This window comes from Mobula birostris, chromosome 9 (genome assembly GCF_030028105.1).
Source record: "Mobula birostris isolate sMobBir1 chromosome 9, sMobBir1.hap1, whole genome shotgun sequence".
NCBI lineage: Eukaryota > Metazoa > Chordata > Chondrichthyes > Myliobatiformes > Myliobatidae > Mobula > Mobula birostris.
Genome location: NC_092378.1, coordinates 127,630,148 through 127,774,326, shown reverse-complemented (window position 1 = coordinate 127,774,326; position 144,179 = coordinate 127,630,148). Strand labels below are relative to the sequence as shown.

Below are 144,179 nucleotides of genomic sequence, written 5' to 3'. Positions count from 1 at the left end.
TAAGTCTGCTCAGTACTCCTAGCTCTGATCAGCTTGACCCAGCCTCTGATTGTTGCAGCCTGGTGTTTGGGGGGGGGGGACTGCCCCATTTCCACTGGGAGAAGATACCTGCAGCCTCACAGCGAAAACTATCCCTATCCATCCTACTGTCTCCAAATGCTCTTTCACATGTATGAGATATCCATGGAGGAGCTGAAATGAGATGGAGCCAGTTTGCAATGAGATATGTGTAGAATTTACTCAAGATTATAGACTCATATCAAAATTCCAATAGAGTCAATCCTATCCCATATTATTCTACCCTATCCCATATTATTCCACACCACCAAAATCCACCAGCAGTAAGGAGAATGAATGTATGATATTCTCCAGTGATTCACAAATATTTTCAAGGAGTTTGTAAGCATTTGAGGTTTCGTCTTCTTAAGCCCTTAACTCTGAGTGGAGTCCACAGGATGCCACCATGACAGCGTTTTTCTTTAGCAAGCTTTCTTATTTTTAAGAGCACAGACGGAAGGCGTGCAAGGGAGCCGGCTGGATTCGAGCTTGGGAGCCTTCGCTCCAAAGTCCGGCGCTGATCCCACTACGCCACCAGCTGGCATTTGAGGTTTAGTGCTGCAATTTTTTAGATGGACAGCCCATACATCTACCTGTTCTCCAACAATAATTGCAAACAATAATAATAAACAAAACAATGTAAAAATGATCATGCCATTGTTTCTTTTGTTGTGCACATGGACAAGTTTTGTATAATTTACGTTAATTTAAGTTTATGACAACTTTTGTTTGCCCATATTTTGAATTATATCGGGTTACTGCTGTAAAAAGTTGACGTTCATGGCTCGTGTATGCCAATGACAGCAATAAACTTGAATGAAGCTTGAATGTGAACAGTTGTGGGACACAGCAGGATGAAACTGCTGCTCACTGCCATCAGAGCATCTCAAAGGGACAACAAACTTTATTACAATATGGGCAACAATTCAATAGAAGCAATTAAAAGGCAAAGCCTTACTGCCTTTAAGCAAATTTGCAATTTTTGGGGGGCTCTACATGGAATTTCAATTGCATAAAAAAACACTTTTTCCAGCATGTGCAACTGAAAATTGTCATTTAGAATCATTGGTAATTCACCAAGTCCATTCCTGGTGTTAGTCATCCTGAAATTGCATATTAGGATGACATCTTGTTTGAGATATGACACACTAGGAAATTTAACTACCTTTCCATGGGGTGCTCTTTTTAATAAGATACCATTTTATTGTGCAGTGAAGTCATATTTTAATTGAAGTATTCAGCAATGCAGAGGTCAACCAAACCGCTTTCTATATTAAATCATGGGAAATAATTTCATGAAGATATATAAGTCTTTGCCTTATGGGAAGAATTGGAGACAAAACCAAGAGTTCGAGAAATTCATTACTGGGCTAAAAATGGAGAAGGCAAACCGTGGGCTGAAGAATATAAAGGAGGTGGGAGAGAAGCGAGACAGATCAGGCAAGGGAGAAAACAAGGGAGATGAGGGAAATTGCAACAAGAGACAATATGAAATCAGACATCAGTGAATAAATGTGTTAGCAGGGAAGACTATACTTGAAAGGAGGGTATAGACTATTAACTTTCATCAGCAATAAAATGAGGTATAAGAAAGCTGTTGCTTCTCCTACTAGTGGTTTGACCCATTCTCATGCTCAGCAGCCCATTTCTTCACTAATGGTACCTTTCTGGTATCAGTGTTGAACACAGAAGGACAATAGCAAAGCTTCTGTCTATGCTTAATGCGAGTGAAAATTCCTGGAATCCTCCTGAGTAGGAAACTTGGGGCCACATTGCTAAAGAGAAACAGCTGTTTGTTAACTGTTGGACTGAGATACTAAAGAAGATGCCAACAGTTGCTAAATGCTCCAATCGATTTTTGGGATCATAGTTTGATTTTCAATACACAAACCAATTATAACCAAATAATTTGAGACATATCTGACCCTGACCTGAATGGAAATACTTAGTCCACTACATTTTCCTTGCTAAGCTACGATTTGAACACTGCAAATATAAAACAAATGTGTAGAAAACTGCAATTACAAAGTGAAATTATTAGTGGTTTAGATATTGAAGGGTGTACAGAGAGAGAGTGGAAAGAGAAAGGAAGAAGGGAGGAACATCTTCAAACTGACGTCATGTATGGTAGCTACCAAGAAGGCAATGTTGCTGCATGAGAAGGTTAAATGGTGGGTTTGTCACTGATCTAGTCCAGAATGACATTGACGAAATCAGAAATGCAGAATGGTTACAAGAAGCAGAAGGCATGTTTCAAGATGCAATGACCTGGCAACACTACGCTGTAGGCAACCATGCTCCCATTATTATAACCAGGGACCCATTTGGCCTTGTAGGCCAGCATGAAAGACTAAATGACACCATTTTAAGAAGAATAACATTGCTGGCAGCATCCTTGGCAATATTGGTCATTGGTTAATTATTATCACATGTACCAAGATACAGCGAGGAACTGTGTTTGGCATTTGGCATGTCATCCATACAGATTATTTCACAACATCAGCACGTCAAGGTAGTGCAACAGAAAAGTAATAACTCAATATAGAAATTTAAACGCAAACAACAGGAATTCTGCAGATGCTGGAAATTCAAGCAACACACATCAAAGTTGCTGGTGAACGCAGCAGGCCAGGCAGCATTTGTAGGAAGAGGTGCAGTCGACGTTTCCAGCCGAGACCCTTCGTCAGGACGAACTGAAGGAAGAGTGAGTAAGGGATTTGAAAGTTGGAGGGGGAGGGGGAGATCCAAAATGATAGAGAAGACAGGAGGGGGAGGGATGGAGCCAAGAGCTGGACAGGTGATAGGCAAAAGGAATACGAGAGGATCATGGGACAGGAGGTCCGGGAAGAAAGACAAGGGGGGGGACCCAGAGGATGGGCAAGGGGTATATTCAGAGGGACAGAGGGAGAAAAAGAACGCTCTGTCCTCAGTAAGGGCCTCACCTTTGTCCCCCTTCGCCCACACCTCAGCGAGTTCCGTGTTCGCCACGATGCGGAACTTTTCTTCCGCCGTCTCCGTCTCCGAGCCTACTTCTTCGGCAAGGACTCTTCCACCCCCACCGATGACCCCTTCTCCCGTCTTCAACCCTCCTCTTCTTCATGGACACCCCGCTCTGGTCTTCTGCTTGCTCTGGATCTCTTTATCACTAATTGCCGACGGGACATCAACCGTCTCGACTTCACCGCACCTTGTCCCCATTCCAACCTCACTCTTTCGGAACGCTCTGCTCTCCACTGCCTCCGCACTAATCCTAACCTTATTATTAAACCTGCCGATAAGGGGGGTGCTGTTGTAGTCTGGCGTACTGACCTCTACCTTGCCGAGGCACAGCGACAACTCGCGGATACCTCCTCTTATTTACCCCTCGATCGTGACCCCACTAAGGAGCACCAGACCATTGTCTCCCACACCATCACCGACTTTATCCGCTCAGGGGATCTCCCACCCACTGCTACCAACCTTATAGTTCCCACACCCGCACTTCCCGTTTCTACCTCCTACCCAAGATCCACAAACCTGCCTGTCCTGGCCGACCTATTGTCTCAGCTTGCTCCTGCCCACCGAACTCATTTCTGCATACCTCGACACTGTTTTATCACCCCTTGTTCAATCCCTTCCGACCTATGTTCGTGAGACTTCTCACGCTCTTAAACTTTTCGATGATTTTAAGTTCCCTGGCCCTCACCGCTTTATTTTCACCATGGATGTCCAGTCCTTATATACTTCCATCCCCCATCAGGAAGGTCTCAAAGCTCTACGCTTCTTTTTGGATTCCAGACCTAATCAGTTCCCCTCTACCACCACTCTGCTCCGTCTAGCGGAATTAGTCCTCACTCTTAATAATTTCTCCTTTGGCTCCTCCCACTTCCTCCAAACTAAAGGTGTAGCTATGGGCACCCGTATGGGTCCTAGCTATGCCTGCCTTTTTGTTGGGTTTGTGGAACAATCTATGTTCCGTGCCTATTCTGGTATCTGTCCCCCACTTTTCCTTCGCTACATCGACGACTGCATTGGCGCTGCTTCCTGCACGCATGCAGAACTCGTTGACTTTATTAACTTTGCCTCCAACTTTCACCCTGCCCTCAAATTTACCTGGTCCATTTCTGACACCTCCCTCCCCTTTCTAGATCTTTCTGTCTCTGTCTCTGGAGACAGCTTATCCACTGATGTCTACTATAAGCCTACTGACTCTCACAGCTATCTGGACTATTCCTCTTCTCACCCTGTCTCTTGCAAAAACGCCATCCCCTTCTCGCAATTCCTCCGTCTCCGCCGCATCTGCTCTCAGGATGAGGCTTTTCATTCTAGGACGAGGGAGATGTCTTCATTTTTTAAAGAAAGGGGCTTCCCTTCCTCCACTATCAACTCTGCTCTTAAATGCATCTCCCCCATTTCACGTACATCTGCTCTCACTCCATCCTCCCGCCACCCCACTAGGAATAGGGTTCCCCTGGTCCTCACCTACCACCCCACCAGCCTCCGGGTCCAACATATTATTCTCCGTAACTTCCGCCACCTCCAACGGGATCCCACCACTAAGCACATCTTTCCCTCCCCCCCTCTCTCTGCATTCCGCAGGGATTGCTCCCTACGCAACTCCCTTGTCCATTTGTCCCCCCCATCCCTCCCCACTGATCTCCCTCCTGGCACTTATCCGTGTAAACGGAACAAGTGCTACACATGCCCTTACACTTCCTCCCTTACCACCATTCAGGGCCCCAAACAGTCCTTCCAGGTGAGGCAACACTTCACCTGTGAGTCAACTGGGGTGATATACTGCGTCCGGTGCTCCCGATGTGGCCTTTTATATATTGGCGAGACCCAACGCAGACTGGGAGACCGCTTTGCTGAACATCTACGCTCTGTCCGCCAGAGAAAGCAGGATCTCCCAGTGGCCACACATTTTAATTCCACATCCCATTCCCATTCTGACATGTCCATCCATGGCCTCCTCTACTGTAAAGATGAAGCCACACTCAGGTTGGAGGAACAAATCCTTATATTCCGTCTGGGTAGCCTCCAACCTGATGGCATGAACATCGACTTCTCTAACTTCCGCTAGGCCCCACCTCCCCCTCGTACCCCATCTGTTACTTATTTTTATGCACACATTCTTTCTCTCACTCTCCTTTTTCTCCCTCTGTCCCTCTGAATATACCTCTTGCCCATCCTCTGGGTTCCCCCCCCCCTTGTCTTTCTTCCCGGACCTCCTGTCCCATGATCCTCTCGTATCCCCTTTTGCCAAACACCTGTCCAGCTCTTGGCTCCATCCCTCACCCTCCTGTCTTCTCCTATCATTCTGGATCTCCCCCTCCCCCTCCAACTTTCAAATCCCTTACTCACTCTTCCTTCAGTTAGTCCTGACGAAGGGTCTTGGCCTGAAACATCGACTGTATATCTTCCTAGAGATGCTGCCTGGCCTGCTGCGTTCACCAGCAACTTTGATGTGTGTAACTCAATAAAGACTATAGTGTTAGTTACAGGGGAAGTGCAGTGCAGGCAGAAAGTAAGGTGAAAGGCCATAATGAGGTAGTTTGTTAGGTCAAGAGTCCATCTTATAGTACAATGTTTGTCTTGTGAAACATGCTGTAAGGTTTCACTGCCAATGTAATGGCTTCTCTAATGTTCCACTGTTAAGGTAATGGTTTCTCTATGGCAGCAATGTTTGGGTCATGACTAGAGATAACGGGGTATGTTAGCTAATGAGTGGGATGTTGTTCTTCTTGTGTGTCTGGGAGCTGGGAGTTCGTGGCCTTTTGACGGGGAGAGATGACGAGAGAAGACGCGAATGGAGAGAGTTGGTAGATGGCCGGACAGAGTGGACTTGGATCGAGGGTCTGAAGGTCAGTGACGATCGGAGGAGGTCGATGGTGGACGACTGGCTTATCAGTGAGCTCCAACGTTGCGCATTAGAGTGTTTCATGAGAATGGACCCTTTTTCTTTTTTTGTTTTCTTTACTAACCATATAGTCAAATTAAGAATTATAAAGCTCAATCGTTTAATCGCATATTGTGTATTGTTTTTTATTTCGTGGTACTGATTTGTAACAGGGGACACATCATGCAACATCCACCCAAACGAGATTTCTTAAGTTTGGCCGGGCCAAGGCGGGCTATCATCCCCTAGACTTGCTAGCCGAAGCGAGAGTTACACTTGCAGTGAAGATGATAAACTAAAATACTTTAGCTGGTTGTAATCTCATTGACACTTCCATCTTGGCTTCCAAGTGTCTTAAGTGCGGATAAGCTCGATATAAAATACACGTTCTCTTTTCTTGCTTTGACATGGTTGAATGGGGTCATAAAATGACTACCATAGTAATGGAGCAGGTAACCACTTATCCTAAGGTTGGTACTGGGAATAGAGATATTCTGTAAGGATGCAATTAGGATGTCACCATGGTAGCTAAATCAGCCTCCTTACAGTATATCAATAACAGTGAAGGTTCAAGCTCTCCAGATTAGACTGGAGAAAATTGACATTGTTATCTTTTGTAACTGCAAAACATGCAACTAAGATGGGTGTCCGAAATGTGAGTCTAATTTTGTCTTTTACTTTAAGTGTGGTGCACATGATGGCATGATGATGTATGCTATTTACATGTAGCCTGCAATGCGTTACTTAAGTGAACAAGAATGCTTAATCAAATGATAGAATTACAATATTACTCAAATATTAGATAGCATAAAAGCAAATCCATCAATTTATGTAAGATGCAGATATCAGGCATCACAATATGGCAGGACTGGATGAAGGACAGGTAATGGTGTTTGGACGATTTAAACGCCGGCCCAGATAAACTGGGAAGGCAGGGTGCCGGGACCAGAGGTGAGGGTCAGGCCTATTTCACTCGCTCTCCCGCGATGTTCATTCCTCTCTCCACGGTGCTGAAGCCGTGAGTCTGCTCCTGCTGCTACGTGCTTTGGGCCTGTGAATGCAATGTTGGCATTCATTTCTAGGGGAATAGAGTATAGGAGCAGGGATGTGATGTTGAGGCTCTATAAGGCGCTGGTGAGATCTCACTTGGAGTACAGTGGGCAGTTTTGGTCTCCTTATTTAAGAAAGGATGTGCTGACGTTGGAGAGGGTACAGAGAAGATTCACGAGAATGATTCCGGGAATGAGAGGGTTAACATATGAGGAACGTTTGTCCGCTCTTGGACTGTATTCCTTGGAGCTTAGAAGAATGAGGGGAGACTTCATAGAAACATTTCGAATGTTAAAAGGCATGGACAGAGTGGATGTGGCAAAGTTGTTTCCCATGATGGGGGAGTCTAGTACAAGAGGGCATGACTTCAGGATTGAAGGGCGCCCTTTCAGAACAGAAATGCGAAGAAATTTTTTTAGTCAGAGGGTGGTGAATCTATGGAATTTGTTGCCACGGGCAGCAGTGGAGGCCAAGTCATTGAGCGTATTTAAGGCAGAGATTGATAGGTATCTGAGTAGCCAGGGCATCAAAGGTTATGGTGAGAAGGCGGGGCAGTGGGACTAAATAGGATAAAATGGATCAGCTCATGATAAAATGGCGGAGCAGACTCGATGGGCCGAATGGCCTACATCTGCTCCTTTGTCTTGTGGTCTTATGGTCTTATGTGAGCTTTGTGGTGGATTGCTCTGCTAGTTGATGAACTTTAGACCGAGGCTTTGGGCCTACTCTGGCTGCTCCGGTGATTTGGGTCTACGGATTCAATTTGGTTTGGAATGCTGTTGCTTGCTTCTGCTGTTTGTATGATTTGTGTTTATTTTCTCAGTCGATGTGCATTGGGAGTTGGTATTTCTTTTTTTAATTGGGTTCTTTTGGGGTTCTTGCTTTGTGGCTGCCTGTAAGCAGACAAGTCTCAAGGTTATATAATTTATACATACTTCAATAATAAATATGATTTGAATCTTTAAATCTTTGACTCTTTATATTAATGTTTAAACCTAAGCTTAGGACTGGTCAGAGGCAGGGAGGAGCTGGCTTCCTATTCAGACCTTCGAGATTTTGGTGAAGAAAGGCAAATGTTTGATGGAATGAAACATCCACAAAAAAATGAATTGATCCATGAAAGGATCAAGTGAGAGGTCACCTGACTGTTGTTAGGCTACCTGCTTCCTGTTCCCTGTGGGTCAGAACTTAGCTTGTACTAACAGTGCCAAAATCAGCCTTCCTGGGAGAACTACAATCAGTTTTCTCATGATTGTGAAGTTACAAATCACATGGAAGGTTACCTCATGCTTATATTTTGTTTTAGGGACTCTTCTATGCATTTTTGTGCTTGTTCCCTCAGCAGTCAAATTCTATCAAGTATGATGCTTTAGCTAAAGGATTTGACCCTTACTGAGACCTTGCTACAGAAGGATAGGGGGTGTAATTCCAGTGGATAGGTTTTTTTTTGAAATACTGTATTTCACTCTCCCAATGCCTCTGTGGACAATGGCTGATATCATACCTAGCTCACATCAGCCTCTTGTCACCACTATCCATCCTTCCCCATCATCACCACTAGATTATTTGGTGTGGGAGGGTGTGCTAGTACAGGGAGAGGGTCAGACATATGCTTGTGCTAGAGATTAGCCAAACGTAAGCAAGGGTTTGAGATATTGGCGGCAGATGAGAGGGTGCACTCAGCAGATGGTTAAAAAGAGCCAGAAGACTCAGACTGAAGATTTCCAACTAATACCAGAGCAAGCCACAATCCTCCAGATAAAGCCTGCTTCAGTGTAACTGGCTCATGCTCTCAATGAAGCTCTAATGCACACAAAAATATTCTACAAGTAAGATCAAAATGTGCACTATGTCTCACTCCACATACCCTGGTGTTTCTGCTTATATGCACATCTGCACATGGCAGATTGGATTAGTTATCTGGGTGTGTGCACCATTCACAAAAGGGCCTGGAAGTATTTAGCTATTACAGTTTAGCTTAAGTTCATATAGAACATAGAACAAAAATCGTTGTTCCTTTCTGCGCCTTGTGGCGCATTGGATGGTAACCTTGCCATTTATTCAGCAAATAGAACATACAGTTCAAAGTAAATTTATTATCCAAGTACATATATCTCACCATACACAACCCTGAGATTCACTTTCTTGCAGGCATACTCAATAAATCCTTAACAGAGTCAATGAAAGACCGCACCAACTTGGACATTCAACCAGTATGCAAAAGGCAACAAACTATGCAAATACATAAATAAATAAACAAACAAACAAACAATAAATATCAAGAACATAAGCTAGTGAGTCCATAGGTTGTGGGAACATTTCAATGATGGGGCAGGTGATGTTGAGTGAAGTTATTCCCTTTGGATCAAGAGCTGGGTGTTTGAGCCAGGTATTGGTGAGGGTCCTAAGGTTCCTGTACCTTCTTCCTGATGGCAGCATTCCCGCATCAACGTTTTGGTAGATGTGCTTAATGGGGGGGGGGGGGTGCTTTTTGTAGGATTTTCTGTTCAAGGGGATTGGTGTTTCCATACCAGGCTGTGATGCAGCCAGTCAATATATTCTCCGCTACACATCTATAGAAATTTGCCAAAGTTTTAGAATAGTACAGTGCGGTTATAAGGTCCCTCACTGTTAATATGCATCTATTACAAAATACTTCTGTAAAAGTATTTCCAGCCTGGTTTGTTTAACAGACTAAATGTCTCATTATATTTCAGATTAGAGTTACCTGTCAAAAATGGACAGCATGTTGGAAGAGAAAGATGAAAGGTAACTAAACTCTTGGTGAAGGAGGCAGATTCAAAAATATACTTTATACTTTATTGTCGCCAAACAATTGATACTAGAACGTACAATCATCACAGCGATATTTGATTCTGCGCTTCCCACTCCCTGGATTACAAATATTAAATATTAAAAATAGTAAAAATTAGTAGTAAATATTAAAGATTTAAATTATAAATCATAAATAGAAAATAGAAAAATGGAAAGTAAGGTAGAGTAAAAAACCGAGAGGCAGGTCCGGATATTTGGGGGGTATGGCCCAGATCCGGGTCAGGATCCGTTCGGCAGTCTTACCACAGTTGGAAAGAAGCTGTTCCCAAATCTGGTCGTACGAGTCTTCAAGCTCCTGAGCCTTCTCCCGGAGGGAAGAGGGATGAAAAGTGTGTTGGCTGGGTGGCTCGTGTCCTTAATTATCCTGGCAGCACTGCTCCGACAGCGTGCGGTGTAAAGTGAGTCCAAGGACGGAAGATTGGTTTGTGTGATGTGCTGGGTCGTGTTCACGACCTTCTGCAGCTTCTTTCGGTCTTGGACAGGACAACTTCCATACCAAGTTGTGATGCACCCTAGAAGAATGCTTTTTACGGTGCATCTATAAAAATTAGTGAGGGTTTTAGGGGACAGGCCAAATTTCTTTAGTTTTCACAGGAAGTAAAATATTTATTTAAAGGAAAAGAAGGAAAAATTTAGGGAAGGGTTTCCAGAGCTTTTGACCAATTCACCTAAATGTGAGACTATAAGTGATGTAAATAAGAGATGAACAACATTTTATGTCAAAGGAATATGAGCTGCAGGTCTGAAGGAAGTTAGAGCTGCAAAAAAACCAAAGCCAAGGAGAGACTTGGGGACAAAAGGTAATGTTTACATTGAGGAATGTTTTTAACCATGAGAAAAGTAAGATTATATGGAGGTGAGGCACTAAGCTATCTGCAGCATGCTTAAGGAGCCTAGCTCATCAATTCAAAGAGCTCAGATAAACACAATTTTTTGGCAAGTATAAGACTGCAAGCCAAGAACGATCTTTGGACAATTCCAGCTGTATAGAGTACACTCAAATTCACTAAACTGTTACACCCTGGTGAATAGTAGTCTGCATTATACTGAAGAGTACAGTGTATTATTGGCTGATGTAGAGCATGTCCGATAATGTTATAAAAGTTCAGAGCAGGAGAAAATTATCTTCACAATATTGACAGGTAAGTAATTTGGGAATGCAAGATGCAGAAGTGGCTACTTCTTAGTAAGCTCAGTCTCTGGATGCAAGATTTCATATTATTTTGTGAACACATCTCGATATATAGATTCTGTTGGAATTGTCTGCTTTGTACTGCTTAATTGCTCCAGCTATATTAGCACTTTCTGTTTTTCCACTTATCAGTTCCATTGAATGAAGATTTCCTATTGGAACTGTAGGGCTATAGACACCATCCTGTCAGATTAGTTGACCAACGTCACTTTACTGGAGTATTTTTGCTTTAATGAACTTGTTCCTCCCAAAATGAGTCTCTAAAGGACAAATTTGCAAGTGCAGAAAGGAAGGCAATGTTTTAGAATTTACTGTAATGTGGACTGTGCAGCTCCTCCATCTTCAACAGCTGAATATGCATGCTCCTTCAGTACCAAACTATATTCCTTCAGCAGAATATCATCATGTATTGTCTCTGTCAAGAATGCCTGACCCCAGTTATGTCATAATTACTTTATTCATTGAGATACTGTGAGGAATAGGCCTTTCTAGCCATTCGAGCCACTCCACCCAGCAATCCCTCAATTTACCCCTAGCCTCATCACGGGACAATTTACAATGACCAATTAACCTATCAACTGGTACATCTTTGAACTGTGGGGAAATCAGAGCACCTAGAAGAGAACGTACAAACTCATTACTGATAGGTTTCACTTCCAAATAAATGCAAATCAGCATGCCCATGCTCTCTAGTCAAATCAGCATATTTCCTTCAATGGATTGGCCTAACAGATTTGTAGGATTATGAACCCATATTACATCAATGCCCCAGCATAAGGACATAAACTTAAATACCAAAAAATATACCACTAACTGTACATTTTGTGTTCATGGAAAGAGGACACTGAGGGATGGAGAGAATGGTGGAGCTAGTGACAACTGGGATTTGAGGTGCATTCATTTACATCTACATGGACCAGCACTTCCGCACAATCACATGTTGCCTGTTCACCACTTTTGGCTTTCAAAGGTTGAGTAAACAGAAAGAACATCATTAATCTAAACACTGACATTCAGTCTACAAACATACTGCACCTATAATTCCTTAGAGCAATTTCAGATCTTGGAAATGTGAGGACTGTTGACTCAAAGAATTGAAACATAGCAGAAGAAAATCTGTTTTTTAATTATTTTATGTTAATTAATATAGAGGTTTACTTGTTAGCCACATGGCTATAGAAGCCTTTTAAACAACACACCGCATCTCAATTACTGTAAAACATCTACAAATCACAATGTTCAGTAGCCATATAAACTACAAGTATGGAGTTATACAAAAATGTCATGTCATAGAAAATAAATTAAAAATAACACTATAACAATATTCCCACAAACTGTTTGGTTTTCAATTGTCACAGTTTTTATAACACTGTTTGGCAGCTATTTAACTGTACTTGAAGAGTCTTGGGACCTTCAGCAGCTGGACTTGGGCAGATGACTTAGGATCAGAAGCTTTAGCAACAAAATAGTAATAAGTGCAGCCGAAAGGGGTTGCTGCTGTGGGATGGGTGGGAGGGTGATTCTCCTTTCGCTTGTATTTGGATGGACAACAGAAGTAGATTTTGAACTGTAACAGATGACCATGGCCAGACATACCTCAAAGTACATAGATGCTACCTATAATGGAACAAAAAATTCAGCCCAAAAAAACCTGAATTTATTTCACTACTATGTTCTTTTAACAGTTATGCAATTGTATATTAAGTCAACTGAAAGAATGCCCTGGTCATTTTGTCCTGCACTTAATAAATTTAAAAAAATTTTTTTTAGCTTGAATATTTTTGCTATAATAAAATTTACTTGCATTCTGGAAATATTATTGCCTTTCAAAATTATTAGAACTGCATGTTGGTTAATGGGTGTTTCAGTTAGTCTACCCAGAAGATTTCTAAATGAATAGTCATGACTTTTATAGAAAACAACCCTTGTGTATGAATCCTTCATTTAAAAAGTACAGTGTAATAATGAGCAACATTATAGCTTTTCACTTTTCCTAAAGAATGAAATGATTCAAAACTGCCAAGAATTTATATATAGTCTACTTTTCAAATGAATGCTGTCAATATAATCTCAAAAAATTATATAATACGTTGATGATTGTCTACAACCTGTTGTAAATATAATTAATGACTCTTAGTGCTTTTTTCATTCTGTTTGTTTATGCTTACCATTGTTTTGTAAAACACTGAAAATTAAAGTCTTTTTTAAATCAATGGTACATAATTCTCCAACGGAATAGTGAATCAAACTAGAATTTTCTTTTGGAACAGATTAAGATTGTTCTATTGGGCAGATAGACAGCTTGTCAATATCTGGCAGCCATCACCAATAAAATTTCTTGCCAGATTTTTACTTAGAACCCAAGGGTAATATCCATACGGCCTCCCTTTCCATTAAAATACTTTACCTAGTGTTTGAATGGTAAGTGAAAATGTTATGTTTGTTTGTTGTACTAAAGTTAAGTTTCAATATCAGTACATGGAAATAGGACAGCGTTGCCATTACAGAGACCTGGTTTCTTGAGGAACAGGAATGGTGCTCAATGCTCTAGGGGTTTGTTGTTTTAGACATGATAGAGAGGGGGTAAAAAAAAGTGCGGCGTTGCACTACTGATAAGGAAGTGGTACTTAGAGAAAACATACCCTAGGGCCCATCCACAGAGACAATTTGTGTGGCGCTCCAAAATTTTTAAAAAGGTGCAATTACTCTGATGGGATTATATGGCAATATAGATAGAAGAACAGATATGTAGACAGATTATGGAAAGCTGCAGGAACAACAGGGTTATTAAAGAAGGGGACTTTAACTACCATAGTATTGTTTGGAACTTTTTAAAGACAAAAGGCTTAGATGGGATGGGATCTCTGCAATGTACCTGAGGGACGTTCTTGAAACAGTATGCAGAGAGTCCAACTAGAGGAAAAAATCATACTGGATCTAGTTTTGGGAAATGAGCCAGGCCAGTTGATTGACCTGATAGTGGATGAACATTTTGCAATAGTGACCACAACTCATTTTGTTTTGGGCAGCCCAATAGTGTAGTGGTTAACACAACGCTTTACAGTACAAGCGACCCGGGTTCAATTCCTGCCGCTGTCTGTAAGAAATTTGTATGTTCTCCTCGTGACTTCGTGAGTTTCCCCTGGGTGCTCCAGTTTCCTCCCACAGGCCAAAGGTATACTGGTAGGTTAATTGCTCATTATAAATTGTCCTGTGATTAGGCTAGGATTAAATTGGGGGATTGCTGGCTTGAAGGGCTGGTAAGGCCGATTCTGCACTGTATCTCAATAAATAAATTTAAAAAAAAGATAGCTATGAGTAAGGATAAAATCAGATCTTTCAGCAATGTATTAAATTGGGGAGGTAAATTACAACAGGAATAAGACAAGAGCTAATGACCATTGACCGGGAATCCACACCTGACATGTGGGAATTGTTTAAAGATCGGCTGAATGTTCTGGTAAGGATGAAGGACCAGGATGGTAAGTGAATCTTGAATGACCCAGAAGGTCGTAAATTTAGTTGGCAATAATGCGTAAAGCTTAGAATGCTAAAATCAGACGGACCCTTGTGGAGTACAAAGATGGCAAGAAAGAGCTCAAGTAGGCACTTAGGAATGTCAAAAAGAGCCATGAAATATCCTTGGCAAGCAGGATAAAGGAGAATCCCAAAGCATTTTATACTTAAATTAAGCAAAAAGGATAACTAAGGAGAGGATAGATTTACTCCAGGATAAGGGAGGAATTTGTGTCTAGGTCAATGCAAGTGGCTGGTTTGTTGGGATTTAATTACCATGTGAAAATGAATGCATGTATATTTGAGCTGTTTTGATTCAATTTTAATCAAATACATATTTTAGTGGGTTTGTAGCTAAATGACCTAACATAAGATAATGACAATTATCTAACTAATACATACGTGTAAACCAAATTTTACTTACTATTCAAAAATCAAATAGAGTTATTCTAAGAATATTGATGTTTGGTGTTTAGCCATATACAATTTACTCTATTTCATAAGAAAAGTATTACAATATATTGAAGCCTGAAAATAAGTCAAAAAACAGACGATAGACCAAGCTGTTTTGCTACATGGAGCAGACAGTAATGATGTTATAATGGTGTGGCACTTTGATCAGAACCTCAACATTGTTCCTCCCAATTGGCTAGAATGTCTTTGAGTCAATGCTGCCGATTCCAAAGAAATCACTTTCAGGATGAATTCCAAACAGCCAAAGCTCCTTATGCTGGTTAGTTGTTCTCCAGAGAGGGAATTTTACAAACGAATGGAAATTCACGGCTGCAACGATTATCATTCCAGGATCTCAGAGCTTGGAATATAAAAAGAGAAAATAAGGTTGTTGTTTGGTGCTAAATAACAAATAAACTTTAATTGTAATAAAATTTGACCTTTTTATTTAAGAAGAGGATTAGTTGAGGGATAATAGAGTGGAAGAGTTACTGTCCATTATTGTACACGGCATCAGCACCTAATAACGTGTATAACAATTATGTTCATTGTTTATATGAAGGAGAACGTTTTCTGTAATTTGGATTGAGTCTTGGGCAGCCCCTGTTTTATGTACAAGTATATGTGATGCTACAAGTCTTAGTACTATCCATTTTATAAAATCCATGCAAGGAACTGCCAAATTAATATTAGATTACGAGGACCCACAGATTTGAAGTTGTTCCAATTTTTTTTTTTGATTGCGTTACAGCATGGAATAAGCCCTTTGGCCCTTCGATCCATCCCGCCCAGTAATCCCGAGTTAATCCTAGCCTAACCTCGGGACAATTTACAATGATCAATCAACCCACTAAGGGAGGAAACCAGAGCACCTGGGAGGAAACCCATGCAGTCACAGGGAGAACACACAGACACCTTACAGGCAGTGGCAGGAATTGAACCCCGGTCACCTGTACTATAAAATATTGTGTTAACCACTACACCACTCTGCCACTCAGTGATGTCTTAGTGTAAAGCTAAACATTAAACTATAAACAAAGAAATACTTTCATTATTTAACTGAGGCTGGCATTGAACTCAAGTGCTAGGAGAAGCAATGCCCCAACTTAGCTTAATGCTGGTATGTCATTGAGTCACAGAACACAACGGCTCAGAAGCAGGCCCTTCGACCCATCTAGTCTATGATGAACTATTATTCTGCCTAGCCCAATCGACCTGCAACCGGACCATACCCTTTCCATCTATTTAACTATCCAAATTTCTTTTAAATGTTGGAATCGAACCCCACACCCACCAATTCCTCTGGATGCTCATTCCACACTCTCGCCACTCTCTAAGTGAAGAAGTTCACGTTCAAGTTTATTGTCATTCAACTGCATACATGTCCACTGCCAAAAGAAACCATGTTGCATAACACTGTACTTAAAGCTCACACACAACACAAAAATATTACCAATAAATTAACAAGTAATAAAATGTATTCTAGAAGATTGACATTCAAGCAGAAGATGAGATTACAACTCAAGTTAAAAACAGTATAACACGACTGGTGCTTCATCCTTGATGAGACCTCGGTGGTGGCAAGGAGCTCAGTAGTCTCATGGAATGGGGGAAGAAGCTGTTTGCCGTCCTAACAGACATTATCCTATAGTAGGGTCTTAAAGAAATTGTGGGACAGATCTCAGGGATCCTTTACAAAGCTAAGGGCCTTGCATATGCAGCGCTCCTGATAAATATTTCGGACGGGTAGAAGAGAGACCTCAATGATCCTCTCAGCATTCCTAGCAATCCTTTGTGGGGTCTTGCGGACAAATGCCTTGCAATTCTTGTTCCAAATGGTGGTGCAGCTGGTCAGAACGCTCTCAAAGGGTAGTCTTGTCCAGGTTGAGACTCAGGTTGTTGCGCTCACACCAAGCTACAAGCCGCTCGGCCTCCTCTCTCTGTATGCCGTCTTCTCAACATTGTTCCTCCTTTATGTTGATGGTTCAGTGTGACGTGGATCTAGCAGTACAGTCATGTGTCAGCAGCATGAATGGCAGGGGCTGAGCACGCAGCCCTGCAGGGGTATGGGGGGTGGGGGGGTGGCAGCGCTCAGTGTGATGGAGGTAGAGATGTTACTGTCAACACGGGCTGACTGTGATCTTTCAGTCAAGAAGTCCAAGATCCAGTCACAAGAAGAGGTGTGGTGACCCAGCAAGGACAGTTTACCCACCAGCTACTGAGGGATGAATATATTAAATGTGAAGTCAATAAGTAGCATCCTGGTCTATGAAGCACCAATTTTCAGGTCAGGCAGGATGGAGTGGAGGGCAGAGGCTATGGCTAAGGGCAGTGGACCAATCTGAATGATAATCAGACCGGAAAGGGTCAAATGCAGCAGGAGAATGGGATTTAGTGAGATCCATAACCAGCTGCTTAAAGCACTTCATTACTGTTGAGGTCAGTGGCACTGGACAGTAGTCGCTAAGGCAGGTTAAGCTCACAAGTCTAGTGAGGTAAACTTGCAGTACTAGGTGTTCTTAACATCCAGCAATGGATATTAAGAGAAACATAAAGGAGGAACAATTACATCATTAGTTGGAACTGGAGTCCCCTCCATGTTCCGCTTAAACATTTCAACATTACTCTATGACCTCTAGTTTTAGTCTCAGCCATACTCAGTGGAAAATACCCTGCTTGTTTTAACTCTATCTTTCTCTCTCATATGTTTTGTATACCTCTATTAAATTTCTCCTCATTCCCCAGCGTTCTCGGGAATAAAGTCCTAATCTGTTCAAGCTTTTCCTATTATTCAGGCCCTCAAGTCCCAGCAACACCCTTGTAAGTTTTCTCTGCACTCTTTCAATCTTGTTGATACCTTTCCTGTTCCATGTAATAATTAATAATCTGAAGAACAGGACAATACACGTCAACACCACAGCTTGTAAGCACCATGTCAAAAGACTGTGGATTCGTGTCTTTCCCCATTTGTTGACTAATTAGTAAAGAACACAGATCAAATCTAGAGGAAAACAAAGATTTTTTTTAAAGAAATAGTTTCATTGCAAACTTCATTCTCCTCCCCAACACAGCCATAATGTTTTAATTACATTATAACTACTTTGGGACATTCTAGGTCAGATTATTTGCTTTGGTTAAAACAAGAATGAATTTCCAGGAGGACTGGTAATCAAAGATGATTTGGGAGTCAGGTCAACTGGCGTTTACAGGATTTCCTGTGAATTATGAGCAGCGTATAATCGGCTAGACTGGACGCACAGTGGAAACCCGCATCAAGGAGCACAGGAGGTGTATCCATTTGGGTTACCCAGAGAAATCGGCGGTAGCAGAATACTGCATTCACAATGGCCATAGGATTGCCTTTGATGGCCAATGGCTTTTGGAACCACCTGGTGAAGAAAGTAATTGAAACAGAACTAGGAAGAAAAGCATTTTAAGAAAGATGAACGCCGCGCTCCAAGTAAGATCTAGAATTAGATTGTAAACAAGGTGAGAGAGTGAAACCTGATTGGATGAAGACTAACCTATCAGGAGGAACAGACTACGGGGGTATAAATACCACTGAACTAGATATACAGTGGCGCTAAAAAGTTTGTAAACCCTGTAGAGTTTTCTCTATTTCTGCATAAATATGACCTAAGATGTGATCAGATCTTCACATAAGTCCTAAAACTAGATAAAGAGAACCCAATTAAATAAATAACACAAGATCACTATACTTGTTCATTTATTTATTGTGAAAATTATCCAATATGACATGTATTTGTTGGAAAAAGAATGTGAACCACTGGAGTAATGCCTTCTACAAAAACTATTTGGAGTCAAGTGTTCCAATCAGTGAGATGAGATTGGATGTGTGGGTTGTAGAGGTGCCTTGCCCTATAAAAATATACACAAAGTCAGGTTACTGACAGAGCCTGCTCTTCTCAAGAAAGATCTGTTTAAATGCACCATGTCTTGATCAAAACAACTTTCAGGAGTACCTTTAAAGAAGAATTGTAGAGATGCATGAAGCTGGAAAAGGCTACAAGATTATTTCTAAAGTCCTGAGTGTTCATCAGTCCACAGTAAGAGAAATTGACTACAAATGGAGGAAACTCAGTATTGTTGCTCCTCTCCCTTGGAGTGGACGTCCTGCAAAAGGTCACACCAAAGCACAGTATGCAATGCTGAAAGAGATGAAAAAGAACTCAAGGGTAACAGCAAAAGACCTGCGGTAATCTCTAGAACTTGCTAAAGTCTCTGTTCACGTGTCCATTTAAAAACACTGAACAAGAATGGTGTTCATGGAGGAAACCATTGTTCTCCAAAAAAAAACATTACTGCACATCTCAAGTTTGCAAAAGACCACTTGGATGCTCTACAATGTTTCTGGGACAAGGTTCTGTGGACAAATGGGACAAAAGTTAAACTTTTTGGCAGAAATACACATTGGTATGATTGGGGAAAAAAAGGGCACTGCACATCAACATTAAAACCTCATCCCAACTGTGAAGCATGGTGGAAGGAGCATCATGGTTTGGGACTGCTTGGCTGCCTCAGGGCCTGGACAGCTTACAATCGTTGAGAGAACAATGAATTCAAAATTGTCTCAAGATCTTCGATCCCCTTAAATCGGGTAGCAGTCCGTCACCTGGAGCTTAATAGAAATTGGATAATGCAACAAGACAATGATCCAAAAGGCAAGAGTAAATCAACAACAGAATCATTCAAACAGAAGAAAATTCGTGTTTTGTCATGACTGAGTCAAAGTCCTGACCTTAATCCTATAAGAAGTGTTGTGGAAGGTCCTGAAGCAAGCAGTTCATGCAAGGAAGCCCACCAACATCCCAGAGATGAAGCAGGTTTTTAGGGAGAAATGGCCTAAAATTTCTCCAAGCCGATGTGCAGAGCTGATCAACAGTTACTGGAAACATTTGGTTGAAGTTATTGCTGTACAAGGGGGTCACACCAGTTACTGAAAGCAAAGGTTCACGTACTGTTTCCAACAAATACATGTAATATTGGATCATTTTTCTCACTAAATAAATGAACAAGTATATTTTTTGTGTTATTTAATTGGGTTCTCTGTCTAGTTTTAGGCCTTATGTGAAGATCTGATCACATTTTAGGTCATATTTATGCAGAATTGGGGAAAATTCTACAGGGTTCACAAACCTAGGCATTATCACTGAAGATGGTAGAATTTGTCATTGAAACGTCAGTTATAATTGATATCTATACCTGGAAGGAAGCCCAAGAAGTGTTTATTTGACCAGTAATCATTTACTCTTCAAGTGAAGTTACCATCATAACTCCATACATTCATAATTTTACCTGGGAGGATTCTTTGGAGGATCCGGAATGAGAAGGCATAGTCTCAGATTAAGGGGCTTTAAGATTGAGATAAGGAAAAATTCTTCTCTAAAGAGGGGTGTGAATCTTTGGAAATGCACACTTCAGAAAACTCAGGTGGTGGAATATTTGAACATAATGCAAATATGGATTTTTAATCAATAAGGGTATCAGACACTATTGGGATAAGGCAGGTGAATGGATTTGAAGAAAGTTGGATCATATTGAATGGCAGACCATATTTGAAGGGCCAAATGGAGTATTCCTATTTTCATGGTCTTATAGGGTCAGCTTTGGATAGTGGTAGTTCTTCACTATCAGCGGAAGAGCCATTGATTACCCGATTTTAAGTTCGCTAATGCATAACGATATCACCCTAACATATAAAATCCACTGTGCTCTAATCAACTGCCCTAAATATTTTTAAAAATTCAAATATCAGCACAGCAAACTAGGAACAAATCTTAGACATCAGTTGCAGTCAGTGTTGCTATGGAAACATAATGGCTAATGCACAGCATGAGTACTTGCATCCTGTTTCTTCCCTGGCAGCCATATTGTAAATTGTCAGTCCCTACAGAAGGCAAGAGACACCCCCGCCTGGATGATCTGCCACACTTTTGTAATGTTGTTGGTAACATTTTGCTGTAGCCTGTGGTGTTTGCAGACAATTGCTCATTCAAGAGAACAAAATTTAGTGCTGCCTGCTGGGAATGCAATACAAATAAAATATGACATTTTAGAATTTGATCTGGGAAGTGTCAGCACCTATGGCTTTCCTGCCATTTATCCTATCTGAAAATACTAGCCCAATCAATGCTTCTGGCAGCAAGCAGTTTTAGAATAGCTTCACCCACTATTGCCAGTTACAATCTACTGCATTGAGACACCTCATGCTGCTCTAGAATGCCAATGAAAAGTACACTTCCAGGGAAATGGAAATAAGACATTTAGGATGCCATTACAGAAACAACACAGATTTCTGAGTTCCAACAGCATATTTTCTAATATCTGCACTTCATATTTTCCCCAGTTGCCAATCTTTATCATTTGGTACTTCAACAATAAACTCACAGGTGTTTGACAATGAAATATTAACTCTGCTTCCATGCCCACAAATGGTACCAGGCCTGCTGAGTGTTTTCAGCATTTTCTATCTTTACTTCAGATTTTCAGCACTTGCACTTTTTTGATTTTCTTGAGATATTTCATCCTGTCCCTCACAGCTCACCAGGTGAGCCCCCTTGAACAGCAGTCCAAACTAATCCTGTCCACACTCTGTACAGTACATTTGGTCTCTCTTGCTGCATCACTTTAGTTTTAGTGGTTGTTCAGTACAATAATCACTGGCAGGACCTCTGATATTCAGTTGACAACTGGGATATGCTTGCATGTGACATCTAGTATTGGCCTTGTCAGAGTTGGTGTAGTGGGCTCCTGGCCCACAACCCAGGAGACTGCCTAAAGCTCAGCTGGAAGGTTTACGACTTCTGAGTTGCTTTTAACATAGATCTGAGTTTTCATCAACATACTTGCTCCAACACTTGTGGTCAGCCAATGTCCAATTCCTTCCCACCCTGTTACTTGTAAACATGCCATTCCCTTCTCTCAATTCATCCGTGGCCGCCACATCTGCTCTCAGGATGGGGCTTTTCATTCCAGAACTAAGGAGTCGTCCTCAAAGAAAGGGGCATCCCTTCCTCCATCATCAATATTACCCACACCGCATCTCTTCCATTTTGCACACTTCTGCCTTCACCCCATCCATCCGCCACCCCACATCCTCCACGAGGAGCAGGTAATTCTCTAAATTCCGCTATCTCCAATGGGATCCCACCATCTAGCACATCTTCTCCCCCACCTCACTTTTCACAGAGATTGCTCCCTACATGAGACTCCCTTGTCCATTCATCCCTCCCCACTGATCTTCCTCCTGGCACTTATCCTTGCAAGAGGAACTAGTGCTACACTTGCCCCTACACCTCCTCCCTCACTACCATTCAGGACCCCAAACAGTCCTTCCTGGTGAGGCGAAACTTCACCTGTGAGTCTGTTGGGTTATCTACTGTATCTGGTGCTCCCGGTGTGGACTCCTGTGTATCAGCGAGACCCGATGTCGATTGGGTGACCGCTTCACTGAGCACGTACACTCCATCCACCAGAAAAAAGTGGGATCTCCTGGTGGCCACCCAATTTAATTCTACTTCCCATTCCCATTCTGACTTGCCAGTCCATGGCCTCCTCTACTGCTGTGATGAGGCCACACTCAGGTTGAAGGAGCAACACATTATATTCCATTTGGGTCACCTCCAACCTGATGGCATGGACATCAATTTCTTGAGCTTCTGGCATTTGCACCCTCTTCTCCTTCACCACTTGCCATCCTCTTTTCCCTCTCTCACCTTATCTCCGTATCTGCCTATCACCTCTCTCTGGTTCTCTTCCCCCTTTCTTCCATGGCCTTCTGTCCTCTCCAATCAGATTCCCCCTTCTCCATCCCTCTCTCTTTTTCACCAATCGACTTCCCAGCTCTCTACTTCAGCCCTCCGCATCTCTCGTTTTCACTTATCACCTACTATCTTCTCCACCCACCTTCTTACTCTTTTTTTCTCCAGTCCTGATGAAGGGACTCGACCTGAAACATCGACTGTTTACTTTCTTCCATAGATGCTACCTGACCGACTGAGTTCCTCCAGAATTTTGTGTGTGTTTCTTGGATTTCCAGCATCTGCAGACTTTCTCTTGTTTGTCCATTTCCGTATAAACATTTGATTCCTGTCTCTGCTAAATGGGGCTCCATGCCCTCTTGATGGTTTCGCATCTTCCGTCCTATGAAAACTTCTGCAAACTGAAAATGCCCATGCTCCAAGTCGTATTCATTCAAAACGCTTGCTGCTTACGTCGGCTTTCACTCTGATAACATTTGAACACGAAACTATTCAGCCTTATATACAAGCCCTTCTGTGACTTCAGTTTTATAACCCCTTCCAGTCCTACAATTTCTCCTGATCCCCAAACTCCTTCAATATTGTCCATTATTCTCAACACTGGTGCCTCTCATAGCTGCATCCTCAGCCCTTTACCTACCCTACTCCCTGTACACTCAACACTGTGTGGCCCGATTCTGCCCCAACTCCAATTACAAGTTTGTGGATGAAACCACTGCAGTGGCCCGTATCTCAAATAACAATGAGTCAGAGTCCAAGAGGGACAGTCTAATGATATGGTGTCAGGACAACAATCTTTTCCATAATGTCAACAAAAGAAACGAAATGCTCATTGATGTTGAGGGGAAGGGTTGGGGGGGGGCATTGTGCAAATGCTCCTGCACAAGTCAACCATTCTGAGGTCAATGGGGTTGATAGCTTCAAAGTCCTAGGACATCACGAATAACCTCTTCTGGTCCAGCAACATTGACACCACAGCCAAGAAAGCTCAGCAGCACCTTTGCTTCCTCGGGAGGCTAAAGAAATACGGCTAGTCCCTTTTGACTCTCACTATTTGTCATTGACGCACCACATGGGGTTTTCTATCTGGATGCATCTCATCTTAGAGTAGCACCTGTTCTCCTCTTCACTGCTCCAAACTGCAGAGAATAGTGTACACCATTCAGTGCGTGTAACATTGGTTACATCTGCTCCCGTTCAATTCCCCTGGGATGTTTCATTATATCAGAGATGTTAGATAAATTCAGGTTCTTGTTATCAAAAATCCAGTAGGGAAATAGGAAATTCCTTCACTCAGACAGTTGCTAGAATGTCCTAACTTTCATTGGAAGATATCGAGACAGAGAGCATTCAAGTATGACCTGTACCAATTTATAGAACAAATTACATTATTACGATTTGCTGTAAGGTTAGAATGAAGTTAACAATGGTGGTATAAATATGAGCAGCAGCTAATTGAGCTGAATGATCTACTTGCCTGCCAACCCTGCGATATAATTCTTCATGTTCATAAGTACATTAGGGAAAATTGTATCATGATTTATGTACAGAATTACTGAAGAATAAATAGATATGAACATAACTTTTTTACTAATTTATAAGAAGTTACTTTAAAAAAATGCTGCAATTTCTTTTGTGCAAATAAAATTGGGAAGAGAAAAAAAATACTTTGTAAATTTTGCCAGTTTGTCAAGGTGAATTATGTTGAACAGAAAGATTGGAAACTTTCCTCATGAATGAATCCACTTGAAATAGAATCCAGTGGGAATTTTGGATGGACAGTGGTGAAAATGAGCGATATCAGATCAGCTATTTGTTGTACCTCTGTCCTGAATTCCATTTCTATACCATTTATTATGAAGTATCCTCCACCGAGGAAAGAGGACCGGGTCGAGATAACAGAGACTTTTGGAGAAGAGGAGTTCGGTGGGTAATACCGTTCTGCCTGACCGGAAGTGCACCGAGAGCGGTAAGCGGCGTGAAGGAGTGGGGTGCTTACTGATCTGGCTAACAATGAATGGTGCAATCCGGGGTATATTACAATCGAGGAACGTGTTTGCAGACTGGATATTGAACTTTTTACTGTTGAACTTCGGCCACACTCCACCATGATACAACACTTGGCGGCACGGGAGGTCGTTCCTGCCTGTGGCCATCGAACGTGCAGCTCCTCCCGTGGAGGGTCAGGCACCCTAAGCCAATAGACTGGTCCTGGACTTATTTTCCATCTGGCATAGTTTGCATTTTGGTGTTTGATTGTTGGGGTTTTTTGTGTTGTTATATTTACGCTCTATTCTTGGTTGGTGCGGCTGTAACGAAACCAAATTTCCCTTGGGATTAATAAAGTATATCTATCTATCTATCTATTTCCTATACAGAAGAGAGAAAAAAAATCAGTTTCTTTCGTTTTGTCCTCTTATCACCAATGAAGTCAATAGAAGAGATGTGAAGTGAGGGTCTGAGTTGATACTGCTAATTTTACATCATTGTTGAAATTTATATTTATAAAGTCATAGAGAAACAGACCCACCAACGTTTTTGTCAACCACCAGATGCCCATTCACACTAATCCTCCATTTTATTCTCCCCAAATTCCCAGATTCTATCATTCACCTATACGAAGGACAATTTATTGTGGCCAATTAACCTAACCCAAAGGAACCCCACACAGACACAGGGACAAGGTAGGAACTCCAAAGAGATAATAGCAAATATTAGGTTTGAATCTGGCTCATTTACCGCAGCCGAGTACCAAACAGTAATTCTGAGCTAAACTTCAGAGAGCAAGTGTTCCACTGCTATCTCCTTTTGCTGAAATGCCAGTAATATTTTCACCGTCATTTCTCTGCTCTCTGTTGGCATCAGGTCTCCGAAGTGAATCCTAACCTATGCTGTCAGGCACAATGTTGAATTGATCTACAGTTAGTTTTAAATTCAGCAGGCCTGACAAGATCAGTGAGTAACATGAAGGCATACTTATAACAAATTCCTCTTCCTGCCCTTTTACTGAAAAGTTTTTTTTTTAATAGCATCAATGTAAATCTTTCAAGCTCAAAGTCAAGTATGATGCCCATAAACAAGCCCTCGTTATCCTTAGGCAGAAGCAGATCTGAATTTTGTTGATGATGAAACAGGGTCAATGAAAATCAGCAATTGCACAGTTTCTTCATATAGAGTCTTCAGCAAAGAATGATGCAGGGTATTTCACAGGGATGTTAATGTACAAAATTTGAAACCAAGCCACTTTAAGGAGACATCAGGGCAAGAGATGAAAGACTAAGTCAAACAGAAAAGCTTCAAGGAGAATCATGTCAAGGAAGGAGAAAAAGAGAAGTGGAAAAGTTTAGGGAGACCTTGGCAGCAGAAAGTACAAATGTCCATGGTGAAGGGATTAGTAATGGGTGAGTAAGGGTATGAGAGTAGGCAAGTAAGAGGGAGGAGTAAGAGAATTTGAGAGTTGTAGGGGTAGATGAGACAACATGTTAGAGAGGTGCAATGTCATGGAGCAATTTGAAACCATGATGAATATTTGAAAATGGGCGGGTTGCTTCAATGGAACCTAGGCTAGGCCAAACTAGACAAGGTAAGTTAAGACAAGGGTAGGATGTTTAACAACCTGAAGCTCATGGAGAATAGAATGAAACAAGACAACTAGATGCAATAGAATAGCAAGGTGTTGGGGTATCAATGGTGCGGGTAACAGCAGATGAGCTTATCCAGGGGTGAATCAGGAAAAGACAATAGAAGCAATTACGGCAATGGGAACAAAAACTAGACAGCCAGTGTCTACCTTATAATATCTAACAATGTAACACTATAGGAGATGTTACCGGATACCCTGGTACCCAGATCGTCCCAGAGAAGCGACACCAGAAGCTGCCTTACAATGGAGCTATGTATAGACAGCAAAAAGTTGGAATCAATGGAAAGGGTGCTTCCAATGATTGAAACAATTAGATTAATAATATTACTTAATTAAAGCAACAAGAAAATAGTGTTTTTTCCTCATGTTTTCCTTCCGGTGATTTTCTTTTCAAAGAAATGACAGAAAATGAAAACATTTTGGATGAACCTTATCTCTGAATGGTATTCTATAAAAAACATAGAATCCGAGTTCACCTGTTTTTAAATCAAACTAAACTTCTAATCAAACTTTAACCTTGTCTACAACTCATGGTCTTCTATAGATTCCAATTAGGTGGAATGAACAGATCAGAGAATCTGGCATGATTACCAGTGCATCTTATTTATCATTTGATGGCCATGGATCTGAATATTTTTGTTGCATGACTTCACTGCAGAATCTCTGCTCTATAATCACTATTAAGCAAGATTTCACATCAGATGGGAATGTCAGTACCATGAAGCCAATACTCAAAATCCAGATGATGCACCCATTATTCTTCTAGCAAATTGAAATGGCCTCCAGCTTGATGATAACATTCAAACATATATTTATGCCTGCCGGGTGCAACTAAAGGATTTAGCTTCTAGTGTGGCCCTGCTTTCTCTAATTGCTAGAAATCACTCTAAAGGCTGATTTAAACTTGTACGTCAAGTCGTCGCCGTAGGTACAGCATAGCCGCAAACCCTACACAATGCCTACACGGATCCCTACGCTGTATTCTGACGCGCACCTCTCCCAAAATGTAACTACACATCATGGCAACGCAGACCGCAACAACTGTGATTGGTCCGCTTGGTAGCATCGCATTTCCTCCTACGTTGCAATAGCTTCCCATTGGGCGACTGAAGGGCAGGGAAGGAACTCTGGCTGCAATGCTTTCCATAAAGCTTTACAGACCTCCGAAAGTATGGAGGACGCATTTCGCTTTTACGAAAAAAAAAATGCTCGCTTTAAACCTGTTTACCCCGAGAAAGACTACCATGAACATGAAGCCTTGCACGGGCAGGTATGTGCGCATGCGTGGTGTACGAATACGTGACGTGCACATGCGTGTACGTGCCTGAATTGCAGAGCGACGCAGACACACCAACGCACAAGTTCAAATGCTCACAACAGCGTAGCCCACTTGCATAGGCTACGGTGCAAGCTAGTGTGCACAAGTATAAATCAGCCTTTACGAGGTACTGCTGTCTCAAGAGTTGATGATCTGAATCTCAGGTATCACTGATTCTTTATATATGTGCTGCACCTGGATACCATCTTCTAGCAAGCTCACTTGTTGCTGGAGGATAGAAGAGAGTTCTTCTGCACTCCCAAGAGCCCTCCAAGAGAAATCTCTAAGTATTTTTTGAACAGACTCTACATTTGTTAGAAACTACCATCACAGCTGGTGATAATATCCTTTAATAGTCTGTTGCTTATTAAACAATTATCTCCTAACGTGGAAAATCTTTCCTCACATAGTTCATGTGTTCAGTGAGGAGCCTCGCCTAGAATGCAAGAGAGCTAAAGTCCTGTAATGGCAACTCTGAACTGCATGATTCAGCAAACAACAGCACTACTACATGAACTCTCTTGTCCTCTTCAGTGTCTATTTCCCTTCTCATTCCTACCAAGGAACAATACCAAAAGACCAATATTAACTTTGTTTCATCCCTCTAATCAGGGTGAATTAAAATCATCTTGTCACTTCTTCCTTCTGGCATAGTCAATAAATCTCTAAATGCTGCATTAAGCTCCAGTTCTAGATAGAAGTGTGAATGATAATGACATTCCTCTAGTGGTGTGTGATCTGCTTGACCCATCTGTGAAATGAGCAAAGAGATATTTATAAGTACGTGAAAACTCTTCTTCAATTCACTCATGCCTTGCATGTAATGAGCTGTGTAACTGTTGTATTCAGTCTGTTGACACAGGAGTTTATATTTTGTATGTATCAGGCAATCTTCAATTGTCCTCTGAATCATAGCAAAATACCTGCTGCAATTTCTTTGTTCATGAGAAACATTATTCAAAGGGTTCTTAAATGTATTAGTACTCTTTAATCCCATTTTAGCAATGACTCCAAGCAATATTTTTTTTGGAGAAGTGACACAACTTGCATTTATTCCTGTTTCCTGTTTCTATCACTCAGATGTGATAGAAGTATTTTTGAGTATTTCACCTTCTTACGAATACCAGTTATATTCATGACAGCACCTAACTATGACTTTAAATACATAATACTGGAACGTTAAAGCTTTTTTAACACATTTCCACTGTCAAGACTATGGGTTGTCAATTTATTCATTCATTTTAATATGTGGAAAATTATAGGTCAGGGAGTGAAGGTGAAAAATTCCAGTCCATATTTTTCCCCACAGATGTTTACACAAGATTGTAGCAATCATTTTAACTGCAAAGATTTTATCCATTTGAGCTTTGTGGTTTGCCAAAATTCCCACCATTCATTTCCTCACCTACACCACACACATGACTGACAGTGGCCAGTTGGAACGTTGGAGCACCTGAAAGAAACACACAAGGTCACAAAGCAAAGGTGTTAAGTCCACACAGGGACCACTCAAGGTCAGGATTGAACCTGGGTCTCTGTACTGAGAAGCAGCAGCAACACAAAGACCACTGACGTGCCGCCCAATCTGTCTTACAACCTCCTTTCACGAATGTTTGGCTGCAGCCAGCAGGTGTCTAATTGGTTATCGTGATGCATCCAGTGTGGAATTGTAGTGGGTAGTGCTTGTCGTTCTCACTTTCAGCTTCCACTGCTGGCTAGCATTCTCACGAAAAGGGGAGCCAAGTGTGTAAGTCTCTCCCTGCCAGTGCCTCTCCAACAGCAAGCCTCATGTAGTGCCTCCTCGCTGGCGACGCACGGAAACTGAACTACAGAGGACGGGGAGGAGGTCTGGCCTCTGCACACGCAGCAATCAAGCCCACTGGCGTGTGGACACACCCTGGTGCTCATGAACCAGTTCCCCAGCCTTGTGAGGGATGAAGGCTACAGGAGTAAATCCAGAGTGATCTCCTTAAGGTGGTTGGATATCATTGAACATCCCTCCGGCAGCTCCTGCAGCCAAGCTGAAGCCAAACGTATTGCTTCATAAGCTTTCCTTTGGACTACACTGGTGAGGTCGAGAGGGGGATCTTGATGACTGGGCATCTCAGGATCTCCATGCCTTCCGCCCAGGCTTGTGATGATGATCATCTCTCGTCGTCCTTTGAGACAGACTGATGCTAACCACCACCCCTACAGGAAGTCCGTTATCTCCCCTTCACCAAGGCCATGCCACATGGGCTATATGCTCACCACTAGTCTTTCAGGAGCACTCTCCCGCCCACCACAGAGACATCCATTTACACAACAGCAACAATCCCTTGTAATTGAAACAGCATTTATTACATTAACATATGTTCTTTTGAGAGCTGGCAACAAGAATCACATCTGCTAGAGAACATAGTGATGAAGACTATTGGATCTTGTAAGGCATTAATATAGAACGCTCTGTCTAGACAGATGATCCCTCTCAGCATGGTGTTAAACAGGGAAGCCCAACAACGCTGTCCTGTAGACTGGAAAATGAAATTCTCACCCTTTATGTGAGCTTCACAAACAGTGTTGATGGCATTTAACACTGCTTTAACACCACAAGTTTGGCGCAAAACAATTTCCAGTCCCAAATGCCCTACTCTTCTAACCAAGACAAGACGAGGAGTCGGCCATCAGAGCCTTATGTTTTATCCCTGATTCAATTAGATTAAAGCTTTGTTTTTCACAGCTCCATATACCAGTCTGGATCTGCAACTCTTAACAAACATGATCCTGTATTCTTCACCATTCCTGCCCATCACCACCCTGCTTCCCCTCCCCCACCCCTTTATCTTTCCCCTCACTGGTTTTTCACCTGGAACCTACCAGCCTTCTCCTTCCCACCCTCCCCCCACCTTCTTTATAGGGCCTCTGCCTCTTCCCTCTTCAGTCCTGACGAAGGGTTCTGGCCCGAAACGTTGACTGGTCGTTTCCACGGATACTGCCAACCTGCTGAGTTCCTCCAGCGTGTTGTGAGTGTTGCCATGATCCTGTATTCTTTGTGCTTGTCATTCTTATGGACGAGGAGCTATTGTAGGTTTATCTACTCCAACCTATTAAGTATTCTCTTGACCTCCTCATGGATACTGAAACACTCCAAAGTAAATTTATTATCAAAGTACTTACATGTCACCATGTACAATCCTGAGATTCATTTTCTTGCGGGCATACCCAATAAATCCAATAACCATAATAGAATTAATGAAAAGACCGCAACAACAGGGTGGATAACCAGTGTGCAAATGACAACGAGCTGTGCAAGTACAAAAAGAGATAGATTTATAGGTAGAGAACTTGAGATGGAGCACCCTTGAAGGTGAGCTCATAGGTTGTGGAAACGGTTCCATTAGGGGAAAAATGAAGTTATCCCCTCTGGTTGATGAGCTTGATGGTTGAGGGGTAATAACTGTCCCTGAACTTGGCAGTGTGAGTCCTGATGCTCCTGTACCTTCTTCCTGAGGGTGCAGTGAGAAGACAGCATGACCTGAGTAATGGAGGTCCTTGGAGATGGATGCTGCTTTCCAGCTACAATGCTCTATATAGATATGCTTGATGGTGGGGAGGGCTTTACCAATTTATTTAATCACCACATTTGGTTCAAATTTCTGATAAGGATACTTTTCTCTACACTGTCCAAGATCTTTAAAGCCACCTTAGACTCAATGGCCACTTTAATGGGTACATCTTGCTCGACAACACAAAGATTAAATCAGCCAATCATGTCGCAGTAAGTCAATGCATAAAAACATGCAGATGTGGTCAAGCCATTCATTTGTTGCTCAGACCGAACATCAGAACGGGGAAGAAATGTGATCCAAGTGAATTTCACTATGGCATGATTCATGGTGCCTGATGGGGTGAATTGAGTATCCCAAACAGCTGATCTCCTGGGATTTTCATGCACAGAATTCTCTAAAGTTTACAGAGAATGATGCAAAAAAAAAAATTTCCAGTGAATGGCAGCTCTGTGGGTGAAAATGTCTTGTTAACAAGAGAGGTCAGAGGAGAATGGCCAGATTGGTTCAAGCTGACAAGAAAGCAACAGTAACTCAAATAACTGTGAGTTACAACAGTGGTGTGTAGAGGAGCATCTCTGAAGACCCAGCATATTGAACGTTGAAGCAGATGGCTACAGCCGCAGACGATCATGAACATACACTCAATGGCCACTTTATCAGGTACAGGAGTTACCTAATAAAGTAGACACTGAGTGCACGTTGCGAATGGGAAGACTGCATGCAGCATTTCTAAACGTGCCTGATGAGAGCACTTCAGAAGTTCAGGGAGATTTCTGGAGATTTAATGGTATACAAGCGAATTGGTTGTTCACTGATATTTTTCTCAGACTGGTTAACAAAGGTTATAGGACAACTCTATGGGATAGAAATTTTAAAAACATTCTAACGGTGTTTTTAAAGGAGGGAATTCCAATTTTCCCCACTCATTTGCAATGTAGGAACAGTGAAATATTTTCCTGTTATGATAATGTGTACTTGGGAGCTTAATTTAGGGGTAGCAGCATTCCTATCTGACCCTTTGAGTAGCACAGGTTATAGTTTTGGGAGGTATTGTCAAGGAGCATTGGCATAATGCTGCAGTACTTCAAGTTCAAGTTTATTGTCATTCAATCATACACACGTATTCTGCCAAATGAAACAACTTTCCTCTGGATCAAGCTGCACATCACACAAGGCAAAATCTCGGAATCAGAATATCTCCACAAGTATCTGAACAAGTAAGCTGCACTTACAACACAAGTTAAAAAGTAGACAGTATAATGTTATTGGCGCGTCATACGTGACGAGAGCTGGATGGTGACAGGTCGTTCAATAGTCTCAAGACCTGGGGGAATATTTAATATTTCTCATTATTAACAGTCATTGTCCCAATGGTATGGCACCGCCTGTCTGATCTGCACATGGTACACACTACAGCGTCCTGGGGTGGTGGGGAGGGGGAGAAAGAGGATTAATCTTGACAACAATGAGATTGCCAATCAAGCAGATTGCTTCATTCTGGATGGAGCTGAGATGTTTGCGAGAAGGTGGGAGCTGCACCTCACTTGTGAAATTTTTTCCATTACAATTGTGTTTCCGGGCATCAAATTCCACAACACATGTCAATAATAATGACCCCAATTTTAATTAAATAGTGACACCCATAATCAATGGGGGGATTTGATGATGGCAATGAAAGTTAGGTAGTTGTACTCTCTCTAGGAGATGTCGGTAGGGAATACCAGAGTTCCAAATAATATTTGTCATGTACCAGAAAATGCCAATATGCATTGAGATATTGCTTCCTGTAGGAATGGTCTGCGACATTAGGGGTATTGGAAATTGCCCTAAATATGGTGGAATAATCAGCCCTCCTCTGCTTTATGATGGAAAAATAGGAAGCTGCTGAGGAGGTTGGTGTACAGGATGATTTATAATGAGTTTCGAACCAAGCTCCCTTCTCAGGCAATGGTGAACAACTATTGGTTAGCAAGTGCTGGGTGACTGTACTTCCATTGACACAATCCATTATTTGCTGCAGCCCGTGAGTAGTCTGATTGTGTGGTAGTTTTGAGGGCAAGAGATACCTGGATAAAGTCTGAGCCATCTGAGCTCGCTGTCCATTCTAATAAAGAGTAATCTGCAAATTTTATTATCTCAAAGTGGGAATACCAATGTACTGAAACTGTAAGGATTACAGTTTCTATTTCTCTCTGTTTTTAAACCTAAACTTCATCACAATTAATTCCTTCTCCTTTCACCATTTAATGCCCCATATTAATAGTGGAAAATATCTTAAGTGACCTAGAAAAATTGCACATAACATGTTTACAGTGTTTAGTTTATCAAAAAGAATACTGATATCTTTTCAATTATTTCAAAGCATGAAAGAGTAGCCTTGAATGTACTGTATATGTGGACGACAGAACCCCAGAACTTCGTATTCCTGAAATGAAGTACTACCTTCTCCTGATTTTCCTTTATCTGTAAGAGTTGTTCTTATATCCTTAAATTCTAAGGCCAAGCTAAATCTAGTAGAAATCTCACCCTACTTTTTTTCCCCCCTACAATTAATGGTATAAACTCTGCTTTTGTCTATACACTTGTGACTAACTGCACAGATTCTCTACTGAGAGTGATGTAAATAACAGGTCCATTTTATTCACAGATCTAACCCCCAAGATGCTGGACCTGAGGAGAGTTATTCAATGTTCTTAAAAGGGAAATGCAATAATACAAGATTACAAAAGGCATATTCTGAATGTTGTATCAATTCTTTCCCAGCAGAAGCATGCATCACTATACATATCACAGAAATGCACATATTAGAAATATCATACCACTGTTTTGCCGGAACCATATTTGCACACAATCCTCCTCTTCCTGTATCAGCTGGGTCCCATCATCTGGTTGGTTGCCATCCCAATAATTATAGTCATATGTTGTCCCATCAGTCCACTCAAAACTGCCTTCCTGAATAATTTAACAGAATTTGACAACAAATTAATTAACTATTAATTAATTAGTGATTAATGATGAAATAAACACCAAAACACATACCACATTAAGGTAAATGAACAATAAGAACTTTAAAACTGTTTAAAAAATTCTGTTATCTGTCAAGTAGGATGCCGTGCACAATTCTGATTTGATGGAGCAGACATGACAACACAGAGGAACATCTGCTGAAACTTCTGAAATGCCTGTTTCGCTGCCACCGCTACTGTGTGATCCGAAATCTCTGGAGGGGAAAGCCCCAAGTCCTTGGCTTTGCTTGTTGCTCGGCGGCCGGGGCGGGGTCAAAGCGCTCAGCAGAGATGATGCTCGGTGTCGGAGGGCTGGTCAGAGCCTCGAAGTTTTCAGACGGTCTCAGAGTCGGACTGTGGTTGGGTGCTTCCAGGATGCTGCATTGGCAAATTTGCGGCACTGGAAGCTCATGGCAGGGAGAGTTTCACCGTTCTACGTGAGATGTTGGGGCTATCGGGACTTTGAGACTTTTTTTATTTTACTGTGCCCATAGTCTGCTCTTATCAAATTACGGTATTGCTTTGCACTGTTGTAACTATGTGTTATAATTATGTGGTTTTTGTCAGTTTTAGTCTTGGTCTGTCTTGTGTTTCTGTCATATCATACTGGAGGAACATTGTATCATTTTTTAATGCATGCATTTCTAAATGACAATAAACGAGGACTGACTGTCCTCATAATCTAATCTAAATTAGGCGGGAGGAGAAGATGGCTGCGCGCCTGCCTGTGTGCAGTCCTCCGGTGAAAAATGATATCGTATCTGTTAAATATGGGCCGTGGACAATTCTGATTTGATGGAGAATGGATGTGAAAGCACAGAGGAACATCTGGAGAAATTTCTGAAACGCCCGTGTGCTGCTGTCGTTACTGTGTGGTCGGGAATCTTTCGGAGGGTAGGCCTCAAAATCCCTGGCCTTACCTGCTTTTGGCGACCGAAAAGGAAGTCGAATCGTTCGGACAGAGATGGCACTCAGTACTTGGTGTCGGAGAGCTGATCAGAGCTCGAAGATTTCGGATGACTCAGAGTCAGATTGTGGTTGGCATGGCAGGGAGAGTTTTTCTTCCTTCTCCCGTCTGCGTGAGATGTGGGACATTTGAGAAACTTTGAACTTTACTGTGCTCATGGACTTCTTCATCAAGTTATGGTATTGTTGCACTGTTTGTAACTATATGTTATAATTATGTGGTTTTATCAGTTTTTTCAGTCTTGGTCTGTCCTGTGTTTCTGTGATATCACACCAGAGGAAATAGTGTATCATTTCTTAATGCATGCATTACTAAATGACAATAAAAGAGGACTACATGTCTTCATAATCTAATAATTGCTTTAAAATGGGCCAAAAATTCACATTCTTATTTGGTTTCTTTCCAAATCAAGCCAGCAAATATTTCATCCCTACAGTTTAATAAGGTTGTGGTTGATCTAAATGAAACTACATTCCCATCTATGTGCAGTAATATTTCACCTCCCCCTTATCGATTTGTCTCTAAAAATAATGAAAGATTCTGTTTCCATCAGCCTTTGAGAAAGAGGCCGGCCTGAGTAGCTGCCTTAGAACCCACAGAATAGAGCAGGCTCACTTATTGATCCAGAAAGAAAACTCCTATTTAATCAGATTTTTTAAACCCCATTTTCTCTGAAAAGGGGCATTTAAAAGGACAACATTAGTCAGCATTATTTTTCCTCAGAGATTTGTGACCTATTGCACCCTGAAGCATGCCCTCACTCATGAACCTGGGCCAAGTTAAACACTGAGTTCAAGGGGCAAGTAGTTACGTTGCAGATTTATACAACTCTAGTTCGGTCGCATCTGGAGTATTGCATACAGTTCTGATTGTCCCATTATAGGAAGGATGTCAGGGCTTTGGAGAGGATGTAGATCAGATTTACCAGGATGCTGCCTGGATTAGAGAGCATGCGTTATAACAAAAGGTTGCCCAAATTTGGGTTGTTTACTCTGGAGTGGTGGAGGCTGAGGGGAAATCTGATAGATGTTTATAAGATTATGAGAGGCAGACAGTAGACAGACAGTATCTCTCCCCCCCACCCCCCACCCCAGGTGAAATGTTTAATACCAGAGGGCATGTATCCAAGATGAGAGGGGGTAATCGTCAAAGAGATGTGAGGGACAAGTTTTTCTCCGCCCATGCAGTGTGCCTGGAATGCACTGCCTGGGTTGGTGGTAGAGGCAGAATGACTAGAGACGTTTAAAACATGTTTAGATAGGTGCATGAATCAAAGGAAAATGGAAGGATATGGATATTGTGTAGTCAGAATAGATTAGTCCTGCAAGGAATTTGTATGTTCTTCTTGGTTTCCTTGCACAGCCTACAAACGCAAGGGTTGGTAAGTTAATTGGTCATTGTAAATTGTCCCGTGACTAGGCCAGGATTGAATGGGGGGTTGCTGGGCAGCATGGCTCAAAGGCCAGAAGGGTCTACTCCACACTGTATCTCAATAAATAAACAAGCAAACAGCTCGTTTGACTGGTTCATCACAACATTGTGGGCCAAAAGGTCTCATCTGGTGCTGTACTCTTTGATGTTTTGGAGAAAAGGAGTAATGAAATGGTGTGCACAGGTTCATGAACCATTCATAAACCTGTTTGTAAATTGTCGAGTGTGGGTCTTCAGGCTTCTGTACCAGTACATGACTGTACATTGCTATGTAGCACCTGGCTGGAAAGCTGCTTCTCATGGTTGTTTATTCTTCAGGAGTTCACTGAAAAAGATCGCACCTATTGTGTCACGTTGCAGTAACACCCATTTGCATTGCTGTGTGAATCACGTACTCAATGTTCTTGTTCCATGAGCGAGTTTCGCAAATGGTGCTAGGGTGATTCACCACATTGCTTGGAGTAATTTCTGGGCCACTGTCAATCAGGCAACTACTAACTAAGCTAATATAATATTCAACGCTATTCCTCCACCACCAAATCAATCACCTGTCCAATTGTGGTATTAAGAGTTTTGCTACAAACATTTGTCCACATAATGGAATTCACTGGCAGTTTTCTGTGCTCTGCGTTTTGTTTTCAAGGCACGCTGCTTTGGTTGTGAACTTCAGCACTCGATCGCTGTATTATTACTTCTTTGCAGGACATGGACGAATTCAAAATAAAGGAGTACGATCTTCAACTTAGAGCTGGGCATTCATGAATGAAATTAGGAATTAGTTTTGGGTACAAGGTGTGTGGAAATATAGAGGGCCCTTCCCAAAAGGACAGTGCAGATTCAATTGAAAATTTCAAGCCAGATGGTAAGATTTATTTTATTAAGGAACATGGAATGAAAAAAAAGCAGATTCCATCATCAAGGACCCCCACCATCCAGGCCATGCTCTCTTCTTACTGCTGCTGTCAGGAAAGATGTACAGAAGCATTAGATCTCACACAGCCAGGTTCAGGAACAGTTATTACCCTTCAACCATTAGGCTCCTGAACCAGTGTGGATAGCTTCAGTCAACTCAACACTGAACCAATTCCACAACCTATGGAGTCACTTTCAAGGACTCACGCTCTCAGTATTATTTATTTATTTATTTATTAGGGGGTTTTTGTGTTTGCATAGTTTGTCTTCATTTGCACATTGGTTGTCAGCCTTTGTGTGTAGTATTTCATTGATTCTATTGTATTTACAAGAAAATGAATGATCTATATGTACTTTGATAATAAATTTACTTTGAAATTTGAAGTCAATTAAACTGTATGGGAAAAGGTGAGTATTGTATAGCGGGCAGCTAGTACTTTCATATCCATTTAGCACTAATTACCAATGACATTTCTTTCCATGTGTTTCCTTTAAAATACTTGCAAGTTTCTATAAGAGGGAAAATATCTCAAGTATTGGGGGACCTATCACTGTCAAAATTAATTAAGATACAAAAACAAACCATTTTTGATACTCTACCTCCATTGTAACTTTTGGGTCAGTAAGAATAATAGGGAGGCCTCAAGTGTCAATTATTGAAGTTTATATTCCATGATACAATGTTGCAAGATCACCAAGACAACCTGTTGAAATTGCCACATTACAAAATGGACTTACCGCTCTTCTGTCGTGGAGTCCTATCCAAATATCAGTAGGTATGCCTGGAACCCGACTGTTAACCAAGTCATAAACAAACACGTTCTCTTCCCAGCTAGTGAGAGTAAGGCAAACAGTTAAGTTAAAATAACGTTAGTGTACGTGTAACTGCTTTTGTTTCTTTTTCATCATTATCTTCCCCCGTCGGTGTGGTCCTTTTCTACAGTGGATCTATCGGTGAGCAGGAATGAGCTAGCAGCATTCTTTATGATTAAGGAGGCAGAGAAGATTTAAAGCTTGGTTTTATTTGTCATACGTACAACAAAATGTACAGTGAAATGCATCATTTTGTCTCCATGGATTGTGCTGGTCACAGTCCACGCTTCTCACCATCCTTTCGGCATGAACGTCGCTTGCCCACAGCTAACCCTAAACTGTACATCTTTAGAATGTGGGAGGAAACCAGAGCACAGCAAGGAATCTCATGTGGTCACCAGTACAAACTCCTTTCAAACAGGGGAGGGAATCCAATCCCAATCGGTGATCGTTGGCCTTAAAGTGACTGTGATAACCCCGACATTGCTATGTTACCCTAGCTCTTAAGAAGAACTTTTTAAAAATTCAACATTTACTTGGCCTGCTTTTTTAATCCTGAAAATTATCTTGCTGGAGCTGTAATTAACATAGGTGCATTTGTAGGTCTGTGGTGGTTATCTGGGATGTCAGAGAGATGGTACAGTTTCACAATAATCTACCACCAAGATGCTGACAACTTGCATTGCTTGCTGCAAGAAAACCTAAGTGCCTCCCCATGAATTGCCTAGACTTCTTCTCAATGGAATGTGATACAAGATATTTAGAAGGTGGAAAATGATTGTAATTCCTTGAATGATTGTAATTAAATGATTGTACCAAACCGTACGTTGGTTCCTAAGGTTGTCATAGCCGGGGTGGTAGTGGGGATAAGCTTCCACTACCTATAAAGTGTTCCAGGTGGCGTGCGTCTCTAACAGCCTCTGACAACCAAGTCCAACTCTTGGCCTTCACGTGTGGCTTAGCTACTGGGCTTGGTGGAACTGTTTCTACTGAAAAGAGAAGGAGCAAGGGCGGACCACTGGCACCTCAAAACCAGTTGCTTCGGGCAGGTGGGTTTGTCAGCCTTGGACGGCAGCCCGCCTAGGAGAAGAAAAACGCTGATTTTAAACCGCAGCTGCCCATGGGAAAGGCTTCGGGAGTAAACCCCAAGGAAGAAATCCAGAGCCACGGTCCCTAAGGCAGTTTGATGTTGCTTACAGCTTCACTGGCAACCTCTGTGACAACACTGGTGCCAAGCTGTGTCATTGTTTGCCTTTCCCTTGGACTATATCAGTGATGTAGACAGGGGGAACCCACTGCATGGGCAACAGCCGGTTCTTCAAATTGTCCCGCCCAGGCCTGCACCCTGGAGAGGACACGGTCCACCAGAGGTGCAAACCCATGATCCCCTAGGACCGACGGCTGCCTACTAAACTGTGTGTTAACTGAATAACCATAGCATCGATAGATGCATTGTTTTCATTTACAAGGCCTTGCAATCCTACATTGAAAAAAATAAAGTATTTTTGATTCGCAAAGGGATAAACTAAAATGGAAGTCAGAAAACAAGGTTGGACATAGAAATGAAGAGGAGAGCAATTGCTAGAAATCTGAAATGAAAGGGAATATTCAAGATGTACCAGAATACCAGCCCCAAGAATCCAAGATGAGCTCATCAGATTCAACTTGAGTCCTAACACTGCAGAGATCAGAACCCTCCAGTGCATCAGAATCCGATATATTATCACTGCCATTTGCCATGAAATTTGATTTTGTGTTAGCAGTACAGCACAAGACCTTAAAAAAAAATACAGGTTACTATATAAAAAATAAATAGAGCAAATGAGGAATAGGGAGTTAGTGCTCATGCGTTTATGGAGCGTTCAGAAATCTGATAGCAGAGATGTAGAAGCTGGTCTTAAAACATTAAGGTGCAGGTACAGGAAAGATGCACTGTAATGTACTTTGTAGTAATAAGAGGGCATGTCACTGATGGTGAAGGCGCATGGATAGCTGTGTGTGGTTTTCTGTCTAATTACAACAATGCAGCAGTGTCCTGCCATGAATCAATTTAAGATACCCTGCAGCACATTTCCCATTCTCACTTCAGCATCCTCCGGGAGTTTTAATCTATTTCAAATAACAAGTTGTGAGGTTTGAGCAGAAAACGTTACATAGCTGCTGGCAGTCTGTTATAGAGAAACTGAAGTCATTAATTGGAAGGAACAAGGCATCTGTAGTATTGGACGGCTTGGTCTGATAACATTAGTTAAGTTGTACCAGCCAGTGGAAACACCTTTGTCGGAGAGTACAAGCTGTCTACATTGTCCTGTGAAATTTCTCATCCTCGGGCAACAAGGATGCCCAAGAAACGGCTGAAATTGCTTGTAAAGCATATCAGACTCGAGTAAAAGAAAATAAAGGAAATTAAGTAATCCAACAGCCAAAATGATAAAATGTGCTCAATATATTGTGTACTCACATAATCTGATACTTAATTTCATGCGGAATTCAACTAAGCCCATTTAAAATGACTTTTACACCAAGGGTGCTAAGATACCCAACATTAATTACAGTTCTGACAACATAAAGGACAAAATGCTCAGCAAATAAACACCTTGTTTTTAAAAAGTTCTCATTGAAATTAAAGGTGGTGATCATCAGAATGATAGAGAGTGTTTCAGGGCAAAGTCTTGCTGATGGCAGCTAATCAGTCTGAGGGAGGAGGAAATAGAGGGAATGCGATGTAAAAGAAACTTCTGTACTGCAAAGCGCAGCAGTTGTGAAGCTAAAATAGGAGAAATGCTGGGGTGGGGGGAGAAAAACACCAGGTTAGGCTGGATCAGTAATGAGAGAAAAGCTACATTACATAAGCCTTGACCAGGGATTGAAAAGTAATAACATGCATCACAACAGGTTAGATATAACACAGGGTATCTGAAATTGCTGAGTCAATATTATGCCCTGAGGTCTGCAATGTGCCTAAAGAGCTCTTACGAAGGGTCTCAGCTTGAAACGTCAACTGTTCATTTCCCTCCATGCTCCTGACTTGCTGAGTTTATCCAGCATTTTGTATGTAGTGCACGGAACACAACGTGCCGTCTCTCAACCTTTGTTGGAACAGCATAGGAGAGAAAGACAGAGGTGCAAGAGTAGGAATGTGATGGAGAATTTTAAAAAAGCAGGAGACTGAAAGCTCAGGGTCACCTGTGTCAACTGGACAGAGGAGGTTCTGCAAAGTGTTTATCCAGCCCGTGTTTGTTTTCTCCATTGTAAACAAGATCACATCATGAGCATTGAACGCAGTACACTTAAATAGAAGTAACACATGCATGTCACTGCCTTGACTGTGTGGGCTCCTGGATGGTGAAAAGAAGCAAAAGTCACATTTCCTGTAAATGCGTTGGAAGGTTCCGTGGGAAGGGGAGTTGGAAGATTGACCTAGAGCATCATGGATGCAGTGAAAGGCGTGGAGAGGAGAAAATGGGTCTGGTAGCCCCATCTCATTCAAATAATGGCAACTGTGGAAGATGATTTACTGAGCGTAGAGACTGGTGGGATGAAAGGTGAGGATGTGAGGAATGATCCTGGTTGTGAGAGGGAAGTGGAGTGAGGACGTGGAGAGTGGAACAGGCAGTTGTGAACTATGTCAATCACCACGGAGAAACAGCAATAGTCTTAAGAGGCATGTATTGCTGGGGAAAATGACAGTTTCAGAATGGATGCAACTGAGCCAGAGAATCGGGGGCATGGAATAGAGTCCTTACAGGAAGCAGAGTGGAGGAGGTGTTGCAGAGTAACTGTGGGAATCTGTCAGCCTGTCATGGTTATTGGCTGCTAACCGACCTTCAGAAATGGAGGTTAGGGAATCATGAAAAGGAATTTGAGATGGACCATATGAATACAAGAGCCGAGTGGAGGTTGGTAGCAAGACTGGTGAAATTTCCAAGTCCTGTAGGTGAGAAGTAGTTGCACCAATGCGGTCAATCGCTGTACTGAAATTGAAGGGGTGGGAAACATTTGTTCTACAAGGTGATCACAGCTTAAACTCCTGGATATTTCCACTGCACCCCTGATTTGGAGTAAATGAGTAGTATTGATTAACTATCATCAACATTGTTTAATTACCATTAATAACCACTCAGGACCCTCTCTCAGATGATGTCAATCCATATCATACATTTTCTTTTTACTTTCACCCCTTCACAAATATTGCTTTTGTTCCCAACACAACTCTCTTCCTCTCCAAGTTAAAATATGTCTATTTTTGACCTTAGACAAGAGCTGACAGAAAGCCATCACCTTGATATCTTAATTCTGTTCCTCTGTCCACATATGCTACCTGACCTGTTGAATAGTTCTAGAATTATCCGTTTTTATTTAACACATTTTAGTTGTTTCATTGATTTGTAGTAGTTTTTGAAAAATTCAGAAGTAGTCAGTTTTGGCAGATTTGACATTCAGCTACATTAGCTTAGGCTCCAGTGAAAGTTTCTTCTTCAGCTGTTAATAGCATGACCTGTCCAGTGCTAAACCTCTCCCTCCACAATTCCCTACCTGCCAAAGGCACAGGACCTAAACAGTTATGAATGGGAAACAGAGTCGTCACTGGTGGACCAGCAACTTACTACTGGCAGTGAATTCAGGCCCAATGTTTTGTCAGACATTAAAAGCAGATAAGCCTGACAGAAGGTGGGATGTTGTGATGAAGCAAACCGACACCGAATGCTGCCAGACACTTGGCTGTCAATAGCATATCTTATGCCAAGATATACAAAAAAGACTCCAGCACCGCCAAATGCTCTCTGAATGTGACAAAATCCTGAATGTTTGGTGAGAGCCCTAGTTTACAGCACCGCAATGGTGAACCAACTATGAACTTGATGGCGCCAGCAGATCTACACAGCCCCATTCATCCTGCTGAAGCCATTACAATGGGCACTAGAGTAAGCCTCGGAAGAGTAGGAGCAACTGTTTGATCAAATGACAAAGCAATGGAGGCTACAGGAAGTTAAAAGTGAATCATCTCACGTAGTTGGATATCATGCATAATCTGTAGTGTACGGAGATGATAAATGAATCATATCACTACTCATGTTGTGTGGTATGGAAAGCCAGCCATAAGGTGGGGAATCTGAGGAATTTGTTGCCACAGACAGCTGTGAAGGCCAAGTCAACGGGTATACTAAAGCGTAGTTTGATAATCAGGGTGTCAAAGGTTTGGGGAGAGGGCAGGCGAATGAGGTTGAGAAGGATAATAAATCAGCCAAAATGGAACGGTAGAGCAGACGCAATGAGATGAATAGCCCAACTCTGCTCCTGTACCTTATGGTCTTGTGCAAAGAGAAATAACTGATGCAGATAGTCCTTTTAATTAGCATCAATAAATCATGGATCGGCAGGAAGCAGAGAAGCACTTCGTGGATTTTGAGATGGAGGGCAAGTATTCTCGAACACCTTGACTTAAGGTACAGATAGTTCTCAATCTCTGCTGCTGTCACCCACTGCTACAATCTCCACTGAATCAATGTTGGTGTTAATTATAGAGTGAAGGACAGGTTCAGCTGGAAAGTTAGATCTGTGACCATCAATAGTCACAGACAAGCGAATAGACACATTTAAAAAAAAACAAAATCTGACAGTGAGCCACAAAGATTTTATTGGAAATTAACAAAAGCTGAGGCAAGATTTCAAGACTTGTTCTGAAAGGGGAAAATAAAGTAGATAGGATTAGGGAAGTAATTTCATAGTCTTGGCAGAGTATAATCATCAATCTGAGAATGTACATCATCATCATTATCCCATCTCTCAGCTTTAAATAAAATATTCCACTTTCCTGGTTTGCTTTTGAGCATAGGAGTCATGACAGAGATACACCTTCCAAAACCGTACTAGCCGCTCAGCTGCACCTGAAGGACTCAGTCATTCAACATTCAACTGGAGCTAGATTAGTTTTAACAGGATATGTATTTGATCAAAGCAGATCACCTCATATCTCCACATGATGCTTCAACAGCCATGATGTTGTCCACTCAGTCAGAATGCCTATATACCCTGGAAGCCTCTTTACCTCCCCACCCATCCTGCTTAATTTGTATCATGAGCAAACAGAACCCAATATTTTCTGATCAGCAGACCACAATCAGTGAGGAAAGGCAGCAACATCTCCACTTCGATCATTCTCAACAGTGGTGTCCTACTAGTTTGTGTGCTCAGCCCCCTACTCTACTCCCTATACACTCACAACTTTAAAGCCCGATTCTGCTCAAAGTCCATCTACAAGTTTGCAGAAGATACTACTGTACTCAGCCATACCTCAAAAAATGATGTCCAGAATATAGGAAGGAGATAGATTGCTCAGTGATGTGATGTCATGACAATAACGTTTCCCTCAATGTCAGTTAAAAAAGACATAGCTGGCCATTGACTTCAGGAAGGGGGCAGTGCACGTGCTTCTGTTTATATTAGTGGTGTTGAAGTCAAGAGGGTTGAGAGTTTTAAGTTTCTAGGAATGAACGTAACCTGTTTTGGTCCAACCGTGTTGTTGACACCGTGGCCAAGAAAGCTCCCAGTGCCTCTGCTTTCTCAGGAGGCTAAAGAGATTTAGCATGCTGTCTTTGGTCAATGCACCATAAAAAGCATCCTATCCAGATAGAGTAGTAAAAATGCTCTGCTCTTGACCACATACAGCATGGGGCATTCGAGTTTGGAGTTCAATTCCAGTGTCCTCTGTAAGAAGTTTGTACGTCCTTCCCGTGAGCGTGTGGGTTTCCTCCCATATTCCAAAGACATATCAGTTAATTGATTAATTGGTCTTTGGAAACTGTCTAGTGATTAGGACAGGGTTAAATATACAGGTTGCTAGGCAATGCAGCTTGTTGGGCTGGAAGAGGCTCTTCATGATGTATCCCTAAATAAAATAAAAATAAATGTCTACCTGCCTATGTGGAAGATATCAAGTAGTAACAATCACAGAGAGAGATACACTTACAAGTTGAATGTGCACAACAATCACAGATTGGCCTGTGTTCACTCTGTCTATTTCATAGTTTTGGCACCAAACTTCTAAACTTTAAATAGAAAACACTTATGCTTTAGTGTTAGGTCTCAAACATCAGCAATATTTAATTTTTGTGCTACATGTTTATTTCAGCACAAATATAAAGAGAAATAATAGCTGTGACCTTTGCTGTGACACCTTTCACCATCTGTACTTTCGCACACAAAATCTTTTCATGAAGAGAATTCAATTTCCAATGATCCATGTCACCTTCAATTTCGTGGAAACTCTTCAACCCAAATTAAATATATACTTCTCAGCAGCTCAAAGAAAGCCTGCATGTTGAAGGTTTAAGTAACTCTAGGCACGTTTGAATTTTAATTCTTCACAAGCTTATGTCACCACAAATTAATTAATGTCTTTGTTTTTGCCCAGGAGTCTATACAGGAAATAAAGTTTCCTGATGAATTATAGATCATTTTCCTGGTCTTAAATGTTTGATGAAGAACTCTGGATTCAATTTTAAGTGTGTATACTTATCGACATACGCCATCTAAACAGGTGTGATTTACCTATGAATAGATGCTAATTTTGCTGATCTAAGTCCATTTGAAAACTCAGCACAATACAGGTCAGCTTCAGCCCAGTTTTTGGTCTCAGGAAAGAAGCGGAAACAGTATCCATTGAATTCCGTCCAGAAGAGAGGGCAGGAGTAGGCTGGAAGGGCTCCTGTCAGACGAAGAGGCAATTCTGCAATAACACAAAGTCACAATCAACAATTCAATCCAAATAATCCAATGCCATGTTATTGTGAGACAAGTCCTTTCCAATACTCTGCATGATTTCCAAAATAACCCACAACAAAATACTGGTTATAATTGGAGCTATTATTGCACTGAAAACTTGCCTGAACCTCAGTCATAAGGAATGGCGTGTGGGATTCAAGCAGACTGAGCCAGCAGTTATAATGGATAACCTGTATTGCCTCCCCATCATTAGCCATTGGACTTTTCCACATTAGATGGACATGTCATCAAACAAAAGTGATTAAAAACAATGTTTCTGTACAGCGCAAGTCATCTTCAAGGATTGAACTTTTAAGAAGGCTGTTGCATGGATGTCACAGAACACAGCACTTACTGATTTTTGCCCATTTTCCCTTAGCTTTAGAAATCAGCCACATTCCTTGGGACTATACAACTGTCTTTAAGATGGAGAGCAGTAATCATCTGAAAACTGATGCCATAGAAGGTGTTTTTGTAATAGGTAAACAAAAATACCTACAGTGGCATGCAAAAGTTTGGGCACCCCTGGTCAAAATTTCTGTTACTATGAATAGCTGAGTAAAAGATGAACTGATTTCCAAAAGGCATAAAGTTAAAGATGACACATTTCTTTAATATTTTAAGCAAGAAAACTTTTTAATTTCCATCTTTTACAGTTTCAAAATAACAAAAAAGAAAAAGGCCCAAAGCAAAAGTTCGGGCACCCTGCATGGCAGTACTTAGTAACACCCCCTTTGGCAAGCATGATCGATCCACCCCCGTGCTTAACAGTTGGACGGGGGTTCTTTTCATGAAATTCTGCCCCCCTTTTTTCTCCAAATATACCTTTGCTCATTGATCATGCTTTGGGCTTGTGTTGCAGCCAGTGGCATGGGGAACACTTACTGGTAGAGAGAAGAATCAATTCAATTAAATACCAGCAAATTCTGGAAGCAAACATCACACCATCTGTAAAAAAGCCGAAGATGAAAAGAGGATAGCTTCTACAGCAGGATAATGAACCTAAACACACCTCAAAATCCACAATGGACTATCTCAAGAGGCGCAAGCTGAAGGGTTTGCCATGGCCCTCACAGTCCCCCGACCTAAGAGGGAGGGGGAAGGAGAAGGGAAACTCGGAAGTGTCAGTATTACAGTTGAACAAAGGGAACTCTGGTGCTATGAGGGAGGAGCTGGCCAAAGTCCAATGGAACAATACCCTAGCAGGGATGACAGTGGAACAGCAATGGCAAGTGTTTCTGGGAATAACGCGGAAGGTGCAGGATCAGTTCATTCCTAAGGGGAGTAAAGGGAGGCCGTGGCTGACAAGGGAAGTAATGGACAGTATAAAAATAAAAGAGAAGTATAACATAGCAAAGACGAGTGGGAAGCCAGAGGATTGGGAAACTTTTGAAGAGCAACAGAAGGTAACTAAAAAGGCAATATGCGGAGAAAAAATGAGGTACGAAGGTAAACTAGCCAAGAATATAAAGGAGGATAGTAAAACGTTCTTTAGGTATGTGAAAAGGAAAAAAATAGTTAAGACCAAAATTGGGCTCTTGAAGACAGAAACGGGTGAATTTATTATGGGAAACAAGGAAATGGCAGACGAGTTAAACAGGTACTTTGGATCTGTCTTCACTAGGGAAGACACAAACAATCTCCCAGATATAATAGTGCCCAAAGGACCTAGGGTAATGGATGAACTGAAGGAAATTTATATTAGGCAGGAAATGGTGTTGGATAGACTGTTGGGTCTGAAGGCTGATAAGTCCCCGGGACCTGATGGTCTGCATCCCAAGGTACTTAAGGAGGTGGCTTTAGAAATCGTGGAGGCATTGGTAATCATTTTCCATTGTTCTATAGATTCAGGATCAGTTCTTGTGGATTGGAGGGTGGCTAATGTTGTCCCTCTCTTCAAGGGAGGAAGAGAGAAAACAGAGAATTATACACCGGTTGCCTGACGTCGGTGGTGGAAAAGATGCTGGAGTCAACTATAAAAGATGAAATTACGACACATCTGGATAGCAGTAACAGGATCGGTCCGAGTCAGCGTGGATTTACGAAGGGGAAATCGTGCTCAACTTATCTTCTGGAATTTTTTGAAGATGTAACTATGAAAATGGACAAGGGAGAGCCAGTGGATGTAGTGTACCTGGACTTTCAGAAAGCCTTTGATAAAGTCCCACATAGGAGATTAGTGGGCAAAATTAGGGCACATGGTATTGGGGGCAGAGTACTGACATGGATTGAAAATTGGCTGGCTGACAGAAAACAAAGAGTAGCGATTAACGGGTCCCTTTCGGAATGGCAGGCGGTGACCAGTGGGGTACCGCAGGGTTCAGTGCTGGGACCGCAGCTGTTTATGATATATATTAATGATTTAGATGAGGGAATTAAAAGTAACATTAGCAAATTTGCCGATGACACAATGCTGGGTGGCAGTGTGAAATATGAGGAGGATGTTATGAGAATGCAGGGTGACTTGGACAGGCTGAGTGAGCGGGCGGATGCATGGCAGATGCAGTTTAATGTGGATAAATGTGAGGTTATCCACTTTCGTGGTAAGAACAGGAAGGCAGATTATTATCCAATTGGAGTCAAGTTAGGAAAAGGGGAAGCACAACGAGATCTAGGTGTTCTTGTACATCAGTCACTGAAAGCAAGCATGCAAGTACAGCAGGCAGTGAAGAAAGCTAATGGCATGCTGGCCTTCATAACAAGGAGAATTGAGTATAAGAGCAAAGAGGTCTTTCTGCAGCTGTACAGGGCCCTGGTGAGATGACACCTGGAGAACTGTGCGCAGTTTTGGTCTCCAAATTTGAGGAAAGACATTCTTGCTATTGAGGGAGTGCAGCGTAGGTTCACAAGGTTAATTCCCAGGATGGCGGGACTGTCATATGTCGAAAGATTGGAGCGACTGGGCTTGTATACTCTGGAATTTAGAAGGCTGAGAGGGGATCTTATTGAAACATATAAGATTATTAAGGGATTGGACACGCTGGAGGCAGGAAGCATGTTCCCGCTGATGGGTGAGTCCAGAACCAGAGGCCATAGTTTAAGAATAAGGGGTAGGCCATTTAGAATGGAGTTGAGGAAAAACTTTTTCACCCAGAGAGTAGTGGATATATGGAATGCTCTGCCCCAGAAGGCTGTGGGGGCCAAGTCTCTGGATGCTTTCAAGGAAGAGATGGATAGAGCTCTTAAAGATAGTGGAATCAAAAGTTATGGGGATAAGGCAGGAACTGGATACTGATTGTGGACGATCAGCCATGATCACAGTGAATGGCGATGCTGGCTCAAAGGGCCGAATGGCCTACTCCTGCACCTATTGTCTAAACATCATCGAGGATCTGTGGATAGACCTCAAAAGAGCAGTGCATGTAAGACAGCCCAAGAATCTCACAGAACTAGAAGCCTTTTGCAAGGAAGAATGGATGAAAATCCCCCAAACAAGAATTGAAAGACTTTTATCTGGCTACAAAAAAGCGTTTACAAGCTGTGATACTTGCCAAAGCGGGTGTTACTAAGTACTGCCATGCAGGGTGCCCAAACTTTTGCTTCGGGCCCTTTTCCTTCTTTGTTATTTTGAAACTGTAAAAGATGGAAATAAAAAAGTTTTCTTGCTTAAAATATTAAAAATGTGTCATTTTTAACTTTATGCCTTTTGGAAATCAGGTCATCTTTTACTCACTTAGCTATTCACAGTAACAGAAATTTTGACCAGGGGTGCCCAAACTTTTGCATACCACTGTATACCTATTTTTGTAATAGGGGCAGGGGGTCGATGGCAGTGTGAAAGAAGGAAATACACACAACAACAGCGGTGTCAGAATAATTGGTAGAACTGAGAGACAGCTGAAGTTTACAGAAAGGGACAATGGTGGGTATGGGGGGGGAAATTTCATTGTGAAGTTGGGAACTTCAATTAAATGCGATGCATTCAGAAGCTTGTAGTTAATGTAGCTCAGAAAGAATAAATTTGATAGGCAAGAGAAAAATTGTGGGAGTAGATACAGAGAGCAGAACTTTCAGTGGGCTCAAACAGAGCAGGTAAATATTACTGGAATTCAAAGGCAAAACTGCTACCATCAGGAGGGAGGCACACACAAGACCATGTCTATGAACCGTTATTACACCTCAACCATTAGGCTCCTGAACCAGCGTGGAATAGGGGTGGCACAGAAGCATAGTTGGGTTGGCACGGTAGCATAGTGGTTAGCACAATGCTTTTACAGTACAGATGACCTGGGTTCAATTCCCGCTATTGCCTGTAAGGAGTTTGTACGTTCTCCCCATAACCATGTGGGTTTCCTCTTTTCTTTCTTTTTCAATCTTTTTATTAATTTCAACAGCATACACATTACAAAAGTACAGAGCAATTGGGATTGCATAACATAATTATTATTAATTAATACAAGTATACAGTCAAGTAACACATAGTTAGCAAACCTCCCAAAATCTCACAAATTAGCAATAGTATAAAAAGTATACATAAAAATACAAAAATATCATAAAAACAGAAAAAGAAAAAAATATCCCATTAGAAAAAAAAACTAATGTACCCAAACTAAAAGAAAACTAAGGAAAAGAAAGAAAGGGCTATTATGATACCTCAGATAGAAACAATAGTGTCACCATTTCCGCTCCTCTCCCCATATATTGAAATCACAAAATAGATTTGGAAAGGGTCAAATTACATCATGTGCAAATATTGAATAAATGGTCTCCCAAGTCTTATCAAATTTAATAGATGGGTCATAAATGACACTTTTAATTTTTTCTAGATTTAAACAAGACATAGTTTGAGAAAACCAATGAAATGTAGTAGGAGTGGGTTTCCCCTGGGTGCTCTGGTTTCCTCCCACAGTCCGAAGTCATAGCAGTTGTTAGGTTAATTCCCATGATTAGGCTAGAATTAAACTGGGGCGGGGGGGGGGGGGGGGGAATTGCTGACCAGCATGGCTTGAAAGACCAGAAAGGCCTACTCTGCGTTGTCTCTCAAACAACAAATAAACTTCACTCACCTCAACACTGAACTGATTCCACAACCTATGGACTCACTTTCAACGACTCTAACTCACGATCTCAGTATTACTTATTTCTTACTTTTAACCTTCTTTTAAAATTTGCATAGTTTGCTTTTTTGCACATTGACTGTCAATCTTCATTTGTATGCGGTTTTTCATTGATTCTGTGGTATTTCTTTGCTTTACTGTGAATGTCGGCAAGAAATTGAATCTCAAGGTGACATATACATATGTTGATAATAAATTTACTTTGAACTTTGAAACTATATACATCAGCAGTAGATAGGTTCAGATGGGTGACGTAACGGTAAGCAGTTTTACCGAGGACTATTGTCAGATCAACATAGTGGCTCTTTTTGCTGAAGAACATTAATGAGGAATCAGATGAAATTTTACAGAGTTGGTCTCAACCATGTTGAGTTTTAAGTGCTGCACCAGAGTTACCTGTTTTATTGGACTTGAGCTTGCTGTAATTGGTTTTGATTTCTTTAATTTCAGGCTGCATGCTATATTTGCGTAATTAGCCTGATACTTTCAAAATAAACCAAGAGTCGGAGATAATAAATTCTTCAATGTAAACTTGTTCCGCTCCAAAACTGTGTATACTTCCACTCCCATAACATTACTTAGCAGAGACCAGCTGCTGCTGAATTTATATCAAGAAATACAACATATCACATTTTAAAAGCAAGTCAAGATTACTTATAGGAAGAGGTACAGTCGACGTTTCGGGCCGAGACCCTTCGTCAGGACTAACTGAAGGAAGAGCTAGTAAGAGATTTGAAAGTGGGAGGGGGAGGGGGAGATCCGAAATGATAGGAGAAGACAGGAGGGGGAGGGATGGAGCCAAGAGCTGGACAGTTGATTGGCAAAAGGGATATGAGAAGGATCATGAGACAGGAGGCTTAGGGAGAAAGAAAAGGGGAGGGGGGAAAGCCCAGAGGATGGGCAAGGGGTATAGTGAGAGGGACAGAGGGAGAAAAAGGAGAGAGAGAGAGAGAGAGAGAAAGAATGTGTGTATATAAATAAATAATGGATGGGGTACAAGGGGGAGGTGGGGCATTAACGGAAGTTAGGGAAGTCAATGTTCATGCCATCAGGTTGGAGGCTACCCAGACGGAATGTAAGGTGTTGTTCCTCCAACCTGAGTGTGGCTTCACCTTGACAGTAGAGGAGGCCGTGGATAGACATATCAGAATGGGAATGGGACGCAGAATTAAAATGTGTGGCCACTGGGAGATCCTGCTTTCTCTGGCGGACAGAGCGTAGGTGTTCAGCGAAACGGTCTCCCAGTCTGCGTTGGGTCTCACCAATATATAGAAGGCCGCATCAGGAGCACTGGACGCAGTATATCGCCCCAGCCGACTCACAGGTGAAGTGTCGCCTCACCTGGAAGGACTGTCTGGGGCCCTGAATGGTAGTGAGGGAGGAAGTGTAAGGGCATGTGTAGCACTTGTTCCACTTACAAGGATAAGATTTAAGTTCCTCGGGGTCAATATCACAAATGACCTGACTTGGTCCAACCAAGCAGAGTCCACTGCCAAGAAGGCCCACCAGTGCCTTTACTTCCTGAGAAAACTAAAGAAATTTGGCCTGTCCCCTAAAACCCTCACTAATTTTTACAGATGCACCGTAGAAAGCATTATTCTAGGATGCATCACAACCTGGTATGGAAGTTGTCCTGTCCAAGACCGAAAGAAGCTGCAGAAGATCATGAACATGGCGCAGCACATCACACAAATCAATCGTCTGTCCTTGGACTCAGCTTTATACCGCACGCTGTCGGAGAAGTGCTGCCAGGATAATCAAGGACATGACCCACCCAGCCAACTCACTTTTCATCCCTCTTCCCTCCGGGAGAAGGCTCAGGAGCTTGAAGACTGATAAGGCCAGATTTGGGAACAGCTTCTTTCCAACTGTGATAAGACTGCTGAACGGATCCTGACCCAGATCTGGGCTGTACCCTCCAAATATCCGGATCCGCACCTTGATTTTTTTGCACTGCCTTACTTCCCATTTTTCTATTTTCTATTTAAGATTTATAATTTAAATTTTTAATATTTACTATCGATTTGTAATCCAGGGAGCGGGAAGCGCAGAATCAAATATCGCTGTGATGATTGTACGTTCTAGTATCAATTGTTTGGCGACAATAAAGTATAAAGTATAAGTGCCGGGGGGGAGAACGGTGGGGAGGGATGGGGGGACGAATGGACAAGGAAGTCGCATAGGCAGCGATCCCTGCTGAAAGCAGAGAGGCGGGAGGGAAAGATGTGCTTAGTGGTGGGATCCCGTTGGAGGTGGTGGAAGTTACGGAGAATTACATGTTGGACCTGGAGTCTAGTGGGGTGGTAGGGGAGGACAAGGGGAACCCTATTCCTAGTGGGGTGGCGGGAGGATGGGGTGAGAGCGGATGTGCGTGAAATGGGAGAGATGCGTTTGAGAGCAGAGTTGATGGTGGAGGAAGGGAAGCCCTTTTCTTTAAAAAAGGAGGACATCTCCTTCATCCTGGAATGAAAAGCCTCATCCTGAGAGCAGATGCGGTGGAGAAGAGGAATAGTCCAGATAGCTGTGAGAGTCCGTAGGCTTCTCGTAGACATCAGTAGATAAGCTGTCTCCAGAGATAGAGACAGAAAGATCTAGAAAGGGGAGGGAGGTGTCGGAAATGGACCAGGTAAACTTGAGGGCAGGGTGAAAGTTGGAGGCAAAGTTAATGAAGTCAACGAGCTCAGCATGTGTGCAGGAAGCAGCACCAATGCAGTCGTCGATGTGGGGGGCAGATACCAATATAGGTTTGGAACATGGATTGTTCCACAGAGCCAACAAAAAGGCAGGCATAGCTGGGACTCATACGGGTGCCCATGGCTACACCTTTAGTTTGGAGGAAGTGGGAAGAGCCAAAGGAGAAATTATTAAGAGTAAGGACTAATTCCGCTAGATGGAGCAGAGTGGTGGTAGAGGGGAACTGGTTAGGTCTAGAATCCAAAAAGCGTAGAGCTTTGAGACCTTCCTGATGGGGGATGGAAGTATATAGGGACTGGACATCCATGGTGAAAATGAAGCATTGGGGGCGAAGGAACTTAAAATCATCAAAAAGTTTAAGAGCGTGAGAAGTGTCACGAACATAGGTGGGAAGGGATTGAACAAGGGGGGATAAAACAGTGTCGAGGTATGCAGAAACGAGTTCAGTGGGGCAGGAGCAAGCTGAGACATAGGTCTACCTGGACAGGCAGGTTTGTGGATCTTGGGTAGGAGGTAGAAACAGGAAGTGTGGGGTGTGGGAACTATAAGGTTGGTAGCAGTGGATGGGAGATCCCCTGAGCGATAAAACTGGTGATAGTATGGGAGACAATGGCCTGGTGCTCCTTAGTGGGGTCGTGATCGAGGGGTAAATAAGAGGAGGTATCCGCGAGTTCCCCTTGTCCTCACCTACCACCCCACCAGCCTCCGGGTCCAACATATAATTCTCCGTAACTTCCGCCACCTCCAATGGGATTCGACCACTGAGCACATCTTCCACACCCCCCCCCTGCTTTCAGCAGGGATCGCTCCCTATGCGACTTCCTTGTCCATTCGTCCCACCGATCTCCCTCCTAGCACTTATCCTTGTAAGCGGAACAAGTGCTACACATGCCCTGATACTTCCTCCCTTACCACCATTCAGGGCCCCAGACAGTCCTTCCAGGTGAGGCAACACTTCACCTGCGAGTTGGCTGGGGTGATATACTGCGTCCGGTGCTCCCGATGCGGCCTTCTATATATTGGCAAGACCCGACGCAGACTGGGAGACCGCTTTGCTGAACACCTATGCTCTGTCTGCCAGAGAAAGCAGGATCTCCCAGTGGCCACACATTTTAATTCCACATCCCATTCCCATTCTGATATGTCTAACCACGGCCTCCTCTACTGTCAAGATGAAGCCACACTCAGGTTGGAGGAACAACACCTTACATTCCGTCTGGGTAGCCTCCAACATGATGGCATGAACATTGACTTCTCTAACTTCCGTTAATGTCCCACCTCCCCCTCGTACCCCATCCGTTATTGCCTATCCTCTGGGCTTTCCCCCTCCCCCTTTCTTTCTCCCTGGGCCTCCCATCGCATGATCCTCTCATATCCCTTTTGTCAGTCAACTGTCCAGCTCTTGGCTCCATCCCTCCTCCTCCTGTCTTCTCCTATCATTTTGGATCTCCCCCTCCCCCTCCCACTTTCAAATCTCTTACTAGCTCTTCTTTCAGTTAGTCCTGACGAAGGGTCTCAGCCGGAAACGTCAACTGTACCTCTTCCTATAGATGCTGCCCGGCCTGCTGCGTTCACTAGCAACTTTTATGTGTGTTGCTTGAAATTCCAGCATCTGCAGGTTTCCTCGTGTCAAGATTACTTGTCATACACATTTCAAGACAACAAGCAACTAGAGCCAAAGGATTAAAAAAAAACAAATAAATTACTGGTTGGGGAAGTGGATTCTACAATAAACGTATTGATATGGCACGATTTAAGATAACATTGAAATTAATTCTGGCAGCAGAGACAATTCAACCATGATTACTAAGATAAACATTAATGTGTGAACTCAAACATTGTATCCTAACGGGATTCAAGTAGGTAAATTATTGCACTTCATCTTATATTGGGTTGGAAATTATCTTATCCTTTTATGAGTGAAAGGTTAGAAATAGGAGAGACTGGATACAAATTGCAAAATTAGCTTTAGCAAGAATTGTGATCATTTCACTGACATTAGGAAGGCAAGAAGCACTGGAGGATAGCTAGTAACTATTTTACATAAAAGCTATAAATACTGGAAACGCTGAAGTAGGCTGGGGAAAAATGAGCTAGTGTTTCCAGTCAAACTCCTTTCCTCAGAACTGGGAAATTTCAGAAATGAACAAGTTTCAGGAAGCAGAGAAAACGAGTAGGGCTGAGAGAAGGTCAAAGACGGGGTGGAAGGCCAAAGAGGAACAGTAATACAAGGTGAGAGATGGTAAGCACGCAGTTAAAGAATCAAGCCATTTCAAATCAGTCAAGCCAATCCTGGTGTGGAGTAGCAGAGTGACCTCACAAACACAAGAAAATCTGCAGACACTGGAAATTCAAAGCAATAGACACAAAATGCTTGAGGAACTCAACAGGGCAAGGCAGCATCTATGGAAAAGAATGAACAGAGACCCTTCATCAGGACCTCCAGCATTTTGTGTGTGTAGTGAACTATCAGTGATAAAGGCAACTGCACCTGATGATGAATGCTGTTGTGCAATTTCAATTCAGTGCAGAAATATGATAGTTTATTAATTTGCATTAATTTCTGTTCAGTCAGAAATTGTTGTTAAAATTAAGAAATACACATCCAACAGCCAGACTGCAAAGAAAAGTAATGCTGTATTGCCATAGCATTACATTGCAATGCAGGACAGTTAAATTAACATCCAGTGACGGAAATGCTCAAAACTGATTGTACAAGTAACTGATGCATATGAACCAGAACAGGCATCCAAAACAAACCTATATTGCCAAGATACTGTGTCTGTGAACCGAGAGGTAAATACATCATTTAATTAATTATTTGTTATATAATTCTGCCCCAAACTAACATTCTGAAATACGGTTTACAGACCCACATTGTCCTTGTGATGTTATCAAATGTTATACAACACAAGCTTATACTAAGAAAGAAATCTGTAGGAATAGTTCAAACTCTTGTGAAAAAGAATTCATTATTTTTCTTGTGCGTCCAGTTTTGTTTTCTAAAATGTTGTTATTTTAAGTGAACGCAATTTTGGTCCAGACAAGGAAACTCTAGTAAGTTGCTGGAGGGACATATACGTACTGGCAAGACAGCTGAAGTTCAGGACAGAATGCAGAGCGAGTGTCCTTAAAAGGAGATATACAGTATCTATAGTAGTGGCTGTGAATTGTTGCCATATTTGTTACATTAAGATTGGAATGTAAAGAAACATTCAGTTGTATTGATAAAGGGTTTTTCACTGTCATTGTTGACAGGTGATCTGTCTTTCCTCAGATAGCAAACTCTTTTGAGGAAAGTAGTGTGATATGATGACGACCATTGCCTTGTATGTGGAAAGTACATATAGGAACTAAAAATGGTCATTTCAAATTATAGGCAAGACTAAAAGCTTAAGGTTTACATAGAAAATAGCAGAATTCAGAAACTAATTAACACTTATGGAAGAATCCTGAAACTAATGACAGAAATAATATCACAACTGCGTAGAAACTCGATTTGTAGTTCCTTGTTAAAATCTCACTAATTCTACATGATGCAAAAATGGAATATGACATAGTTCACTGATATTATGCACTGGCATGGTAACAGTAAGGAATATAAATGTATTGCCAGTCACCAATAATGATTCTGTGGAATTCGTTGCCACAGAGGGCCGTGGAGGCTGTCGTGTCTTTGCAACTACACATCAATGAAATAAAAGCATGCACGAGAAGGCTTTAACTGGTGTATTCACATTGCAGTGAAAGAGAGAGGGAACAATGCGCATGTGTAGACAACAGCACATGCATAGACAACAGATATAGATAGTGCTGGGGGGGGGGGGGAATCATTGTTATAAAAGAAATAGATCCATACATTACAGAGGCCATGTCAGTGGGTGTATTTAAAGCAGGGGTTGATAGGCTCTTGATTTGTAAGGGTGTCAAAGGTTATGGGAGAAGGCAGGAGAATGGGGCTGAGAAGGATAATAAATCAGCCATTATGGAATAGCAGAGCAGACTTAATAGACCAATTGGCGTAATTCTGCTCCTATGTCTTACGATCTTATAAATCAGCTAATCAGTTATGATCATCCCAATGTACTTAACATCTCTAAAAGAAAGTAATGAACTTAGACAATAGCAGAGCTTCTCATTGAAATATCGGTTATAATCGATACCTGTACCCGGCCTGAAGCCCGAGAGAGCCTGTTTATCATATACTGGGAAAGCACAAGATACTTTTTTAAAGATGATCAAGATTTGGAAATATGGTAATTCCCATCTGCAGCTTTTCTACCTCAGCTTCTATGAATCTGCAGTAAAAAGCATCTTTCTTCTGCTGCTCTAAATATGAAGGCATATAGCATAAATGTACCTGCTCTGATCCATAATGAAACCTTTTGAAAATTCTAACCAATGAGCATTATACAGCCAGTTTTGGTCTTGCGTACAACTCAGAAAGTGAACACCTCACAATGATAAAATGATATGTTGTGTAGATTGTATGCAAGACACAACTGGCTGCATTATGCTCATTGGTTAGAGTTTTCAAAAGGTTTCATTTTTGGAGTAAAATGGGATCAACAGAAGAAAGGCACCATGCTTTTTACTGTGGATGCATAGAAGCTGAGGTAAAAAACAATGTGCTATGAAATGGTGTAAACTGCCTGGAAAGAAGGCCTTCCACACTCATCGCTGCTGACCACAAATTTGAACAATTCTTTACAATCGGATCATGCGCTATTGGAGTCTGTGATTACCCCACACAGGTGCAAGGGGAATATTGGCTTACCAATTCTCAGGCCAGCGGCTAACCCTACTATGTCAGGTCGAGGCTTAGACATTCCCTGGAGAGCTTAGTAACTGTCCTCTGGCTCCACCATCTGGTGCCAGCTCTAAATACAACATCAAGGATCAGACATGCCGACTTGGCTAGCCATGAGTAAGTATCCTCAGATGTGCATGATAGTGCATATTGATCTGTCATCGCACAATGTTTTCCACCACATATTCCCCCCTTACAGTAGTTTTACTGCCTCTGATCTTACTTTGGGAAACCTTGCTTAAAACATTGATAATTTAAGCAACTTCTGTACCCTAAACAAAATAATATCGTCTAATCTAATGGTCTGTAGTACTTTATTGGATTACATGACAGAAAATCTGTGCAAACCTTATTTGCTGAAATGTATTAGAGATTTAGAAACTCCATTTATTCCCAAGTTGTACATGTGCATTACTTTAATAGGCCTCCTACTGCAGCTGTCTGTGTAATTATAAAGCAAAATGTTAGGGAAAAAACTCCTAAAATTATTACAATTAAAAAAAAATCCTTAAACTACCTCAGTGGTGATCGACAATGACAAAGTCACAGTTGCAGCAGTTACATGTGTAACAGTTGGTCTACAGATAGATTATCCTTTGAGATGGTAGAATTTGCATCTCCCCCAATTTCACTTGGAATTAACTCCCTATCTGGGATTCAGTAAACGGATTTCCAAGTCTATTCTGAGATGAATGAATACTTCTTCTCAGGCACACTCTCAGGATCAAGGATGTGGGCCACGGAGTCATACAGCACAGAAACAAGCCCTTCGCACCAACCGGTCTGTCTGTCCATTCTGGCCCATCGAGCCACACCGCTCAGCAACCTCTGATTTAACCCTAGCCTAATCATGGGACAGTTTACAATGGCCAATTAACCTACTCATTGGTATGTATTTGTACTGTGGGAGGAAACTGGAGCACCTGGAGGAAACACACAGTCATGGGGAGACCATGCAAATTCCTTACAGACATCGGTGGGAATTGAACCTGGCTGGTACTACGTGGCCACGCCACCCAAGTTAGTCCCACTTACCTACGTTTGGCCCCAGTCCTTCTAATTCTTTCCTTTTTTCCATGTACCTGTCCAACTGTCTTTTAAAATGTGTTATTATACTCATCTGTTCCACTTCCACTGGCAACCCATTCCATTTGGCATCATCCTAAGTGAAGAACTTGCTCCTCAAGTCCCTTTCAAATCTCTTCACTCTTATCTTATAACTATGCCCCCTACTTTTGGACTCTACCACAGGTTTGAGTACCTCTTATCTGAAAACCCAAAGCCTCCGAAATCTGAATTCTTTTTTTGAGTGCTGACATGATATTGCAAATGGAAACCTCCACAAGGTGCTGGGAAAGTTACCAGGCAGTGAGCAGGTCTCTGAGCATAGCAGACCGTTCTGAGAAGTGAGCTCACATGTAATGAACAGAAATTAATGAAAAATAGAAAAACACTGCAGAAAGTAGAAAATGAAGATCTCAAATGTGTATTGAAAGAGTGGATTTGCCAGCAGAGTGAACATATCTTAGTCAAGAAACAGGCAAACATCTATCACGACAAACTGAAAATTGAAGATAATTGTGAATATTCAGCAGGCTGGTTACAGAAATTTAAGAAAAGATTTGTGGTGATCAAGCATCGTTTGCTGATCATGAAGCAGCAGGGAAATTAATTGATGAGTTTGCCAAGATCGCCACTGATGAAAGTCTAACACTAGAAGTCTACAATGCTGATTGTTTTTATACCCTACATAAAACCTAAGTAACAATACACCGCACCATAACTTTAAAAAAAATCAAAACACAGCATTATAGATGGAGACTGAAAGTCTGCCATTGTTTGTTGTTATTCAACAGCTGATTCAGGTATTCTCCCAATCAGTTCTGCTGCTTTTGTTACCCTGAACACATTATATTTTCATTACATTAATGGTATGTAATAATTTTCACTGTTCAATACATATATGTGATGAACAAATGCAAGACAAAGACTGCTTACCAGTAGCACATATATTCAGAGTTGGAAATGATGGCAAATCCCAAGCTATCTCATTATATATTCCAAATTCCAAAAAAATCCAAAATAAAAGCACATCTGGTCCAAAGCATTTTGAATAAGGTGTACTCAATCTGGGGAATAGACTGAACGTATTCACCCTATCTAAGCCCCTCATGATTTTATACCCTTGATTACCTCTTAGTCTCTGACATTCCATGGAAAAAAAGTCCAACTGCTCCCTGTAATTTAGTCCACTGAGTCCTAGCAACATCCCTGTAGATCTTTACTCCTCTATTTCCAGTTTATAACCACCTTTCCTACAACAGCGTGACCAAAACTGAACACAATACACCATGCTGTCTTAGTAAAGCCTTGTACAACTGCAACATAATCTCTCAAATTCAAGTTTAAATTTATTGTCAATCAACCGTACACATTTATACTGCCAAATGAAACAACGTCCCTCGGGACCAAGGTGCAGAACACATTACATACAACTCACAACACAAAAGGTAATATTACCACAAATAAATTAAGAAAGGACAAGGTGAATTTATGACACAAGTTAAAAAAGTAAGCAACGTGCTACTGGTGTTTTAAATGTGATAAGACCTAGGTGGTGGCAGGGAGTTCAGTGGTCTCTTAGCTTGAAGCTAGTTCACATCCGAACAGTTCTTGTTCTAATGCTATGGTACCTCCTGCCTGATGGTAGGATGTCAGAAGGATTGTTGGATGGATAGGAGGAACTGTTGACAATGCTAAGTGTCCTGGATACACAGCGCTCCTGATAAACATCTTGGATGAGTGGAAGAGACACTAATGATCCTCCTAACAGTCCTCACAATCCTTTGTAGGGTCTTATGGTCAGATGCCTGGCAATTCCCATATCAGACAGTGATCCAGCTGGTCAGGACATTCTCAAATGTTCCACTGCAACACACGCACACACACACACACACACACACGCACACACACACGCACACACGCACGCACACACGCACGCACACGCGCACGCACACACACGCGCACGCACACACACACGCACGCACACACACACGCACGCACACACACACGCACGCACACACACACGCACGCACGCACACACACACGCACACACGCACGCACACACACGCACATGCACGCACGCACATGCACGCACACACACGCACACACACACGCACGCACGCACACAAAACACTGGAGGAGCTCAGCTGGCCTGGCAGCATCTATGGAAAAGAGTAAGAAGATGGGGGGGGGGAAGGGGAGGAAAGAGTACAAGGTGGTAGCTGATAGGTGAAACGGGGAGGGGGTGAGGATGAAGTAACTGTGAGGGTAATTCTGAAAGAGATAGAGGGCTGGAGAAGGGGAAGACCATGGAAGAAAGGAACACCAGAAGGAGGGGATGGGCACGTAATGAGATAAGGTGAGGGGGAAAATGGGATGGGGAATGGCGAAGGGGGGAGGGGAAGGGAGAACAATTACTGGAAATTTTGAAATCGATGCTCATGCCATCAGGCTACAGGCCGCCCAGACGGAATACAAGATATTGCTCCTCCAACCCGAGTGTGGCTACATCGCGGCAGTAGAGGAAGTCATGGACTGACATGTTGGAATGGGAATGGGAAGTAGAAGTAAAATAGGTGGCCACTGGGAGATCACAGTTCTTCTGGCAGATGGAGCGTAGGTGCTCGGCAAAGTGGTCTCCCAAACTATGTGGGGTCTCACTGATGTACAGGAGGCCACACCGGGAGCACTGGATACAATAGATGACCCCAACAGACTCACAGGTGAAGTGTCGCTCTCCGGTTGGAGGATCAACACTTTATATTCTGACCGGATAGCCTCTACCTAAAGACTTCTCATCTTTTTTTCCCCCCAGTCCTGACGAAGGGTCTCAATCAAAATGTCAAATGTTTACTCTTTTCCATTAACTGCTGCCTGGCCTGCTGAGTTCCTTCAGCATTTTGGTGTGTATTGCTTGGATTCCCAGCATCTGCAGATTTTCTTGTGAACGTTCTATTGGGTAAAATGGGGAGACAGGTGGGGAGGCCTCACTCATCTCAATCTCCCCAGGAAGTTGCTGTGCTTACTTAGCTAAGGAAGTGATAACACGAGACTAGGTAAGATCATCTGTCATGTGCACTCCCAGAAACTTGGTATCCCTAATTCTTTCCATTTATGTGCAGTAAGGAGTGGTCAACCTACATCTTCCTAAAGTCCACATTCATCTGTTTAGTCTTGTCCAAGTTGAAACTCAAGCTGTTGTGCTCACACCATTCTGCCAGCCACTCTGCCGCCTCTCCGTATGTTATCATGTACAAATTAATCATTATTGTTGATGAGGCTTTTCTATGCTCTATATTCACTGCCCTGACTGATGAAAGCAGGTATACCAAAAGCCTTCTTCACCACTCTGTGACCCACTTTCAGGGAATCATGTATCTGAACTTCTACAACCATCCCCAGGCTTCGACTGGTTACCATGAAAGTCCTACCTTGATTTAACGTTCCAAAAAGTAAAACCTTGCAGTTATCAGAACTAAACTCAATTTGCCATTCCTCAGCCTACTTACCCAACTCACCAATATATCCTATAGTTTTGTGGGTTCTGAGTTGGCCAATGAGACCAATGTGGGACTGCTCTACAGATGAGGCAGGCAATGGTCTGTTGTAGTCAGTGGGTGATTAGTCTGTGGGCTGACTGCTCATTTTGCCATTTACTCAGAGTTCCTGTGTGCTCCTGATGCAGGGGCTCAAGTTTTGGTAACATCCCAAAAGCTGCTTCTCTACTTTGAATGCTCATGGGCCAGAGATTCCCAGGAGTCTGTTATGTGAAACAATTTTTTTTTAAGGAAGCTTTAAGCCCATCATGTAATCTCTTTCCATGACGAGAGCTGGAGTTCAAATTAATCCATACCTGTTTAATGAGCACCTCCTTGTAATTGGTTCCAATTGATCATTATTTCCCCTGTTCAGAAATAGTAAATAATGCAGGAGATGATCCCATTTAAACAACCCCGCCATTCAGCTCATTCCAATCCTAGCTGCTGGGAGAACAACCCACCAATGCTATCACGTCTCCTTATTGAATTCCAGGGCCCCTAGGATACACAAAAGATGCTGGAATCGGGAACAAAAAGACTGAACCAAGGGTCAAACAGCATCTGTGGAAATCGCACAAAATGACCGAGAGGGAAGAGGAAATATTGCCCATATATTGCTGTAGCAGGGGAGGTGGGATAGAGGAATGTAGGTGATAAGTGGATTCAGACGGAGAGGAGTTGATGAGCAGGTGGAACCAGTTAGGAGAGGGGGAAAGGGAGAGTGAAAAAAGTGAGGAGAAAAGGGTGGATAAGAATGTGTGGGAAGAGAATGAGAGGGGGGTGGGTTACCTGAGACTGTAACATTCAGTGTTCGTACTATTGGTTTGTAAGCTAGCTGTAGAGAATACAAGATGTTATTCTAATTTGCATTTGGCCTCTCCATTAAAATGCTACTGGATGTTTGAGTCGGCCATTGCAGACAGAGCCCAGACACTCCACAAAGGAGCCAACTCGCCCAAACCTCGTTTCACAAACGTTGCGGAGGCTGCGTCGCAAACTCTGAGTGCGGCAGACCAGCCTGGAAGGGGTGCATGTGCACATCTGCCTCACCTGCGAAGGGTGTTTATGTCCCTTGATGGTGGTGAGGGAGGAGATGAGACAACAGGTGTTACACCTCCTGCGGTTGCAGGGGAAAGTGAACCCGGGACGGGGAGAAGTGGGGAAAGTGAACCCGGGAGCCACAAGAGAGTGCAAGCAGAAGTTGGGGGGGAAGTGAAGAGGGAAAGGGTCGATGGCTGTTTTGATCACCTTGGAACTGGCAGAAATAGTGGAGGATGCTGCGTTGGAAGCAGAGGCTGTTGGGGTGGAAGGCAGAAACCAAGGGAGCTGTACTGAAGTTCTGTCTAGACGAAGGGGTTGAATGCAGCCTTGCAGGAAATGGAGCAAATGCCCCCAAGGGTTCCATCAACTACGGTCGAGGGGATGCCATGTTCGTGGAAGGAGAAAGACACTTCAGAGGGCCTGGAGTAGAAAACAGGTCTTTGGCGAGATCATTTGCATTGGAAATGGAGCCTTTGGGGGAGAAAGGATCCATTGTAACAGAAGCCTGCTTCATGTGAGTATTCAGCCTTCCAGTCGGCAAACAGCACATCATCCTTTGCCATTTCTGCTAGTTCCAACATAATCAGTCACATCTTCACCCCACAGCCCCACCTTTCTTATTTCCCACAGAGTCCACTTCCTTTGGGAGTCCCTGGTCCACTCACCCACCTGCTGGGCACTTGTAAGGGGTACAATACCAGTCGCTTTCACCTCCTCCCTCACCCGTCGGTTGAGGCAGAGGTGTACCTCCTCTCCCCATCTGGTTCCACTTATGAGCTACCAGCCTTTTGACTGAATCCAACCCCTCCCAATCTTCTATAGCTCCTTACTGACAAACTTTCCTTTCCGCTCTCTGTCCCGATGCAGGGTCTTGACCTGAAACAATAACTTACCAGACGCTGCTTGGCCGGCTAAGTTCTCCAAACATTCTGCTGAGAGAGACCTTAGGCAAACCATTTATCAAGAGTTGTCAATAGGGGATTGTTCCTTTTACTGTTTATGTTCTGACTCACACCTCTCAACCAATTGCCAACCTATGTCAAAAGGTTATCTTGCATTCTGTGAGCTTTCAATTAAATCAGTAATCTTCAGGGCAAATTTTACTGAATCCTTTCTGGGAATCATTGGTGAAAGATAACTCTCAATGAGAATCTCCTGGTTCCCAAGCATCCAACCAGATTAGACAGATGTGACCTGCCCTTCACAAATCTAGGCTGACTTTCTTTGATCAGTTCAAACCTACCAAGTACTCAGTCATTCTGTCTCTGAAAACACATTCCAATAATTTCTCCATGACTAATGTTAAACTGACAGGCTTGTAGTTATCTGGTTCATCCCACCGTCTCTTTGTAAATAATGCAGCCAAATCTCCAATTCTCCCATACAAATATTAACTAATTTATTTTTTTTACTTTATGTCACATTAAGGCATAGTTTAATCACAAATCCATTAGCATTTTTAATTTATAGTAAATCTGATTGACTCACATTTGCAACCTCTATAGCTCTTTAGCGTTACTTAATATTTTTATATCCTGCTAATTCCATCCATACAGGATACCTAATTACCCATTAGGAGTTCATCCTAGACAGCAATGATTTCTTACTCCCATGATGCTTGCTGAGTTTTTTTTACCAACTTGAACAATTTGATTTACTCATTAACAATTCCATGCAAAATAGCAGAAGATAACTAAATACGTGCTAACGGAAGATACATACTATAATATGACCAGGAAATGTTAAAAACGCCTTCCACTGCGCATCCTTGCAGGGATGTAACAGTTACATCATTGATCAGCGGACTGTGTGCCTCGTTAACTCCCGATTGTGTCAGACCAGAGCATGTATAATGCAAAACACCACTTTATTACATTAACGCAAAAATAATGTTCTAATTTCTTGGGCTATTAATCCCCTGTGCACCGTACAGCGTCTTCCCGCCAGGCATTTGCCCAGAAGTGCCACACATCTGAGGCGAGACATTTAAGCCCTGGAAGTTCCCAGTCTAGTCTGGAACATTGTCGACAGGGTGATGTTCTAAATTCTTGGGAAATATTATTCTGATACGTATATGTACAGATTTATCGGCGCTGTTGCCAATCAACACTCTGCAACGTGTTTCCAAGATAAATCTTCATTCCCCATTTTATCGCGCTTACAAGTTAAGGAAAATGTTGACCAATTTTCCCGTGCGAGTTCGGTCTAGTTTCGTTTTTCTATTTTGATGGGGAATTATTAAGGAACGAAAGAGAAAAAATGTCATTATACATTTTACTTCAGCGCAATGTAATGATAAAGATTTTTAAACATCCTGCATGTGGACTTGACAAAGTCATTAAACTATTCCCATTAAGATGTAACTTCCAGCAAGTTTCCAGAAAGTTTTTCTTACCTTGGCTAATTTGAATTTGTGTCGGGAGGACAGCCGTTTCTGAAATTACCGCAAGAGACAGGACTACCCCTACATTCCAGCTAATCATTGTGATAGCCCTTGGACCGTCTCCCACTCGCAGATCAAACCCAGCGAACCCTCCGCACTTCATTCAGTACAAATTCCTACCGACTGCTGCCGCACTCCACCCTCGCCTTTATGGAAATTAGACACTGGGGTCACGAGGCTGATTTTGCATCCTAAAAAGGTACGTTCGGTTCCAGAGAGGGAAAAAAAATAACGTTAGGGATTCGGATAAGGAGTGCCTATTGTGTTAATTTTATTCATAGTCATGAAGTAGAGAGATTTATTAAGTTTGTCTACCACCAGCAACACAGCATAATATATAATAGTGGAGAGACTACATTTTTGAAAGATAGTGAAGAGAAAAAAGTTGAGAATTTCCTCTGATCGTTGCTGTGTTGGGCTGAGGACAACGTGTACTGTCCATGATGGTAATTGTATATGGTTTAGATTTTGTTCTGAAGCATATTTTCTCCTCACAGATTTTGTCCCAACTGAGGAGCATTTCCTGAATTGTCTGAATTCACTGTCCATTTAAGCTAAATGGGTTACTACCTCTACTGAAATACTCAAAAGCAGTAAGATAGAGAGATAGATACTTTATTGATCCCAAAGGAAATGACAGTGTCACAGTAAAATTACAAGTGCACAGATAGACAAATGTGCAAATATTAAAAGAGAAGTAAGAAAGAATTTTTAAAAAGTTATCTCAAGCTGTCTAACAGGAGGGGGTCATCACTTCCCCTGCTATAGTTTGACTCATTATAGAGCCTAATGGCCGAGGGTAAGAATGGCCTCATATCATGCTCTTTGAAGCAGCGTAATTGTCTTAGTCTATTACAAAAAGTGCTCCTCTGTTCAGCCAAGGTGGCATGCAAAGTGTGAGAAACATTGTCCAGAATTGCCAATAAGCAGCCTAAAATAAATAGATTATAGGTTAGATTAGATTCAACTTTATTGTCATTGTGCCAAGTTCAGATACAAAGCCAATGAAATACAATTAGCATCTGACCAGAAATGCAAAGAATAGTGTTATTTCCAAAATAACTGCAAATAAAAAGTAAGTGCTACAGCACACAAGTATAAAAGTACTGAGAGAGTCCAATATGGGTGCAATACTGCTTAGCACTGTGATGTGAGGTTCAGCAGGGTCACAGCCTCAGGGAAGAAGCTCTTCCTGTGCCTGCTGGTGTGGGAGCGGAGGCTCCTGTAGTGCCTACTGGATGGGAGGAGAGTAAAAAGTCCATGGTTAGGGTGAGATGCATCCTTGATAATGCTTTTTGCCCTGTCCAGGCAGCTTTTATGGTAAATGTTCTCAATGGTGGGCAATTGGGTGCCGATAATCCGCTGGGCAGTCTTCACCACCCACTGGAGTGCTTTGTGGTCTGATGCGGGACATTGCCATACCACACTGAGATGGTGCAGTTGGTGAGTATGCTCTCAGTGTTACAGCGGTAAAAGTCCATCAGTATCCTGGGACAGAGGTGAGCTTTCTTGATGCTCTGGAGGAAATAAAGGCGCTATTGCGCCTTTTTGATCAGGATGGAGGAGTTCAGAGACCAGGTGAGATCCTCAGAAATGTGGACACCAAGGAATTTGAAGCTTGATACACGCTCCACTACAGCTCTGTTGATGTAGATGGGGACATGAGTGTGGCTCCTAGAATGCTTGAAGTCTACAATAATCTCCTTGGTCTTCTGGGTGTTAAGGGCCAGGTTGTTATCAGCACACCACACGGCCAGGTGCTGGACCTCCTCCCTGTAGGCTGTCTTGTCATCCCCTCTGATCAGGCCAACCACCGTGGTGTCATCTGCGAACTTGATTATGGAGTTAGAACCATGTACAGGAATGCAATCATAGGTGAAAAGGGAGTACAGAAGAGGGCTCAGCACACAGCCTTGAGGCACACCAGTATTCAGGGTGAGAATGGAGGAGGAGAGTTTGTCTAACTTAACTGATTGGGGTCTGTTAGTCAGAAAGTCCAAGGTCCAATTGCACAGGGATGAGCTGATACCAAGCTGGCGAAGATTGGCGATCAGCTTGGAGGGGATCACAGAATTGAATGCCGAATTAAAATCAAAGAACAGCATTCTGTCATAAAAGTCGAGGCTGTCCAGGTGGATCAGGTCAGAATGAAGTGCCGTGGAGGTGGCATCCTCTGTAGACTTGTTGGTGCGGTAGGCAAATTGATGGGAGTCCAGGGTAGTGGGCAGACAGGATTTCAGATGTGATAGAACCAGTCTCTCAAAGCATTTTGCAATGATGTGGGTGAGTACAACTGGGCAAAAGTCATTCAGGCCCGTGGCAGTGGAATGCTTCGGCACTGGCACAATGGTGGCAATCTTGAAGCTTGTGGGGACAATTGCCTGTTCCAGGGACAGATTGAAAATGTCCGTGAAGACCCTGGCCAACTGCCCTGCACAGACTCTGAGCACACGGCCAGGTATTCCAACCGGACCAGCTGCCTTCCGTACATTCCCGCTGCTCAGGGTGGCGCAAACATTGGAAGTGGAAAGTGAAAGTGAAATATTCAAGGCTATACTGATAGTAACACATCTATGGCCATTTGGATAGGGTTAGAATATGGTTAATATGCCTGTCCCATCATTCAGAAAGACTAATGAATCTTTCTCTATCTTAATACCAAATTCTATCATTTTCCCCTCAGTCCTTTATGCCTCTACTCTCCAGAAATCTAGCTATCTCTTTTGCAAATGTTTTCAAATGACTTGGCCTCCAGAGGTTTCTGTGACAGGAGATTCTGCAGATTCTTGCCTCTCAAACTGACAAAAGTTTTCCCTATCTCACTCTTAAATACTGCCCCATACTCTGTACTGTGATTCTAGTTACTTCAGGGAAAACATCCCCCCTTAATCAGCCTGATATGCCCTGTCAGAACTTTGGACATTTCAATTGCATCCTTCTTTCTTCTAGCCTCTGGTGAATACACCCCTAGTTAACCATCCTTATAAAGCATGATCTTGATCCCAAGAAACAGTCTGGTGAACCTTCACCGCATCCGCTCTATGGTAAGCATATCACTTCTTGGGTAAGAAGAACAGAACTATCTAGTTGTGTTGTCCTTAAGGTCCTGTATAGTTGTAGCAAGAGCGATCACTTGGAAATTATTGACCAAGAATTATGTGTACATTTTAGGCACTGCGCTATGGTTTACCTAGAATTGTGAACAGCAAGATAGTAGCCAGCCCCTATTGGTTTCAGTGACAGCATTTAGTACCATTGTAGGCTGAAACAGGTAATGCAACCTGTGGAATAAGCACTTGTGTAGTTAAATGCAGAGATCCAGGAATCACTGTTCATAATTCTCTGCTTCCAGTCATGATATACCATCTTCTCCGGTGTAATCAAAGCAAACCAATGGTCCATGAACAACTGAAAAACACTATAAAACTTCTAGGCTAACTGTGCATAAGTTGTTAATTTTTTACTAAGCCATACTTAGTATTCTGGTACTTAAAAAGTCTAATTTTCATGAAAATATTTTAATGGACTTATTAAATTACATTGTGTTAGTTTTATATTTCAGCTTCTATATTAATCTCTTGTGTATGTTCCATTGATTTGTAAGCTATTAATAATTCATTAAAATTTGCATTTTTCCTTCCTAGTTTGCTACTTATGAGAATACTGCAATGTGATTGGCTGCTCAGTCGGGTGAATGTCATCACTGTTGATGGACGCCATGGATCCTGTTGGACTGAGCCTGCAGTTACTGATGGTAGAAGAGAGAGCATCACAGAAATCACTGGATTGTATTGGCAGCTTCCATTGATGTCAGTGACAAGTGCCATTCCTTCACCACTGATTGAGAATTCCAGTCATTAATGTGACATGATTCAAAAGGATGCATACTTCTCCATCACTATATTGGATTCAGCTCTCCACCGTCTTTTTATATCTATCAACCCCACAATATTGGCCAACTCTCAAAGGTGATTCTTCCCAAACTGCACTTGTTTAGGCTGAAACAGGCAATTTTTTTTAAGGGCAATGGGGAAAAAAAGTAATTATTTTGCTACTTCATTGAAAAGAAGATCACAGTCTGGACTTTTTAAGTATACTTTAATCGAGGTAAATATAAGTCACATTGAAATTTGATTACTTTCCCATTTAATGCCAAGCAGCATGATGAGCAGAGATCAAAATGTGGATTTGGTGCCTCCCTTGAATCTAGTTTTTGATGTGGACTTGCCCATTTATCTCCATTTTAAGATTGTGCGCATTTTAATGCTATTGCTTGTATTCCAGGGCAGAACTTGGGATCAGCAGAATCACCAGATGATCAGGTTTAATGTCTGGGTTGAGCACAGGGAAGAATCTCCAGGCTTTCTACTTTGTTGTAAATTTTCAGCCTTTTCAGCGCTTGTTGAATATGACTTATGGGTGAACTAATCACAGAAATACATGAATAGCAAATAATGCAATAAACATCATTAGGCAATGTTATATCTAATATTTAAATTAGCAAGTGATTGGCTACACTCCAAAGGGAAGCTGATTTAAAACAATTTGTCATGCAGGAAGAAACCATACAAACAGCACTGGGAGTTTGATGTCCCCTAGTGGGTTGTGAGCTGTGACACCAAGAACTTTAAACTGTGAGACAAAACAAAACCTCATTATAGTTTGCCTACATTTGTTAAAGCAATGCTGAACATTGGGTTTATGTTGATTTCCTTGAAGCGCTTCTGGTTTTTAGTCCTTCAGATTTTTAGTTTTCTTGCTCAATAATTGAGCCAAAAAAGCAAAAAATTTGTAGATCAATCATTTTACAGTAATTTCCCAGACAAACATGCAGAGATCCCTTTCTAAGGTTCATGTGCAAACTCCATTGAATTTTATCAGTTGGACGTAAAAGTCTATTTCAAAAAAGAAATCACAATTAATTTCAGACATTCATCTTCCAGGGAACTCAAATCACCATTATTACCGTGTTTCTTGTACAAATGATTTTGCTTGAAAATGGATCTGATTAGAAGTCAGGTATTCAATGGTATTGATTGAGACAATCTGTCTGAGATGGCTGTGTTTCAATGCAGTCAATTGAAAGGTTTCAGAACCATTATTATCATTAACAAAAAAGATCCATAGGGAATAAGGATGCAAGGATGATTCTAACATTAGCGTAGCAATGTTTAAAAAGATATTGTACTTGGGGTGTGATTCATCTAAATCTGTAGATCAAAGAAAAAAACTAAAATAAAGGACAGAAAGCTACAAAATGCTGGAAATGTGAAAGAAAGTAAAAAAAAATCAGAAAAGGGCAGACAAAGCTTGATTCTACAATAAAAGAACAAGGCAAATTAATCTGCGATGCAAAAACGTAGAAAGAAATCACAGCAAGAGAACATTTATCATCACAAATTCATTCATTTTGATTTGGCAGAGATTGCAGGTATACAGTATATTGCTTACAAGTATTAGTAAATAAGTTCCAATTTATCATTGCATAATCAGAACGCTAAACAAAATCTTTATACAACCACTCTTTCAGGATACACCAGGCTATAGCAATTAATTATGATAAACATATTCATTGCCAATGTTACTACAGCAATGTTCAGTTTTATCATACACATACTTGTCAATCTCATGCACACATATGTACCCTTCTGTTTTGAGTTTGTGTCTCTATCTCTTCCTCATATATTTAAAAAACACTCACACATGGAAGCACACATTTGCACACACGAAAGGAAATATTATGTGAAGCATCACTTACATTGTAGCACACCTAACTATGTAGATGTCCTGTTCAAGATGCATGTCCGCACACTAACAATTAGTCGTGTATTCGCACATGCCCTCCCTCATTCAACCATTTGCTCACACACACGTGGGCATGGGCATTCACAGGCACAATCTTCTTTCCAAATACACATTTGTACAGAAATTCATACCTACTTTAGTATCCTCAGATTTCTTCTTAATAGTCCCCCAGGACCAAGACTCTCCTGTTTTTTCACTCCATACTTAGATGCACCCATGTTTTCACACCATCTCACACAGACACTCAAAGACTTTCTGTCATGGTTACGTTAATGAATTATCCTGGGACCTTAGCAATTAGCAATCTGTTCCAAGATTCAACACTTCATCCAGCAAGCACATTATATGGAACACCATTTGATTGACGAATAAATTTAGCAACACCTTTGAGGTGGAGAGGGTTCTGGATTTGGTGTATGATTTTTTAAAGGTTAGAATACAAGTACAGTATGTAATTAAGAGGGCAAACAGAATCCTTTATTATTTGAGGATATTTATCAAATGTGGGGAGCTTATCCCTCTGTTATATCTGGCATGCATGTGATCTTTTTATAGTATTTGCCTCCATTTTTAAGGAAGATAGTTTTTTATATATATATATATATATATATATATATATATATAAGATTGCATGCCATCTTGGACAATGTCTCCCATCCACTACATAATGTACTGGGTGGGCACAGGAGTACATTCAGCCAGAGACTCATTCCACCGAGATGCAACACTGAGCATCATAGGAAGTCATTCCTGCCTGTGGCCATCAAACTTTACAACTCCTCCCTTGGAGGGTCAGACACCCTGAGCCAATAGGCAGATCCTGGACTTATTTCCTGGCATAATTTGCATATTACTATTTAATTGGTTTTTGTTACAGTTATGGTGCAACTGTAACAAAAACCAATTTCCCTCGGGATCAATAAAGTATGACTATGACTATGACTACTATGACTATATAATTTTATATATTACACCGTATTACTGCCACACAAAAAAAACAAATTTCATGACATATGTGAGTGATGATAAACTTAATTCTGATATGGGTCTCTGTTGTGGACTGAGAGTGGGAGGGGGCAGACAGAGGGGCATCATTGTTCAAAATTCAAAGTAAAATTTATTATCAGAGTATACACGTTATTACATACAACCCTGAGATTCTTTTTGCGGGTGTACTTGGCAAACCTGTAGAACAGTAACAGTAAACAGGATCAATGGGCAACACACTGTGCAAATGCAAGATATAAATAAATAGCAATAAATAATGAGCATGAAATAAAAAGATAAGAGTCCTTAAATGAGTGTAGCTATCCCCTTTTGTTCAAGAGCCTGATGATTGTGGGGTAGTAACCGTTCCTGAACTTGTTGATGCGAGTCCTGAGTCACTTGTACCTTCTACCTGATGGCAGCAGCAAGAAAAGAGCGTGGCCTGGGTGGAGAGGATCTTTGACGATGGATGCCGCTTTCCTACGGCAATGTTTCATGCAGATGTGCTCAATGGTTGGGAGGGTTTTACCCGTGATGTGCTGGGCCGAATCCACTGCCTTTTGTAGGATTTTCTGCTCAAAGGCATTGGTGTTCCCACACCAGGCTGTACAGCAGCCAGTCAGTACACTTTCCACCACATATCTATAGAAGTTTGCCAAGGTTCTTGATGACGTGCTGAATCTCCGCAGACTCCTGTGAAGTAGAGGTGTTGTTGTGCTTTCTTTGTGTAGCCCCCTGGGAAGCCTCAGGCTCGCTCAACTCGCTTTCGTCTAGGGGGAGCAGCCTTCGGCCCCGCCAATCTGACAATACACCATATGCGATTAAATGATTACACTTTATAGATCTTGCTGGAACTATGTAATTAATAGAGATAAAATATAAAAGGAAAATAAAAGGCGCCAAACTTATCAAAGTTCAACCACTTTGTGCGCAACAGTTGGAGCTCAATTAACGAGTCTTCTTTTCACCATTCGATCCCCTCCAACCCCCTCGACCTGCCGCCTGGGACCAACCATGGTAGTCGACCAGACGCTCCACACGAGTCTGTCTTTGTCTCCTCTCCTCACCGAAGACCCTGGGCCTCGGACTCCCGCTCAGGGTCGGTCCCGCTGCCCAGGGTCACAGGATCGCGTCTCCTCTCTCTGTCCCAATCGCGCCTTCTCCCCCAAAGCCCACGAAACACAATAGCTTACAGACACACAAGAAAGAATAACATCTATCCCAATTGGTTCATTCTCTCTCTTATCAATAATATAACCCAAACAAGCAGAGAGAGAGAAAACTCCTTACGTCGCAGTTATTATTACAGAAAAGCCATTTTAATTCATCGTTGTGGCTATCCCTCGAGGTCGAGGATTATAGCCTTCATTCTGAAGAAATGGCCCAGAGGGCGAAGACGCCTGTGCATGTATTTGTTTAATGTGTACTTAATGTTGCGCTCCAAGAAGCACACGATACTTCACAAATCAACCAACTGATTCCGATGGCATGGAAACCACGACGACTAGAGCTGATGGATTTGTTGCAACCTTCATCCACCTTCATAGCCATTGAATTCGAAGTAACTTCGTCCGCCTGTTCCACCATTGAGGTCTTGGTTGGATTGTTCTTTGTCAGGGACCTCACCCTCGACCTTACCGCCATGGGTGACCCTACCAGGAGCATAGATCCAAACAGTATTGCTCTCAGGATCACAGGACCACAAGCTTTTCCACCACGACAAGGTGACAATCCACGGAGAAGCATTTAAACTATAACATAACAAAGAAGCCATTTTGTTAGCCTTCGCAGTAACATAAAAGAAAAAATCCATAATATCTATATGACGGGTCCAGGACAGGCTCTTTGAGACAGTGACACCCTTTCCACCTCTGATCCTCCAATGATTACTGGCTCATGGACCTCTGGTTCCCCTCTCCTAATATCTACAATCTGTTCCATGGTCTTATTGACATTGAGTGAGAGGTTGTTGTTATTATGCCACTCAGCTAAATCTTCAATCTCCCTCCTGCATGCTGATTCGTCACCCCCTTTGATACAGCCCACAACTTCAGCAAACTTGTATGTGGTGATGGAGCTGTGCTTAGCCACACAGTCATAGGTGTAAAGTGAGTAGAGCAGGGGGCTAAGTACACATCCACGCGGTACTACTGTGCTGATGGAGATTGTGGAGGAGATGTTTTCGCCAAACCGAACTGACCGGGGTCTACAAGTGAGGAAATCCAGGATCCATTTGCACAAGGGGGTATTGAAGCCAGGAATTGGAGTTTACCGATTTGTTTTGAGGGGTTGATGGTGCTAAATGCTGAGCTGCAATCGATAAAGAGCATCCCGATGTGTGCATCTTTGCTGTCCAGATGTTCCAGGGTTATGTGCCAATAAGATACCATCTGCTGTAGACCTGTTGGTTCGGTAGGCGAATTGGAGCAGATCCAAGTCACCACTCAGACTGGAACTGATACGCTTCAACACCAGCCTCTCAAAGCACTTCATCACTGTGGACGTGACTGCCACTGGGCGACAGTCATTTAGACAAGTTACCACATTCTTCTTGGACACCAGTACGATTGAAGCCTGCTTGAAGCAGGTGGGAACCACACACTGTCAGAGTGAGAGGTTGAAGATATCCATGAATACACCAGCCAGCTGGTCAGCACAGGCCTTCAGCACTCGGCCAGGTACTCTGCTTTCCTTGGATTCACTCTCTCGAAGGCAGTCCGCACATCATCTTCAGATACTGAGACCAAAGGATCATTGGGAGACATGGAGATGTGTGATGATTCCTCCCTGTTCTAGTGATCAAGGTAAGCATATAAGACATTGAGCTCATCTAGAAACAAAGTTCTGCTGTTCCACATGTCACAAGATTTAACTTTGTAGGAGGTTATGGCATTCAAACCCTGCCACAATTGTCGCACATCCCTCATTGATTCCAGCCTTGTCTGGAATCTCCACTTCGCCTGTGAGATGGCTTTCTGGAGTTCATTGCTGCACCTCTTGTAGCGTTCTTGATCTCCAGGCTTGAATGTCTCTGATCTGGCTCCCAGCAGATTTCAGATTTCATTGTTCTTCCAGGGCTTCTGACTGGGGGAAACCCTGAATGATTTTATGGGGACACACTCATCCACAGCTGTCTTAATGAAGTCTGTGACAATATTGGGAAAAGAGGAAGGAAGGGGGGAGGGAGTGGGAACCACGAGAGAGACATTCTGCAATGATTAATAAACCAATTGTTTCGAATCAAATGACCTTACCTGGTTTCTCAGGGCTGGATGTGTCTGCACCTGCACCACCCTCACCTCTGGCACTCCTTCTCTGCCACCTGTCCCACACCCTTGATATTCCTAACATCCTTTGCTCCTGCCGAATTTACAAACTCGCTCTCCACTCCATGTTGACAAATACAGTATTGTGGAAAAGTCTTAGGCACCCTAGCTATATATGTGTGCCTATGACCTTTGCACAGTACTGTAGTAGGTTTCAATGTGATTCCTCCCTCATCCTTCTGAGCTCCAGGTACAGGCCCAGAGACGTCAAACTCTCCTCGTTCACTAAGCTTACTATTTCTGCAATTATTGTTGTGAACCTTCTCTGGACCCTTTCCAGGGCCTGCACATCTTTCCTTAAATGTGGGTCCTAAAATTGCTCACAATATTCCAAAGGCAGCCTGATGAATGCTTTATTAAGCCTTAGCATTCCACCCTTGATTTTGTATTCTAGTTCTTTGAAATTAATCCTCTCATTATATTTGTGTTCCTTACTATCTACTCAATCTGTAAGTTATCTTAAGGGAATCCTGAACCAGGACTGCCAAGTTCCTTTGCACCTCCAATTTTTAAATTCTCTCTCCATTTATGATAGTAGTTTGTAAACTTTATTTTTCCTACCAAAGTTCACAACACTACACTTCCCCTACATCATATTCTATCTGACATTTCTTTGCCCACTCTCTTCATCTGTCTAAGTCCTTCCGCAAACTCACTGCCTCCACCTATGCAACACACATAAAAGTTGCTGGTGAACGCAGCAGGCCAGGCAGCACCTCTAGGAAGAGGTGCAGTCGACGTTTCAGGCCGAGACCCTTCGTCAGGACTAACTGAAGGAAGAGTGAGTAAGAGATTTGCCTCCACCTATCTTTGTATTATTTGCAGTTTCGCTATAATGCCAGCTGGTTCATTAACGTGGACAAAATAGCCTACTTCTATGCTGTTAGGGCTGAATAATATACACAAAATACAGTAAGGTTCCATTAGGAATCTTGCAGTTTCTATTAACACACATAAAAGTTGCTGGTGAACGCAGCAGGCCAGGCAGCATCTCTAGGAAGAGGAGCAGTCGACGTTTCAGGCCGAGACCCTTCGTCAGGACTAACTGAAGGAAGAGTGAGTAAGGGATTTGTAAGTGGGAGAGGGAGGGGGAGATCCAAAATGATAGGAGAAGACAGGAGGGGGAGGGATGGAGCCAAGAGCTGGACAGGTGATCGGCAAAAGGGATACGAGAGGATCATGGGACAGGAGGACCGGGAAGAAAGACGGGGGGGGGGGGGGGACCCAGAGGATGGGCAAGAGGTATATTCAGAGGGACAGAGGGAGAAAAAGGAGAGTGAGAGAAAGAATGTGTGTATAAAAATATGTAACAAATGGGGTACGAAGGGGAGGTGGGGCACCAGCGGAAGTTAGAGAAGTCGATGTTCATGCCATCAGGTTGGAGGCTACCCAGACGGAATATAAGGTGTTGTTCCTCCAACCTGAGTGTGGCTTCATCTTTACAGTAGAGGAGACCGTGGATAAACATGTCAGAATGGGAATGGGATGCGGAATTAAAATGTGTGGCCACTGGGAGATCCCGCTCTCTCTGGCGGACAGAGCGCAGATGCTCAGCAAAGTGGTCTCCCAGTCCGCGTCGGGTCTCGCCAACATATAAAAGGCCACATCGGGAGCACTGGACGCAGTATATCACCCCAGCCGACTCACAGGTGAAGTGTTGCCTCACCTGGAAGGACCGTTTGGGGCCCTGAATGGTGGTAAGGGAGGGAGTGTAAGGGCATGTGTAACACTTGTTCCGCTTACACGGATAAGTGCCAGGAGGGAGATCAGTGGGGAGGGATGGGGGGGACGAATGGACAAGGGAATTGTGTAGGGAGCGATCCCTGCGGAATGCAGAGAGAGGGGGGAAGGAAAGATGTGCTTAGTGGTGGGATCCCGTTGGAGGTGGCGGAAGTTACGGAGAATAATATGTTGGACCCGGAGGCTGGTGGGGTGGTAGGTGAGGACCAGGGGAACCCTATTCCTAGTGGGGTGGCGGGAGGATGGAGTGAGAGCAGATGTACGTGAAATGGGGGAGATGCGTTTAAGAGCAGAGTTGATAGTGGAGGAAGGGAAGCCCCTTTCTTTAAAAAATGAAGACATCTCCCTCGTCCTAGAATGAAAAGCCTCATCCTGAGAGCAGATGCGGCGGAGACGGAGGAATTGCGAGAAGGGGATGGCGTTTTTGCAAGAGACAGGGTGAGAAGAGGAATAGTCCAGATAGCTGTGAGAGTCAGTAGGCTTATAGTAGACATCAGTGGATAAGCTGTCTCCAGAGACAGTGACAGAAAGATCTAGAAAGGGGAGGGAGGTGTTGGAAATGGACCAGGTAAACTTGAGGGCAGGGTGAAAGTTGGAGGCAAAGTTAATAAAGTCAACAAGTTCTGCGTGCGTGCAGGAAGCAGCGCCAATGCAGTCGTCGATGTAGCGAAGGAAAAGTGGGGGACAGATACCAGAATAGGTACGGAACATAGATTGTTCCACAAAGCCAACAAAAAGGCAGACATAGCTAGGACCCATACGGGTGCCCATAGTTACACCTTTAGTTTGGAGGAAGTGGGAGGGGCCAAAGGAGAAATTATTAAGAGTAAGGACTAATTCCGCTAGACGGAGCAGAGTGGTGGTAGAGGGGAACTGATTACGTCTGGAATCCAAAAAGAAGTGTAGAGCTTTGAGACCTTCCTGATGGGGGATGGAAGTATATAGGGACTGGACATCCATGGTGAAAATAAAGCGGTGGGGGCCAGGGAACTTACCACCATTCAGGCCCCAAACAGTCCTTCCAGGTGAGGCAACACTTCACCTGTGATTCGGCTGGGGTGGTATACTGCGTCCGGTGCTCCCGATGTGGCCTTTTATATGTTGGCGAGACCCGACGCGGACTGGGAGACCGCTTTGCTGAGCATCTGCGCTCTGTCCGCCAGAGAGAGCGGGATCTCCCAGTGGCCACACATTTTAATTCCGCATCCCATTCCCATTCTGACATGTCTATCCACGGTCTCCTCTACTGTAAAGATGAAGCCACACTCAGGTTGGAGGAACAACACCTTATATTCCGTCTGGGTAGCCTCCAACCTGATGGCATGAACATCGACTTCTCTAACTTCCGCTGGTGCCCCACCTCCCCCTCGTACCCCATCTGTTACTTATTTTTATACACACATTCTTTCTCTCACTCTCCTTTTTCTCCCTCTGTCCCTCTGAATATACCCCTTGCCCATCCTCTGGGTCCCCCCCCCCCTTGTCTTTCTTCCTGGACCTCCTGTCCCATGATCCTCTCGTATCCCTTTTGCCTATCACCTGCCCAGCTCTTGGCTCCATCCCTCCCCTTCCTGTCTTCTCCTATCATTTTGGATCTCCCCTTCCCCTCCAACTTTCAAATCCCTTACTCACTCTTCCTTCAGTTAGTCCTGATGAAGGGTCTCGGCCTGAAACGTCGACTGCACCTCTTCCTAGAGATGCTGCCTGGCCTGCTGCATTCACCAGCAACTTTTATGTGTGTTGCTTGAATTTCCAGCATCTGCAGAATTCCTGTTGTTTGCAGTTTCTATTTAAGTGATTGGTTCAAAGTATATAAACCTCCCTGATACTATTTCACATTGAATTTTTACCCATTTCATAATTTTTGCAACCTCCAAGAGGACCACAACCTTGTGGTTTGGAGGCTTGTGTGCCTCAATGACCCGGAGACCTACGTTGGCTGGAGTCAGAGCTCCATGCTTTGGCTCTTGGCAGGGTCACCCATGCCAAACAGGGCAAAGGATAGAGGACAGACTAAGAATTGTCCACCAGTCCTCCAGGTTCAGGGGTTCAGCTCAGAGCTAATAACACTGAATGGAAAAACAAAATTGTTATGGAAACAGCAGTGAAGAAGCCTTCTACATCTGATTGCGACAGTATTCCTGAGTCTCCATCTGGGACTTGCTTGACTGACAGTAGTGAAAACCACGAGGAAGCTACTGACATGACGAAGGAAGTCCTGAACATCGCGGGAGATGGAGACCTTCAATACTGCTCTAAGTGCCAGCGGCGCAACGGGCAGTAAATAAAATAATTTTGGCAAGAGGCTTGATTAGCAGTAAACTCTGCCATGTTTTGGTGTACCAGTACTGGGTAGAATCCAAGTGCCAGGCAGTTCTGCTTTTTGTCATGACTCCTTTCCTTCCCTTTCCTCTTTCACTTGTATTTTTTTCTACATTCTATGTTTGGAGGGAATTGGCAACATGTTTGGTGCTTTTTTCACAGTGGTCTTTATTTCTCTTGTTTCATAATGCGCCTTATAAAAGATTTCTTCCTTACCACGAGATAGTGTGATTCTGCAAAACACATGCATAGATAACACATGCTGAATTATAGCTGCCAAAAGTGGGCATTTAATCTGCATTCGCTGAGTTTCAGATTTTTTCCACAATGCCAGATGCTGCTTCAAGACATTTTTATCACAAATTCGTTTAAAATTTATGTAGTTATCTGATTACATTTTGAAACAACAATTTAATTGATATTCTAATATTGATATATGAACTGAGCAGTATAATCAGCAGAAAGGCATTTATTTCCAGACAGTCCTGGTTCTGTACAGATAATGCAAGATTGTGGAAATAGAAGAATCCACGATATGAAATCCATATATCAGAGGCTGGGAATTCTGTGGGATGATTCCCATCCTGATGTCCCAAAGTCTTTCCACAATTTGCCAGAGGAAAGTGTGGTGGAATTCTGCCTTTCCCCTTGGCTATGAACTATGACAGAACCTGTTGGCTTTCCCTTTCACATTGACTTCAGCAACAAAGCCCAGTTTTGTTGAATCACCCAGCATTACACTTGGGAATTGCTTCCCAGATCGTGTGTTAAATCTGGTGCAGGATACAAGACAATATTCATTTTCTTTAAGGTCATAGGTCAAAGAGTGCGAGGCAGAAAGATAGAGGCTTAACTTTTTAAAATTATTTTACTTTGCATTAATGTTTTTAAATATTGTGGCTTTGTCAACATTTTTAGACATGTTATCAATTAATGATTTTGAAAGAAAAAATACCGCATCTGTAAATGCTTCTGGTTGTCAGAGACACTTAAAAGATGTTTAAATCAATTACAGGTTTATGGCCAGTAAAGATCCATGCCCCACCTGCCCTCCACTTTGTGGCTGCCAGCCGTGTGTTAGGTATGCAACCTCCAAAGTGCACTGCCCATTGTCACTCAGAGCATGATGTTGGATTGTGGGATGAGGATCACCAGTGAGATTTGTCTCATTTTCTGGAGTCAAAGTACTAATAACTAGATTTTTACTTAGTTATTCTTATTTAGCGATACAGTGGCATAATAGGCTCAATCAGCTCGCGGCGCCTAATTACACCAACATAACCAATTAGCTGACTAACCCACACGTCCTTGGAATGTGGAAGAAACCAGAGCACCCCGAGGAAACCCACGTGGATCCGGGAAGAAGGTACAAATTCCTTACAGACAGCAGAGGAATTGAACCTGGGTCACTTACTCTGTAATCATTTTACACTAACCGTTAAGCTATTGCACAGACGTATTGCTTTAGGCACTATTGATATTGACACTGATCTACTGAGTAAAGTCATCTGTAGGCCATAGCCACCTATTAAAATTGTTCAGACTTGGAGTACAACTCTTGCTGACCTCCCTCACCTTTAGGTCTATCAGTGTGGTTGGAACCACTATCATTAAAAGCGAGTAAAGTTGAATTAAATTGAAAAAAATAGGCTATTTAAAATGCAGGATCTGATTGGTAATTCCCTGCATTCTCCTAGACTAGTAACAGTGCAAACTGATGGGTTTACACCCCCAACCCCACAAATGAATCTGTCAATATATCCCAGACTCACAGTTCATGTGTACAAGTGCAGGTTGTAGAACTGCCAGGGCTAACATTCAAATAATTACTCAGATGTAGCCATTACCAGTTTGAGTCCTCATTCCTATCTCACCAAACTGTGAGTTCTTTGACTTCTAATTAACCTTTTTATCATGTGCTTATTAGTACTGAAGAATGGAACCTTTTCTATTTAAAATTCTCAACAGTAAATTTCTGTCTTCACCACTGATGTGCTAACTTGAGAGAGCAGGTAGTTTGCAGTTCCCCGTTTCTTATTCCATTTGCAAAGACTCAATCAAGACTTTCAGGTTGAATATTACACCAGATGCAGAGAGAAGTTCTCTATAGCCTACTCCAACGATAACCTTTGGTTTCAATAACCTTTATGGCACCAATATGACACTTTTGTATTTCTCATTCCAGTTATCCCTTGGCTTTAAAGTGAAATTCATGCCAAACAGTATCTCCTCCTATCCGAGCCAAAAGATGGAAGAGACCCATTCCATCAGTCTAAGATGGATCTGACCCAGGCTTTTTATGAAAACAAGAGATTCTGCAGATGCTGGAAATCCAAAATAACACAAAGAAAATGTTGGAGGAACTCAGGGAGGGTGGGGGGGTGGGTGGTAAGGCAGCAAGTGAAAGTACACAGAACACAGCTTGACACCATAGGGTTCAACTGGGCAAAGAATGCATCCATCTGTTACTGTTTCAGAAGATGGTACAAGACAAGGCTGGAGACGAACATTCCAGCTGAAAAGACCATAAATTGATTTTCATGAGTATTGGAAGAGTATGAGTGCCTACTCAATGGGAGTTAGCAATGTCTGCCCTCAGTATTATCAGGCACTTGGTCTCTGTACTCCACTATTCTTCCTCCCTGTTGTTTTTTGTCTTCACTGACATCAACAAAGGAGTTTTAAAAAAAAAGTAGATAGAGTAAAGTCACAATATGATTGCCAGATAAAACCAGGTAGAATGCTTTCCATTTTGGCACAGCAGTTTTGAACGATGTTGAATCATGGGGATAAATTACAAGACTGTGGCTTCAGCCTTTAAGGACCCAGGGTTCAAAACTTTTCCACTGTTCTGCCTCCTTTTCTGTCAGGAAATGAAGAGGAGGCTTGACCCAGATGCAAAGCAGCAGGGATGGTTTAGCAGTGAGCGACCACTTTATCAATAAGTCACAAAATAACAAGCCACGAGGGTCCGTAAAAACCATAGAGAATGGTACTTAAAACAACAAGGCTAGGAAGAGCTGGCTGGTTCGATGGGTGAATCAGGACTGTTGATGAGAGCTGGGCTTAAATAGGCTGCAGGTGATGAGCTGGAAACAGCTGGCAGGTGACTCCTGTCAGCTGGATTGAGACTGGGAGGTGCCTGTCTGTGCAGGCCTGACACTTTTTGGCCCTGTAGACACTCCATAACACCCGTTTCTTTGACCTCTTATGGGGACTGATTTGAAATTTTATTTGATAAAGCTCACATGAAGCTACAATTCAAATAATTGTTGAATGCTTCCAGTTACTGTGAATGATTATGGCTGTACCTCACTCTTGGCAGTGCACAATCTTGGTCACCAAGTGACCTATTTGTATCTGCAGAAAGATTTTTGCTTATATCGCTTGTTCTCCAACTGTAAAATCTTTTTTTTCTCTATTACTTTAAGTAAAGCAATTAAATTTGCCACCTCTGTTTTTAGAATCCATAATTCAGGGATCTAAGGACTTCAAATGCCCCATATCCTCACTTTGACCAAGTAGAGTAAATTTTTACCATGCCAAATACGAAAATGAATGACTGAACAGGACTACCAGAAGTGTCTTTCTGGTTTATATCTCTATTAAAAGCATTAAATGTCAGACAAATGTACAAAGCTCTGCCACTATTAATTAGTAGGTTACGTAAATTCCCTTGCTCATGCATCACCCCTGTCCCTACTTCCTCCCCACTCCCTACTCCACTGCTGATACAAGGTCGGTTGCCGTAGAGATCCCAGAGCTTACCCACCTGGAGAACTGTTGCTCAAAACTTATGCAAAACACCCAACCCTCATCAGAAACCTCTTCCCTCTGGTTTTAGTCATCTGTTCTATATGTAAAGTGTCTCATGATCTAGCCTGCCTGTGCCCCTTGTAACTTTGACGTATTAGGTTAGGCCCCCTCTCTGTCTCCACTACAAGGAGGACAAACCCAGTCTATCAAGCTGAAATACCCCATCCCAGGTAACATCTGCACCTTCTCCAGCCCACCTTCGAATAACTTGGAGGTCTTCACAGCTCAGGCCTAACTAATTTTCATAAAGTTGTCCCATAATCTCCCTGCTTAAATTCTGTGCCCCAGTTAATCAAGTCATTTGCCTTTTTAATCACCTATTTTTATCTGTACTGCCAACTTCTTGGCCCTCAATACTTTATGCAGTCCTATCATTCAATGTGCATATCCTATCCTGATTAGTCCTCCTAAAATGCATCACTTCACATCTCATTTCATCTGCCTGTCATAGACTCAAGAGATTCTGCAGATGCAGGAAATCCGGAGTACTTAGCCTGAAACACCAGCTCTTTATTCGTTTCCATAGATGCTGCCTGACCTGCTGTGTTCCTCGAACATGTTATATATGATGCTTTTCCCACATCACTGAGATCACTCTGCAGTCAGACAACCCTTCTCAGAATCAGCAACTTTACCAAATTTGTCAATTTTAAATGACATTTCTTTCTCTATTAACTTAACATGGGTTGAATTTAATTTAATGAATTAATATATTTGTCACATCACATACATATACATAAACACATACACACATTAAAAGATGGGCAACATCTTTTCATTTCAAAATATATTAGTTAAAACTACTTTTGGATTCATTCACTTTTAAAGTACTCTCTACAGTTTGACTTCAGATAAATACATTCAAGTGATCAACAAACAATATATTGTAAATAGAAAGATTTTGTGATTAATCCTCAGTCTCAGCCCATCAAATGCAAGTACAGTACATTTATAACAAAACAGAGAACAAGTATCTGTGATATCCATGTATAAACGAACCATTTCTTCCTTTAAGCATAACAGATGCATGTATCGTTGACTTCTGCTTCATCATGTTATTTATAACTTGGGTCAATATCAACGAACTTGATCATCAGAAATGCACAACTAGATGAATGCATTACACCTCTACATTTGCTTTATTGGGAATATACACTCTGAACCGAAACAATATGCTCTAAATTTGCAATGAAGCATCTATTAAAACAGAGATGTCAATAGTTTATTACTAGCAACCTTCTGACTGCATAATTAGAATTATATCCATACATCTTTCAATTAAAGACTCAAATACCATATACCCAACACACAAGACTCTGTAAATACATTGCCTCAATATATTATTCTACCAAAATATTAATAGCAGGAAGTCCTGACATTAGGAATACAAGTGCTCACAGCTGCTCTGCACAATTTATGCAACAGTTCTATGAATCTCAGCTCATCATTACAACAATAATGTGCTCAAATATCTATCTAATATATCAATAATCTATTGATAGCAGCTTCTGATTATTGATAAGCATGGTGGAAAGAAATACAGCACTAGAGATAATATAGTCATATCCACACAACAGTAATCCTTCAGATATTAATGGCTTCCACAAATATGAGCCCCCATCAAGAAAATTCAAATCTAAGCTAGTTCACTACTTACACTAAGTAAGCTCATACTGATCTTATTAAATGTACAATAGGGACAGCCACATTCACCTTATAGTTATTTCTTGCACTACTGGCTTATGACAGTATGTTAACAATATGGGCCATTACGAATCATTTTTTATAGCACTTCAAAAATTAATTTACTAATACATTTGTTTAATGCCGCATAGAAGCTTTTATTTCTCTTTGTCAAGCTGTGTGACCTGATACTGCCTTTTCTTTATCCATCCGGTAGTAACACCAGCAAGCTTCACCCTGGTGGGAGTAGGTGAGGTGGCTCCATCACGTTACTTCCAGTGATGCTGAGGAGACACGGTCACACTCAGCACGTGAACGCAGGCTATGCCATTGCTCAGATGAGGTCCGGTGTAGGTTCAGAAGCCGACGCCAGTGATTGGACTCGGGCGCACCCGTAGAGTACTGCCCAATGACAATCCGACCAACAAAATCATTGCTGCTTTTCATGTTGTGACCATAGACTAAAAAGGAAGAAATAACGCAATTAGAACCTTAAAATGTAAAATAATAAGCTTAAACATACCTAGTTTAAACTATGATCAATTGTGTTCAAAGCCAAACTCCAAACAGTGCTCCAACTGGAAAAGCTCAGAAACACCAATGATAAAAACTGATTTATCTCGGTGATCTCATCAATTGTCCATATTGATTGTAGTATTTCTAATTATTCCAAATTAAAATATTTGAATGTTTTGCTAAAATAATTATTCTGTTATCAAACTCATTAGCAAGGATTTTCAAGGGTATTATGCTACACGGTTTCAGCAGTGAAGCAGGCTGAAATTTCAGTTCCAAATTTTATTGAAAACAATAACTAATTATAATCATTATTAGACAGCAAGCCACAGCAAGATTGAGCTGCAATGTATTTACCAAGTGTCAATTGTACACATGAATATCAAGCAAAATACTTCTAGATTTCAATTTTGTTAAGATCATTATTTAATTTAATCTATCAACATATTTAAAAATGTAACAAAAAAGAAAGCTTTAGCAAATTAATGTAATTTGTGTTTAGCAGAAGCAAATACACTTAATAGTTTTGCACACAGGATTGCATTTCCCAGTAGTAAAAGTAATGCATGATATTCTTATCAAAGCTATCCACTAGCAGGAGGTGACAATTCGGTCGCCTTGGATCAGATTATTCACTGCTAATTTAGACAAGCAAATAATCTGTTCAATCAAAAGAAAATAAACAGTTAAAATATAGCTTTAAAATGTATATTAAAAATTAAAATGAAATATTTTCAAATGAATTTTGAAAATGTTTGCCTTTAATTAATCAGCATTCTCCAATATGTAGAAACCACATTTTAAAAAAATAGTAACTGACATTCAAACTCAATATTGTGTATGAATAACTCATTAAATCAAAATGGAAAATAAAGATAATTATCTACGAACCAAATGGTAGCCCAAAATAGAAGTTTAGTAATAAATTAAAGTTGGTAAAAGATTATAGTTATAGATAAATGAAACAAATAACATCCCCATTAAAACCTCTGCTGCCCTCAACAGGTTCTGCGGTGAAGTGCAGCATTTAGAAAGTTTGTTGCAAGATTAATTTCATATTTAGATAGAAATGTTCTACTAAAATATGGATATCAAGCAAACATCAACATATTAGAAGAGTCAAACAAGCCTAGTGTAGGCAATATTCAGTGAAAGAATATTACTCAGTAGAGATAAATTAGTCCCAATAACTTCAAGAGAAAATGTAGGATGCAGTTGTTCAGAACAACAACCCAAATGGAAACATTTAACTTTGTATTTTGCATCCAATATTCCAAATTGCAACATGACCAATAAACTTATTTCTGAAGACACTGAAATTGTGTTGGAAAATGGCTCGACTCAGACATATGGTTCTATAGAGAGCAATAAGAAATGCAGAGTGCTATCACTCGTTAAGCAAACATGAACAAGGACAATTTTTTTTAAAATAACCTTTTCTTCTGATATGGACCATTCTTCATCTGAGAGTCAGGATAGGTGAGTTGCACCAGTACACCATTCTCTGACTTATACAATTTTGTTGATTTGACTTCCTAAGAGGGTAACTTCATAATTATGCCGACAGTCAATTTGAAATGGCATTTAATTCATTCTGTTAGCAAGAAGCAAAACTATTTGTAATATTCTATGAGATCTTTAGTGGCATGAATCCCATATAACTGGTATATACACGTGTATTACACACTAGTCCATTTAGATAATTCACCCACAATTTACTGACCAAACAATGGTAAGCTTAATACACACTCTGATTATAGTGTACAATCATTTTGGCAAAGAATAGATAGACACAGGATAATTGGCAAGCCACCACAAATTGCTGCCAATTTTCACTGTAAGCATCAAGAAACCAATAGCTTGCCATCAAACTCCCATGAGTTTCATGAAATTGTTACATTTGTGTTTTAATTACACATTTAACTATTGTGAAAAGTTAGGGCAGTGAGTGATTTAATATCCACAGTAGCAGTTCATGTCTCTGAGAAGAGGAAAACAATGGGTACAGTCGGTTTATCTCTTTCTGAATGTTGCAGTTCTTTATTTAGTTTTACCCTCACTTTATTGCTCTTTCTATTCCCGATTCAACTCTAATTCACCTTATTTCCTTTCAAATAATTATTTCTGAAAAGCAATAGGAAACCAGCTTCAAAAAAATAGAAGCAATCTTCTTATGACATTTAAATGATGCTCCTGTAACCATGCTAATCATGAACTAGTTTCAGTATCTTGTCTCAATGTGGTTTTCTCTCCATCTCAAGCTACTTTTAAGGTTCTTTCAAATGGCGAGCTCCCCTTACAACAGCTGATGTATTCTGGTGTACACTGCCTAAACATGAAATGATTAGTGATTGCTGATGCAGCTGTACTCTGCATTCTTGTGTTTTCACACACATTTCCTTGCATTATGAAATGCCAGAGCACGCATCTGTTGAAATATTTAAAGGAATCAAACTGTCTCCTTCATATGAAGCAAGATAAGCTAGAGACCATGTTCCCCCTGTTGCTTAATGAAGAAGTATGGAACGTTGCTGAAGACACTGACAAAAGGAAAATTATTATTATGAATTCCATAACAGTAATGCATTAAACCAATTGAATAGTTTCCTAAAGCAATAAAATGGACTCAAGACCTCACAATCTGCCTTTTCATGATGTACTCCTTACTGTCCACATGGCCTGTACTTTCTTTGTACTATAAAACTTTATTCTGCACACTGTTACTGTTTTTCCTTGCACGAGTTCAATAAACCACAGTGATGAATTGATTTGTATCGATAGTATACAAGTTTTTAAATGTACCTCAGTACATGTGACACGATGAACTCACTAATTAATCAAAGCAATCATTCAAATTTGTTTTGAATACAGATAAAACAAAGCTGTAGGTAAAATGAAAATAACACAAACATGAAATCAACTGCCCTTTCCAGGGGGAGGAATGGTTCACATGTAATTGAAATGCAACGTTAAAATTTTCCCTGTGTAGAATATAGATCCCCTAATGAAGAAGTATGGAACGTATCTAAATATTAGATCCCCTAATAATTTCTTTTAATGAATCACTTTCATGGAATTCAGTATAATAATTTTCAGTATAATAATCTTTCACTCATCTCCCCTTGCAAGAGTCTCCATCATCACTTTATAGTAGAAGTTCATTTCTGGCAGTTCTGGGATATCTAAGGTTATCCAGAAACTATTCAAGTAACATAGGATTGTTCTTTGCACAAGAGAAGCTTGATACATAACCCCTGAGATTTCAGACAGCCAGAAAAAGAGGAGCAGTTGACTTATTATAATAGTTAACAGCATCCACTAGCGTAAGAGTGCCCAAAGGACAGAACTCAACTACACAAATAAAGATATTGCATTCCCTCATGAAACAGCACCAAATAATTCTACTTGATTCCACAGACAGCCCTGAAGCCATCATCAAACAAATTAGTGGATGGTTTTTGGCTGGCAAAATCTAATTCCTGCTCTTTTGAACATTGATGGCGCTCAAAGCAGCTTGAACAGTACAGGAAACTTTCTAATAGGTGATGATAAAAACTGAACAGGTCAGTTAAGGATATTACAAATTGGATGTTGTGGATAATAGTGGCTTGCAGGACACTTCATAATTCTATCACTGTGGGTTTCATGGCCAGGGTAGCAAGGGGTCATTAGACTCCCTGTTACAATTGTTTCTTGAGGCTGTTATTCTGTTTAGTACAAGTATATCAGAGGACAAGTTGTCTCAAGAAAGGTTTCCTCTATTTAACTTACTACATCACAACCTTACCCTTCTCCTCACTTGTAAATGAACAATAAAAAATAGCTCTTCTGCCACAAGATAGTTTCATTCTCCTTTGTGGTTTTCAACAAATGAGGCACAGATCCAGTAGATAGCCAGAGACTTTTCCCCAGGGCGGAAATGGCCAATACGAGGGGGCATCATTTTAAGAAGGTTGGAGGAAAGTATAGATGGGATGTCAGCAGTAAGTGTTTTTTACACAGAAAATGGTGGGTGGTTGGAATTCGCTGCCAGGGGTGGTGGTAGATGCAATTACAATAGGAACATTTAAGAGACTCTTTCACATGGATGAAAACAAAATGGAGTTCTACGTGGGAGAGAAGGGTGAGATTGATCTTAGAGTAGGTTAAAAGGTGAGGACAACATGTGGGTCAAAGGGCCTGTACTGTGCTGTAACGTTCCATGTTCTGCAATATGCAAGTAATCATTACCTGAGTAAACAAATCTATAGGAAAATGTGCAGTCTTTCTCCAATAAATAACTGCAAAATGCGAACATGCTCCTGATGTGCAGTACCACTTTCCAGGAAAAATGACTATTCATACCAGTCTATAACCTATTTCAGTGCTCCTCCAAAGTAAGATCTGAATGACAAGGTCATTGGAGCAGTTTGGTTGTTCAAGCTGGACAGGACAGTGAGTATAATGAAGTCAGCCCCGCCTAACAGCATCTGTCTGGTAGCACAGAGCCAACTGCTCACTGCATCTTTGGAGGGAGGTACAGATCATTCCAATCATCTCTCTCACAATTTACAAGAGGCTTGGCATCTATTGCTCTCCCAAGAGAAGGCGGTACGCAGGGGTGGACCTTGTCTTTTGCAATGGATGTCAGGGTCATGAGTACTAAATCCTTCTAATAATCATGGTGCTCACATAGAACAGGCGTGTTTGAAGATGTGTGCATAATATCTGTCAGATTGAAGCGTTCTCAAAGAGTAGGCAAACTTCGCCTGATTACCCATGTTACCTTCCATCCCGCCTCCAATTAACACAGAAACACTAAAAGCAGGGGTGAAGTAGACTATTCAGGCCTTCTAGCTTGCTTTACCATCAATTAAGATCATGGCTAATCATTTACCTCAGTGCCAGTATTCAGCACTCATTTCCCTTAATTCGGTAATCTGTCTATCTTTATTAGGAAGAAACACAAGCCCTCTGGAGTAGATAATTCCAAATTCACTGCCTTCTGTATAAAGACATTTCGCCTCACCTCAGCCATGTAAGGCCGACCCCTTATTCTCAATATATGCTTCCTGGCACTAGGCTCCTCAAACGTGCAATCCTGCCTGAATGCTGCCCAAGAATCTGCAAGCTTCAATGAGATCTCTTCGATTCAACTTCTGAGAACCTAACTCCAATCCTTTCAGCCCCTCAAGGTTTAAAAGTTCAAAGTACATTATTAAAGTATATATATGTCACCATATAATACCCTGAGATTCATTTTCTTGTGTGCATTTGTAGTAAGTAGAAAGAAACATAAAAGAATGATGAAAAATTGCAAACAACAGAGATGGGCAAATAACCAATGTGCAAAAGACGACAAACTGTGCAAATACAAAAAAAAAGTATATAAATAAATAAGCAAGCACGCAATAAATATTAACTACATGAGTTGTTGAGTCCTTAGAAGTGAGTTCATAGGTTGTGGAATCAGCTCAGTGTTGGGCTGAGTGAAGTTCTCTCCTCTGGTTCAAGAGCCTGATTGCTGGGGTGGGTGGTGGTGGTCATAACTGTTCCTGGTGGCATGGGACTTGAGGCTCCCGTACCTCCTTCCAATGGCAGCAATGAGAAGAAAGCATGGCCTAGATGGTGGGGGCCCTTGAAAATGGATGTTGTTTTCCTGTGACTTAAGATCTTGCTCAGTGGTGGAGAGGGCTTCGCCAGTGATGGACTGCACTATATCCACTCCTTTTCTGTAGTTTTTCTGCTTTAAGGATATTGGTGTTCCTGTACTAGGCTATGATGCAACCACTCTCTTACAGGAGTCCTGCCAATCCTTGAACCAGTCCAGTAAATCTCCATCACCAGGGCAAACAAGTACTTGTGGAGTGACTAAAACATTTCTGAAGTGCAATTTCATTTAAGTACTCTACAACTTCAATATAACTTTCTTATTTCTCTACTCAGATGCCTTATAATAAAAGGCAACATACAACTTGATTTAGAAGACAGAATTAGAGCAGTGCAGGGATGTTGAAGGGTTACAGGGTGAAAGAAGATACAGAGAAAAAGTGGTGGTAGGAGCGAGATATTGGGAAGGATCCCATGGAGGGATTTGAAAAAAGGATTAAGAATTTTTTTGTAATAGCTTCATTTCAACTGGAGCCAATATACATGAGAAAACCTAGCAGTGAGAGGTAACAAAGATCTGACGTGAGTTCAAATTCAGTGGCAGAGATATGGATGAGCTCAATTTTACAGCAAGTAGAATATGAAACCAGCCTGGAGTGCACTATAATAGTTCAGCTTGCAGGCAATATAACAATGGATAATGGTTTCAGCCCTCCAAGAAGACTACAATCCTGGCATAGTTTGGAGGCTTGCATGCATTAATGACCCAGAAACCCATGCTGGCTGGAATCAGGGCTTTATGCTTTGGCTCTTGGTAGGGTCACCCATGCCAAACAGGTCAAAGGGTAGAGGTCATGCTAAGAGTAGCCCACCAGTCCTCCAGGTTTGGGGGTTCAATTCAGGGCTAACAACCATGACTGGTCAAAGAAAACTGTTATGGAAATAGCAATGGAGGGACAGACAAAGGTGAAGGACCTTCATCACTGTCCTAAATGCCAGCAGGTGAAATAGGCAGTAAGTAAGTAATGGTTTCCACAGCACATGATCTGCAGCAGGGGAGTTAGATCATGCTATGGAGTTAGAAGCAGGCAGCTTTAAGTATTGGTATTGATAAAAGATTCAAATGTCATCTTGAGTTAATTAAATTTGCAAATATCTGATTCACCTTCTGCCAGAGTGAGGCACAGAAATATCCTCCAAAATATACCCCCAAAATACTCTGTGAATCATTTGATTCCATACCTTTCCTCAGCATCACTATCCAAATTCCCTTCTGAACAAAGAAACAAGCAATAGAAGTAGTTTCTCAGTAAGCTGTACGAGGAAGGTGTCTGAGTCATCAACTCCTATCTCCAATGTTCCCTAGAGAAACAGCTGCTTCATTTAAAGGATTCCTGTCCTCCTTTTAACTACTAACAATCTCTTACGTTTAGTTAGTATTATTAATACAATAAAACATTTCATGGCACACTGCAGGGACATAATCAGAAATTAATAACAAGCTAAAGAATTAAAGTTCAAATTAAATTTATTATCAAAGTATGTACATGTCACCATATACTACCCCGTGATTCATTTTCTTGCAGGCATTCCCAGTAGAGCAAAAAATACAATAGAACCAATGAAAAACTACACAAAAAGTCAGAGAAACAACCAATGTGTGAACAATGACAAACTTTACAAATACAAAAAAAACCAAATAATAACAAATTAATAAATAATACTGAGAACTTAAGTTGTAGAATCCTTGAAAGTGAATTAGTTCATTGTTGAGGTGAGTAAACTTGTCCATGATGGTTCAGGAGCCTGATGATTGAAGGGTAATAGCTGTTCCTGAACTTGATAGTGTGGGACATGCTGTACCTCCTTCTTGATGGCAGCAGCAAGAAAAGAGCATGGCCTCTGTTTGCAAGATGGGTGACTAAAACATTGCTCATTGTGAATTTTAGGGATAGTCTTAATCAGTGATTTCAGCATCAGAATCTAATTTTTAAATCTGACATAATAGACCATAAAACATAGAAGCAGAATTAGTGCACTCAGTCCATCGAGTCTGATCTACCATTCCATTATGCCTGATTTATTCTCCCTCTCAATTCCATTTTCCTGCCTTCTTAACCTTTGATGCCCGGACTAATCAAGAACCTATCAATGTCCACTTTAAATATACCCATGACTTAGCCTCCACAGCCGTCTGTGGCAATGAATTCCACAGATTCTATACCCTATAGTATAATAAATTCCTCTTCATCTCTGTTCTGAATAGATGTCCCTCTATTCTGAGGCAGTGACCTCTGGTCTAAGACTACTCTGTTATAGGAATCATCCTCTCTACATACACTCTACCTAAGCCTTTCTATATTTGGTAGGTTCCAATAAGATCCCCCCCCCCCCTCATTCTTCTAAACTGTCGTGAGTACAGATGCAGAGCCATCAGGCATTCGTTTAATTCCCAGAATAATTCTCGTGAACCTTTTCTGGACCTTCTCTAATGTCAAGACATTCTTAGATAGAAGACACAAAACTTCTCACAATACTCCATGTGGTCTGACCAATGCCTTACGAAGCATCAGCTTAACATCCTTACATTGCATTTGTCTTCCTTACCAATTATGCAACCTGCAAGTTAACCTTTAAGGAATTCTGCATGAGGACTCCCAAGTCTCTTTGCACCTCTGATTTTTTAATTTTTTCCCCATTTAGAAAATAGCCTTTCCCTTTATACCTTGCACCAAAATGCATGACCATACACTTCCCTACATTATATTCCATCTCACTTCTTTGCCCATTCTCTCAATCTGTCTAAGTTCTTCTGCAGATTCCCTGCTTCCCCGGCGCTACCTGACCCTTCAATTACAATATCTTTATATTGTCTCCAAACTGGGCCACAGAGCCATTAATTCCATTATCCAAACCATTGACATCTAACATGAAAAGAAGCAGTCCCAACAACAACACCTGTGGAACACCGGCTAGACACCAGCAGCCAACCAAAAAAGGTCCCATTTAATCCCAAACTTTGCCTCCTGCCAATCAGCCAATCTTCTATCCATGGTAGTATCTTTCCTGTAATACCATGGGCTCTTAACTTGTGAAGCAGCCTCAAGTGGCACCTAGTCAAGGGCCTTTTGAAAATCCAAGTAAACAGCATCTACAGACTCACAAACACAAGAAAATCTGCAGATGCTGGAAATCCAAGACAACACACACACAGTGGTGGAGGAACTCGGCAGGCCATACAGCATGTATGGAGAGGAATGAACAGTTGACATTTCATCAGGACTGGAAAAACTGATGAGAAGTCAGAATAAGAAGGTGGGGGGAGGGGAGGAAAAAGTACAAGGTGGTAGGTGATAGGTGAAACCAGAAGGGGTGAAGTAAAGAACTGGGAAGTTGATCAGTGAAAGAGATTATGGGCTGGAGGAGGAGGAATCTGATAGAAGAGGGTAGAAGACCACGGAAGAAAGGGAAGAAGAAGGAGCACCAGTGGTGGTGGTGGGGGGGGGGGGTGATTGGCAGGCAATGAAAAAGGTGAGAGAGTAAAACAGGAATGGGAAATGGTGAAAAGAAGTGAGGGGGTGGGATGTCACTGGATGTTCGAGAAATCGAATGTTCATGCTATCAGATGGAGGCTACCCAGACAGAATATAAGATGTTGCTCCTCCAATCTGAGTGTGGCCTCAGGAAGCCATGAACTGGCATGTTGGAATGGGAATGAGAAGTTGAATTGAAATGGGTGGCCACTGGGAGATCCCATTTTTTCTGGTGGATAGAGTGAAAGTGCTCAGTGAAGCAGTCTTCCAATGTGCGTAGGGTCTCATCGATATGCTGGAGGCCACACCGGGAGCACTGGATACAGTAGATAACCTGAACAGACTCGCAGGTGAAGTATTGCCTCACCTGGAAGGACGGTCTGGGGCCCTGAATGGTAGTGAGGGAGGAGGCGTAGAGGCAGGTGTGGCCCTTGTTCCGCTTGCAAGGATAAGTACCAGGAGAGAGATCAGTGGGGAGGGACAAATGGACAAGGGAGTCGTGTAGGGAGCAATCCCTGGAGAAAGTGGAAATGTGGCAGAGAGGGAAAGATGTGCTTGATGGTGGGATCTCGTTGGAGATGGCGGAAGTTGGGGAGAATTATGTGCTGGACCCGATGGCTAATAGGGTGGCAGGTGAGGGCAAGAGGGATCCTATCCCTGGTATGGTGGTGGGAGGATGGGGTGATGGCAGATATGTGCGAAGTGGAAGAGATGCGGGTGAGGGCAGCGTTGGTAGTGGAGGAAGGGAAGTCTCTTTCTTGAAGGAGGACATTCCATTGTTTTGGAATGAAAAGCCTCATCCTGAGAGCAGATGCAGCAGAGACGGCGGAACTAAGAGAAGTGGATGGCATTTTGAAAGTGCCAGGTTGGGAAGAGGCTTAGTCCATGTAGCTGTGAGAAAAAGATATTGGTGGATAGACTGTCTCCAGAGTTAGAGACAGTGAGATTGTAAAAGGGGAGGCAAGTGTCAGAAATGGACAAAGTAAGTTTAAGGGCAGGATGGTAGATGGAGGCAAAGTTGATGAAGTCGATGAGGTTAGTATAGATGCAGGAAGCAGCACCAATGCAGTCACTGATGTAGTGTAGGAAGAGTTGGGGAGCGGTACCAGTGTAGGCTTGGAACACAGACTGTTCCACGTAGCTGACAAAAGGACAGGCATATGAGTGCCCATGGCTACGCCTTTGGTTTGAAGGCAGTGTGAGGAGCCAAAGGAGAAATTATTGAGAGTGAGGACCAGTTCCACCAGACAGAGGAGAGTGGTGGTGGAGGGGAACTGGTTGGGTCTATTGTTGAGAAAGAGGCGGAGAGCTGTAAGGCCTTCCTGATGGGAGATGGAGGTGCATAGGGACTGGACATCCATCATGAAAATGAGACAACTTGGGCCAGGGAACCTAAAGTCATTGAAAAGATTGAGAGACTCTCCTTTGTCTACCATGCTTGTTATTCCCTCAAAGAATTCTATCAGATTTGTCAGGTAAGATTTCCACTCAAGGAAACTATGCTGCCTTTGGCCTATTTTATTATGTGTCTATAAGTACTCTGAAACAACATTCTTAATAATGGATTCCAACATCTTCTCAACCACTGAAGTGAGGCTGACAGGACTATAATTTCGTTTCTTTTGGCCCTCTCCCTTCTTAAAGAGTGCAGTAACATTTGCAATTTTCTCGTCCTCCAGAACCATTCCAGAATCAAGTGATTCTTCAAAGATCATTACTAATGCCTCCACAATTCTTCAAATACCTCTTTCAGAATCCTCTTTTATATTATTCACTAGCTTGCCATCATTTTTCATCTTATACCTTTTTTGTTGCCTTCTGTTGGTTTTTAAAACCTTCACACTAATTTTTGCTATATGATATCAAAGTTCAAAGTGAATTTGTTATCAAAGTACATATATGTCACCATATACAATACTAAGATGTGTTTTCTTACGGGCACATTCAGTAAATCCATGAAACATGGTAGAATCAATGAAAGGCTGCACCCAAAAGGATGAATAAACAACTAACGTGCAAAAGCCAACAAACAGTCTCTTTGGCTTTTATGCTGTTTTTGATTTCCCTTGTCATCGATGGTTGTGTCATCCTCCCTTTAGAAATCTTCTTCTTTAGGATAAATCGATCCAATGCCTTCCGAATTGCTCCCAGAAACTCCAGCCATTACTGTTCTGCTGTCAACCCTGCTAGTATCATCTTCCAATCAACTTTGGCCGCCTCCTCTCTCATGCCTCTGTAATTCCATCTACTGCATTGTAATGCTGATACATCTGTCTTTAGCTTCTCCCCCTCAAACTGCAGGGTGAATTCTATCATATTATGATCACCGTCTCTGAAGGGCTCCTTTACCTTAAGTTCCCAAATCAAATCAGGTTCAATGCACAACACCCAATCCAGAACTGCTTGAAAAATCCAACTTGTAGGCATTTTACAAGTTCCCTTCTTTGGATCTAGTACCAACCTAATATTTCCAATCTACTGGGATATTAATTATGTTAGCTTATCTCCACAAACAGTGAAGGAGTGAGTGATGGTGAGGCGAGTTCAGAGAATGAGCCAAGGTGGTTTGTTGCAGAATTGTTGCAGTTGGAGTTCCGATGCTCGTACAGCCAGCCCGGGAGTGAGGTTGGACCGCTCTGGGTGCCAAAAGAGGTCGAGGCCTGGGTGAAGAAGTTCCTTTGATCATTCAACTGGCCTGGAGCGTGGTTGGATTGCTCTAGGCGCTGAGCTGACTTGAAGAGCTTGAGAGCAGCTTCGAGCTGCGCGACAGAACCTGGACCCAGAGCGAGTTGCTGGGCAGTGTGGTCTAAGTCCGGTGCCCGGGGTCCTAGTGTAAGGTACAGTGCGCCATTTAGACAATTTAAGCATTGGCCCGGATCAGAGGCGAGAGATGATTTCGCTCGTTCTCGGTGATGTTCACTCCTCTCTCCAGGGTGCAGAGACCTTTACTGTTCCGTTGTTGGGTCAATTTAAATGCCAGCCCAGATAGACTGAAAAGACAGGGTCTCGGTCGGAACAAGAGCTGATTTCCCTCATTCTCTGTGATGGTCACGTCCGTGGCGCTGTGGCTATGAAGACCGCCCCGTCTGCTGTGCTCCGTGCCCGCTAATATGACGAACTGATAAGCGAGGCTTTGGGCCTACTCTGGGCTGCTTCGGGGTTCGGATCTGAGGACTCAGTTTTAGTTTGGAATGCTGTTGTTCGCTTCAATTTGCATGATTTGTTTTTTTTCTTTCTCTTGCACATCAAGTGTTGGTCTTTTATTTTTTTTAATTTTTTTCTCTTTAAATTGGATTCTTTTGGGTTTCTTGCTTTGTGGCTTCCTGTGAGCAAGCAAATCTCAAGGTTGTATAATTTACACATTCTTAGATAATAAATGCACTTGAATCTTGAATCCTGCATATTGAAATCTCCTATCACTATCGTAACTTTGCCCTTTTGACATCATTTTCTATCTTCCTTTGTAACTTTAGCTCACATCTTGGCTACTACGGTTTTGAGACCTGTATATAAGTCCTATAAGGGTCTTTTTACCCTCGCAGTTTCTTAACTATACCCAAAGATATTCTACATCTTCCAATTGTTGCCTCTTTCTAAAGATTTCATTTCAGTTTATATCAACAGAACCACTCACACCCTCAACCTACCCCCATCCCTTTCAGTATGACTCAGTGATGCCCACAACGTCATAACTGCTCTATCTGGGCTACAAGATCTTCTACCATATTCCATATACGTGTGCATTCAAATATAACACCTTCAGTCCTGTGCTCATCACCCTTTTCTATTTTTCCTCCATGTTACACTTCATCTCATCCCACTGACTGAAAAGAGCTCAGGACATCTGCCTGCTGTTCCTCACAGTCCTGCTACACATGGCCTTTGCTTCTCTACCAACCTCAGCCCTATCATTTCAGTCCCTATCCTCCTGCCAAATTAGTTTAAACCCTCCCCAACAACTCTACCAAACCTGTGCACAAGGATATTAGTCTCCATTAGGTTCAGCTGTAACCTGTCCTTTTTGTACAGGTCATACCTTCCCCAGAAGATAGCAATGATCCAGAAATCTGAAACCCTGCCCCCTGCACTAATTCCTCAGTCACACATTCATTTGCCAAATCATTCTATTCTTATCCTGACTGACATGTGGCATAGGCAGCAATCCAGAGGTTACTACCCTAGAGGTCCTCCTTTTCAACTTTCTACCTAATAGTCTATATTCTCTCTTCAGAACCTCCTCCCCTTTCCTACCTACACCATTGGTACCAATAAGTACCATGCTTACCACCCCCCCCCCCCCCTTTAGAATGCTGTGGACCTGATCTGAGACATCCTGACCTGACACGTGGGAGGCAATATACCATCTGCGTGTCTCTTTCACAGCCACAGAATATCCTGTCTGCTCCTCTAACTATGGATTCCCCTGTCACTACTGCACTCTTCTTCTCCCCGCTTACCCTTCTGAGCCACAGAGCCAGACTCAACGCCAGAGACCAGGTCACTGCAGCTTCCAACTGCTCGGTCGTCCACCCAATGTGGTACTTATTATTGAGGGGAATAGCTACAGGGGTACTCTGCACTGGCAGCCTATTCCCTTTTGCTTTCCTGACAGTCCCCCAGGTACCTGCCTCCGGCAAATTAGGGAGTGACTACCTCTCTATAGCTCCTATCTATCACCTCCACGTTCTCCCCTATGACCCAAAGGTCATTCAGCTGCAGTTCCAGTTCCTTAACACGGTCTTTAAGGAGCAGCGGCTTGATTTACTTTGTCCAGATGTATCAGGGAGACTGAAGGTCTCAGAGTTTCCACATCTGGGACCTCTGGTGTTGCCATACCTCACACAAAGAACACACCACTAACCCTGGGCTGTTTCTCACCGGACTAACTACGTACTAATAGACAGAAAGAAAAAAAACTTTTTTAGAAACTCACTCCACCTGTTCTTGCTTAGGACTGTTGAGCTAAATTCAGACAACTTTAACACTGTCCACTCACACAGTGGCCACTACACTTACACTTCGCTTCATTTTATTGGCCTTTGCTGAGCACCTAAGAAAACATTATGATTGCAGCCCACTGAAAAATCCCGAAAGGTCCTGAGCTCGTTTAAAACCTTGTACCACCTCGGCCAAATGGTGACTGCTGATGGAGTTAGTGACAAGGTTGGTCAACAAGCACATTGCAATTCCCAACACATGCTCCCTACACTGAGCTCCATTGAGGAGAACAGTTTCTATAAGAACACAGTGTCCTCAAAATCTCTGAAAGTTTGCACTATTGTCACTGTGCCATCGGAATTCATTGTCCAAGACTACACAAGAAAGCAGCATCCATCAACAAGGACTTCCATCATCCAGGCAATGCTCTCTTCTTGCTGCTGTCATCAGGAAGGAGGTAGTGGAGCTTTAGGTCCCACACCACCAGATTCAGGAAGTTAGTAGTCTATAACCATCATGCTCCTGAACTGGCAGAATAATAACTCTGAACTGATTCTACAGCCTATAGCAACACACATAAAATACTGGAGGAACTGAGCAGGCCAGACAGCATCTATGGAAAAGGGTACAGTTGGCATTTCGGGACGAGACCCTTCGGCAGGACTGGATTGCGGAGTGGTGGTGGGGAAGGCGAGATGGGGGATCCAATGGCAGTGCGTGAAGACCCAGCCTGGAGGCCAAGGCTGGAGTCAGAGTTGGAGGTTGCATAATCAGCACTTTGGAGATCTTTGAGGTTGTTGGAACCCATATTGATGATGGTGGAATCTGCTCTGGATCATTTTTCTGGAGACGCCCAGGCCTGCTGGCGTTGGAGACAGCAGGTCCTGTGGTCTGTAGACGGGTGATCTTCCGATCCTTAGTCAAAGAACCGGTGATCGAAAGCGTGGATCTGGCGGAGGATACAGAAGCACACAAGTTCATTACAGGCGATGGAGAGAGAATGCTGGAGTTGTGGAAGTGACTGGGATAGAGATGCCAGGTACCTCCTCATGGCGGAAAGCGTGGCACATAGAACACGATGGGAGAAGCAGTCAATTGAATGTGAGTACCTGGGGATCGAGAAGCCTGAAAACAAATCTGGAAACCGTGTGGTACAAACTGGTGGCGAAGACATGTTCACAGAAAGGATACATGGCTGTTGTAGTGGGACTGGGTGAGCTATGGACTCACTTTCAACGACTCTACAACTGATGTTTTCAGTGTAATTTATCTATTTATCCTATCTTTGTTTTTTTTATTTACACAGTTTGCCTTCTTTTGCACATTGGTTGTCAGTCTTTGTGTGTAGATTTTCATTGTATTTCTTTCTTCCACTGTGAATGCCTGCAAGGAAATGAACCTTAAGGTGGTATATAGTGACATATACGTATGTTGGTACTTTGAGCCTTGAAGTTTGAACACAAGTGGTGGAGGAACTTTCAGGATGCATCTTAACACTTCAGGTCTACCTGCTGGAAGCTCATGGAGATCAGGTTTAGGCAGCAGAAGTTGTATACTGTAGTTCAATCAAGTCATTCACCCACCCTGATTGTGGCACTGTTTTCAGATGGTTTTTCAGTCTCTTCAGAACTCACAGGACTGCAGTGCAAGCAAGTAATATTCAACCCCCATTCCCACATGTAGCGGAAATACACGTATTTTCACTGTGAGATGGAATAGACCCAGTGGGCCAAATGGCCTGTTTCACAACAGAATATGAGATTATGTTTACCTATAAAGAAGAATGCATATGTACTGTATGAATCAGGATACCAGGGATGGAAACTCAATGTGTGTTATAAAAATTAACAAATGTTGGGAACAGTCTGATTTAATTTAAGACTGGGATGAGGAGGAGAAGCATGCTGAGATGAAGGTGATGGCTAATTCAAGTTTTGCAAGATTTACTTGCAAAAAATTGTGGCTTACAAATGCTGAATTTAAACTATGGTGCTGAAAGGATCAAAGAGGAAATTGAAGCGTAGTGGAGACAGCAGAGATTTTAAGAAGTTTAAGGAGAGTTAATGCAACAAATGCTGGTTATCTGTTGTTGGACTTTCAATAGTATTTCCAGTGTTCACAGCAATTAGACTAAAAAATAAATGCACAAGACCGCTGGAAGAACTGTATTATAAATAGTTATGTTTAAACTTTGTTTATATAATTTAGTTTAGGCCACCACTGAGTTGTAAAATGCAGAAAGAGCACATGAGAAGTTGAAAGACCTAGAAGGACTTGAAATTGGGTCTGGCGTTTTCTTTGAATAGCTGCAGCATTCTGCAGTCACCTCCAGAGGGAGCCTGTTGCTTTACTCTCCTCCATTGGAGACAGACAATGGTACTAATGCCACCAGGGAATCTATGTCCATTCTGGCAGCACATCAAACAATGCAAAAGAATAAACACCACCCAGTCGCCTACTCACTGCTGCCCAATACTCAGAAGGAGATTCTTAAACACATGTCCAACAGCAATCTGAACACCTCCTGGAAACCACCTGTACATTGTGATTAAATCATTGCCCTGGTTTGGATTAATAATCATCCAATGACCAGAATTAAACTCCCACCACAACGTAGCTGAGAAATTTAATTTCAGTTAATCAATTAGATCAGAGATAAAAACATCAGTGACCAGATTGTTGTAAAATCCCATGTGGTTTACTTGGGGGAGGAAATCTGCTGTACCAACTGGCCTTTTGGTAATACCAGACCACTTATCAATGTGGCTCAATCTTTCTGTCTTTTTGAAAAAAAATTGGTGTGCTGTTCAGTTCAAAAACGATGAGGGATGAACAATAAGCTCTAGCCCTGCAGACAGTACCCACATCTCATGAATGATTTTTAAAAAATTAGGCACCACAGAAGTGATGTAGTACAGTCACAAAATGTTGCTAATGTTGTAGCTTTTTAGCTTTCCTTCACATTCCTTTTAGGGATATCGATTTGGAAACTTGATACCTGCTACATTTAGCATAAACAAACTGACTTTAAGCCAGGTACAAACCAAAACATCAGCAGTAGGTTTAGTTTTCATACCATAGGTAGACAAGGTGGGGAAGGGTTACCCCATAACCAATACCAAACCAGTTGAGATCTGGATAAAAGGAAAAAAATTCCAAACTGGATTCCTTTGTATCTGTGAAACTGTCGCAACAACAATTCTGTCTTTAACACACTAAATTTACAGCCAAATTGAAACCATAGTCACACATGTGTGAACAAAAACTATCGATATTGTCTTATGAAATAATGCACAGCAAGTATTTTAAAAACAAATTTGAAATTGGGCCATGGTGAAACTAACTATGACAGAAATAATTAAGGCACTAAAAATTGGTTTCTGTATCATTATGTTTAAGCTAATTCAATTTTCATAATGCAGTTAGTTCTTTGAAGCAACAACAGTAATTTCATTTAGCATATCAGAAAGAAAAAATATCAATCACAGCTTGTTGCCAAGCCAATTCCTCCATTTGCACCGATGTATGGAAGATGTAAAATGTCAAATATAATTAAATAAATGTGTTTGTCACTTAGGCAATACAGAAGATAAAATTTACAAATCCTATTTAATGTAAACATTAATAATCCCAGATTGAAATTCAAATGACTTTAACTCTCTATTCCCCAAGCAATACATCTTAACAGTGTTCCAATAGAGGAAACCGTAAGACCATAAGGTATAGAAGCAGAATTAGGGCCACTTGGCCTGTTGAGTCTGCTCTGCTAGTTCATTATAGCTGATCCATTTTCCCTCTCAGCCCCTATCTCCCGCCTTCTCCCCATATCCCTTCATGCCCCGACCAATCAAGAATCTGTCAACTTCTGCCTTAAATATACCCAACAACTTGGCCTCCACAGCCGCCATTGGCAACAAATTCCACACATTCACCACTCTCTGGCTACAGAAATTACTCCTCATCATTCCAAAAGGACGTCCCTCTATTCTGAGGCTGTATCCTCTGGTCTTAGACTCCCTCACCATAGGAAACATCCTCTTCACATCACCTCTATTGAGACCTTTCAACATTCAATTGGTTTCAATGAGGTCACCCCTCATTCTTCTGAATTCCAGTGAGTAGAGGTCCAGAGCCATGAAACACTCCTCATATAACGAGCCTTTCAACCCCAGAATAATTTTCATGAATCTCCTTTGAACCCTCTCCAAAGTCAGTACATCCTTTCTTAGATAAGGGGCCTAAAACTGCTCATAATACTCCAAGCATGGCCTCACTAGTGCTTAATAAAGTCACAATGTTATGTACTTGCTTTTACATTCTAGTTCTCTCGAAATGAAAGCTAACATCACACTTCCTCACCACCAGCTCAACCTGCAAATTAACCTTTAGGGAATCCTGCATGAGGACTCAAAATTCCCTTTGCACCTCGGAGTTTGGGATTTTCTCTCCATTTAGAAAATAGTCTATGCATTTATTTCTACCAAAGTGCATGACCATATGTGGTATTCCATCTGCCACATTACATATCACATACCTATGACATAATGATATCTTCTTCTTAGGCCTTGTTTAGGATTGTGAATGACTTGCTTCTACTCCAATTTTGTGAGAAAGAGGTGTCAGGAGAGGTAATTTTGGATACACAGAAGGGACAAGAGGTCCCTAATCAGTTCGGCTGGTGGAAACTTGCGAGGCAGTGAACTCCTTCTGTCACTTCCACAGGGTTGTGTATGCTACTGAGAAATGGATTTCTGGTTCTTTATTCTCAGAATCAGAATCAGGTTTATTATCACCAGCACTTGACGTGAAATTTGTTAACTTAGCAGCAGCAGTTCAATGCAATACATAGTCTAGCAGAGAGAAAGAAAAAATAATGATAAAGAAAATAAAACATAATAAATAAACAAGTAAACCAATTACATATATTGAATAGATTTTTTAAAAATGTGCAAAAACGGAAATACTGTATATTTAAAAAAGTGAGGTAGTGTCCAAAGCTTCAATGTCCATTTAGGAATTGGATGGCAGAGTGGAAGAAGCTGTTCCTGAAACACTGAGTGTGTGTCTTCAGGCTTCTATATCTCGTGCCTGATGGTGACAGTGAGAAAAGGGCATGCCCTGGGTGCTGGTGGTCCTTAATAATGGACACTGCCTTTCTGAGACACCACTCCCTAAAGATGCCCTGGGTACTTTGTAGGCTAATGCCCAAGATGGAGCTGACTAGATTTACAACCTTCTGCAGCTCCTTTTGGTCCTGTGCAGAAGCCCCTCCATACCAGACAGTGATGCAGCCTGTCAGAATGCTCTCCACGGTATGACTATAGAAGTTTTTGAGTGTATTTGTTGACATGCCAAGTCTCTTCAAACTCCTAATAAAGTATAGCCACTGTCTTGTCTTCTTTATGACTACATCAACATATTGGGACCAGGTTAGATCCTCAGAAATCTTGATGCCCAGGAACCTGAAGCTGCTCATTCTCTCCACTTCTGATCCCTCTATGAGGATTGGTATGTGTTCCTTCATCTTACCCTTCCTGAGGTCCACAATAAGCTTTTTTATCTTACTGATGTTGAATGCCAGGTTGTTGCTGCGGCACCATTCCACTAGTTGGCATATCTCACTCCTGTATGCCCTCTCGTCACCACCTGAGATTCTACCAACAATGGTTGTATTGTCAGCAAATTCTTATATGGTATTTGAGCTATGCCTAGCCACACAGTCATGTGCATACAGAGAGTAGAGCAGTGGGTTAAGCATATACCCCTGAGGTGCGCCAGTGTTGATCGTCAGCGAGGAGGAAATGTTATCACCAATCTGCACAGACTGTGGTCTTCCAGTTAGGAAGTTGAGGATCCAATTGCAGAGGAAGGTACAGAGGCCCAGGTTCTGCAACTTCTCATCAGGATTGTGGGAATGATGGTATTAAACGCTGAGCTATAGTCGATGAACGACATCCTGACATAAGTGTTTGTGTTGTCTAGGTGGTCTAAAGCCGGGTGGAGAGCCATTGAGATTGCATCTGCAGTTGACTTGTTGTGGTGATAGGCAGATTGCAATGGGTCCAGGTCCGTGCTGAGGCAGGAGTTCAGTCTAGTCATAACCAACCTCTCAAAGCATTTCATCACTTAAAGCAATTCTATGCCTAGTTCCAGATCTCTACTGGAGTTACCATGACCAGAAATTCTGAGGAATCGGGAGCAAGTTCCAAGTATTTGAGGAGTTTTGTTGAAACCATTTTTTACCTTCACCTTGCAGTCTCTTCCTATAATAGCATTTGGAATACCATTTCTATTTCATAGGTCTAGTGTCAGGCCATCTCCCTAGTATATTCTGCTGAGTATAACTAGGGCTCTGATACCAGTACAGTACACTGACATTGGTTTATCCATCCTTAGAGAGAATTTAGACCGTTCTGCTGGAAATATTTTTCCAAAGACTTGAGATGCCTATTGTCGGTAATCAAGATTTCAGAAGAAAATGAGATAGATCTGAGGCTCTTTAAATATCCTTTTCCTCATTTGTCCAAAGGTGATGCTGAGCTTCATTATCAATGTCTGTCTTTGTTGAGAGATGGATTCAAATGGTCTACATTTTCCAAATCTTGCAATCAACATTATTGTTAAAAGACAGTGTGCTATAGCATAGGTAGGTTGGCAGAGGCCCTTTGCCTTGGTGGTGTATGCCTTGGTGAATGAGTCAACAATGGCTTTGACCATGGTCTTTGAGTGAACACAAATATGCATGCTACCTGAATTCTATAGAGCAACTTCTAAGGTTTGTGTAATCTTGCATCATAGCTTGAACTAGTTCCCATAAAGTATGAAGTTCAACTCTATTCTACAGGAAATTTATTAGAGACAGCAGTGTTGAAGAAATGATACACCCTTGTTTGACAACTAAAATTGTCTCTTTTGCAGACCCATTGATTAGGTTCATGGCTTGAATACTATCAAATAAAACAAGTATGTTGTAAATTAGTGAAAATGTTATAAGCACAAGAGATTCTGCAGTTGCTGAAAATCCAGAGTAACACATACAAAATACTGGAGGGACTCAGGCAGCATCTCTGGAGAGGAATAAAGAATGTAACTTTGGGGTAAGACCCTTCATTAGGACTGGTAAGGAAGGAGGAAGATAGCAGAATAAGAGGGTGGTGTAGGGGAAAGAATACAAGCTAGAAGGTGATAGGTGCAATGAGGGGAGGGGAAAGTGGGGAGAAGTGAAAACTGGGAGGTGATAGGTGGAACATGTAAAGGGCTGAAGAAGAAGGAGTCTGATAGATGAGGAGAGTGGACCATGGGAGAACGGGAAGGAGGAGGGGATGGGGTGTAATAGGCAGGTGAGGAGAAATGGAATAAAAGTGGAGCCAGAATGGGGCATCAAAAAAGAGAGAAGGAGGGGAGAAATCTGATTTTAAATTTGTTTTATAATAGCATGCAAACTATGAAATACACCCCTCCTGTCAAATTTAAGTAGAGTATATATTGATATATATGCCACACATAACTAAATAATGATAACATATTCAGCAATTGATTATCACATAGGAAAACGAACCACTTTCTTTTCATCTCAAATTTTTATTGCAGAATAGAAGACTATTTCAAGCAACTTAATTTAATGTAGTGTTCAGTGGCAGAATTGGTTAAGTTACTGGACTGGTATCAAAAAAAACTTGACAGACATAAATTTAAATCTCTCTGTGGCAGCTGTAGAATTTAAATTTATTGTTAAATAAATCTGGAACATAAAAATTAGCTTACTGTCATTAACACTGAAACTACTGGACTATCATTAAAAAAAATCTAAAAGAAATCTCCAGTCTTTAACCAGTTTGGCTTAGTTTTGACCCAGACCATATTTGTGTCCCTATGCAGCTTGGTCTATCTGTAACAGCAAGGTGGTTGAATCTGAACTGCCCTCTGAACAAAGAACTTTGTGGAAAGTACAGTCGAAAATGGATAATGCTGTATATATGCTGGTCTGGTCAAAATGCCCGGGTCTTGTGAACAAATAAGTAAATGTTATCAAGCCCAGTAAGCTGATCATTTAGACAGGGTCCAGTTGTGAGCCGGCTATTAATGTCCATTTCCAAAGCACCAACATTTTATACAGTACAGTACGAATTGTTTTCTTATTGAAAACAGACCCAGCTGGGTTGAATTAATTGATCTCAGCCATGGCACCAGCTGGGCTGCTCCAAATCAGCTTAATGCTGCTGGGTCCGGAAGAAGAAAATCAGTTCAGGATTTTATTGCTGGTACAATCTAGTGATAACTGCTGCAAAATGTTTGTGTGTGTGCTTGTCAGCTGCAGAATGAGATCAAGTTTGCCTGCCTTGGTCTGGGCTCTTATACCCACTTCCTACCTCTCACTACCCATGAAATAGCTTGCTGCCACTATGTGTGGCATTGGAAGCCTTCCAGTGTCTAGTAGACCACTGAGTCACAGAATTGTAGTGGCACAGATGGAGACCACTCAGCCCATCAAGTCTATGCCAACTCCTAGTTGAGCAATCCTACCTCTTCCCTAGTATTTCCCCTTAGTGTTAAAATTATTCTGAATTACTGATCCAACTCTTTTTGGAAGGCACTGGTTGATTCTGCTTGCACCATCTGTACAGGCAGTGAATCACAGATACTAATAATATTCTGAGGAAAGCTCCCTTCCAACTTTGTCGAAAATTCTCAAACTTTGTTCTTGAACCAACCATTAATGAGAGAACTTCGTAATCTAACCAAAACCAGTATTGATTTTATACACCTCAATGAAATCTCCTCTCAGGTACCTTTGATTCATTGACTCCAGCCAAATTAATATCTAACCGCGGGACTATTCCACACATTTGACAGAACCTTCACAAATTTGCTGAAGTTTGGTAATGAGAAACGGACACAATATTTCAGTTGCAGTCCCATTCCGACATGAGAGTCTGTGACCTCCTCTACTGCCGCAATGTGGCCACACTAGCACCACCTTGTGTTCTGTCTGGGTAGCCTCCAACCTGATGGCACGGACATCAATTTCTCAAACTTCCGGCAATTGCCCACTCCTCTCCTTTACTACTCCCCATTCCATTTCCCTCTCTTCTCCCCTTTCCTGCCCATCACCTCACTCTGGCACTCCTCCCCCTTCCCTTTCTCCCATGGTCTTCTGTCCTCTCCAATCAAGCTCCCCCTTCTCCAACCCTTTATCTCTTTCACCAATTAACTTCCTAGCTCTTTACTTCACCCCTCCCCCTCTCCCGGTTTCACCTTGTACTTCTTCGTCCCCTCCCCCCACCTTCAACATTCTTACTCTGACTTCTCCTCTTTCTTTTCAGTCCCGATGAAGTCTCCCGGCCTAAAACGTCAACTGTTTACTCCTTTCCATAGGGGCTGCCTGGCCTTCTGAGTTCCTCCACTGTTTTGTGTGTACTGCTTTGGATTTCCAGCATCTGCCAACTTTCTCATGTTTGTAGTTGTACTGCTTTTCTTCTCTAGATCTCAGTTTTGAATCTCAAAATCCCACACCTTTACCAATCTCTCAATGCATTTTTTAAGGATTTATGAACATGTATACAGAGTTAGCCTTGTTTGTGTGCATTCTTCACAACTGTGCAATTTAGTCTAAATCATCTCTGCTTATTCTTTCTGCTGAAGTACATCATCAGACACCTAAAAGAAATACTCTTTTCATGTCTCTGAAATGGAAAGAGATTACTAGGTGGTCAGAGGAAAAGATTGAAGGATGTGCTTAAGGCTTCTGAAAAAAAATTGCAACCCCAGCCATTTTTGCAAATCTCTCACCCACTATCATTCAAAGCGGAAAAGGAGGATCAGGGTGGTGTTGTAGGTAATGTGTTCTAAGCAGCAAACAGATGCACTATCTTTTGATTATGAGGGACTGCTTAAGAGGGCCAGAAACATCACGCAATACTTCTACGCATTAAATTTCATCTGCCACCTGTCGGTCCATTATTCAGCTATTCGTATCTACCATGGTTTTCACTGCTCACCACACTCCCAAGCTTTAATATACAGTAAATCAAGCAAAGCAGTGTTTGATATATTCCCAGTACTCACCCTAGAGGAATATTGCTGTCTAACATCCTCCAATCTGTAAAACAAATATTTGCCACCATTCTCCAATTTATGCCTTTAATTAAAACAATTTCTATCCATGCTGCTATCGATCCTTCAATTCTAAAAACAATCTGCCAAAATTTATGGTGAAGTAAAATGCACTTTCTATTATACATGCGCAGATAGTTTAATAACTTAAGGCAAGAACAGATGCCTTGTTTAACTTATGAGAGAAAAAAACAAGTAAAAATCTAAACACGCTCAAGCATGTCTAATTGATGGGAGACAGTCTTATTTACTTTAGAAGAAATGGTGGTAGACTATAATAGAACTGATAATTTATTTAAATATATGTTTTAATTACTTTGTAAGAAATAGATTTGCTGAATTTCAAAGTCATTCTCAAAGAAGAATGAGATTGCACTCTAACTGAAGGCTCAAAGGGCCAATTGTTTTTATATTTTGTACATAATTTTGACAAGCTTCTTCACAAACTCTTAAGGTGTGATTTTGAAATTGCCTTCAGTAAGAAAAGCAACACACACAAAATGCTGGAGGAACTCAGCAGGTCAGACAGGATCCATGGAAATGAATAAACAGTCGATATTTCCAGCCGAGGTCCTCCTTCAGGACTGAGGGGGACACACCAGAATAAAAAGATGGAGGGTGGGAAAGGGGAGTAGCTGGAAGGCGATAGGTGAAGCCAGGTGGGTGGGAAAGGTAAAGGGCTGGAGAGGAAGGAATCTGATAGGAGAGGAGAGTGGACCATTGGAGAAAGGGAAGGAGGAGGGAACCCAGTGGAAGAGGATGGGAAGGTGAGGAGAGGAAAGAGGCCAGAGCGAGAAATAGAAGAATTGAGGAGGACAGGGATCTTTCTTAACTGGAAGTAGAAATTTGCACAAGTTGGTTATTTAAGTAAGCTTACTTTATTAGGAAAATAATGTTTTCTCATTTCATTGGAAAATCAGCTGGGAATAATGATATTCACCAAAGGAGCACCACACTGCATATTTATAGGGAACAAAGTAAAAAGCTTGCTGGACATTCTCAGCAAATTACACTGTATCTGTGGAAAGAGAAACAGGATTAATACCCCAGCTCAAGGAACCCCTACAAGGACCAAGAAAATGAGAAAGCAAGTTCATTTTAAATTGCAGGGTGGGGGAAGGGAGACACTGGGCCCCTACATCTGTCACTATATTCTGCATTCCAATTCTATTCAGACCCATTTGCTTGTGGTTTCCTGCTTTGTTGCAACAAAATCACACCTAAACTTGAGGAAGAACACATCACTCCCCAGCTCTGCTGTAAGATTATCCACCTGCCATTTAACTCAGTTTTTCTCTTGCGACAATCACCGCCTGATCTGCTGGGCATTCCCAGTGCTTTCCTTTCGATTTCAGATTTCAGTAACAGTTCTGATCTGTGATACACAGACTGACTTATTTCCACTTTTTTTTTGGAACCTATACAATCCTGATCGATAGATTCAATCAGAAATCTATCTGAATGGATAGGACAAAAAAGAAATAAGGAATGGGTAGGACAAAGGGAATATATTTGGTAGGATAAGGCCATAGATCTAGCTATAGCTTTATCCTACAAAATATATTCCCTTTGTCCTATCCATTCCTTATAACTTCAAATTAAAAACTGCACCTCTACTTAAAATGTATTCAGACTCTGCTTTCAGAGCCTTTGAGGAAGAGACTCATAACCTTTCGAAAAAAAATCACACCAGTGTTTTAAGCTGACAACTCTTTATCTTAAACAGTGACCTCTAGTTCTAATTTCCTCCACAGAAGGAAACATCCTTTTCAATCCCACCTTTTCAAGACCACTCAGCATCTCATGCATCCACCCTTTCTTGAATAAGGTGATCGATAATTCAAATACGGTACCAGTACCAAATATAACTGAAGTATAATGTACCAACTTTTGTAATAATTTCCCTTCACAATAGTTACTGGGTGAGCAGTACTGTGCAAAAGTCTTAGGCACATATATATAGCTAGGGTGCCTAAGACTTTTGCACAGTACTGTAGTAATTCTATGTATTGTACTGTACTGTACTGCTGCCACAAAAATAAAATTCATGACATATGTGAGTGATGATAAACCTGATTCTGATATGGGTCCCTATTGAGGACTGAGAATGGAAGGGGGACAGAGAGAGAGCAGAAAGCACCAACGAGACATTCTGTAATGATCAATAACCAATAGTTTGGAATCAAGTGACTTTGCCTGGTGTCTTAGGGCTGGGTGTGTTTCCAGCCGTGTCACATCTCGCCCCTGGTACGCCTTCTCTGCCACCAGTCCCACACCCCTCCCACAGCATTCCACTCTCACCATTCCCAACATCCTTTGCTCCCACCAGATTTACAAACACGCTCTCCGCTCCATGTTGACAAATACAGTAATGTGCAGAGGGTCTACACACCCTAGCTATAAATATAAATTCAGTATATGCCTCAGATATTTGTATAGTACTAGCCTTCAGTGAGTCATACCAGTGACCTCTTAAGGCTATAGGTCAGGGGTTCCCAACCTGGAGTCCACAGACATCTTGCTTAATGTTATTGGTCCATCACATAAAAAAGGTTGGGAACCCCTGTTACAGATCATGACTATGCACTAATAAAGCTGGGAATAGACTGGATTGAGAATTTGTAATGAAGCACTGTGTTTTCAACACGATTATGGTGTTGGGTGGTGATATATACACACTTGGGTGTCTACTGACCTTACCTAGACAAACCTTTGGTCAGATGAGTTTGAAAGGCAGAAGCTAATCGGAAAATGAGACCAGGATGAGATGTCTCATTGAAAAAAAATACCATTTTTTTTTCCGTTGATCTCTATGAACTGGTCAAAACATGAATCAGGTGGTTAGATTTTAGCAATGTGCTAAGGGTGACTGTCCTTGATGTGTTAGCAGAACTGAACTCATGCTTAGCTCCAAGCAAAATACTTGTGGCAGTCGGAACACTATCTTCCCAGCCCTGAAGCATCATAGAAAAACACAGAAACATAGAAAACCTACAGCACATTACAGGCCCTTCGGCCCACAATGCTGTGCCGAACATGTACTTACTTTAGAAATTACCTCAGGTTACCCATAGCCTATTTTTCTAAGCTCCATTTACCTATCCAGGTAAATAGCTTCTTAAAAGACCCTATCGTATCCGTCTCCACCACTGTCACCCGCAGCCCATTCCACGCACTCACCACTCTCTGCATAAAAAGCATACCCCTGACATCGCCTCTGTACCTACTTCCAAGCATCTTAAAACTGTGTCTTCTCGTGTTAGCCATTTCAGCCCTGGGAAAAAGCCTCTGACTATCCACACAATCAATGCCTCTCATTATCTTACACACCTCTATCAGGTCACCTCTCATCCTACGTCACTCCAAGGAGAAAAGGCCAAGTTCACTCAACCTATCTTTATAAGGCATGCTCACCAATCCAGGCAACATCCTTGTAAGTCTCCTCTGCACTCTTTCTATAGTTTCCACATCCTCCCTGTAGTGAGGTGACTGAGCACAGTACTCCAAGTGGGGTCTGACCAGGGTCCTACACAGCTGTAACATTACCTCTCAGCTCTTGAACTCAATCCGACGGTTGATGAAGGCCAATACATCGTATGCCTTCTTAACCACACAGTCAACCTGCGCAGCAGCTCTGAGCGTCCTATGGACTCGGACTCCAAGATCCCTCTGATCTTCCACACTGCCAAGAGTCTTACCATTAATAATATATTCTGGCATCATATTTGACCTACCAAATTGAACCATCTCACACTTATCTGGGTTGAACTCCATCTGCCACTTCTCAGCCCAGTTTTGTATCCTATCACTGTCCCGCTGTAGTCTCTGACAGCCCTGGACACTATCCACAACACCCCCAACCTTTATGTCATCAGCAAATTTACTAACCCACCCTCCACTTCCTCATCTAGGTCACTTATAAAAATCACGAAGAGTAAGTGTCCTAGAACAAATCCCTGAGGCACACCACTGGTCACCGACCTCCATGCAGAATATGACCCACCTATAACAACCCTTTGCCTTCTGTATGCAAGCCAGTTCTGGATCCACAAAGCGATGTCCCCTTGGATCCCATGCCTCCTTACTTTCTCAATAAGCCTTGCATGGGGTACCTTATCAAATGCCTTACTGAAATCCATATACACTACATCTACTGCTCTACTTTCATCAACGTGTTTGGTCACATCCTCAAAAAATTAAATCAAGTTCATAAAGCATGACCTGCCTTTGACAAAGCCATGCTGACTATTCCTAGTCATATTATGCTTCTCCAAATGTTCATAAATCCTGCCTCTCAGGATCTTCTCTATCAAATTACCAACCACTGAAGAAAGACTCACTGGTCTATAATTTTCTGGGCTATCTCTACTCCCGTTCTTGAATAAGGGAACAACATCTGCAACCCTCCAATCCTCCCGAACCTCTCCAGTCCCCACTGATGATGCAAAAATCATTGCCAAAGGCTCAGCAATCTCCTCCCTCGCTTCACATAGTAGCCTGGGGTATATCTCATCCTTTCCCGGTGATTTATCCAACTTGATGCTTTCCAAAAGCTCCAGCACATCTTCTTTCTTAATGGCTATATGCTCAAGCTTTTCAGTCTGCTGTAAGTCATCCCTACATTCCCCAATGTCCTTTTCTGTGGTGAATACTGAACCAAAGTATTCATTAAGTACCTCTGCTACCTCCTCCGGTTCCATATGCACATTTCCATTGTCACACTTGATTGGTCCTATTCTCTCACATCTTATCCTCCTGCTCCTCACATACTTGTGGAATGCCTTGGGGTTTTCCTTAATCCTGTCTGCCAAGGCCTTCTCATGGCCCCTTCTGGCTCTCCTAATTTCATTCTTAAGCTCCTTCCTGCTAGCTTTATAATTTTCTAGACCTCTATCATTACCTAGTTTTTTGAACCTTTCGTAAGCTTTTCTTTTCTTCTTGACTAGATTTTCAACTGCCTTTGCGCACCATGGTTCCTGCACCCTACCATCCTTTCCCTGTCTCATTGGAATGTACCTCTGCAGAACGCCATGCAAATATCCCCTAAACATTTGCCACATTTCTTCCATACTTTTCCCTGAGAACACCCGTTCCCAATTTAAGCTTCCAAGTTCCTGCCTGATAGCCTCATATTTCCCCTTAACTCCAATTAAACGCCTTCCTAGCTTGTCTGTTCCTATCCCTCTCCAATGCTATGGTAAAGGAGATAGAATTGTGATCACTATCTCGAAAATGCTCTCCCACTGAGAGACCTGACACCTGACTAGGGGTTCATTTCCCAATACCAGATCAAGTACAGTGTCTCCTCTTGTAGGCTTATCTACATATTGTGTCAAGAAACCTTCCTGAACACACCTAACAAACTCCACCCCATCTGAACCCCTCACTCTAGGAAGATGCCAATCAATATTTGGGAAATTAAAATTTCCCACCACAACAATCCTGTTATTATTACTCCTTTCCGGAATCTGTCTCCCTATCTGCTCCTTGATGTCCCTGTTACTATTGAGTGGTCTATAAAAAACATCCAGTAGAGTTATTGACCCCTTCCTGTTTCTAACTTCCAAGCACAGAGACTCCGTAGACAATTCCTCCTTTTCTGCAGCCGTGACACTATCTCTGATCAACAATGCCATGCCCCCACCTCTTTTGCCTCCCTCCCTATCCTTTCTGAAACATTTAATGCCCGGCACTCTAAGTAGCCATTCCTTCCCCAGAGCCATCCAAATCTTTGTAATGGCCACAACTTCATAGCCCCAAGTACTGATCCATGCTCTAAGCTCATCTGCTTTGTTCATGATGCTTCTTGCACTAAAATAGGCACATCTCAAACCGTCGGTCTGAGCACGTCCCTTCTCTATCAGCTGCCTATCCTCCCTCTCACACTGCCTACAAGCTTTCTCTATTTGTGATAGAGAAATATCACAAATTTCCTTCCTCCCTTCCTTCCCTTCCTCCGTTTCTTCAGTTCGGTTCCCACCCCCCAGCAATTCCAGTTTAAACTCTAGCCAATAGCCTCAGCAAACCTCCCTGCCAGGATATTGGTCCCCTTCGAATTCAAGTGCAAACTGTCCTTTTTGTACAGGTCACACCTGCCCCAAAAGAGGTCCCAATGATCAAGAAATCATTCCCTGCCCCTGCTCCAATCCCTCAGCCACGCATTTATCCTCCACCTCACTCTATTCCTGTCCTCACTGTCAAGTGGCACAAACAGTAATCCTGAGATTACTACCTTCGAGGTCCTGCTGCTTATCTTGTTTCCTGACTTCCTGTAGTCTGTTTTCAGGACCTCCTCCCTTTTCCTACCTATGTCATTGGTACCAATATGTACCACGACCTCTGGCTGTTCATATTCCCACTTCAAGATATCGTGGACATGATCAGAAACATCATGGACCCTGGCACCTGGGAGGCAAACTACCATCCGTGTTTCTTTCCTTCAGCCACAGAATCGCCTGTCTGCCCCGCTAACTATAGAGTCCCCTGTCACTGCTGCCATCCTCTTACTTCCCCTACCCTTCTGAGCCACAGGACTAGACTCTGTGCCAGAGAACTTCCACCAGGTAGTGTGTCCCCCTCAACACTACTCAAACGGGAGTACTTATTGTTAAGGGGGACAGCCACAGGGGTACTCTCTAGTACCTGACTCTTGCCCTTCCCTCTCCTGACTGTTCCCCACTTATCTGTCCCCTGAGGCCCCAATGTGACTACTTGCCTATAGCTCCTCTCTATCACCTCCTCACTTTCCCTGACCAGACAAAAGTCATCGAGCTGCATCTCCAGTTCCCTAACCCGGTCCCTAAGGAGCTGCAGCTCGACGTACCTGGCACAGGTGTGGCTGTCCAGCAGGCTGGGAGTCTCCTGGACATCCTACTTCTGACACCCAGTACAGAACACCAGCCTCACAGCCATACTTCCTGCTTTTATCCCTCACAGGTAACTTACCTCGCCTCGACCCGTTATTGCTGAAGCCCCGTTGAGCCAAAGCCGTCCTAGTCTGACTCTCTCCACTCCGTTGCCCGTTTCTCTGATGTCCACGTTATAAAACTTTTTAAATCCTTCCCGCCGGTCTAACTCGCTGACGTCCATGCGCTTGTGCAGTCGTGCTTCAATTTCGATTGATGGAGCTCTGAACAATTTTAGTTATTTTATCATTGATTATTCCTCCATCAGAAGGTTAGAAGTGGTTTTTCATTTGCAGCAGCTCAGGTAAATAAGCTGTCCTAAACCACTTGCAGAAAAGTCAAGCCAAAGTTTGGGCTCCAGCGGCTAAGTGGCTGGAACCTCTTGTTCTACAGAAGTATCAAGCATTATTCATCTCCAGCAAATATGAAATTAGCTTCATCAACAACATTTCCACGAAAGAAAGAGAACTCTGGAAATAATCAGCAGAGGAGGTAGCATCAATGGAGAGATGGGGTTAACATTTCAAGCTGCTAAATACCCTTTGTCAGGTTTGGCGATGAGAGAAACCAGTTGCTATTAAGTTGCAAGGATGGTGGTGGAGTCACAGATGTTGCCTGGCCAGCTGAGTGTTTCTGTTATCATTTCAGGTTCCCAGTGTCTGCAGTTTTTATTTCATTTACCAGTATCGACAGCCTAAAGTCCTAATTAACCAGAAGCTCAACTTGACCAGATACAGAAATACTGAGGCTATAAGACCAGGTCCTAGTCTAGGCCATCTGCTGTCAATGACTCCTCAAAGGTTTTCCAGTATCTGCAAGACACCGGCGAAAAGTATGATAGAACACACTCCAGGGAAGAGTCGAACTCCAAGTTAAGCAGCCTACTTCATCCAGGATATGCAGGTAGCCCTTTAGATTGTGATATATTCTATTGGCTCTCTATCCATTACGATTATTCCCTATAGTACCACTTCATCAGGGCTGCAATGTATACTATTTACAAGTCAGCGAGACTTGTCCAAAGAGCTCCATAATGTCCCAGCTGTACCAAGGGCAAAAGATGTTTTGTAAGACCACCAATACCAGTTGCTGTCCAAGAGACCTGGTGCCAGGAAAATAACCTCCAGTAAAGTTGCTAATTCATTTTTCATAGGTATCTGTTATACGACAGAATTAAAGCCTGAGAAATCTGCAGCTGCCGCTTCTGACATGATGTCCCAAGATTTATCAGCTGAGAAGATGCATTTCATTTATCTATTAATTGACTTAAAGAAGGAAAATAATATCTTACCTTTCATAATTATTTTGCAAAATGTTCCTGCTATGCTGTGTTAAATAATCTTAGCTGCATAGCAATTGGCCACTACGAATGATAAGACCATGAGACTATAAAAATAGTAGCAGATTTTGGCCATTTGGCTTGTCAGCTCTGCTCTGTCTTTCCATCATAACTGATTTATTATCCCTCTCAATCCCCTTCTCCTGCCTCCTCTAGTAAACTTTGATGCCCTCACAATGGCAGCACCTCTGTTTTGGAAAGGAGTCAAGTGCAGTTCTTGTACCCGATTATTATTAGATTAGATTAGATTAGATTCAACTTTATTGTCATTGTGCTGAGTACAGATACAAAGCCAATGAAATGCAATTAGCATTTGACCAGAAGTGCAAAAGAATAGTATTATTTACAAAATAGCTGTGAATAAAAAGTAAGTGCTACAGCACACAAATATAAAAGTACTGAGATAGTCCAATATGGGTGCAATACTGCTTAGCGCTGTGATGTGAGGCTCAGCAGGGTCACAGCCTCAGGGAAGAAGCTCTTTCCGAGCCTGCTGGTGCGGGAGCAGAGGCTGGAAACTGCTGGAAACTGAACACCTGTAATTTGTCCAATGAAAGGGCTTAGGTGTGATGTTAGCAATGGAATAGTCTGCCACAGCTAACTACTAAGTTCTTTCACTTGGGACAAAGTGTCTGGAGCCTAATGCTATCTCTAGAAATGTATAAAGTTAAAAGATAGTTTTCAAGCCAGGAATGGGAAATTGATATTTGCATTATACATAACAAAAAACACTTTCTGTTTGAAGTCACTGACAAATGTATTTTTAACTCAGTTAGCTTAGAATCAAATGATAAATAATGTGTGCACCTACCTGTAAAAACTAAGCTGATATCCTCCAATTCTTCTACTTGAACTTTAAAACTGAAAGTTTCATTGTAGAATGGATCTATGGTGCCCTTCATACAAGATGTTCTTTTTGTTTTTACGAGTTTCAATCCATGCACCAGCTGAACTTTAACAAATGGATCTATCAGAAGTTTAAATGTAAAACAAGTTGAAAGCAGTCATAATAACTCTCATTATAAATATAATTATCTCTACTCACTGTAACTTGCATTTTGCATACAGACTAGCATAAAATATGTTTGAAAATGAATGCCTTACTAGATTTTTACCTAACAATCACTATTAGGTATTAACAAAACTCTTCTTTACCTGATCTTTGGCTCATATCTGTCTGAAGGAGTTGTTTTGCTCTAATAATATCCACATTTAGTCTTCCTGCACTTGGCAAATAATTAAGAGAGATCAATAGTTCCCCTAGTTCAACTTCATTCTAAAAAAGAAAAGTACTGAATTAGAATACAGAAGATTTGTATCAAATAATTTAATAAATGTACACTCATAATTATGGAAAAAGACATGTTTCCTAGCATATTTCCTGTTCAAAATATTACATAGCCAAGCAAGTTTCAGTACACAAAAGGAAATGTTGTGACCAATGAATGCACAATAAACACCCGGAAATAACTATTAGGAAAGTTCATTTGGCATATAGTTTGGCCAGGGCATTGCAGGTAATCTTCCTGAACACCAAAACATCTGCAGATGCTGGAAATCCACAGCAACACACAGAAAATGCTGGAGGAACTCAGCAGGCCAGGCAGCATCTATGTAAAAAGAGTAAACAATCCACATTTCAGGCAGAGACGCTTCATCAGTCCTGATGCAATCATTGTAGTAATATGTGAATGCAAAAAATAACACTACCAGTATCCCAATGAAATCCTGAATAATAAATTCCTGAAACTTCGGGAACACCACTTTGGGAAACAGCCCGAAACGTCGACTGTTTACTCTTTTCCATAGATGATGCCTGGCCTGCTGAGTTCCTCCAGCATTTTGTGTCTTTTGCTTAGGTAATCCTCCTGCTCATCTTTAAAAGAAGAGATGTTTGACTCAGACAGTACCCAAAAGCATTTTAACACCATATCCAAAAGTTTGCATCCACACTGGTGTAACATTTCCTCAGTACATCAGCTCATATTTTTGCAAGCTGAATCTTGAGGTAGACATGAACCCCTAAACTACTGAAAGGCATGAGTTGTACCAAATCAATCATAGCTGATAACTAGATTATGTACTTATGACTTGAAACACCTGGAATATTTTATTGCCAATCGATTTCTATAATCACAAGGGAGAACTCATTGGAAATAGAGCCACCTTTACAACATTCTGTGTGATAATATGAAGATAGAGATTCTCCCACTCCTATTATCCTGATAAGGGGTCTTGGCCCAAAGCATCAACTCTTTATTCCTTTCCATAGGTGCTGCCTTACCTGCTGAGATCCTCCAGCATTTTGTGCATGCTACTCTGGATTTCCAGCATCTGTAGGACTCTTGTGTTTATAATTTTTGTACACATATTTGTCTCTTGAAAATCTCAATGACATCAACATTATGAATGTAGAATGCAGCAAAATAGCCAGGCTAGTAAACATCTAACATTTTTGAACAAGTTGAATTCCCTTTTAAAGTAATATTTTATACAAGGATATTTTAAGCATTTGACTATTTGGACCGGTTTTGAGCACCGTCTATGAGGCTATTCTCCGTACTCACTATCTCACTTAAATGACCTGCTGTTCCTGAACAGACACCTTTCTGCAAGTACTGGTTGCCCTTGAAGCCACAGAACACGTAACCATGCATTGGAATACATTATCCATCTCCTTCTACAGTTATTTAAAAAGCAACATTCTGGAAGTGCAACGAGGATTTACTCCATCCCCTTGCATCGATGAAAATCCCATCTGCTGCAATTTGCTTTGTAATTAGAATATGGATGACAATGGTATTAACACTGAATTTATTATTCATGATTTCACTGGGAGACTGGTGGTGGTGTTATTTTTCCTCAATAACTGTTTTCACATATGATTACAATGATTGTCTCCAACAGCAAAACTTGTATTTGTCTTGCACCTTTTATACAGTCATGCATCTTGGGACACTTCAAGTAGAAACCGGTGCTCATGGTAAAGTCAGGTTAGCAGATATTTAACCAAAAGGATTGAAGAAGCTGTCCAAAGAAGCAGTATTCTTAGGAAGGGAAGTCCAGAGAGCTAAAGCTGTGATTATTCATAGTGGAACAATTAAAATTGGATTGTTCAACAAATTGTACAGCACAGAAACAGCTCCTTCAGCCCATCATGACAATACAGGCCATCAAGTATCCATGTTTTCCTAGTCCCATTTCCCAGAACGTGTCCTATAGCCTCCTGTGCCATAGCATTTCAAATACTGAAATAGATTATTCCTAAATGTTGAGAGAGTACCACCCTTCACTACCCTGTCAGCAGTGTGTTCCAGATTTCAAAAACCCTTTTGGGTGAAAAATTTCTTCTTCAGTTCCCTTCAAAATCATTCTTACTTTAAACTTGCATCCTCTGGTTATAGGCACAATCACTAAGGGGAAAGGTTTCCCACTATCCCTTCTACTTATGCCCTTCATCAATTTGAATCAAGTTCCCTTTCAGGCTCCCCCACTCCAAGCAAAATAAACCTAGCCTCTCCAGTCTCTCCTCATAATGAAATATTGCATCATAGGCAACATCCTGGTGAATCTCCTCTGCCCCTTTTCCAGTGTCCTCCATCCTACCTATTACGTGTGACTAAACTTGCACAGAGTGCTTCACCTATGACCTAATAAATGATTTATAGCATCATACTATAATTTCTCTGGCTTTGCATTGTATGCCACAACCAATGAAGGCAAATATCCTATATATGCAATCCCTGCTTTCCTAGAAAATGGTTCCTATCACAACTTTCCATAATGCAAACCTGTTTCATCTGTGCATGTAACAAGAAATGTGAGTTGAAAAGAAAGTGTTTTATTAACTTTTTTGTATAAATTCACAGAAAAAGAACTTTATGCTGTATCTCAAAATTTTGGGTATGATTTGTGAATCCTATAAAAGCAACTTTTCATCACCCAAGGCAATATAATGTGGGAAGTGTCTGTATGTTGTTTTTCGTTACCTTATCTCATATGCTACTGCCTTCGGGTATCCTTAGAACGGTAATTGTTCCGAAGTATTTCTTAGTGATCTACCAATCATTATGCACATCCTAGTCTTAATAATTCTCCCAATGCACATTACCTCACAGCTTCCAATATTAAATTTCATCTGCCATCTCTCTGCACATCCAACCAAATCATCAATTTTGTTCTGCAGGAGGAGAGTACTCTCCTTTCTATCAAGAACACTACTGACTTTCATGTCAACTGCAACCTTATTAATCATACCTCTGACATTTACAGTGGATTATAAATATACATAGCACGCACAAAAACACGTTTAAGGACTTTGACAAGAAATGTTGGAGATAGAATGAAAGATTATAAGGAAAGAGGAATCAAGATAGTTTTATTTACACCATTAGGCTTATCTGGTCCATGCTGGTCTTTATGTCCCACAGACATATTTCTCCCACTTCTATTTATTTATGTTCCACTTTAAATAAGATCTATGATACAGCCTTAGACTTACAAAGAAGAAACAGTGTGGGATGAAAGTAACCAGTAGGCTACCCCAGGAAAGAATAATCACTTCCACATTTTCCTGTCTTCGATACTTTATAATATTACATTTTTTTTCAATATATTGCTAGAACCATGTCTAAGGAGCTGATTGTTGACTTCAGGAAGTGGAAAGCAGAGGTCCATGAGCCAGTCCTCATCAGAGGATCAGAAATGGAGAGGGTCAGCAATTTTAAATTTTTCGGTGTTGTCATTTCAGAGGATCTGTCCTGGGCCCAGCCTTAAGTGCAGTTACAAAGAAAGCAAGGCAGCGCCTCTTCTTCCTTTGGACTTTGCAAAGATTTAACATGACATCTAAAACTTTGGCAAACTTCTATAGGTGTGTGGTGGAGAGTATATTGACTGGCTGCATCTGAGCCTGGTATGGAAACACCAATGCCCTTGAATGGAAAATCCTACAAAAAGTAGTGGATATGGCTCAGTCCATCTCAGGCAGAATCCTCTCCACCACTGAGCACATCTACAAAGAGCTTTGTCGCAGGAAAGCAGCATCCATCATCAGGGACTCCCAGCATCCAGACCATGTTCCCTTCGTGCTTCTGCAATCAGGAAGAAGATACAGGAGCCTCAGGACTCCCTCCACTGGATTCAGGAACAGTTATTACCCCTCAACCATCAGGCTCTTGAACCAAAGGGTATAACTTCATTCAAATTCACTTGCCTCATAACTGAAATGTTTCCACAACCTATGGACTCACTTTCAAGGACTCTTCATTTCATGTTCTTGATTGTTATTGCTTATTTATTATTATTATTATTATTGTTTCTTTCCTTTTGTATTTGCACAGCTTGTTGTAGTTTGTACAATGGTTGAACACCCACTTGGTGCAGTCGTTCATTGACTCTACATATTATGGTTATTATTCCATTATGGATTTATTGAGTATGCCTGCAAGAAAATAAATCTTAGGGTTTTATATGGTGAAATATATGTACTTTGCTAATAAATTTACTTTGAACTTTAGGATACAATTGACAATACTGTACTCAATGAAAACAGACTCACATTTTCAAACTATAATCTTAGTTCTTTATATTGAATTGCAAGTCTAATACAGTACTATAGCTTTGTGGGTATGCCCAGTTATAGCTAATTGGAAGACCCAAAGTAATTTCTTGAGTTTCATGTTCCTAGTAATGAATGTATTATTGTGCTCTTTTGTGTAATCACAATATACTTGAAGACAGGTTAAAAATTTTACATATCAAAATAACAATTTTAATTCACCATAGAAGTACTGCTTTTTCACATTTATTAAACATGGCCTCACAAAACAAGTTAAGGAATGTTTCCACTCCTTAGAGGACATTTTTTGCAAAAGGACCAGTCTGTTCAGCCAGTATTCACTGTGATGGGTTTTCCAACATTGCCAGGATTTGCTTTTAACCAGACATTTGCAGACAAGCTCATTGAGATAATTTCTGATGAAGGGCTTAAGACCTGAAACATTAACTTTGTTTTATTTTCACTGGTGCTGCCTGAGCTGTTGATTATTTGCCACTATTTTTTGAATGTATTTCAAATTATCAGCATCTACACTCAGGGGCCACTTTAGTAGGTACCTCCTGCATCTAGTAAAGTGGTCACTGAGTGTATGTCCATGGTCTTCAGCTGCTGTTGCCCATCTGCTTCAAGGTTTGACGTGCTGTGCATTCAGAGCTACTCTTCTGCACTCCATTGCTGTAATGCGTGGTTATTTGAGATACAGTTACCTTCCCGTCAGCTTGAACCAGTCTGGCCATTCTCCTCCGATCTCTCTCATTAACAAGGTATTTTCACCCACAGAACTGCCACTCACTGGATTTTTTTTTTTTTGCTTTTCGCACCATTCTTTCTTGAGATATTGTGTGTAAAAATCCCAGATCATCACAGTTTCTGAGATACTCAAACCATGTATCTGGAACCAACAATCATTCCATGGTCAAAGTCACTGCGATCACATTTTTTCCCCATGCCGATGTTTGGTCTGAACAAAAACTGATCATTTTGACCGTACGTTGAGTTGCTGCCATAAGACTAGCTGATTAGATATTTGCATTAACAAGCAGGTCTACCTAAAAAGTAGCTACTGAGTGTATATTTTTTTCGCTTATCAAAAACATAGAAATAGCCTTGATGCAGAATGATACAAAAGGCATTTATGTAGAAATGTAAGACATAGAAAACAAATCATGTTACCTGAGAGCTTGGAATTAGCGCTTTCCACCAATGTCCACCTTTCACAAGGTCTACTTCATTTAAGGGCATTGTAATTTTTCCAATGACACAATGACGTGAAAACTTATCAAAGTCCACAACCGTTAAAAGGAGAGTCCTCCGTTGAGCTTCTAAAAATGGGATTTCAAATGTATATCGCTCCTCAAAAACCGGGTTCTGCGTTTTGCGTTTAACACCTGTTTGTCTTGAGTTCTTCTGATCTGGCAAGAGGCACATCTTAACATAAGGATTTGAATGAGCCATATCTTGCCTTGAACCATCATATGAGATCGGGGGAGGGAGATCTCTGGCTTCAATCACTCTCACTATCAAGTGGTTGTGTAGGAGATCATACTGAGTACTGAAATGTAGCATGCCAAGCTGATATTTGGAAAGAATTTCTTCATCAGTCAAAGAGTCTACATCATCACTGCTTGAATCAACAGAGTAGAGCCTGGGCTCAAATTTTTGAAAATAGTCCTCCGACGTGGGCTTTCGGAAAACCTTCGGCTGCACTATTTCCTTCTTTGATCCTATTGCCCAAAACTCAATAGGCTTGATATCAACCAGAGGGGAGCTTGGTCGCCTAATGGAATCGAAATCTGCAAAATTGGAAATCCAAACAAACAGAACCATTAGAAGTAAGAAAACATTCAAATTCCTGGGATTTATATTGTCCGGGAACGGGCTGAAGAGTGAAGCATTATAATAAATCGTTTGATCTTAGCACACAAGTGAGGCACTTGCACAACACCATAAATTCTTCAGAAATGGTTTTTTGGCCAAACTTTCCAGAATATAACCTATTTGATCATGACCATTGTGGCAACTTCTATGCCACTTCATTATTCCCCCTTACTGAGAGCACCAAGAAGGTATTCATTCCTTTCCGTTATACAGTAATAACCAATAATAGGGATGCATCACCGCTTGCTATGGCAACTGTTCCGCACGTAACCCTAAGAAATTGCCGAGAGTTGCGGATACAGCTCAGCATATCGCAGAAACCAGCCTTTCTTCTATGGACTCTGTCATTACTTCTCACTGCCTCAGTAACATAGCCAGCATTATTAAGGACCCTACCCACCCAGAACATTCTCTCTTCTCCCCTCTTCCATCAGGCAGAAAATCCAAAAGCCTGAAAGTGTGTACCATCAGGCTCAAAGTTTCTATGTCACTGCCAAAGACTGCTAAATGGTTTGCTAGGTATGACTTTTTGACCTCACAATCTACCTTGTTATGATCTTGTTTACCTGTGCTGCACTTTCTCTGTAAATGTTACATTTAGTTCTGCAATCTGTTACTTTTTTACCTTGTTCTACCTCAATGCACTGTGTAATGATTTGATCTGTATGAACAACATACAAGCTTTATTTACTGTATCTTGATACATGTGATAATAATAAGCCAACTCCAATTTCAATTCCAATTTATTAAAGCTATTCTTGGAGAGGAAGCTGGAAATTTTGGTGCAAAGTATACAAGAACTCTGCTAATGTACAGAAGGTCCACCATCCAATGAACAGCACTAAAAATTAGGGCTCAGATAACTGAAAGTTCCATCAGCAGAGTATAATTAGAGGAAGGAAAGACACACAGAAGGCTAAAATCAGCTGATGTGTTTGAAAAATCACACTGGTGCAGAGCTACAATGTAGTCTCCAGATGGGGAAGAAGAATTTAAAATTGTTTGAGGAAGTGAAGCAGGTGAGTGGCAGGGTGTAGGGTTGATGGCTGAAGGATTATCTGTGTGATTAGCAAATGAAGAGCTTGGACCATGTACATAGGCAGCACTAAAATGGGAACATTGTTACGGTTCTGTCTCAAAGTTTTGTGCAGTTTGGTGTCCAGGAGATTGGGAAAGAAAGAAAGGGGGAAACTGAGCCTAGCTGTGACAAAGTTATCAAAAAGGGTTAACTGAGAAATAGAGAATGTCAAACACTGAATAAGCAATGTTAACAGAACAGGAAGTTAACCTCATTGAGTTATAATATGCGAGATTTGAAACTCAGCTCTGAAGCATACTGATGCATACACCTGGTTTATTGTGATTAAAGTAGCGAACAAGGGTTTAAGACATGATTAAAATTACCTCAAATCTTGGCATTTACAAGAAGCAATAGTTTCAGTGTTCTTAACTTTCAAGCATTGGGAAGTTTGATGCGACTGTTAAAAATGTGACCTTAACTCGGTGAGAAGGGAGAAGAAAGGGATATGAAATATTATCTCCATTATAAAGACAGAATTCTTTCCAGTGATTAATATTCAGGGGCTTGAAAATCTGTATCTAGATGAAAGATGAAGTTTTGAATGGGATAACATAACTTACACAAGTATGCAAACAGACAAAGTGGAAGCAAGAGAGGGATTCAGTCTCCCAAAAACATCATTAAATAACATAATGGCTGATCTTATTGTAACCTCACTGCTGCCTACATCAGTAACCCCTCACAATCTTTGGAACTGTAATAACATAAGACTACAAGACTGTAAGATATAGAAGCAAAATTAGGCCATTCAGCCCATTGAGCCTATTCTGCCATTCATTACTGGCTGATTTATTTTGCTTCTCAACCCCATTCTCCTGTGTTCTGCCCATAAGTACTCTTGCCTTTACTACTCAAGAATCTATTAATTTCCACTTTAAGTATACCCACTGACTTGACCTCTACAGCAATCTGTGGCCATGTATTTCAGATTCACCCCCTCTCTGTTCTAAAGAGACATCCTTCTATTTTGAGGCTGTGCACTTTGGTCCTCGGCCCTCCCACTTTTGGAAACATCTTCTCCACCTCCAGAACAGTCCATTTTCATAACATGATTTTACACAAGAAGATGGCGGGCACAATTGCATTGATCATAGTAACCATTACCATTCAAACCTGACATTCTTTAAACCACTGACCTCAAATTCATTCATATGCAATGCAATAGCACCAGGAAGAAGATGAGATCAAGTAGCTGTATATCATGGGATATTTCTGAGGCCTTACCTCTCCGTAGGGCATTGTCCTGAACGGCATTGCAAATCATCATGCATCTTCGTCCTTGAATCTTCAGAGGTACAACAAGACCAAGTGATAACATTTAGCCTGACACATAATAATAACTGATCCCACCTGCTTCCAAAACCACAGATCCTGACGTTGAAAGTATTTACTATGTGAGTTTGGCAGAGATGCTTTGTGTGAGTCACAACTCACAGCAAGAATCAAGAAGTAAAGGCAGGATAAAGAAAATATGTCCACTTTGCAAAACCATGAACGTCAATTTTATAGACAAGCCACTGCTATCCTCTAAGTTTGGCCTACAGATGGGAATCAGTGAGGGAGCACTCAGCATTTCCAGCCATAATCAAGGCATTGCATTGCATTGCAATGTTTCTATCACCAATTGCAATGTACAGCAGCTTGCAGCATATGTAGCACTGTAATTCCAACATCTTATCTTTATTCCAGGCTAACTGCAAACTACACGAGTCTCAGTCTCAGAGGTTATGATGTCATCTGCTTTCCTTACCGCTTTTAATCAATTTGTTTTCAAACTGCCCATCTTTTTAATCTGTGTTATCTACTATTTTATACAAATATTCTTATTACTTTTATCCTTCGTCTGTTTGCTTTAAGATACTTATTACTTTCTAGGAATTTTGAATGGTGTTACTGACTACCTAGTGACTTAAACAATTTTCTATAAAATCACATATTTATTATTCCTAATGCATTCATAGAAAGTCAAAATGAAAAAATTAGGAAACAAAATACTGCAAATATCACAAAACTGTGTAGATATCACTAAAACATGTATAACAATATGTTACATAATTCCTCAATCAGACCTATACATTATATTTCAGCCTTCATCTTAAGTGGATATCTGCTCTTTGGGATAATGTGGCAACTATTAATCTTGACTACATCTAAAATATCACATATGAAAGCAATTAATTCAGAGTACAGGCTAGATTAGTGTTCCCTTTATTGTATGAGATCAAAAGAGTGATCTAATGGAAATACTTAAGATGATTAAACAGTTTCCCAATATAGATGAAAAGAATCTCTCTATTGGTCGGGAACTTTAGGACAGAGAGGCAGAAATTAGAGCTTGGCTGTTGAGACATGATGTCAGGCACATCTGAACAAAAGAAGGAGTAGAAAACTTGAATTCTCTTCCAAAGGAACAGCTGAGGTCATTTAAGAATTTCGTATCAAAGTTCAATAGACTTTACTAAGTGAGAGTATTAAATCAAAGATTTCACCAACCCTGGACATTCTCTTTTTTCCTCTCTCCCATTGGTCAGAAGATGCAGAAGTTTGAAAGTACGTTCCACCGTGCTCAAGGACAACTTCTATCCCACTGTTCGAAAGGCCTCTTGTACAATAAGATGGACTCTTAGTCTTACAAACTACCTTGTTATGACCTTGCACTTTGTCATTTACTGGCACTGTACTATTTTGGTGGCTTTTACACTCTATTCTTATTATTGTTATTGTTCTACCTTATTCTAACTCAATGTATTGTGTAACAATTTGATCTCTATAAACAGTATGCAAGATAAGCTTATCACTGTTGTCAAGGCACATGTGACAATAATAAACCCGTACCAATACCAATTATTAAGAAATATGGACCCAAGGAGGATAAAAAAAGTTTTCATTTTTGTAACAGCTATGATGGAAGTGAATGGCAAAACAGGTTAAGGAGGCTGACTAACCATCTCTTACTCTGTTCAATAAAGCATGTAAACTGTAATGTACATAATATTCCTCAGCCTTACTTGAAATCCGCCTTGTGAGGCTGTATGTGGATCGCGATGTGGCCGAGGAACTCTTTCTGTCGGGTGAGATGCCTTGAGGCGTTGGTGGAGGATCACTGTTGGTATTCTCGAGATCTGTTTCTCGATCATTGCTACGGTCATTTATTCTGTTTCATTAAAAAGGCACAATTTTAGGTTCCTGACAATCACAGCTTTTCTGAACAATGTTATAAAACACCTCTACTCAACATTTTCTCTCAAATTTATTTTGTTGAAAAAACTTTCTTTGACTCAGGCTCATGCTGGCCCAATGCAACATTGTTATAATCACAACAAATGATTCACAAAGATATTGAAACATATAGTACTATACAAAAGTCTTAGGCAAATGTAAAAACATTCTGTAAAGTGAAGATGCTGCTAAAAATGATGATGTTTCTGAATATCAAAAGAAAATTTATAAAGAACAATAAACAGTAAAAAGCTAACTCAAATCAATATTTGCTGTGACCACACTTTGCTTTAAAAACTGCAACAATTCTCTTAGGTACATTGTAATGCAGTTTTATAAGAAAATCAGCAGGCTGGTCGTTCCAAGTATCTTGGAGAATTTGTCACAGTTCTGCAGACTTTGGCTGTCTCACTTGCTTCTGTCTCTCCAGGTAATCTCAGGCAGCCTTGATGATGTTGAGGTCAGCGCTCTGTGGAGGACATGCTGCAGAACTCCTGGTTCTTCTTTATGACCTTGGCCATGTTATCAGGGTCATTGTCCTGCTGCAGAATGAAGTTAGGACTGAATGGATGCCTCCCTGATGGATGAGAATCTGCTTGTTCTTCTCAACATTGAGGATTCCATTAGTTCTGACCAGATTACCAACTCAGTTTGCAGAAATGCAGCCACAAATCTGCAGGGAACCTCCACTGTGCTTCCTTGTAAGCTGCAGACACTCATCCATGTAGCACTCTCCAGCTCTTCTATGGACAAGTTGCCTCCTGTTTGAGAGAAAGCTTCAAATTTTGACTCGTCAGTTCAGAGCACTCATTCAGCACCCCAGTCCTTGCATTTTTTGTGTGTGGATGAGTCTCTTGGCTTTGTTTCCACTTTAGAGGAATGGATTTTTGGCAGCAACTCTTCCATGAAGACTATTCTGACAAGACTTCTCTAGACTGTAGAGGGCATACTTGTGTTCCAGTGGTTTCTGTGAGTTCAGAGCTGATTGCAGTGCTGGACTTCTTTTGATTTAGAAGGGATAACAGTTTGATATATCTCTGGTCTGCTGCACTCACTTTCCAAGGCTGACCACTGTGTTTTTGTTCCTCAACCTTGCCCATTTCTTAGTGCTTCTTCAGAAGGGCTTGGAAAGCACATCTTGAAACTCAACTAGAAACTTCTGCTTGGGAGAGACCTTGTTGATGCAGAATGACCATCTTGTGTCTTGTTGCAATGCTCTTTCTTGCCATGGTGTGAAAATTGATGATTTGAAAGTTAAACTGCCACATCTGCCAGATCCTCACATTTTAGTTTGGTTGTTCTTTGCCAGTTTGATTCCTTCTTCACCCGTTTCTGTTTCAGTTAATCAGGTTAGTTGATTCAACTCATTATGTCATTGATCATTAACATGCCATGTGTTATATTTGTTTAATCATGCACTGGACTACAAAGTAATAAATTTTTCATTTGAAAAGTAATGGTATTACTTAATATGTTACTTTCTTGAAAGAAATACAAAAAAAATCTCTGCAATATTTAGTGTTTCTTGGAAAATGGAAGTTTGGAACTCTAAAATTTTCTCTTTTCTACTGACACACTAATGCGGAAGACAAAAAAGTGTCAAAGCCAAATTTATATAAAAAATCTACAGTGCCTAAGACTTTGCACAGGATGATAATTCTGTGTGGTCTTATTCCGATTTCCCTGAAACATTTTCACTCTATTTTTCTTGCATATACAAAGCTGTGACCTTCTTTGAACAATATACAGTAAAACTTTGGTAGTCCTCAATGAGCATATTTTCCTGATTCTTGGATGCTAACTTCTAGGTTTACTTTTATTCTATTTATTCCACAGTAATATAACATTTTTCCTGGAATCCGGTGAGCTTAAAAGGAGTGAGCAATATGCAAGCATTCCAACTGTGGCTCCAGCTGCAAACCTGTCCATGTTCCTGAGCCCTGGTGTTCTGGAACCCCAACTATACTTCAGTATACAACAGTCCAATGCTGTTGCTTCCTGCCTTAGTCGCACACCAAATCCAGACCTTATCCATACCCAGCCTGCTCACACTCCAGACTAATGAACGAGCAAGATACTGAACCATCAGGATCTCTGAACAATTGAGTACCAGATTCTAATTCTACGCTCCCCTACCCTGCAAAAAGCAGAACTCTGACTTTCTGTCCTATATATGCCCATCAGATGCCCATCAGATTTTATAAACCTCCATATGGTCACTCCTTCAGCATCTTCATTCTGGTGAGAAGAAACTCCACCCTTTGAATTTCTCCTTATAAATTCAGCACTCCAGTCCAGGCAGCGTCCTGGTGAATATCTTTGGCCTTCTATACTCTTTCTACTGCTACTGCATCCTTCCTGTGGACAAAATTAATTTAACTGACGTCTTGTACAACTACAAGATAAATCTCAGTTCCTACAGTGAATGCTCTAGCCAATGAAGGCAAATATACGAAATGTTTTCTTTATTCCCTGCCCATCCACCTATGCCTTCACTCAGTGAGTATGGACTTGTTCCCCAAGGACTCTCTGCACATCAGCACACCTGAGATCCTTAACAATTACTCTACATGCCCAACCAGAATTTGACTTCCTGAACTATATCACTCCATAATTGTCTGGATTCAATTAAATTTCTCTTAAAGTTTGATATTAAATTCCACCTGCAGCTTTCTGATCTATATCTCTAGCCAATTTTCACTATCTATGACTGCACCAATTTTCATGTTTATTGCAAACCTAGTAATCAGGCAACATAAAAATAATGTATACATTTAACAAACAACAAACATCCCAGCACCAACCTGGGCACTAGCCTCCCCACCGTTGAGCCTATCTTCAAAAGGCAGTACTTCAAGAAGAAGGCACTCTGATACACAAACACAAGAACAACTGCAGATGCTGAAAACTGTCCTGAAGAAGGGTCTCTGCCCGAAACGTTGACTGTTTACTCTTTTCCATAGATTCTGCCTGGCCTGCTGAGTTCCTTCAGCATTTAGTGTGTGTTACAGACTTCCAGGCAGAAAAACACCCATAGCCAATGTACATGCAAATACCTGTGCCAGAGACCAAGGAATCACTTCTGTAATTTCCTTTTTCATTCTTCTATTACAATCTGATATTCAGAGACCTTAAAACCATTTAAAATTGTTTGAAGTAGTCATTTCTATTGCTAAAGTTATTAAAATATTTCAAATATTAAAGGAAACATTTGAAGAAAATTTTAAAGCAGTAAAAATAATAAAATAATTTTAAAAATGTTAACTTCCTACCAATTTTCCATTTATTCCACAAAACTGAAAATTTCTATTCCAGTGGATCAGGATCCTGGTCTTAGTACAGGAGAGGTAGATTCCCCAACATAATGCCAGGGAACCCGATCACACCTGAGCTCTGCCATGGGACTGCATATGGAGTCCACAGACAGAAGAGAATGATGGAGCTTAGCTCTCTGCAAGTGGCTGAATACTTCTGAACTGCTCGTCACGGCAGCTTGATTCAGTATATTACTTAGGAATAATTCTCCTCACCTTTCAAACAGCTTCTCAGTCTTCTTACTATATCTGTCTGAGAAAAGAAATGGTTGGGGGGGGGGAGTGGGCTTGATGTAAGACTTCTAACTTCTCATTAAAATACCAGAGCTGTCCAAGAGCTTTACGTGCTTCCAACTATCTGAGTTAAAGGCAGGAATAACAGAAAGTAGGTCACACCTAGTACAGAGATTGTTGCTGAAAGATCATAGATAAGCATATTTTGTGTACTGTGTTATAATGTTGATGCGTCATTTTTACATCGCCTTTGTACTTGGATCTCATATATTTTCAGATAAATCTAATAGATTTTAAAATTTGCTTCTACATTCCACACTGAAACAAAATAACTCCAGCTAATTTCGATTATCTCTCCTTCCCAAGCGTTTCCTTCGTATAAAAAGTCTCATCATTTATAATGTTATCACCTTGGCATCTGTGGTGCCACGATCATTCATGATCGCTTCAGGTAACGAATCTTCACATATCGTGAATTATCATTACACTCTGCGGCCATACTGAACGCACGGTTTTGTCAGCCAAGCGCATTTCCCCGCCATCGTTTTACGGGCTCCGCGCGACATCACGACATAGGCACCATGGCAGACATCTAGAAGCGGAGAACTGACAACATCCTGGAAATAAACACAACAGCCCTCGCATCGAATGTATTTTGCCACCGTACAAGTTCTAGCGCGGCCACTTGTTGAACAAGCCAAGCTTCAGCGCTCGAAGATGCGTACAATTTCAAAAAAAAAGACTTACAACCACGGCGGGGTCTGTGCGGGGAACGGTCCCAGAATTTCCACCTCATCCTCACTGGACTGACAGCAGCTGCAGTCATAGCACTTTTGACAGCACTTCCTACAAGTCCATCTACACAGAATAAAATCTGATATTCTGGTCAAAAACCCCTGTTTAACGAAGAGAACGAAATGGAATTAATATGCGTTGTTCCGCGTGCGGCTGGCCCTAATGTCTGTCTCCCTGTGCCGTGGGCTTTTCAGTCAGTGATGCGAAGGGACAGCTGTTGTTAATCTTCGACCATGAGCCGTTTTCTGCCGGATTTTGATCATTATACGCCATCACGGTTGCTGACAGGAGCAATTCAAGCATCAATCACACTTGCAAAAGAAAGTGTGTGTGGTGGAGGGGGGAGGGGTGGAGAGGAAGGGGTTCCCCGACGTTTGTGTAAACCAGTTGCTTTCAGAATACAATAAATAAGGAACTGTTGGATCTGATCTGAGCAGCTGTTACTAAAAGTGCGGTATTGTATCACGTTCAGAGAGGAAAAGACTCACCTGGCTTATAGGTTCCAACTGTCCTTTTAGAGATCCGTGTCAAGAGGGGAAGGGAGGAAACAAAATTAAATCAGTTTAGCGTTCTAAATGCAGACAGTTTCCCAGTTGTATTGTAAAAATATGCCAGTGTCTAACATTTGACATTTGTTATATCTGGTGCTAGTACTAACGGGGCAGAACTGCAAGGTGTCAATGATCTTTCGACTACGGATGTAGCCGTGGGCTTTAGGACTGGTATATCTCCTTCCCAATTAGCTGTGGTTGTCACCATGGAAACTGCGGCCAGCACTCTGACGCATCGCCCGATCGGTACCTCTGTTAAAAAAGATATTGAGGGTGCAAACCGATAGAATGTGTCATTTTTCAAACCATTTCTGTGCAGACAGCAACTGTTGCTTTCGCGGAAAGAAAGGCGTTTTAACACAATGAGCGCGATGCATTCAAAACTAGGATGTCAAAATAAATTTGTTGCGGAATATGTCAGTTTTCAATGGAACACCTCAGGGAAGCCAAAGGGGCACCGAAAACAATGACAATTAGCTGACAATCATACAAAAAGACAATTTGCAGTGTGAATTCATTACCTAGACATGTTTATTATAAGCACTTCTATGTTGCTTTGATAAAGAAAAACAAACATTGCTGGTTGAATGCCGCCGTTCCATTCAAATCCCCAATACCTTTTAAAACGGTTCCCCCTGCTCTGCAAATTTACCTTTAAGTGTTTCCAAACCTACCTGTATATACGCCATCTTCGCTCAGTGCTTCACTACTTCATGCCTCGTCCTGCGCATGGCGTCTCCCCTCTCTGCTCTCAAAAAGACGTGACCTGTATGAGTGATAGTACTGGCCATTCCGATTTTAGTTTTAGATTCTTTCGACGAGCCGCCACCGCCGCCACCTCTCCCTCTTCACCCAGTTAAACCACCTTGAGTTGCGATCTCTTTGCGCAGTCGACCCGCACTTCCCCGCCCCGCAGATTCCCACCCACAGTAACCGCTCCTCTTGTTTACACGGGCAATACAAAAGTAGAAAAACCGCACTTTGAGACCTGTCGTTTCCCCCGCCAGCATCTGCCGTTCAGTGAGACACAGGAAGGGAAGGAATCCCCGGGCGTCGTCACCCCAACAGCGCACAGGTCGCGGACAACTGGCTCCGAATGGCGCAACCGTGTGTCCGCATCCTCGACTGTCCAACTCAAGCCATGAAGGTAGTGGAAGAACTAACTCTTGTGCGGGGCAGTGACAAAGGCACTGTATGTTTGCCGTGCCAACAAGCTTCCATAATGTATCAGAAACACGTAGAGCTCTGCAAAGTGTGCCTGGTCTTGTGTTGATTGAATGTGTTAAGTGGCACAACTAAAAATCACATCGTTTAGATTGGGATTCCCATCGGGTTTTAAGGTGGATGGTCAGAAAGTAGAGACGGGCAACGATAAGAACATGCCACTATTATTAAAGTCTCAGCTTCCAATATTTGTTTATAACAGTAGTCATACTGAGTTCTAGTATAAAACTAGAACGAAGCTGCCTCCCTATCGCTCACACCCAATTATATACTCCCGGCCAAATTAATGACCACAGTGTATCAGAAGCAATCGCATAAGAAAGGTTTAAATGACAATATTTATACGTTCCTTATGAGTTTTTAGATAAATAATCGTGAAACAAAGTGCCAGGGTGGGATGCGAACGACGGGGTTACCCATTCGTTGGTCTTACAGATCAACAGTTAGAAGCAGACGAAATCCAAAATCTCGAGGACTAACTAAAAAACTTTGAGGACTGTCGAGGTGAGTCAGGACAGGCGTTCTCCGTGCTTTGAAACGTTATAAAGTTCAAAACTTCCAGAACCCACTGAAACGTGCAAAAATCACAACCTGGCGCCCCGGGACGCAAAAAAAAAGATTTACAGTAAGTGTTGGAGGGTTGCGATGTATTTACGATTATACCTGATTACCTGGGAGGCGGCTGGTACTTCCTTAAGTGCAAATTGATTTACTAAATAATTTAAAAGGTGGGGTTTGGAAAAACTGAGCAATTTGGTTTAAACCCCGATGTTATAATGTTTCTGGTAATGAAGTCACACACAATGTGGATGGAAAGCTGCGACGGGTTTGTTTAGCAGTGATTGGCTCAGAGTCTACGGCCGTAAACAGAAGTCCAAACGCCTAGAAATTCCGTTAGGAAACACCAGCATACGTGAATGCAAATCTCATTTGTACCGCTGTTTTGAATATTTTACCAGGTTAACCTGTGATTTAAAATGAGAATCAGGTTTAATATCACTGGTAAATGTCGTGAAATGTGTTATTTTGCGGCAATAGTACATTGCAATTCATAATAATAAAACTATAAATTACAGTAAGTATATATATAAAGAAATGAGGTTAATTAAGTAGTGCAAAAAGAGAGGGAAAATAGTGAGGCAGTGTTCGCGGGGTCATTGTCCAATCAGAAATCTGATGGCGGAGGGGAAGGAGCTGTTCCTGAAATGTTGAGTGTGTGTCTCCAGGCTCCTGTACCTCTTCCTTGATGGTAGCAATGGGAAGAGGCCATGTCCTAGGTGAAGGGGGTCATTAATGACGGATTCCGTCTTTTTGAGGCATCTCCTTTTTAAGATGTCCTCGATGCTGGGGAGGCTAATTCTATGATGGTGTTGGCTGAATTTGCAACTCTCTGCAGCTTTTTCCGATCCTGTGCAATGGTCCTTCCAAGCTAGATGGTAATGCTATCCGTTTAGGACGCTCTCCACGGTACATCTGTATAAATTTGTGAGTCACTTTGGTGACATATCATGCCTGCTCAGACTCCTAATGAAATACAGCTGCTGTCCTGACTTATTTGTATTTATATCAAGATCTTGGGCCCATGCTAGATCCTCAGAAATGTTGACAGCCAGGAACTTGAAACTGCTCACCTTTTCCACTTCTGATCTCTCGGTGAGCAGTGGTGTGTGTCCCCTCCATTTACCCTTCCAGAAGTCCACAATCAATTTGGTGTTACTGACTTTCAGTACAAAGCCATTGTTGCAACACCACTCAACAGCTGATCTGCCTAGACACCATCTGCCAACAATAGTTGTGTCGACGGCATTTCACCTGGGCCCAGCCTGAGTGTAAAGGGAGTAGAGCAGTGGGCCTAAGCACCCACACTTGATTGTCAGCAAGGAGAGATGTTATTTCCAATTCGCACAGACTGTGGTCTTCCGTTGAGAAGTCAAGGATCCACTTGCAGAGGGAGGCACAGAGGCCCAGATTTGGGAGCTTCTTGATTAGAACTGAGGGTATGATTGTGTTGAACGCTGAGCTGTAACCTAGAGAACCTATAAGACGAGCTGTGGTAGCATTTTGAAAGCAATAATAATTAGAAATGCCACAGCGAGGCAGGCGATGGAAGTTAATTTATTTGTACTGCTACACAGTGTCAAGCCATCACACAGAGCCCATCCTGTAAGACCCAGTGCCAGTTTATCATTGACAATTTAACAGTATATGAAATATGTATTGATGGAAAACGTTTTTGTTTTGTTTATGGAGGGATTGAAATTTTTAAACTGAAATTTTGCAATTGAAATTGAAAAGTGTAATTTAATTGGGACGATAATCTAATAAACGTGTTACTCTTTTAAAGAGAAGCAGGCAATAATATAGCCTTAATTAAAATGAAGTTTTCGAAAGCCTCGAAAAAAATCAAGCATAAAAAATCACACAGAATAAACAATAAGTAATTCTCTTATCAGTGTTCATAGTCACGGTTCTGGATGATTATTCGAGATATGTCAAAGCATCATAAGGTTTAGAGCGGAGCGAGAGCAAATTTGTAACGAACTGAGAGGAACTGTGGTACAGTGACCCCAACCGCACGAAACAAGCTAATGCATCAAGGGCTTGTCCGGCAAGATGTCAACAGTAAACACTTTGCACACAATGCCATCAGAGCTGCATTTTGACTGGAAGTGGAAGACGTGCAGGCATTCTCCATTCCAGCCAGCTTCACCACATGTATTGACGTGTTTTGCAGTAATTTAGTCTCCATATGTTACGCAGGAGGCAACGCTATGAAGATTAAAAAAAACAGATTAGGGTTAGAGTGCTAATGTTAAGTTTTGAATGGGGAATATTTGGCTTTTTGGCTGATTCTTTTCAAGAACGAATTAAGAACATTCAAAACCTTCTGAGGCTCTTGGAAGCTATAGATAATATTTGCACACAGCAGTTCTTTATTGTGGGTCGGCTGAGTTTAATTTTTAAGTTAATTATTTGTAGGTTTTAGTTCCTTTACTAAAAAGAAACATGCAAAGTTAACTGCCCTCACCACCTCCCGGAAAGTTCCCATGGTTGTTTCTTTAATACACCAGATTACAGGTTCCCAAAGACTTCATGTCTTAAACAAAATGTGCTTTCGTTCGATAAATAAATAAATAAATATAGATTGAAATCAAATAACCACTGTATCTAAACAATCTGTAAAATATAAATTGACTGAAAGGTTGTTATCCTTTGGAACAAACTATTATTATTAGATGTATCAGGAAAACAGGCTTAGTAAATTCTGTATCTGGAAAGTAGAAAGAAAACTTTGAAGTCAGCATAATGTACAGTAGGTACTGTATGTTAGGTTTAGTAGCTCCAAAACATACGGCGTCTAACTTCGTTTTCACTTTAAGCCAGGCGTGCCCATATGACGCGCCGGCGGAATGACGTATGCCACACGCATCTTTACATACAACCGTTAATGAATGATTTAAACAAGAATGTTTAATGATATTCAAATATTACTGAAATATTAAATACACAACACCTCCCTGCTTAGCTATAAACTCCAGCTCACTATGAAATGTATTTAAATACATACACCGTACACTATATAATACAACTACTATATCGCCATCTACATCATAGTAAATTTTAAACTGCTCCATTCAGGCCGAAAGATTTAATCGCTGTGGAGACTTTTTACTCTTGTGGGATAACGTCTTTCATGACGCGGGGAGAGGGGCACTCTGCTTGGCAGGTGAGACTTGCGACTGAAACAGGTTCTCGGACCTCCCTCTGTGGTGGTTGTAGGAGTTGGCTTTGGGACTAAAGGAAGTGGTTCTGACAGCTCTGCACACTTTCCTTTTCTTCACAATTGTCTGTACACTCCTCAACTGATTGACGTGTCATCTCTAGATGGCATCAGATGCAATTTCCATTGTGTAGGAGTATGGTCCAGTTCTGACCCTAATCTTTCCAAGTACCCTTTAGATCATCTCTATAGTCCCTCACCAGAACTGCTCGTCCTGGGATGAATACTGAATCTCTTTGTTTAAAGAGCCCTCAATTTGACTCAGCTGTTTGTCCTACATACTCCCTCTGAGACTGGGTTTAAGGAGATCCAAATGTGAATGCAAGGGATGATGGAGGAACAGCATGGCTGGTGAGTTGTTGGTTGTGGCGTGTGCTGCATTGCGACTACTGATTGAAATGTTTTATATCCTAAACCACTCAAGGCCTCTCTCAATCTGTCGGTAATTTTTCTCTAAGGGAAGGGATCGTAATGAAAAGGCTATGGGACATTCACTTCCATTGCCAATAACATGTGACATGATTGCACCAATACCGTAAGGTGAGGCGCCACAGGCAAACTTCACTGGACGGTACAGAGCATAATGTGTGAAGACAGTGTCTGGTAATATCACTTCCTTTATCTTTTGGAAAGCAACGTCACACTCTTTCTCCATCGTGATTTCCTGCTGATCTGTAGTAATGAGTCAAGTGATGAGTACAGTAGCTAGGTTTGACAGGAACCTGTTATAGTAATTGACAAATCCTAAAAAGGACTGCAAATGTAAAACATACTCTGGCCTTGGGGCATCCCACACTGCTTGAATTTTCTCAGCACTCTTGTGTAATTCTTGTGCATCAGTTGTGTGACCACAGCAAGCGATACTTTTTTTTTAAAAGAATTCACATTTGTCTCATCATGCTCTGAGCCCATAATCTTCTTATCTTTTTTAAGTCTTGAGATGTCATCTTCACCAGTAACAATGATGTCATCCAGATAACACTGAGTGTCTAGACAGCGTTGTAGCACCTGGTTCATAGCTTTCTGACAGAATGCAGATGCAGATGAAAGTCTAAAAATAAGCCTATAATAGCAATAAAGCCCTTTGTGAACGTTTATGGTGAGAAACATTTTGGATTCTTCTTCCATCTCCATCTGCATGTATACCTCAGCTAAGCACACTTCTCTCCAGAAAGGTTTGCAAAGATATCCTCTATCCTAGGCAGAGGGAATTGATCTATTTTCAATACTGGATTGATGGTGACCTTAAAATCACCACAGATCCTGACAGACCCATTCTTCTTGGCAACTGGGACCATTGGTGTTGCTTGGAATGAATTCCTTCAGCCTCCATGCAATTTAGCTCACTGGTTACTTTATTACAGATTGTACAAAGAACCGGACAGACTTTGCAAAACTTGGGTGTGGCATTTTCATTTATCACTATTTTACACTTGAAATGTTTGAGTTTTCCAATACCATCCATGAACACTGTTGTGGCTTCATCCAATACCTTTCTTAATTCGCTTTCAGTTGACTCTTTTTCAGGGATGTGGCACGCAAATGGTGGACAGATCTCCAATCAAGTTGTAGTTGTATAAGCCAATCACGGCCCCCAATACTGGCTGTCCTGTTTTTACCACATACAAGCTCAATGAAGCTTGTTGGCAGTTGTATTTTACTGTTGTGAATGTCATTGCCACAGGAGTTATCTTTTCTACAGTATGAGTTCTTAGTTCTATATCTTCAGGCTTCAGTTCAGTATCATCGAAATGTCATTCAAACTCATCTTGTGGAGTGACTGAAACAGCTGAGTCAGATTCCAATTCCAATTTAATTAATTTGCTGTTCACTTCTGGTCTAAGCCATATTGCGTATCTATTGCCAGTTTTCACATTGTAAATTTCAAGTCTACCCAGTCCTGTGTTACTCCCATCGTTATCAGATTGTTCATCAGCAGCGTGCAGATTTGTGCTCTTTTTCAATCTGGATCTTGACTGCTTACCTCATTCCTCTGTGTCCATTTATTTTTTGTATGTCTGACATAGTATGTGTGCTACTTTGTTTCATTTTCTGCTAGTGTCGCCTTCAGAACTTGCATTAGTCTGGTGTATGTGAGCCCCTGCCACAACAGTAACACAATTTACTTGGCCAGGCCAATTTCTATTTTGACCAGGGGGTTCTCAACCTTGGTTACATTGACCCCTTGCTTAATGGTATTGGTCAATGGCATTAAAAATGTTGGGAACTTTAGATATTGCAATTTACATTGCTCAACTCAATTGTGTCTCTGTCTGTTGTTTCCATTGATACAGCAAAGTCAACTGCTCTTTTTTGTAAGCTGTGCCTCAGTTGGGAGCCATTTTTGGAGACTTTCTTGCAAGATTCCACAAACTAAACAATTTCTCAGTGCATCATTAAGCCTATCACTGAATTGACAATGCTCAATCTCTTCAATTCAGCCACATACATTGAAATAGACTCCCCTTTGTTTTGATTCCACTTATGAAACCCAAAGTGTTCCGCATCAACAAATGTTTTGGTTCTAAATGTTTCTATATTACTCTCATGATATCAGTAAGGCTCTTTTTGGCCAGTCTGGTTGGAGCAGTTAAACTTCTAAGCAAACTATCTGCTCTTCCAGCTAATGCACTCAGCAAATCTGACATTCACCTCTTATTGGCTATTTCATTTGCTTCAAAATACTGTTCAATTTGTTCTGTATACAGCAGCCAGTTATCTTTTGTGTTTCTGCTTTTTTAAAAAAAAATTATCACATGGGATTCCCTATTTATGAACCCTTGAATTTGTCCATTTTCTGCCATTTTTTAACTCGACTGTCCTTGCCCTTCCCGAAAAAGCATGTGCTGTGCTGCTTTTTTTACTCAACCATTCCTTGCAGTGCTTTTTTTTTTACTTGAAAGTCTCGCTGCACTTCAACAGCCATCTTGGGTTCATTTAAAACCTCCTCATCACCACTGTTATATAACAAATACCTCCCTCCATTACAAAACATAAAACTGGTTGAAATAAAAAACAAGGAGCTGGGAATAATGTGTCTAACTTTGTTTTTACTTTAAGTGGTGCACACATATGACGTGATGGCGTAATGAAGTATACCATTGTCATACTTTTACATATAACC

General features: G+C 41.6%; 2 protein-coding genes across 5 annotated transcripts; both read right to left on the bottom strand.

Annotated features, from left to right (window-relative positions):
• Positions 1-12,517: 12,517 nt before the first annotated feature.
• clec19a (C-type lectin domain containing 19A) lies at positions 12,518-66,952 on the bottom strand. Of its 2 annotated transcripts, none has more exons than XM_072268802.1 (5): positions 66,762-66,952; positions 45,951-46,128; positions 38,325-38,418; positions 34,091-34,223; positions 12,518-15,342 (listed from the first exon to the last, which is right to left on the bottom strand). In XM_072268802.1, exons 1-5 carry the CDS (start codon positions 66,910-66,912, stop codon positions 15,263-15,265), a joined length of 636 nt encoding a protein of 211 aa, XP_072124903.1. In that variant the 5' UTR covers positions 66,913-66,952; the 3' UTR covers positions 12,518-15,262. The 2 variants fall into 2 exon arrangements, with proteins under 2 accessions (XP_072124903.1, XP_072124904.1); XM_072268803.1 differs by lacking the exon at positions 66,762-66,952 and adding an exon at positions 49,655-49,730.
• Positions 66,953-85,527: 18,575 nt separating this feature from the next.
• Positions 85,528-136,889, bottom strand: syt17 (synaptotagmin XVII). 3 transcript variants are annotated; one of them, XR_011887372.1, is made up of 9 exons: positions 136,725-136,889; positions 135,988-136,005; positions 135,452-135,600; positions 130,946-131,091; positions 126,152-126,771; positions 120,577-120,697; positions 120,233-120,388; positions 105,599-105,914; positions 86,872-86,949 (listed from the first exon to the last, which is right to left on the bottom strand). XR_011887372.1 is itself a non-coding variant. In XM_072269524.1 (8 exons), exons 1-8 carry the CDS (start codon positions 136,737-136,739, stop codon positions 86,753-86,755), a joined length of 1,422 nt encoding a protein of 473 aa, XP_072125625.1. In that variant the 5' UTR covers positions 136,740-136,889; the 3' UTR covers positions 85,528-86,752. The 3 variants fall into 3 exon arrangements, 2 of the variants coding, with proteins under 2 accessions (XP_072125625.1, XP_072125626.1); XM_072269524.1 differs by lacking the exon at positions 105,599-105,914 and having other exon boundaries at positions 85,528-86,949; XM_072269525.1 differs by lacking the exons at positions 105,599-105,914; positions 135,452-135,600; positions 135,988-136,005; positions 136,725-136,889 and adding an exon at positions 135,115-135,186 and having other exon boundaries at positions 85,528-86,949.
• Between the last annotated feature and the right edge of the window lie 7,290 nt (positions 136,890-144,179).

Coding starts and splice junctions, on each gene's coding strand:
- clec19a (XM_072268802.1), bottom strand. CDS start 66,912: ATGAAGTGCGGAGGGTTCGCTGGGTTTGATCTGCGAGTGGGAGACGGT. Junction 38,419..45,950: donor AAATTAGCATCTATTCATAG/GTAAATCACACC, acceptor TACTCTCACTAG/CTGGGAAGAGAACGTGTTTG. Junction 15,343..34,090: donor ATGGTTCCGGCAAAACAGTG/GTATGATATTTC, acceptor TTATATTCCAAG/CTCTGAGATCCTGGAATGAT.
- syt17 (XM_072269524.1), bottom strand. Junction 131,092..135,451: donor GCACAGACCCCGCCGTGGTT/GTAAGTCTTTTT, acceptor TTAATGAAACAG/AATAAATGACCGTAGCAATG. Junction 86,950..120,232: donor TATCAGCTTAGTTTTTACAG/GTAGGTGCACAC, acceptor CTTCCTTTTTAG/TCTATGGTCACAACATGAAA.